The sequence below is a fragment of the Rhinatrema bivittatum genome, chromosome 6 (assembly GCF_901001135.1).
Source record: "Rhinatrema bivittatum chromosome 6, aRhiBiv1.1, whole genome shotgun sequence".
NCBI classification, from domain to species: domain Eukaryota; kingdom Metazoa; phylum Chordata; class Amphibia; order Gymnophiona; family Rhinatrematidae; genus Rhinatrema; species Rhinatrema bivittatum.
Window position 1 is genome coordinate 352,990,641 of NC_042620.1, and position 144,179 is coordinate 353,134,819.

Genomic DNA, 144,179 nt, shown 5'->3' on the forward strand with positions numbered 1-144,179 from the left:
AAGGCAAGGAGGAAAAAAAAAAAGTAAATTTCCATTTTCTCAACATGTTATTGACAAGCATAGAGCTAAAATGCACTCTGGATAACCCAAGAAAATATTCTAACCTAAAAGGTGTGCTCATATGCTCATGTAGTGATGAGCTGCATTAGAGTCAGGACTCCTCTGCAGACATTTTTTAGTCAGTTTTGTTTTTTTTTTAATAGATAACTTGCAAAATCTCCTAAACTCTTACCTTATGTTTCTGAAGAAGGGCATGGACTGAGCCAGCTGCATACATTTGGGAATTCGGCTCTCCTGTGCCAAAATGCAGCTGTGTTGGGGGTTACACTGCAGCAAGGGTGCCCAACGCTGGGCCTCAAGCCAGGCCTGGTTTTTAGGATATTTACAATAAATATGCTTAAAATAGATCTGCATACAGCACAGGCAGTGCAAGCAAATCTCTGTCACGCATATGCATTGAGGATATTCTGAAAACCAAATCTGTTTGTGGCTCTTGGTGACCAGAGTTGGCCACTCCTGCACTACAGGATCTCTATAACAAGCAGGGACCTCTCCAAGAAGCATCTTTTTGAGCATTGTGGGAAATCCACAGACAGTGGATATTCTTCTACAACTGTTCTTGGATCTTGCAATAAGTATCTGCCTATGTTATACTACATTTGCAAGATGTGTCCTGAGTTGTTCTGAAGATATTATATATAAAAAAAAAAAATTTGATAAAGGGAAGGTCATATGCTATGAATTCATGTAGGTTTAAGCATATGCTCTAACCCATTAAATTATTCGTATCATGTTATTTATTCTACCTGCCTCTATCTTCCTTCCAGCTTGTCTTTAAGCCTCCAAGTTTTTCATTCCTTGTTAATTGTAACTTTGACTTATTCCTTTTCCCTTTGTTAACTATTATTTACCAGAATTGTTACCTCAGTTTACCCTTTGTTAAAATGTAAACCAATCCGATATGGTTATCGACTATGAAGGTCAGTATAAAAAACTGTTAATTAAATAAATAAATAAATAAATAGTATACTCTTCCAGAACATAATATTTAAAAGATTTTAAATGTTAAGTGCTAATTTTTTCAAAAAAAATTAAACAACACAACCCCACCTTAAAATGCTCTTCTGAGGACTCATGATTCTAACACAGCTCATCGTCACATAACGTAATTGTGATCTGAGCGTTACAGGAGCAGGCCTTTTAGTTACATCCACATTGCCTTTCTACCACTGTCACTACCCTATGGACTAGTTAGGCTTACATTGAAATATCATCTTTAGATTAAAAAAGGAAGAAAATTCAGAGTACAACTAAGGGAACAAAATATATATATAAAAAATTAATACAGCAACTCTATCTATTGAATTCCTGAATGACTGTGCCTTGATAGTTTTCACATACAAACACTGTTTTCTGCAGATTCAGGAAGTGCAGGCCTTAGGTGCTCATAAAACAGGATCACATCAGTCAGGAAGGCCTCGCCAGTGTCCATAACCCACATTTCAGCAAGAGGTAGAGAAAATATTGGTCTTGGTCTGCTGTACATCCCATAGCTGAAAAGCCGTTCAAACATTCTGGTCGCGTCCCAAAACCGCAAACACTGATGCGGTGTCAACAGCACAACCAGAGATCAACTTAGTTGTATATACTGTGGTTTGTTTTTCTTTATTGTAATGAAAACACGATTGGTCCAGCTGCAAAGTACAACATTATTCCTGGGTACTATTCCTTGTGTTATTGTGCAGGATCCCATAAGTCCCATTGTGCCAGCACACCTAGGAGTTACAGCGCTATTCAGCATATTCCCAAACCCTGTCCATACCTCACAGATTACTGACTGCAGCTAGGAAACTTCCAGGGCATACGAAGCAGCTGTTAGGCTGCAGGAGGGCGGGTTGGAGTTAAAAGAAAAATGCAAAAGAAAAAGTGATTATTTGTTAGAGGGAAAAGCTAAAGGCAGCGTGCAGGGGTTACACAGACTGATAGCCAGTGTGACTTTTTTTCCTTCCAATTAAATAGGAGACGAAGACAAGAAGGATCAGGAAGCCCAGCGCGATGCCCACTGCCATGGGAATAAGAAAGCTCAGATCAAAATCAGCAAAGCATTCGTCAGCTGTTAGAAAGAAAGCAAGGAAGAGGAAGTCAGTACACAGGAAAGACATGCACACCAAGAACTACAGATTCTGGTTTTGTTTTCATTTTTTTTTTTTTTTTTAAAGAAAAGGCATTCATTTTGTCAACTTCAGTAGCCTTAAAAAGTAAACAAAAACAAAAAACGCAACAAGGATGCAAGTAAACCAGGGGTGGCCAACTCGTTTCCTAGTCTTGCAGGATCACCCATGTTTCACCTCTTCTGAGTTACTTTGTATCATCTTCAATCACCTCATTCTTTACACCCTTTTCCAGATTATTAATGAATAAGTTACAACACTGGGGCGTAGAGAGACAGGAAAAGGAAAAAAAACATGCAGATTAGTAACTGTACAGTTCACTTAAGGGGCATTACCTCCTCCAGTGCTAGCCCTAGCAGGGGGTCTTCCTCTCTGCCTTCTACCTTTAAGAAATGGAGCAGGCAGTCTAATCCACTAGATAAATAAAACTGAGAATCTGTACTACACATTTGGAACAGAAATGTAAGTTAATAGCCAAGCTTGATTCAGCTTTGAATGTAGTTACTGAACAAATCCATTCCCTCTCAAAAGGAAAAAAAATAAAATATATATATATATATATATAATAAATAAATTCACTCACTGCACCACACAGAAGCATATTAACATTTATTGATAATTACACCAATCTACAGTATGACATAAGACAGTAATACTTCACTCCAAATTTAACAAGCTAACCTGAGCAGAAACTATCAGGCTACCTTCAATCTAGATTTTAGAGCTGGGATAAACAACTATGGTCCTTGTGTGCCACAAGCCAGTCAGGATTTCAAGATATCCACACTACATAGGCATGAAATGAATGTGTATACATTGCCTACCCTGCATCTCATGCATACTCTGTGTGAAAACCTGACTTGCAGCAATCAAGGACAAGAGTTGCCCAGCCTTGTTTTAGAGAGAGATTTTACCATAAGAGAGAGGCAGCCAACTCTGGTCTTCACTCCAGAGCCACACATGGGCCTGGTTTTCAGCATATCCACAATGAACATGCATGAGCTACATTTGTATACAATGGAGACAGTGCATGCAAATTTGTTTTCCATAATTTGTGGAAGGCCTGAAAACTTGACTTTTCAGTAAATTTAGTGACTGTTTGCAACATTTTAATCTACATCTGTTACACTATTTTATTATTCAGGTAATTAGTCCTTTTATTGGTGCCATTCATGGAATCTCTGCAACACATCTTCATTCTTAAGAAAATGGTACATCTTGACAAGCATAATAAAAATGTTTCCCAGAACTGGAGGAGCTGTGTGTGGTAAGAATCATCCACAAAATCAATTAGAAGAAGCCAGATTTCAGAGACACCTTCCAACCCCTTCCATTCCATTTTCCCCTCCTGCCTCTTAAAAGTGCTCATAGGCAGGAGCACTATGCTGCCTATTGCTCATGAGATAGGCTACCGCCATTAAAATAATTAACAGGCCCAGCACTGCTCCTACAGCTATGGGCACAATGAAGTGGTCTTGATCAGCAACGCCATCCTCAGCTAGATGTAGAAGGAAAAAATTCAAAGTGAAATGACACTATGCATTGAGAGAAAATACAAATGAATAGAGGGGCTTAGGGCCCACTTCACTAAGCTTCATTTTGCCTACAGCCCCATAAAGTCCTTTAATATTCATATGGTTTATGCTATTGCATTCTTGGCCCTTCCTTTGGACAGGGAGGGGGGATAAGGGAAGCTGTTGTATTACAGTGAAGGGACAGAACCTGTGAAGACGATAGTTGGCATGGGGGAGGGATAGTTTTACATACACAAAAAAAGGAAATCCACAACATTATAAAAACTCTCACTTTACCACTCAGTCATTTTTTCTGATCTTTAACTAATAATGCAAATGAATAATATGCAAATATTAGTAGTAACCACGTCAGCAAGCCTAACATGCCTTATGTTTAAAAGGCCGTCCGCACTACTCAATCATTTGCAGTATCGTAAGAGTCTTATAAGTCTCCATTATTTAGGGGTAAATTTGTCTTATTTTAAGGTGTTAGAATTTTTTTAATCAAACAATTTAAAAAACAATAAAGAGACATATTTATCCCCCCAAAAAGTGGAGATTTATAAGACTTTTACGATACCGCAAAGGATTGAGGAGGCCGGACGGCCTTGTAAACATAAAGCACGGTTTCAGGCTTGCTGACGTGGTTACTACTAATATTTGCATATTATTTGTTTGCATTATTAGTTAAAGATCAGAAAAAATGACTGAAAAATAATGACTGAGTGGTAAAGCGAGAAAGTTTTATAGTTTTGTGCATTTCCTTTTTTTGTGTATGTTATTTATGTGGGGATCTGATTGGCTCCTTGTTTTGAAGGGATAGCTTTGCCCATAATGAGAGAGAAGTACAACATGGATGCTTCATCTGATCAGAATCAACAGCTCTACCACCATTATGGACATAGAAGCAGACATGCAGACAGTTACAGAAAGAAATCATGTGCCTTCAGCAAAGGTGACAGTTTAAGCTAAGCCCCTCTGTTGCGGGAATGTCTAAATAGTATAGTTAAATACAAGTTCAGAAAGGAAGGAAGAATTTGTGGCTTAGTAATGAGAAACAGTTTTAAAACAAAATAGCTAAAACTACAGAATGCAGCTCTGAAACATAGCTCTTATTTCTACTCTGATATATTTTAGAAGAAAATACATCAAAGTTGGACTCCATGACTGTAGTTGCTAGACCTATGTGTTCCTCCCCCCATTTTCCTGGTTGACTGGCTTGTTTTGAGTAGCAAGAGAACAAAAGAATAAAATTGCACCTGTGTCTAAAACAAAAAATCAGTGACATAGCATTGGCACAGATCAAGCAACTGACTAGGAGACTGCTTGAGACAACCCCTCTGTCCAGTGTGCTGACTGTACCCCACAAAGACCAACTTTTCCAGTGACATTACTGACCATTGCAGGGCAATAACTGTTCAGGGAAGGTGTCTCCTGTAAATATCCTTGCTTTTGGGCCACTCTCATAAGTGGTCCTGTATATATGTCATTGCTATCTTTTACTTGTGTGCTACCATATACATATTCAGTTAGTGATTAGGACAAGATTTATTAGATTCTTTACTATTGCTATTACATTACTGGTCCTTTTGCTTAGAATTCTGGGAAGTGTTTGCTCTGGGTTATATTACTATGTAGAGGTAGAGTACATTTATCTGACCAAAACACTAGTGGTCCTATATAACCACAATGTTGCTTATAAGTACATCTTTGTGGTATTATATTGTATATTTATAAATCACTTCCTTTTCAGAAAAAAAAATACAAAAACACACAAACTTGCCACTATATGTCTATTTACCATTGGGTAAATACAAGGCAACAGCCACGCTACACCTGTACACACGATAAAGACTATCCAGCATCAGCCTACTTATTTTGGTACAGTAAATAGAGAATGCATCAACACTAGCAATGTATTACTCACCATTGGACAAGTGCAGTGGGAATTAAGGGACAGGAAACATTTCTAGTGGGGGGGGGGGGAAGAGGCTCTTCCCCCCCCCCCCCCAGTCATTCTAGTACAGGTTCAATGGCACTACTAGTGGCCCAAATGAAGCTATGTGTCAAGGCCTATGTTGACTTATGACCCACCTGTGTGTATATGTAAGTAAGAGACTGGGAGTGTGCATGTGTGTGTATTTGTGTGAGCGAAGGTGGGTGTTTGTGTGTGAGAGGGAGTCTGTGTGAAGGGGTATGTATGTGTGAGAGAGACAAATGGAGGAAGCTTGTGTGCAGGGGTGTTTGAGACTGTGTGCAAGAGAGAGAGGGAGCCTGTGTGATGGAGAGGGAAACTGGAGATGAATGGGGGAGAGGAGATGGAGACATGAACCTTGGGGAGTTCCAAAGGAAGTTTCCACCCCAGGTGCCAAATACTTTAGGTACGCCTCTGGGGAGCAGGGCATCAAGAGTGCTAGGGACTGGGCGGTCTGGGAAGGTGGTTAAACTTTAGCTTAAATCAGCTTAATCCCCTATGAGGAAAGACTGAAGAGGTTAGGGCTGTTCAGCTTGGAGAAGAGACGGCTGAGGGGGGATATGATAGAGGTCTTTAAGATCATGAGAGGTCTTGAACGAGTAGATGTGAATTGGTTATTTACATTTTCGAATAATAGAAGGACTAAGGGGCATTTCATGAAGTTAGCAAGTAGCACATTTAAGACTAACCAGAGAAAATTCTTTCACTCAACGCACAATAAAGCTCTGGAATTTGTTGCCAGAGGATGTGGTTAGTGCAGTTAGTGTAGCTGGGTTCAAAAAAGGTTTGGATAAGTTCTTGGAGGAGAAGTCCATTAACAGCTATTAATCAAATTTACTTAGGGAATAGCCACTGCTATTAACTGCATCAGTGGCATGGGATCTTCTTAGTGTTTGGGTAATTGCCAGGTTCTTGTGGCCTGGTTTGGCCTCTGTTGGAAACAGGATGCTGGGTTTGATGGACCCTTGGTCTGACCCAGCATGGCAATTTCTTATGTTCTTATGTAATAAAGGCTGGGTTGCAGGTTGCCATAGCATACAGAAATTTCACCATGGTGCCTGGAATTTGTGCCCCACTCTCGGAGAGCTGCTTCCTTTGGTGGGCACTACCCAACTGAAAACTCATTAAGATCTGCATGGTGGTTAATGCCCAAGCTGGTAGCAAGGGCCTGCTCTCACCACAGATGTCTCTCCCAGGAGGGAAGAGTTAGGGCGACTGTCTTAGTTGGTGACTGGATAATTAGGAATTTAGATAGCTGGGTGGATAGTAGGCAAAAGGATTGCCTGTTAACATGTCTGCCTGTTGTGAAGGTGGCAGATCACATGCATCACCTAGATAAGATTTTTAGACCGTGCTGGAGAGGAGGCAGCTGTCATGGTACATGTTGGCACAACCAAAGAAGCAAAATATGGGAGGGAAGTTCTAGAAGCCAAATTTAGGGTCTTAGATAGAAACCATCAGGGCAGCATTCTCTGAAATGTTCCCTGTGCAGATCCCCAGAGGCAGGCAGAGCTCAGGTGTCTCAATGAATGGATGACACGATGGTGCAAGGAAGAGGGATTCAGTTTTGTATGGAACTGGGGAACATTTTCTAAATGGACAGGGTCCACCTTAACCAGGGTTGAACAAGGCTGCTGGCTAACCTTTAAAAAAAAAAGGAGATTTTCTAAATTAGAAACTGCTTTAAGAGGAAAGCCAACAGTTGCTCAGCAGCACATGGTTCAGAGGGAGGCTTTGAAGGATACTAATGAAGCAGGAGAATTAGAGCATCCCAGAGAGGTTCCAATAAAAGCAAAAGTAGTCCATGTGCCTATTAAGTTAAGAATCACCTGAGCTAAAAGATTCCAAAGTTCTCTGTCAACTGAAAAACAGGTTGTTGATATAAACAAAACACTTTGAAATGTCTGTATGCCAATGCCAGAAGTCTAAGTAGTAAGATGTACAACAGTGAAAGATAAGGTAGACTTAATTAGCATCTCAGAGACATATGAAAGGGGGATAACCATTGGGATAGAACTATACCAGGCTACAAATTATATTGCAATGATAGGGAGGAGCAACTTGGTACTTGGTGGTGGTGGGGTATGGCATAGAGTCCATCAGGATAAAGATCTTGTATGAGACTAAATGCACAATCGAATCTTTATGGGTAGAAATTCCATGTGTGTTGGGGAAGAGCAAAGTGATAGGAGTATACTACCATCCCCCCGGCGAAAATGATGAGAGTCAGACATTGAAATGCTAACAAATTAGGGAAGCTAACCAAAATGGTAGTGCAGTAATGGGAGATTTCAATTACCCCTATATTAATTGGGTAAATGTAACATCAGGACACGCTAGAGAGATAACGTTCCTGGATAAAATAAATGACAGTTTTATGGAGCAATTGGTTCCGGAAACAACAAGAGAGCTATTTTAGTGGAGCTCAGGATTTGGTGAGAGGTAACTGTGGTGGGGCCATTTGGCAATAGTGATCATATCATGATAAATTCAAATTAATGAGTGGAAGGGGGGGGGGGGGGAACTATACAATCCATGGCTCTAGCACTAAACTTTCAAAAGGGAAACTTGATAAAACAAGAAAAACTAAAAGATGCAGCTACAAATGTTACAAGTGTACAACAGGAGTGGGCATTGTTAAAAAATACCATCTTAGAAGCGCAGTCCAGATGTATTTAATACATTAAGAAAGATGGAAGGAAGGGCAAACATTTGCCCGTAGGGTTAAAAGGTGATGTGAAAAAAAGCTCTTAACTAAAGACACCCTTCAAAGATTAGAAGGATCCATCTGAAGAAAATAGGAAAAAGCATAAGCATTGGCAAATTAAATATAAAACATTGATAAGACAGGCTAAGAGAGAATTTGAACAGAGGCCAAAACTCAAAAACTTTAAAAAAAAATATATATATATGTCTGAAGCAGGAAGACTGCAAGGGAGTTGGTTGGACCGTTAGATGGTCGATGGTTAAAGGGGCACTTAGGGAAGATAAGGCCATCACAGAAAGACTAGATGAATTCTTTTGCTTTGTTTACTGAGGAAGATACCCATTCCAGAGACTGTTTTCAAGGGACTAAGGGTCAATCCCATGAAGTTAGCAAGTAGCACATTTAAAACAAATAAGACAATTCTCTCAATCACACAATTAAGCTCTGGCATTTATCAGAGGATATGTTAAGGTAGTTAATATAGCTGGGTTTAAAAAAAAAAGGTTTGGAGGGGAGAGGGAAGTGACATCATGCAGCATGGATGCCTAGAACTGAGCGACCAAAATGATAGGGGAGCTGTTCCATTCCCCCTATGAGGAAAGACTAAAGAGGTTAGGATTTTTCAGCTTGGAGAAGAGATGGCTGAGGGGGGATATGACAGAAGTGTTTAAAATCATGAGAGGTCTAGAACGGGTAGATGTGAATCTGTTATTTATTCTTTCAGATAATAAAAAGACTAGGGGGCACTCCATGAAGTTAGCATGTGGCACAATTAAAACTAAATCGGAGAAAGTTCTTCACTCAACACACAATTAAATTCTGGAATTTGTTGCTAGAGGACATTGTTAGTTCAGTTCGTATAGCTGTGTTTAAAAAAAAATTGGATAAGTTCTTGGAGGCGAAGTCCATTACCTGCTATTAAGTTGACTTAGAAAATAGCCACTGCTATTACTAGCAACGGTAACATGAAATAGACTTAGGTTTTGGGTACTTGCCAGGTTCTTATGGCCTGGATTGGCCACTGATGGAAACAGGATGCTGGGCTTGATGTACCCTTGGTCTGACCCAGTATGGCACGTTCTTATGAGCTACATTTTATAATCAGACCATTAAGTCTGTCATCTGCCACTGGAGACAAGCTTACCCATCCACTACTGGTGTGTACTGCTTAAATCATATCTAGAAAAAAACCCTGGCGGATTTGAAGCAGTTTGCATTTAGCAAACATGCAGTGGAGTTGGTCAAGAATGATCCTGAAGCAGACTATGTAGGCCACAGCAAGGACAACACAGATCTACCCATAGCAGAGTTGGCTCCAGCAAAGGGTGACTTGCCTTCCAGAGAATAATTCCAGGAATGGTTTAGCAGTCTTCGATGAGACATGAAACTATACAAACAGGAAATATTAGCTATGTTGGAAGACCTACAAGAAGTGTTCACTGATTTGAAGTGGCATATTAATGAGCTCAACACACGAACTGAAGGTCAAGCCGCCACCCTGGATCATCTGCAGAGCCAATACAAAGAAATGCATCTGGAACAGAATTCTATAGCAGATAAACTAGAGGACCTGGAAAACAGGTCCTGCAGGTGTAACTTGCGTTTGAGGGATGCCGGAGACCTCTGCCTACAAGGACTGTAGGTTGGTTGTATTGTAATTTGCAAAGAGCTACTCGCTTTCCTTCTGGCCCTGACTGGGCAGTCTACAGTGGAAACCAAGTTAGAAAGATCGCATACAGCTCTTGGCCCAAAGGTGAGGAATGGAGCTAGAGATATCATCGCATGCTTTCACAGCTTCCCAGTTAAGGAGCAAATTCTTGAGACTGCATGTAAGGCACAACCTGATTGGGCCTGGGAAGGGAATAAAATCAGTATCTTCACCGATCTGGCTCCCATTACGCTGAAAAAGCGTTTGGAACTTAGAAGTCACAGCACTGTTAAGGTCTGAAAACATTAAATTCCGATGTATATTCCTGTTTGGCCTGCTTTTTTCGATTCGAGGAACCTCGCATCGGATAAGGGCTGTGTCTGAGGTAGTGAAAATCTTCGGGGGGGGGGGGGGGGGAGAAAAAAAAAAAAAGCAGGAATGGCGACAACTTTCTCAGTTATATTGAAGCCTTACACTGTTCAAAAAGAATCCTACCCTAGATGGCAACGAGCAGGCAAGAGACTTCAGCACCACTCAGGAGCCATGAAAACCACTCCATTGGTCCATCACTGATTTTCTCGGGACTCCATAGCTTTGAAACTTTTGTCAGTTTCTCCTCTGCTGACTTGTGCAGTTTCTGCTTTGTTTGAAAATTGAATATTTGGCTGATTCTTATGGCTTAATGGCTATATACAGTTTTCATACAATTTGGAGGAGTTGGGTGGAGGTCTGTTTTGCACTGATGCTTATATCTCCTCTCAGAGAGTGGATTCTGCATGGGGGGAGGGTTAGCAGATATTTGGGGTTTTAGAGGGGTATGAGTTACAAGGAACTGGGTGTATTTGATGTTATTTTATAGGAGGGCAGTTCAAAAATATGAGATTCAGTAACTTTGTTGGCTATGTGCTGGAAGTCCCTATCCGTTCATTTTGATTATTTACCCTTAATGTTAAGGGATTGAATTCATAAAGGAAAAGACAGTTGCTCTATAAAGACCTTTTGGCATAGAGGGTTTCTATAGTGATGCTTTAAGAAAGCATTATGAGCACCTAATGCAATTCAGCATTTCCCCGATATTTTGCATCTAGCCACAAGAATGGGAAATACACCAGAGTTGGTATAAATGTTCTCACAGAACTTTGTGTATGAGATAACAGTTCCAACCTGCTGATCCCAAGGGATGTTATCTACTGCTACGAATTAAAGTGTGTGTGTGTGGGGGGGGGGGGGGGGGGGGGGGGGGGGGGTATACTTTAGTTTGCATTTTTGCCCCCACTACAGACCAAGAGGCCTTTTTTCTCTTGAAAAATTGTTACTCACTCATGCTGAAGGCTGCTTGATCATTGGAGGGGATTTCAATTTGACTAGAACCCCTGCTTTGGCTAATTCTTCTACAATAAGTGGTGCACAAGCCACACATTTTACATTAAATCAATTGCTTGAAAGTTAGAACTTGGTAGATTCTTGGAAGCAGAGCTTTTCTTCTGCAAGAGATTATACTTTTTCTAAAGCAAACCGTTCCTACTCATGTATATATATTTTTTTTGAGTGGAGAAGGGAATAGTGAATAGGGTGGTTGATGCAAACATCGATAATATCACCTGGCAGACCATGCTCCTGTGTGGATCAATCTGCAATTCAAATATTATGATACTGGTATCTGAATGAAACTACTAAAACAATCTTGTTGCACCCAATTAGTACAAAAATATTCCTGCAGGGTTGTAGGTAAAAATCAAGGTGCTGTATGGGAATATTCCAAAAGTTGTTAGACGAGGAAAGCTGGTATCTTAGGCTTCCTTTAAACAGAAATCAAAAGAGAAAGCTAGAAAGGATCTTACAGAGAAGATCAGCACTTTGGCTAATACTCAAAGTATCTCTTGAGCCTTCAGTACCTCAAAACCTAATATGATCGGAGACAATTGCATGCACTTGACAATGACCCCATTGTACACCAGACAGAATTGTCCCAACAAGTTTACTTCGAGGGAGGAAAGAAAGATGGCAGATATCTTGCTAGATGGTTGAAATCTTTAATGGGCTGTAGTCATGTAGCCAAAGTTAAAAATGATGAAGGCATCATTGTTACAAGCTCTGCCAATATCAGAGCTTGCTTTTCTCAATTCTATGCTAATCTATACCATGCAAATAGTAATTTATTAGAAACAGATATAGATGCATATTTGGTTTCAGTCTCCTTACTGAAGGCTTGAGTCTCCTTATAACTGCTGAAATTCTACAAGTAATTAAAACCCTCAAACTTGTATAATCTCATGATCTTGATGGCTTCTTGGCAGCTTATTACAAACTTTCACATTTATTGGCAGCATCTTTACTTGCCATGTTTAATTCTCTTAGAGAGGGAGGGTCTCTGATTTCAGATTGTAATCTAGCAAGTATCACAATGATTGCCAAAGCTGGCCGTGATACAACTCTGAGGGTCTTACAGACCCATTTAATTAATTTGGACCTTGAAATTTTAACAAGGGTCTTGGCAGAGTTTTTGAATGCAGGCATATCATCAGTCCCTAATGATCACATTGGCTTTATTGCACAGTGTATGGCAGCCGATAATGTTTGCAAGATTGTAGATTGCATATGGTGGGTTAAGCATGAAAATATTCCACCTCTTTTACTATGTTGACGCTGAAAAGGTATTCAACATGGTGCATTGGTCCTTTCTATTCAAACTTCAGAGAGCATACACTTTGGAAAGTTCTTCATAGGAGGCATTGAGAAGCTGTACAACACCCCTGCACTGTTACTTTAAGAAATACTAAACAGAGTATAGGGTTTGGTTAGGCTTTTACTGAATCTACTATATTTTTTTTGTAATTTCTGTATAACTAGCACTTTTTGTTTTTTCTAGCCTTTACTACATTTTCAAACTGTTTAGATACAGCATTTGCAATTCCTTCCTCTTAAGGTGGACTGGGTTTAGAGAGTAAAGATGGAAATTGTGCTCATGGCCATGTTTATGGATTTGCTCTGTTTCTGGAATTGGTGGTGTTGGATTTGCTTTGTAGGGGTCATAATAAAAAGAAAAATGGTTTGGCTCGAGTCCTGGAGAAGTCCATAAATTGCTGGTAATAGGGAATAGCCAGTGGTTGCAGCCAGCTTGAGTAGCATGGGATCTATTTAATATTTGGGTACTTGTGAGTGGGATTGGTCATAGCTGGAGACAGGCTACTAGACTTAGACCCTTGCTCAGACCCAGTATGGCAAAGCTTGTGTTCTTATAGTGTCCATCCTCCAAGACTTGAGACCCATGACAGGAGCTCCTGCTCATTAACAGTTGTGGATTGCAGAGGTAAAAGGGACCAGCTGCAGATGCTGCTGCTCGCTGGGAGTGTTAAGAACATGGCATGTGAGATGGAGACTGGTGAGGAATTGCATTTTAATTTAAGTGTCTTCGTTACCAACCTTCCCTCCCTAAGGCCAAGAGTGGGACCACCACTTTACTAGATGAAATAGAGGTGAAGTTGTTCATGGCCCTTGCTGCTAGCTCAGAGAGGGAAAAAAAGGCTCAAGGCCTAGTCCTAAGCACAACTGCAGCTAGGCAGCATTAACAGCCCAGGAGAGCCACCACTATAGACAACTGCTGCTTTTTAAGCCACAAGAGAGCTTGCAACTCAAGTGAGAGCAAGTACTGTTGTCTTTATGACACTGTAGTTAATGGGGGGAGGGGGGAGGAGAAGCACAAGTGTCCTAACTAGAAAAAAGAGTTTAGACTGCTACATTAAGCTTCAAGGTTTGAGCATGCAAATAGAAGAGAAAAAATTTGTTTAATTATGCAAAGACACCACCAGATGCATTTAGTAATTATCACTAGGTAACACCTCACTACTCAGGGCATGAGACAGGTCCAGTTTTAGAGTATCATCAGCTTAGGTAAGGTAGTTCTCAACACCCCCCCCCCCCCCCCTATCAAATCAGTCTCATTTTTGGAAGAACTGCAATCCATAAACTAAACCTATTCACATCAAATCTGTGCATATTTATCCAATCGATGCCTATGAACATTCCAAAAGCAAGTCTGGCTTCCAGCCCTCACCACCTATATTTGATAGTGGGTTGCAACTGTAAATCCCTCAACAGGAATGCAACTGGTTGAGCCTTCCTTGATGTAGAATAGGCTAGTACCCATCTACACCTGCTGGAGAACAGGAGAAGGGGGGCTTAAGTGACAGTGGTGGAAAAAAAAAAAAAAGCAGTTGACTCTTAAAAATGAGACTTTGCTAGATAATTTAAACAGTGGAACATTAAATCTGCTCTAAGATTTAGCAAAAATTGTTAGAGAAGATGATCCACCTGATGTAAGCCTCATGAGACTGGAAAGTAGTCAATACCATTTTCTCAAAAGCAAGCTGCCACACACCTATTTTCCTCTAAGGCAGGGGGTAGGTAATTCTAGCCCATGAACAGGTCTGATTTTCAGGACCTGTGCCATAAATATGCATGAAGTATTTGCATACGAGAGGCAGGGGAGTATAGATATTCTGGTTCATGGCAGCAAGGACCAGATTGCCAGCCCCTATTTAAAGGTCACACCTTACTATTAAGACAGCATGGGGTAACCTGCACAGACTAGCAGTTACTACCTTAAGACTGCTGAGCAGGCTCAATGGACTTAGTCTAGTTCCACTCATTTACTATATTTCCAAAAAAAAGTACAGTTATCAGCTCCCTGGTACTTTAGGTGGTAGAATAGTTACTTTACTATTTTCTATTAGTTTTAAGTAGAACCTAGTAAAAGGAAATCCCACTCAAGCAGTTTGCTCAGTTACCCTGTCCACTACAAGAGGAGCTGCTCTTCCTCTCTTGTAGAGGAAGAGAATTCATGCCTCATTCTTTCTACCCCTACACACAAGGCTATGAATAGCAGCCAGTAAAACTTAATTCAGTTTCCCCCCCTTCCACATTCACCTAGGCAAGAATTTGCATTTCTGACTGGACTTAAGTCATAGGGCACGTAGCCTTCCAGATGCCACTGCAGCCTGGACAGTCTAGCAGCCCCAGCACTGGCATCCAGCAAGCATGGCACTGACTATTTAAGTTAGCTAGCAGCTGCTGCTTTCCACTCCATGTTTAGCAAGCAAAGAATGTACCTAGGTCCCTGTCCCCTCAAAACGGTTACAGCTGCTACCAAACAACTTTGAAAGATGCTCCTTACTGCTATTGTCTTTCCAGTAGAAAGGTAAGGATCTCCTCATTCTACACAGAGTCATCTCTTCTTGCTCTAGAACATTCTGGCCCTTGGGGCAGGTTTGATGCTTGTGCAGTACTGTCTTTCTAGGTATCAGTATTTCACATTTAGACTTAGATCTTTTACTCCACTAATTTTTCTAGACATGAGGTAGTCCAGACAGGGGCCATCTCCAGGCTTAAGGTTCAGCCTCCATTATGGAGGACACTTCAGGTACTTTTATCCACACAAGGGCTTAAAATTGGCTCCCCTTTTGCATGCCAATACTGCCAGCTCTGGCTACTCCCTTGTTGGCACTTCAAAGTCAGAAAGGGTGGGGTCTTTCCCCATTTCATGAGCACCACCATAGTACCTTTTAGCATGCTGCTCCCTTGCCTGTCCAAGCCAAAATGCATAACTGCATTTTTGGTAGTGCAAATGAGTGGTAAATAGTCAAGCACTTTCAGGTTTCTGAAAGTCACTTCCATTATGTGCTCTGTTAATTATAGCCAGTAGATGGCTGATTATCTAAAAAACAAACTGCCTGCTAGTCTAAACCCTCCACACCACTACTCAGGCAGAACTAGTCTAATATGACTTGCACTAGGCCTATCCATTGGAAGAGCTTTTGATGAAGACTGTATTTGATCCAGTAGAGACTATGTATTAATAGTACCAGCAGCCCTACACTAAAAAAAAATAAAAAAAAAGTGTGTTAAAAACCTGTAATAGGTGTTTCCTAAGTGATCTGATAGAGGAGGACCTTGCCAACTTACATTTCAGTACAAGAAGACTCCTGGGGGTGGTAATTTGCTTTTGCTAGAGCCTGTACTCCACAAAAGCCATGGAGCTATGAAATATCAAGCAAAGCTCCTTTTGACACAAGATGTCTAGCACATAATAGCTCTTCCCCTCCACTGGACTACTTTTCTCGAAGAAAAGGGGTCTTACAAGATGAAGCCTGTTTCAGTAAGAAAGTCTTTATTTAAACTAAATTGTTTAAGTTGCCAGTCGGAACCAGACTTAATTGAAAATCTTATGCAAAAATATTTTATTTAGCATGTTTACAAAACTCAGTCTTCCAGAAACCAATAGGACTAGCTACATTTCCTCTGGATGCTATCAACCCTCTAATCTCAGGCACATGAATGTAGTCCCTTACCAGCATTCGGAAAGATGGCAACCAAGGTGTCAGGCTGGAGCCTGTTAAAGTCCAGTACAACATCTGGGACTGAGGAGTCTATGTACACCCATTGCTTTGTAACAGATCTACAGCTGCTAGCATTACATTTGAGAAGGCAGCAGATTTAACATTAGGGGATAATAAAAGTTAGATGAGCATTGTGTTCCAGGTCCTGCATTATACTAAAGTGATTAGATGGTTTAAGCAAAGTTACAAGCAAGATGAGTTGGCGCTGGTCTATTCCAGATTCTTAAAGATTTACATCACTATTAGAAGTGGAAGGATTTATGACTCTACAATCAAGCTTCCAGTTTCAGCTTTAATGCTCAATGAGAGCACAGCTTGTAGGTATTTGTAGTCAAGAATTTAGTGGCTGCACAAGCTAGCTTAGAGAACAGGCTTGCAGGAAGGTCTATTCTACCTTGCACCTGTTGCATTTAACTGCTAAAAGGACAATTTTACACTGGCACCATAAATACAGCTATGCAACGTGGTCTTTGTAATACAATGGTACCTTGTATATGCAGATTCAGCTCGCTCCAAGATGAAAACGTGACAAAATGAACAGTATGGTTTGTTCTCCATCACAATGGTGAAGACGAGTATATTGGGGGAGGTCTCAGAGCTCCACTACTGCTTAATGTAACTTGTTCTCACTACCTAGCATGGAGTACAAGATATTAGATAGCACTACAGTCCATGTTGGCCAGTGAGCATGTAAAGGTAAGTGCACTTCTCTTCACAGGTATATTCTAACTAGTGAAGCCAGGAGTCCTGTACTGCTTTTGCTTCAGAAGAGATGAGTCTATAAGATGGAAAGAAAGTATTTAACTATATTTTTAGGATATTTAATATGCACTAATACTAATCAATTAAGGGACAGGTCAGGTGCAAGAATACTCCTGTATTACCACAGTAGCTTAGTTCTAGGTAGTGTATTTGCAGTATTAAGGGATTCTGTGGCTTTTACAATAAAGTACTCAGGCATTTAAACCCCACAAAAGGCAATGCACATTAGTCCTCATGGAGGACACTGCCATAGTACAGGCCACCCTCATACTCTAGTAATGGTTGTAACAGCTCAAGTCACCCCACACCAATGCCAGTTACCCAGGTATGCACAAGGGAGGAAGGAAGAGTGAGAGCCTGCAGCTATCAGATCCTTAAGAGGTATAGAGCCTCCAACTTCGCATTCCCCACCACCACCCCTGCATGCACACCAGGCCCCTTTGCTGCCAAACTCAAGACTATTGCACTCTTCAGGTCCTGAAAGTTGAGACAATAGAAATGAAATCGAAACCAGAAATAATTGCTTGATCACAATTTGCCTTCTGTCCTTGCAAGTGGTGGTGCCTTAGTGTCAGACCGCACTCGCTTCATGAAAGAAAGAGAAAAGCTGCCAATGATTGAACAGTCAGGATTTCACAAGGTTTGATATCCAGCGTAGCTTTTTCTTCTACCAATTATGTAAGCAAGCATTATAATGATAATCAAGACTGCCAGAGCAGCACCGACAATAATTGGGATTAGAATGGTGTCATCATCCAGTGAACATTGCTGGGCTGCAGATAAGAAAAGTTAGCAACAATAAATCAAGTGATTAAAAAAAAAAATCTTAAAAAAAAAAAAAAAAAAAAAAAAAAAAAAAAAAAAAGAGGCAAAGGTTGACAGTTATGTGCAGTAAACGCCCCTAGTCTGAGTTGCAGAGATTTCAATCAGAAGTGCATGAGAATGACAGCACATGTTTTGGGGCTAATCCTATCATGTAGGACTTTCCTCCTACCTGCAACCTTCGAGCAGATGCTCCTTTCAGACTACAGGAAGGGCACCTTTTGATTTATATACTTATTTCGCAAAGTGGTGAACAATCAATACATAAACCTTTCTAAATATTCCCAACTCATTTTGCTCAGATGTTAACATCTTGAGGCAGATGCAATAAGTGTCCTGAAAGCAGGTACTGAACAGTCAGTGCCTGCTTTTCTATGCACCCCTCCTGGGGGCACCATGCAATATTTAAATTAGGGGTCATGTTATCGAGGCACTAGGGTTGCTTGCATGCCCCTAGCACCTCCTGGATAATGGGAGCCTGCGGGTCAGGAAAACAGATGCAGAGTTTTGGAAAACAAGACAAACTAACAGCCAGGGGGTCAGTAAACTGAAGCTTGTCAACTGAGCATTTTTGTTTCCTGCACCTGCTACTGCCACTGCCTTTGTTTAAAAGATCTTCCTCCTACTTATTTTAACATGAAGTAGGAGGCTGCACAGAAAGTTTTCTGCACTACTAGGAGTGCTCAGCAATTAACACCTGCTCTGGGCAGGCATTAATTTGAGCACAAAAATGAATCTTAGATGCACTTTTTTTGCATGCAGAGGGGCAGATGCAATAGTGCGCTCAGCCGAGTGCACTGTATAACCGCAGGCGGACATGTGTTAAATAGGTGCTAATACACCCCTAATGCAATAGGGGGATTAGCGCCCATCTGACGTGGAGTGAAAGATAGCACTCACATGCAAATGCATGTGAATGAGGCTATTACTCATTCACTCTGGGGCCGATGCTATAATAAATGTGGAAAGTGGCCGCTGACCTTTCACAGCGCCTGCTTTCTTAATGTGCGCATGGTGCCCAGAAGGGGGCGCCATGCTCTAAACAAATTTGGGTGTCATGCTAGCAAGCAGGCGCTAGGATCACGCAAGTGACCTTAGCGCCTCCTTGCTGACGCAACCCCATGGTTACTGGCAGTCTGCTGGTTATGAACACAGACGCTGATAAACTGTCAGTCTTCAATGCGGCTGGCTGAGGTTTTTTCCTTTAACTTTTAAAGTACAGAAAGGTTTTCTGCTTTTCTGTACTTTTTTCAATGCACTCAGCTATTAACACCTGCTCCAGGCAGGCATTAATAGCCGAGCGATAAATGTGTGTCAGACATTTGCATTGGAGTGGATGAGTAAGTGCCTCATTCACTCCACATCAGATGTGTTAAAAATAGGTGCTAATCCCCCTATTGCATTAGGGGTGGATTAGGACCTATTTAACACACGCCCAACTGCAGGTTATACAGTGCACTCAGCTGAGCGCACTATTGCATTGGCCCCTATGTCTCCATTTACTCACAAGATCAGGCTGGGATTTATACTATCCAGTAGCAAACTGGTATATGGGTAGGTATCCATTATGTTACTGCTGTTTAAGTCCATACCAGGAAAGACTGAGCCCTTACCTAAACACTCAGATTCAATGTTCTCAAAGTAGAATCTAAAAGCATGGAGGGCTAACCGGGAACTGAAGATTTAGGGTCGTGTTGTAAAGCTTACTACCACATATTCAGGCATAGCTTAGCAAGAAGTGACTGCTTTAGAGCACCCTCTAAGATCACTAGCTCATTTTATACACCCCTTAAAGTAGCAGTACCAGCATGGTGCTACAGGTGGCAGTTCACATTTAAAACCTGCCTTATTGATTCATCATGCAAAGAAAAAATATCAAGTTTCTGGAAGCCTTCTTGCCACCTCAGGGATGAGCAGATCAGGGTACAGTGATGTTCCCCCTTAAAAGAGCCTTACACCAATTCGTCTGCAGCATCATGGCTCATGCTAACATTGACAGTAAATTGGGCCAAAAAGATTGCCATGTAAGCCACCAACAGCTAGTACTCCTGCTTTAGGGACAGCGTGATTGCATCTCCATGAAATGCAAAAGAGGAACACTGTGGCTATTTAGATCTCAGGAAAACTAAACCAGTTTATATGCTCACCTGTAGAGTAGTTTCCATTTTCCACATGGAAAGGCTGAACCCTCAGGTCAAAAGTATTTAGAAGGAAGTGTTCTGTAACTTGGAGTCTCTGCTCGCTGTGGCACATGTAGGAGCTTCCTAAGCTGGTCTCCCAGTAGCTTAAGTTTCCATTACTCTCATTAAATGCTTTGAATGAAGGCAAACATCTTTTATCATTAAAAAAAAGCAGATCTTTCATACAAAAAAGTTTGACCATTGAGGCTTATGTACTAAGCTGTGATGCAGCAACACCAGCATGCACTTTTGCTATTGCAATCTGTAGTGTGCTCATTACCTATGAACAATTACAGGTCTTAAAATGTGCAGATAAACTCAAAAGGTGCATCCTAGGAAAGTGCAAAGGTTTCAGACACTAAACATGAAGTGTATTATGCTCAAATTAATGCGATGCCGATTACTTGTGAAGGCAATAGCCCATGTCACTGCATGGTAGCACATTGGGCCTCATTTTAAATGCTGCCCACTGCATCTACCTTGGGTTAAATAATGCTGCAGGGACTGGAAGCTCAGCATTCCACTGACTTGGGATCTGATCTTGTTCAGACTGGTAGAAAGTCTGGGATATGCTGTCAGTGCCTCCTCATCCAAGGGGCATGCTTTAGAGCAGTTTGAGGTATTAAGCTCACATGGGGGGGGGGGGGGGTTAGTATCTTAAAAACAAAGCCAAGCAATTGTGACATTGCAGTAAGTTGAATTCTACAAAAGCCTGCTTGGTTCTTTCCTGTGCAATTTGTGAATTTTGCATATACCACCATGTGCAACAATATCTGGATCTCAAATAAGTAAGGCTGAACAAGTTCTACAATCAGTCAAGCAAGCAACAGCACCAGTCCCAAAGGTAGATACAATTTTCAAAATATTTGCAAGATTAGGATATATTATTCTATATCCTAGTCTTACATTTGAGCACTGCTTGACAGTTGCCATTTAAGAGACCAAGAATAGAGGCCAGCAGTTCTTACCAGATCCATTTATGAAGCCGAGCAAGCTGATCTCCACTTCTTTCAGATAGAAATGATTGTTTTTCTGTAAGAGAAAAAAAGCACAGAGCTGCAGTAATGCAGTGCAACTGCAAGACATGCTGAGAATGCTACCTCCTAAATTGTAAAATTATAAACTCCGATGCAGCTCAACTATGGTCAATTGTTAATTTATACACTGGCTGCACATGAGAGCTTCTTACCAAGTAAAACCAGAAGACTTCAGGAATCATTGATTTTTGCCATTATAACTGCAGGCCTTGTACCTTACGGGCTGCCTTAGCAAGCAGCCCAGTCATTATAGCAACCCATTTTAAAAAATGCTGTGCCCTTTGATTTATGTCAGAATATCTGATAGTCAGTAGCACTTTAAGAGAAGTCACATTTCCATGCATTGTGTATACAGAGACTTGCTCAGTTTCCTGACGTCATTTAAAACCATGCTTATTCAGATCACAATGTGGCATGACAAAAAGGAACAAGTTTATAGAATACTGCTGCTTTTGTTATCCAATTTGTAGTGAATCCTGGTCAGACTACTACCAGATGCCAGGCTGATCAAGAGTCTGGGGCATCTGGTAATATTCCAACTAGAATATTTGCTGGTGGGACCCTGGCCAGAAAAGAAGCAGGCTATCACTGAGCAATGGAGAGAGATGGGGTGGCGAATGTCCCTGGGAGCAAGGAGAATATAGCAAGGAAAGAGGCAGCCATAAACAGCACAAAGACAAAAAGTTAAAGCAAAAGATCCCTTGCTATCTAACTTTAGCACCAGCTAAAAAACTTATCAAAAAAACTGAGAAAGCAACTTTATAGGACAAGACACAAGTTATAGGAAGATGCCAACAGTACTGGCATGGACATGCCCAAGCTCAGAAAAGGTGAGCATGCACAGTCCACATCGTCTTGGTCTTAGAAGAGCTTCAAGACTTGAGGGATTTTATGGCTAATTTGCACTCCTGTCTATAGTGAATACCTGTTCCAGATAAGCAGCTGTGCTCTCTCCTTAGAAAAGCAGGATGCAATTCAGCTACAAAAGGGACTAAGCATGAACTAGTTGCATTGTTTTATTACAAATTTGCAATGCATTACAAAAACAGAAGATGGGAGAGTAAGCTATTTGTTCCAAGGTGTTAAGACCATGTAGCTTCTTTGCACACATCTGGACAAAAGTGGCATGGAGAAAAGCTAGTTAAGGTTGCTTAAATCTGACAGCTTCAACTTTATCTGGGAGGGTGTAATCCAACAGGATAAAGATCATACAAGAGACGAAATGCTCAGAATCTATATGGATAAAAATGCCATGTGTGTTGGTTAAGAGTATAATGAGTATACTCTTGTCCATCTGGCCAAAATGATCAGATGAAATACCAAGAGAAAAAATGGAAGCTAACCAGTTTGATAGTGCAATAATGGGAGATTTCAATTACCCCAACAAAAAAGTGGAAACCAAAAAATCTTATATTATAGCCTAAGTTACCCCAATATTGACTGGGTAAGTGTAGCATCAGGACATGCTAGAAACAAAGTTACTGGGTGGAATCAACTTTCGTGGAGCAATTGGTTCAGGAACCAGTGAGAGGGATCTATTTTAGATTTTAGTGGAACACAGGATTTAATGAGACGTAATTGTGTGGCCACTTGGCAATAATATTCATAACAAGATCAAACTTGAACTAATGACTGGAAGGGGGGACAATGTAAATTTATGGCTTCAACACTAAATTTTCAAAAAGGGAAATTGATAAAATGAGGAAAATTAGAAAAAACTGAAAGGTGCAGCTGCAAAGGTTAAACATGTACAACAGGCATGGACATTTGTTTAAAGATACAATCTTAGCACAGTCCAGATGTATTCCACACATGAAGGTGGAAGGAGGCAAAACCTATTACTGGCATATTTAAAAGTGAGGTAAAAGGCTATTTTAGCTAAAAAAAATCCTTCAAAAATTGTAAGGATCCATCTGAATAGGAAAAAGCATAACACTGATAAGGCAGGCTAAGAATTTGAGATGAAGTTGGCCAGAGGCAAAAAGTCAAAATAAGCCTTAAATATCTGAAGCAAGAAACCTGTGAGTCTGTTGATCATTAGATGATAAAGTCAGAGGAGATCTTAGGGAAGATAAGGCCATTACAGAAAGACCAAAGGAATTCTTTGATTCTGTGTTTACTAATGAGGATGTTGGAGATACTGGTTCCGGAGATGGTTTTCAAGAGTGATGAGTCAGATGAACTGAACGATGTAGTTTGTCAATCTGGCCTACTAGAGTAGAAAGTCACCTGGACTGACTGGATGGTATGCACCCCAAGGTTCTGAAGGAACTAAAAAATGAAATTTCAGATCTATTAGTTAAAATTCATAACCTATCATTAAAACCCATTCTACCTGAAGACTGGCCAATGTAACCAATATTTAAAAAGGGCTCCAGAGATGATCTGAGAAACAAGGGACCAGTGATCCTGACTTCAGTGCTGGGAAAAATAGTGGAAACTATTCTAAACATTGAAATCAGATCATATAGAAAGACATGGCTTAATGGAACAGGCAGCATGGATTTGCCCAAAGGGAAGTCTTGCCTCAAGTCTTTTGAAGGAGTTAAATGTTAAGGTTGACCTGGTAGATTAGTGTATTAGATTTTCAGAAGGTGTTTGACAATCTCATGAGAGGCTAAGAAAAAGTAATGGGACAGGAGGCAATGTACTTGTGGATTACAAACTGGTTGAAAGACAGGAAACAGTAGGATTAAAAGGAAAATTGGTTCTTACCTGCTAATTTTTTCTGTCACCATCTGCCTCCTGTCCAGCAGATGAGACAGAAAAACTGAAAGGGTATCCTATATCAGGACAGAGCCCAGTATAAACATTATCAAAGCAGAGAAAAAGATAACTAGCATAAGATCAAGCAAGCAACAATTTAACTAGTAATTTGAACAATTCAAAAAAAAAATACTGCAAAGAACTGCTCTTACATATAAATCTGGTAGATACTTCCGTTGCCTTCAAAATCTGATAAGCCAATATATTGAAACCTTCTGTGAAGAGCAAAAGAAAACTGCTTTTTCTTTCGTCTGCTCGAAAACAGCCAGGGTGGGAGTCTGCACTGATCCGTGGTACTACAGGAATGAAAATTAGCTGGTAAGAACCAATTTTTCTTTCCCTGTTTGTACCCAGATCAGTCCAGACAATAGGATGTACCAAAGCTTCCCTTAAGTAGGGTGGGACCAAGATAGTCCTGCTGTCTGCCGAAGGAGCCAAACACTGGTGCCTGGACAGAGACGATAATGTTGAGCAAAGGTATGCAGAGACTTCCAAGTAGCTGCTCTGCATATTTCCTGTGATGAAACCAACTGCCTCTTCACCCACGAAGTAGCCTGTGAATGCAAAGAATGGGCCTTTAAGCCCTCTGGAACCAGCCGGCTGACAGTTATAAGCCAACACAAGCGCCTCCTTGAGCCATCTAGCAATAGTAGCTTTAGTCCCCTTATTGGGTCTGCTCCACAAGACAAAAAGATGATCAGACACTGAACTAGTTTGTGATCTGTAAATATTGCAGTAGAACTCTACATCCAGTCTCCAGAGTTCTCCGCCCAGCGTGCTGGCAATATCCTCTGAAGAGGCCGGGAGCTCTACGGACTGATGTGGAAAGAGGACAATCTTCATTAAGGATGGGACAGTTTTGAGGGAAACACCTGAATCAGAAAAACTAAGAAAGGGTTCCCTACAGGGAAAGGCTTGGAGCTCTGACACTCTCCTGGCCAAGTAAATAGAGACAAGGAATACAGTCTTGGAGATCAGATTAAGTGCTGCCTGCCGGAGAGGCTCAAAGGGCACCTCGCAGAGAACGCGAAGCACCAAATTAAGGCTCCAAGATGGACAAGTAGCCCGGATGGGCAGGTTCAAATGCTTGGCACCTTTGAGGAACTGAATATCTGTATGGGCTGCCATGTAACCATCAACCTGCCCTAGGAGGGAACAGAGCCGAAACCTGCACCCGCAAGGAATTTGAGGACAAACCTTTGGAGAGACCATTTTAGAGAAAAGATAGAACCTGGGATACTGGGGCCTTGCAAGCCTGTACACCAGACTCTGCATACATTCTCAAACTCTCTCCATACCCAGATATAAGAGGTAGAAGTCTTATGTGCTTGTAACAGCGTGGATATAACTTTCTCCTTATAACCCTTCCTCAGATGCTGCCGCTCAAAAGCCAAGCCGCTAGACAAAAGCGATCTGCCTGATTGAAAAATACAGACCTTTGCGCAGAAGGTTTGGAAGGTGACAGAGGCAAAGAGAACCTTCTGTTGTGAGGTTTACCAGATCCAAGAACCATGGTCTCTGTGGCCATGAGAATGACTGGCCCCATGTGAAGTTCTGAGTACCTTTCCCACCAGAGGCCAAGGTGGGAACAGAGAAGGACATCATGAGGCTGGGGAGGACAAGGGCATCCATGCCCTCCGAACAGTGCTCTCTTTTGTGACTGAAGAACCTGAGAGCCTTTGCATTGCCCAGGTGGTCATCAGATCCAAGTAGGGAGCTCCCCACTTGTGCACAACCAGATCCATCGCCTGACAACTCCCACTCTGGGATCTAGATGTTGATGACTGAGGAAGTCTGCTTGAACATTCTCCTTCCCCACAATGTGGGAGGCAGCCAGTCTATTCAGATGGCAATATGCCCAGGAGAGAAGCTTGCTGGCTTCCAAGGCCACCAGACGACTCCTGGTGCCACCCTGGTGGCATTCTCAGAGAGGACTCGTACTGCCTTGCAACAGATAAAGGGTAGGAAGGACTTCAGTGCCAGATGAACCACTTGTGTCTCCAGACGATTGATGTGCCACTGGGACTGAACTGAGGACCAGAGCCCCTGAGTAGACTGGTTGTCACTGCTCCCCAGTTGATGAGGTTGGCATCCGTCGTAACAATAATGCACTGGGGAGTTTTCAGAGGCATTCCCTTCAAAAGGTGTGAGAGAGCCACCACTGCATGCTGGCAATGGTAGAGGTGTCCGAAATGTCTCCGAAACTGGCTTCCAGCAGGACAGCAAAGCTTTCTGTAATGGACACATATGTAAAGGCCCATGGAACCAAACAGATAGTTGAAGCCAAAGACCCCAGGATCTGAAAGTAGTCCCAGGCTGTGGGTACTGAAAGGGATAGAAGATTTTGCACTTGATCCATGAATGAGTGCCCAAGCCTTGGGCAGCAATACCTTGTCCACATGAGTGTCAAAGTGTGCTCCCAGGAATTCCAGGATCTGAGAGGGCTGAAGGTTGCTCTTGGAGAAGTTGACTATCCACCTGAGGGAGGTGAGGAATGTCAAGACTGTTGACTGCTATCTTGCAGAGTAACTGACTTGGCCCAAATGAGCCAGAACTCTGTCCTGGCAGAGAGCAGCCGCCACCACCATGACCTTGGTAAGTGTGTGGTGGCGAGACCGAACAGGAGTGCTCAAAACTGGAAGATGCTGAAACAAAGATACTTCTGATGTTCCTGGCAGATTGGGATGTGAAGGTAGGCCTCCATCAAGTCTAGAGAGGCCAGATATTTGCCTGAGCGAACTGCTGCTATAACCACCCTCAGGGTCTCCATTTAAAAATGAAGAACCCTGAGGGCCCGGTTGACTCTTGAAGTCCAGAATGGGGTGACAGGAGTAGTCCTTTTTGGGCACAATGAAGTAGATTGAATACTGGCCGGACCCCTGTTCCTGCAGAGGAACTGGGACTATGGCTCCGAGTTCTTGCAGCCTGACAAGAATCTGGCTCACTGCTGTACACTTCAGACTTCTGCAGGGATAAAATTAGGTAGCAGTCTGGGAGGTCCTGAGCAAATTCTAACGTAGCCTTTTTCGACTACTTTGAGGACTCAATGATCAGTCATAACTTTGACCCATTCCTCGAAAAACAGGGACAGATGTCCACCTAGGTTGGGACTGGGCCGGCCGCATTTCATTGTGAGGAGGACTGTGGCAGAGCCTGGCAGGTTACCATCCCAGAAGGGACTTCGGCCCAGAAGGGACTTCGGCCATGAAAGGAATGAGACCACGACTGGGCCTGGTCGCTGAGTAATAAGACTTGCCTGCTGCATGAGACTGCTACAGACTGTCACCTGTATACCTAAAGCCAGGACCTAAAAAAATGCACTTGAGATGCAGTTCCAATTTGCGATCCTGAATATCCTTCAATGCTGTAGCCCCCACCACCGGGATAGTGGTGCATTTGGTGACTGCGGAGACTGACGTGTCCACCTTGGGAACCTTAAGCATCTCTAGACATTGGTCAGGTGGGGGATAGAGTTTGTCCATTGCCCTACCCACTCGGAGACCTGATTCAGGGACTCCCATTCTTGGAGTAGCTGCATGAGCATGGAATGGAATGGGAATATACGTGGAGGAGCCCTAAGTCCCATGTCCATGTTTCCTGGAGTAGCAGTGGAATCTCAATCCCCAGCTCATCCAATACATAGGGAATGAGCAGATCCAGCTCTTCCCTTTAGAACAATCTTAGGCCCTGTGGGTAGTCTCCCTCAAAAGGAGGATTTGGAAGAAGTAAATCTGAGTCCGGATCAGTATCAGGGAGAGAGGAGGGTCTGGGTAGCTGGAACGCCTGGCACGGTACGGACTCTGACAGAGCCCTGTGAATCTGGAGCTTTAGGGGGCTGGGAGATGAACCATCCTGTTTCTGCAGACTGGCCAAGTAGGATTTGTGCAGTAAAAGCACATAATCAGTGGAAAATAGATGCTGAGACTTCCCAGATAATGGGAGAGGGGGGACTAGGTGAGAAAGATCAGGGACCCCCTTTGAGGAGTCTACAGGACTTAAATCTGGCAGCAAATTAGAAAACTCCGGCTCCCCTCAAGCCCCAAAATCCACTGTTAGACCCAAGCTCAAAATGGCTGCTGTTCCCATGGTTTTCTGAGAGGGAGCCAGCCTGGAAACACATTTGGGAGCCTGACCACGGACTGCCAACTTTGCCAGAGGGACCCTCTCCGCCCAGAAAACAATCTGAGCACAGCCCATTGCGGGAAACCCGCAAAGCAGGCTCCCTGCAGGCTAGACAGTAAGTTGAATGTGGCGAGCAGGGGAAAGCTGCCGTGGAGAAACTAAACCGCTGAGCCTGGCTTCACTTGCAAGCGGGAGCAGGCGAGTAAACCCTGCTCTGCTGCTTCCCCTTGTCCTCTGATTGAGTGAGCAAGCTGTGCCTCTAAATTAAATATTTCAGGCTGTTTTAAAAACATAAGAAAATGCCATACTGGGTCAGACCAAGGGTCCATCAAGCCCAGCATCCTGTTTCCAACAGTGGCCAATCCAGGCCCTAAGAACCTGGCAAGTACCCAAAAACTAAGTCTATTCCATGTTACCATTGCTAATGGCAGTGGCTATTCTCTAAGTTTTGTTTGGGTTTTTTGTACAAGAGCAGAGGTGTTATACTTCTCTAGGGTCAAACAAGCCAAAAGGGGGAGTGACTGGATCACCAGTAAACACCCCAAGCCAGGCAATTAGTCACTGGGGATAAGGAATCCTGGGCTGAATACTCAAGGGGCAAGCCCCCCTAGGACCCTGTAAGAGCTAGGAGACAAGTGTTAGATTTTGAATTTTTTTTTTTTATTATAAGAATTAGATAGGTAATACTTGCTTGATCCAGAAAAGTAGATGTATGAAGGAAGAGATCTGAAAGAAATAAATTGGTAAAGAAAGGGAACCGCAGGTTCAAATGCCTGCATCTGCTGGAGACAAATACTGAAGGGATGCAGGGTGGGCTCTGCCTGATATAGGATACTCTTAGTTTTTCTGTCTCCATCTGCTGGACAGGAGGCTCAATCCACTGTCTGGACTGATCTGGGTATGTACAGGGATGGTCAATTCTCAGTGAAAATGGGTAAACTGGAGTCTCTCGGATCTGTACTTGGACCAGTGCTTTTCAATATTTATAAATGGTCTGGAAAGGAATACAAGTGAGATTGTATTATCTGCACATTTGACTAAGTTATTTAAATCACAACTTGATTGTGATAAAGTTGCAGGTAGTCCTTGTGAGACTGGAAGATGAAGTTTAATGTGGATAAGTGACCAACTAACAACCTGAGGAAGTGTCAAGGCTTGGCCACTTTTCCAGGAGAAACCCCTGGAGGTTTTATCAAAAGTGGGCCCTCCTGTACTTCAGTAACTGTTGGCACCGGGGACTCTGCTAGATTGACCACCCTGCTAAAGACTGCAACAGTTCCATCACTTGGTGCAAGCAATGACAGTGTGCCCTTATCCTTGCCTGGATGAACCAGCCATCCTAGCAAGGATGCACCAAGATTTGTTTTAAAGTTTTTCTAGACTGACATTTGTTGTGGAAACATCAGTTTACATATAACAGGAAATGCAGTGTAAAGGCTTTAAAATGAACGGTATAACTAACAAAGAGGGAGGGATGGGGACATAGCTAATTAAATATAAGTTAACTTCATTAGGAAACATTTTAACTTCAATATGAGATTTTAAGTTAAACAGAGGGAAGATTATGTTTTTACCTCCCAATATAACCTATGTAAAATACTGAAATGGTGGGGTTCAATGGGGGTGTAGAGGAGAGAAGATAGTGTAGATCAGGGAAACTAGGAATAATTTACATAATGAATGATATGGAGAACCAAGGATTTGTGAATGATATACTTTTAGACCCACTCCACAATTATATGTATTAGGAAGGGGGAGAAGGCGTGATTCAGGGGCCTTTGTTCTGTAACACTACCACCACCCCCTTAGTGAATGTCTGCAGCACTGTTGTGAGCCCAACTGGGAGTGCTCAAAACAAAAAAAAAAAGTGTTGCCTAGTACAACTGCAGGAACCTCAAAATGTTCCTGCTAGTGTAGGTATGCTTGCATGAGATTGAGGGATGCTAAGAATTATCCCTTGTGAATGGCCACAGTCACTGATTATGAAGTCTCAAGAACAGAGCCCTCAGAGCTGTACTCACCTTCTGGAGGTCTAGACTGAGCAGATGACTCCATCTCTGTGGTGCTGAAGGATGGAACCTGTGCTCCTGGGGGCATGGGAGCTATTGCTTCCAAGTACATTTAACTGGTTGAGAGAGAGAGTGGCCTGAACCACTTGCATTTCCCTGGAAACTGACAGCTTCCCAAATCACATGAGCAAGCTACTGCTTAGCCTTCTCCAATGCCTGCTAGGACCCAGTGATCTGTTCTTGTTCTGGTCCTTGAAGAGAACCAGCTGCACCACATTGCATGGCCTTGGCTCCCCTTGTCTGGAGTGAGCCTGGGTGAGTTTATGCAACCCTTTAAATGAGACCTGTTAGTTCACTCAGCAGCAGTGGCCATCTCTTTACCTGCCTGGAAAGTTCTTCTTATTCTCCCCTTTGGCTTCACTGGGTAATTTGTGACCCTTGGGACATCCAGAGTCTTCACAATGTGGTCCAAATCTTCCAACCCTTAGTGGCAGATCTCAGCTAAGACTGCCAGACATCTGACCAACTTTGCAGGCACAAGAGGTACTGGGACAAAAACAACAATATTCCTAGCTGCCATATGCAGCAGGTCATACAAGGCCTCAGAAGTATGCCACCTCAGCTGCCAGGCTATTTTGCAGCCACAAATTGTTGTACCCAGTGCAAGAGGTGTGGCAGGAAGTTACTGCAAACTGCAGCCTGCATGCTCAGCACTCAGACCTGGGTCTCAAGCTAGACTTCAACTTCTGCTCCTGGGCTGCCACCAGTACTGCTAATCCTGCCACTGGAAAGGTGGCCTTCAGGATCACTGCTGAAACCAACACATCCACCTTTGATAGCTTCAACAGCTCCAAAGCATCCTCTGGTAGCTTTGTCATTGTCCTTTCATTCTTTACCAACTGGTAAAATAGGAATGCTTTAGTTGGGCCTTAGAGATCCTTTGACAGGGTCACCCAGTCATGACAGGGCTTTATACCAATTGAATCCCCAATTTAAGATGTAAGGGATTAAAGGCATGCATTCCTCTTGGGACAGCTGAACCTCCTGGGTCACCACCTACTACCAGGGCCTCTCCCAACCCTGCAGGACCCATGTCAGTCTACCAGATCAGACTGTGGAACTCCTATCCATATTCAAATCTGTCTGCCATCATGTCAGATGTAGTTCCCAGACTGGGGTATGGCCCTGCCAGATCAACCCCTCCAGAGAATCCAATCTCTTGGGTGTAGCCTGAGTCAGAGGACTGCATGCCAGCAGCACCCTTTCACACTGAAAGAGTAGTACAAGCTCAGCAAAACCATATCCTGTGAATCAGAATCCCTTCATTTCTACTCTGAATCCACTTGTGGACCCTTCTGCTCAGGCATGGTTGGAGAAAGCTTGGGGAGAAGCCTCCCTGCAGCTCCCCTGTCCTCTCCAGCAGCTCCCATGCTGCTGGAGAGGACAGACTTACCCTACCTCAGCTGACCAGGTCACTCTGAGTCCCATCAGCTGTGTTGCCAGTGCTGCCCTCACCTATAAAACCCAGCTAATGAAAGCTGCAATCAGCAATGGCTGCATAAGCAGCAGCCTTTTCCATGGTCAGCTGACACTGCCATCATGCATCCCTCCTACAGAGATACCATACTGGTACACCAGCTGCTCCCCAGTCTCACAATGCTGTTGGCAACTACCTCCTCCCTCAGATGGATCTAATCCTGTACCATGGCTGTCTACCCAAGAGAAGAAAAAAAACCACCAGTTCTTCACTCCCCTCCCCAGCCCTGAAGTAGAGATAAAAACAAGCTTTCCTGATGCTGCTTTTGGTACTGGGCCAAGGACAGGGAGGCAGGGCCAGATAGAACTGTGCCCAGAGGTGTGGCTCCGTGTCAACTTCCTGCTCACTGTGCTTTCACTGGAGGGATGGTCCTAACACCCAGAACAATTTATGCATTTGAACCCTAAAAAAAAAAAAAACCGCTTTAGAAAACGATTAAGCTAACTTGACAGAAAGTTGCATCACCACCACCTCCATCACTCAGAGCTTCAGTTACAAGCAAAGCCAGGCATCCTCATTGGACTGAAAACAGAGGCAGGAATCCAAGGTGACAATCACTTGAATTTCCAAGTGACATGTTTTAGTGGAACACAAAGCAAATAGCCACCAGAATGATTTTTAAACAGATTTTAAGTGGTAGTGTTAAACAGTTTACCACACAAGTACTGAGAGGCTTAGTTAAAAGCAGTCCATTAGGATTCTCCACAAGAAATTTCCACTTCCAAAGACTTGGAAACGCTTTTAAAAGGCAAGTAAAAACAAAACCCATAAAGTATGCAGTTGAATACGCAGCCTAATACTCACCACAGCAAACAAAAAGCTGAGAAATGTATTGTTGCTATTTAGTCTCAGTGATGCAGTGTCATTGTCACAGCTTCCAGTGCCATTTGTGTTACTGGGATCAATGTTGATGACAACCCAGGTAGTCTAAAGAAATTAACAATAAAGTAGCTTACACAAGTGTAAATACAAGAAGATAGTTAAGTAACATCTCCAATATTGCCCTTATCTGAATGTAGATTCTTAGTGTAGACAGACTCAGGACCAATGGGTTATGCTCTCCTGCCAGATGGAGAGATTTCAAAGCTGTCACCCTATACATACCCCTGCAGTAACCTCAGCTCTCCAGTATTCTCTTCAAAAGCCACTGAAAACACTTGATTTAAGGAGGAGATTGATAACCATACCTGTTCTGAACCTCAGTAAGAATATACTGCCCTGATCTAGGGTCTGGATGAAGGCTTACCTGTAATCTCTTGGAATCAATATCCACTCCATGGGTGAATCCTTGGCACCTTCACCTTGGGCAGCCAGGGGCAGGATGCTAAGTCCATCTGTCTGCACTAAGGAAGACACGCCAGGTAAGTAAGTGTGGACCCAGATCCCATGGGATGTACAAAAGCTACTCCCAATCAGTGCACGAGGCTGCCCATGGTCTGGTTAATACTGCCCTTGCAAAGGCTGCCTCTTCTCTGGCCTGTATGTCCAGATGATAGAATCTGAAGGTGTGCAGGGACCACCATGTTGCTGCTGAGTCTTAACTTCTGCCCGAGCACTGATGGAATGAGCTTTAACCTGAGACGGTAATTTTATTTATTTAAAATTCTTTTAATATACCGATGCTCAAGATGAAGGTCTTATCGTACCGGTTTACAGCATAACCAGGTGTAACAGATTAAATAGAAGAAAGTTACAATGAACAGGTAATGGCTTTGCCTCTAGATAAGCTCCCATGACCACCTCCTTAATCCCGCAAGCTATGGTAGCCCACAAAGCTGATTCACCCTGCTTACTTCCACTGTGAAGGACAAACAGGTGGCCCATCTTTTGGACTGTTTCTGAAGCTTCCAAATACTGCACCAAAAAGTCTGACATCCAAAAGATGAATGAAGTGATATTCCTCCATGTCCTTGAGTTTAGCTAGGGATGGCAACAAAACATGCTGATTCAAATAAAACTTTAGACTACCTTGGGCAAGGATGGAACGACATGAAGGTGCAATGCTCCTGGAGGCATCTGGAGGAACAGTTCAACAATGCTTGCAATTCAGAGATGTGATGTGCCAAGCATATAGCCACCAGGAACACCCTTTAAGGTTAATGCAAGGAAAGATTGCAGTGGTCAAAGTGGGACCTGGCAAATGTTCCAATACTAGATTAAGATTCTAAAAGCAAACTGGCAACTGTAGGGGAGGCTGAAGGTGCTTCACTCCCTTCAGAAAAGACCATGTCTGGGTGAGCTGACAGGGAGGCTCTGTTCATCACACCCCTGAGACAGGAGAAAGATGCCACCTGTACCTTCAAGGAGTTAAGGGCCAAACCTTTATACAAGTCACCCTGTAAATTCCTGAATAAGTGGGATTTTAACTGCCCAAGGGTGGGCACAGCACTCCACACCAGCACATATGCTAGGGATGTGGAGAACTTAAGAGTGTGAAGTAAGGTGATTACTGCTGCCAAATATCTTCATCAGGTGAGCCCTTCAAGGGCCAAACCATAAGAAAGAACAGTCTTGGATCCTCGTGAAGGCCTGGTCCCTGATGTAACAGGTCCCTGTGTGGTGGATGTTACAGAGGGTTCTCTACATGTCCAAATACTGGACACCTGGGCCAGTCTGGAGCTACTAATAGGACTAAACCTCTGGTGTCATTTTCCAAATTACCCTGTCGGAAGATATAGCAACTCTTCTGGTCAGAGCTGAAAGAGGGCATCTATTCTCATGGATCTCTTAGCCTGAAGAATCTGGGAACCTTTGTGTTGTGAGATGTGGCCAGCAGGCCCCAGCTATCTATTTATACCAATTGCATCCCCAATCTACTATCAGTTGAAAGGCTTTGTTTGACAACACCCACTCTCCTGGTTCCAGACTCTCCCTGCTTAAAGTCTGCTCTAATGTCTTTCCCTGCAATGTGGGAGGCAAGTTTGTAGATGTATTTCCACCTATTTCATAAGGTCTCTTGAGACTTGCTGGCTTTGTTCCTCCCAGGCTGTTGTAGACTCATTGCATTGTCTGATGTGGACTGCTTGACCCTGGAGTCTGTGGCTGAGTTTTAAGCATGCCAGCCTTACTGCCTGGGCTTCTAGGCAATTGATGTTCCAGAGGGCCTCTTCCTGCATCCAGTGTCCCTGGCAGTGAGCTTCCCAGCCCCAGTCTCACCTGTTGAGAACCAGTCAATTTGGGGATGAGAACACACCCCTGCTCAGATGAGCCTCCTGCAACTACCACTGAGGCAAGAGCAGACTAATAGTCTTGAGACTGGCTTCCAATGTGACAGCAGTGAGAGTTGAAGTGTGCCCTTGCCCATGGCACTACCAAGGTTGCTGCCATCAAACTGAGAACTTTGAGATAGCTCCACACTGTTGGGTGTATTGTTTGTCAATAGACACCTGGGACATAAACTTCCATATCCATGTGGTCAGGAAGAAGATCTTACCCTGCTTGGTGTCAAACAGGACAGGCTTGAGAATGCTATTGTACAGGTTTACTACCCAACCAAGTTCCTGAAGCAAGGAAATCACCCTGATGGTCACCTGGAAGCTCTCTCCCACAGACTTGGCCCAGATCAACCAGTCATCCAAGTACAGGTGTATCAGGATTCCTTCTCTTCAACATGCCACCATGACCATAATCTTGGAGAATGTTCTAGGGGTGGTGGCTAGGCCAGAGGGCAGTGCTCAGAACTGATAATGGCACACCAATACTGCAAAGTGTAGGAAGCATTTGTGTTCTTGGATTTGAATATGTAGGTAGGCCTCAGATCCAGGAATGTTAGGAACTCTCCTAGTTGTATGGTTATTATGGAGCACAAGGTTTTCATGCAGAAATGACTCTTGTAGGTGATCATATATACATAGAAATGACAGCAGAAAAAGATCACAGCCCATCTAGTCTGCCCAACAAGCTCCCACACTTATCTGTTTCACCGACCACCAAGTTCAGGGCCCTTGTTTGTAACTGTTTGATTTGAATTTCCTGCCACCCCTGCCATTGATGCAGAGTAAAGGAGTTGCATCAAAGGTGAATCATAAGGCTTAATGGTTAAGGGTTGTAATTGCCAAAATAAGCAAGCTAATACCACGCTTATTTGTTTACCCAGAATGTATAGTTCAGTCCTTTGTTGTCTGAATGCAAATCCTCTTTCCACATTTCTCCTTGCCGTTGAAGCAGAGAGCAATGTTGGAGTTGCATTAATTGTGAAGGCTTGAGTAAGGGTATTAATCACCAGGTAGTAGCCATCATTCCAGCAAGTCACCCCCATGGCTCTTTTATTCCCATCCTCTAGCCTTTATCCCATGCCCCTTTGAAATCCTTCAGTTTTAGTCTTCACCACTTCCTCCGGAAGGGCATTCCAGACATCCACCACTTCCTTTCTCTTACTAGATATTCCTCTATGCAGCCCAGCATTCTTCTGGCTTTAGCTATCGCCTTGTCACATTGTTTTGCCGATGACTCAAGGTCCAGGATGGGATGAAAAGAACCTTCCTTCTTGGGTATGTTGAAATAGAGTATTGTCCTGTATTTTCCTGTGGTGTAAGTACTGGAATTACAGCCCTCATCCTGATGAGCCTTTTAGAGTAGAGTAATCTCCACTACTCCACTGCCTGCTTTTTGTGCTGGGAGTGGCAAGGAGACATGAATGTCCCAAGGAGTACTGTGAAATGCTAGCACATATCCTTGTATGACCTCCAATACCCATTTTTCTGAAGTGATTGACCCACTGTTGGTAAGAGACAGTCAAACCCCCTCTACTCATTCCAAAGATGGAGTGGCCAATTTTCATTGGTAAGTTTGGTATGAGCCTGAACCCAAACCTGTCCCTTAGGCTGCAGACTACACAGGGTGCTGCACCTGCTTCCTCTTATTGTCTGGTAGCTGGGGAACTTGCCCCATTTACTGGCTAGTTTTTCCAATTAGGAGTGATTCTTTAAAGAGCAGCATTGTAAAGTTGGCCTTTGAGACTGTCACACCAATTCTGTAACCATAGCTGTCTTCTGGCTGCTACCACTGAGGCCACTCCTCTGGCTAAATTATGGATTAAATCATAGCCCATGTTTGCTAAAGGCAGTGGTGGGTTCCATAGCTGCTCTGGAATTCACCATGATGTCATCCACCTCCTGCAATAGAAGATGTAGATGAATGAGCTACCAGGGAACAACAAGATGCAATCTGTAAGGTCATTGCTACTGCATCAGTGGCTTGTTTATGGATGACTCCCATTTGCCTATTGCGTGCATCTTTTAAAGCCTCTTCTCCCTCCACTGGGAGGGTTGTGTGCTTGGAGATGGTACAGACTAGGGCATCCACTTTAAGGAAAATGCACATGCTCTCACTACTGGATCCAGCAGGTATAGAATCTTTGTCCCCTTTTAAGCTTGCTTCTGTGTTGTCCTTTCCAGGTCAAATCAGCTCCTGGATGGCTTCCAGAACTGGAAAGTAGCAAGAGACTTTCTGCAGGGAAATCAGAATGGAGGAGAAGTTACTTACCTGATCATTGTTTTCCTTAGTGTAGACAGATGGACTCAGGACCAGTGGTATTGTGCTCTTCTGCTAGCAGGTAGGAGACAGTCCGATTTCAAAGCAGATATCACTCTAGATATACCCCTGCAGTAACCTCAGCTCTTCAGTATTCTCTTTGAAAAGCCATTGTGGATATATTTTTGCTTAAATAACTTGATTAAACTTGAGTAAAACTTGGAACTGGTTCAACTAGTTTCCAAACTAGAGACTGCCAGTGCACTCAACCAATTAATGCCGACACCGGACAAACTGGGTGTCTTGAACTAGGGGTAGGCTGCAGCTTACCTGTATTTGATTAGTCTTGAGGTTTGCTATCTGAGGGTCTCCTTTTCTGGGGCAGCTGTGGGCAGGATGCCAAGTCCATCTGTCTACACTAAGGAAAATGAAATTCAGGTAATTAATGGCTCCATTTCCTAGCGTGTAGCCAGATGGACTCAGGACCAGTGAGACGTACAAAAGCTACTCCCAGACAGGGCAGGAGGCTGCCTGTGGCCCACTTAGTACTGCCCTTGTGAAGGCTGTGTCTTCTTGGGCTTGAACATCCAGGTGGTAGAACCTGGAGAAGGTGTGTATGGAGGACCACTTTGCTGCCTGACAGTAGCTTGGTTTCTGCCCAAGAAACTGCCGGTGCCCTTGTAGAATGAGCCTTAACCTGTAGGGTTAAGGGCTTCCCTGCCTCTATGTATGCTGCCTTGATCCAGTGGGCTCTGGTTGCCTGCGAGGCTGCTTCCCCTTATTTCTCCCTGCTGTGAAGAATGAAGTGGTCTGTTCTGTGCACCGGTTTAGAGCTTTTCAGGTCCTGCTCTAGGAGTCTGCTGACATTTAGATGGTGAAGAAGGTGTGAATCTTAGAGTCCTTATGTTCGTCCAGAGATGGTTTGTTCAAGTGAAACTCTGAAACCATTTTTGGTAGGAAGGAGGGGACAGTGTGCAGTTGTATGGTTCCAGGTGTGAACCTAAGGAATGGTTCCTGACAGGATAGTGCCTGTAGTTCGGAGAAGCGATGAGCTGAACATATTGCCACCAGGAATAGCACCTTCAATGTTTAAGAGATGTAGTGAGACTGCATGTTGGTCTGAAGGAATCCCCAGCTAGGAAGTCTAAATACTAGATTGAGATTCCATAGAGGCACTGGCCACTTTAGGGGTGGATGGAGTTAACCCCTTTCAGGAAGTGGGACAAATCTGGATACAGTCTACTTCAGCTCTGAAGCAGGCCAGTGTGGCTACTTGGACCTTGAGGGAGTTGAGTGAAAACCCCTTCCTATTGTCCTGTAGCAACTCCAGAATGAGATCTTGGCTGTCTGTGAGAGTATCCCACAGTCCTCACACCAGGCTTCAAATACTCTCCAGATCCATAAGTATGACAGGGGTGTGGAGAACATGTGTGCTTGGAGCAGGGTGTCAATCACAGCCTTTGAGTAACCATGCTTTTTCAGGCGAGTCCTCAAGGGCCAGACTAAGAGAATAGAGACTGATCTTTGTGGAGAATCGGGCCCTGCTGGAGAAGGTCCCGTGTAGAGGTAGGCACAGAGGGTTCCCCGCAAGGAGTCTTTGCATGTTGTGTACCATGGTAGTCTTGGCCAATCCAGGGCCACTAGTAGAACTAGTCCCCTGTGATGTTCTCTTGTGGATGACCTTGCCCAAGTCAGTCTTCCTCTGGCCAAGTCTGAAGGGGTGTGGCTCTCGTCTGTGGCTGAAGAACCTGGGGACTTGGGCACAGAAATGGATGGCCAGTAGATCCATGGCTGGGAGGCCCCAGCAATTTACTATCAGTTGGAAGGCTGTGGTTGACAGTGTCCATTCTCCTGGATCCAGGCTCTCTGCTGAAATGTCTTTTCCTGCAATGTAGGAGGCAGAGATCCCTTGTAGGTTTATCTCTGCCCATGCCATGAGAGGGTCTATCTCCAGAGACACCTGCTGGCTCCTCCCTGGTGGTTAAAGCAAGCAACTGTTGTGTTGTCTGACATTACTCAAATTGCTTTGTGTCTGTGGCTGAATTGCAGACTGCTCGAGCTTCCAGGCTGTTTATGTTCCATTCTGCCTCGGCAGTCAGTTCCTAACAGTGGGCTCCCCACCCTTGTAGGCTTGCATGTGTGGTGAGCAAGGTCCAGTTTGGTGGGGATAGGCTTACTCCTCTGCTTAGGTGGTCTTCCTGTAGCCACCACTGGAGATGAGAACATACCTCTGCTGGTATGTTGAGGCAAATTGAGTAGTCCTGGAAAGTGGGTTCCATTGTGACAGTAAGAAGTGCTGGAGCGGTTGCATATGGGCCCTTGCCCATGGGACAACCTCCAGGGTTGATGCCATGAGGCCGAGTAAGATAGTCCCATCAGTTTTTCTCCTCGGAGGAGGGATAAAGACTGTTTGGTGTCAAAACAGGCCCCGAGGTACTCTAGCAATTGAGAGGGCTGCAGACTGCTCTGCCCATGTTCATGACAGAGTTCCTGCAGTAGGCTCTTGACTCTGGTCACCTGTCAGTTCTCTTCTGAAGACTGCCTTGATCAGCCAGTCGTCCAGGTAAGGGTGTACCAGGATCCCTTCCTTCCTCAGTGTTGCCACCACGATTTTGGTGAAGGTTCTGGGGACGGTTGCTAGGCTGAAGGGTAGCACTCAGAACTGGTAATGTTGACCCAGTATCATGGTGCAGGAAGCACTGGTGATCCTGATGGACTGGGATGTGAAGGTAGGCTTTGGAAAGGTCCAGGGAGGTTAGGAACTCTCCCAGTTGTACTGCCATTAGAGCAAATAGTTTCCATGTGGAAGTGTAGTACCCACAGATGACCGTTTATGTTCTTGATATCCAAGATGGGCTGGAATGATCCTTCCTTCTTGGGAATGACAAAATAGATGGAATAGCACCCTGTATTTTGTTGGGACGTGGGAACTGGAGTTATTGCCTTGTTAGTGTTTTCAACTGCCAGTGTAACATCAGTTTGTCTTGAGGGATGCTGTGGAACTCGAGAGTAACCTTCTCGAATGTTTAGTACCGATTTGACAGAGTAGGATTAAATGGGCAATTTTCTCAGTGGAAGGGAGTGGACAGTGGAGTGCCTCAGGGATCTGTATTGGGACCCTTACTTTTCAATATATTTATAAATGATCTGGAAAGAAATGATGATGAGTGAGGTAATCAAATTTGCAGATGACACAAAATTGTTCAGAGTAGTTAAATCACAAGCAGATTGTGATAAATTGCAGGAAGACCTTGTGAAACTGGAAAATTGGGCATCCAAATGGCAGATGAAATTTAATGTGGATAAGTGCAAGGTGACGGACCCAAGAAACAAAGCGGTAGCCGATCCAGTGAGCTGTGTAACAGTGACGACAATGGGAATCGGATAAAAACAAGCCCTTTATTAAAACACCCGACTCTGGCCGAGTTTCGCTCCCTTGCACAGAGCTGCCTCAGGGGCAACTAGAAATGGACATATAAATGATTAATACACATATATATAAAAAAATGAATTACATATATATGAAACTAAATATAGACTTACATACATTCAAAATATACCAAAAAATTGTCATATTATAAAAACAAAAACAAAATAACTACATATATGTGTGTATAGACTTATGGATACAAAAACTTAAATGACAACATGTATGGCAAACATAAAATAGGTATGAACCGAGTATAAAATGCAGTGTGTTGGGAATAAAAAATGAACAAATGAAAAAATGCAAAGAATGGAGAGAAGGTGACTGTGTCATATGCAATATAAAGATATATAAATCTCATGGAGTCAATATTGGTTACAAACCAAATTATTAAGACAATGTGTAAAATCTGAATAATTTAATCACAATATATCCAATGCTTACTTCATTAAACCAGGACTTGAAATGGTCAATGTAGAAAATATCGCATTGGTTTTCCTAAGCAAACAAAAACAAAACGGGTCAACTAAATAAATGAAAAAAAAAAAAAACCCAAACATGTGAAAAAAATATAGAAAAAATTATATATAATGCAAATGTGAAACAAGAAGAAATAGAAAAACAAAAGCAAAAAATAATGAAAAACTGGTGAATCAAAAAGAATTATTAGTGTATCTGGAAGAGTCTACCTACAGTGTAGTTGATTTCACACCGAAACAATTAGATTTTCTCTTAACCACATAGCGGTGCTATGTGATACCAGCAATGAAGTCAAAAGCGTTCAGTGTATATTAACTGTAATGAACAAAAGAATATATGATCACACAGTACACATCAACTGTGTAATCAATGAATTGATAAGCCCATATATATTATTTTGTAATCTTAAGAAAAAACAGCAAAAAACTGACAGAAACAGCTTATACGTATTCTTGGACAATACTGCAATAACTATGATTAAAGGACATGCTCCATTTCGGACTGCCGACTCACAGTAAATTTGGTACTTACAGATGTGACTTTGTTCTGTGGAACTGGGTCAAATAAGGATGCATCGAGACCTGTATATCAGGTTTTTCAACTGGGCAAAATATGGAAAAAAGATACAATAAAACCCAATGCTCAGGAGAACAAGTGGGAAACACCGCCCACAAGGGGAAGAGGAAGGGGAAGGGGATACTTCCATCATCAGTGATAAAAAATAGAGATACAGAAGAAGTGGGAAGGGTGATCAATTTATCTAGTAAAATTTTGAATACAGAAGAATTGTCCGTTTTAAATAAGGGTTTGTCCTTCGTTCCAACAAGTAGATATAATGCTTTCAAAACAAGGGTTGAATTATTCAAGTTCATTAGAAAACTAAAGATTATGAACATATTTTCAACCAAACCAGCAACAATGGATAATTCAATAGTGAAACCAACAAGCAAATGGGTACCCATTGGACCTCCAAATCCGATTATTCATACATTCGAAACACTCATACTCAAAGATATTACAGTCAAAGAAAGGAAATTTAGATATAAACATAATATAACAAAATCTGAAAGAGAGGCACTTACACAGTTAAGCAGAGATCAATCCATAGTGATAAAGTCAGCAGATAAGGGTGGATCAATTGTTGTGATGGACAAATCCAAATATGTTAATGAGATTGAGAGACAACTTAGAGATACTAATTTTTATGAAAAATTAAAAAATGATCCAACAGGATCTATCAAAAAAGTGGACAAAATTATAACCATCAGAGAGTCCGCTGGTTTTTTAACTAAGAAAGAGGTAGCATTTCTCAGAGTAGACTTTCCAATAATGCCAGTGATATATGTATTGCCAAAAGTACATAAATTGCTTCAAGATCCACCTGGTAGACCAATTATTTCAGCTAATGGCTCCCTACTAGAGCCATTAGCTGTTTTTGTTGACACCTTCCTACGACCACATGTATCATCCTATATACGTGATTCAGCCCACATGATTACGATACTTATGGATTTGCAAATAGAAAACAGATATAATTATGGCTACTTTAGACGTTGATTCACTTTATACAAACGTACCACAAAATAAGGCAGTTGAGAGTTGAGGAAACAGTGCACATACACAATTCAAACTCTCGCATACCCAATCAGTTCATCATAGAATTAGCTACATTAGCACTCACCAAGAATTTCTCTTAATCGTGAATATTTTATGCAAATAAAGGGTGTGGCAATGGGGTCTCCGATGGCCCCCTCTATTGCCAACCTCTATGTAGCTGATTTTGAACGAATGTTTTTAACAGAGCATCATTTTAAAGATAAGATTTTACTATGGAAAAGATACATTGATGATGTATTTTTAATCTGGAAAGGTAGCAGTGAGGTTTTATTACATTTTTTAGAATGGCTTAATAGTTTAGATCCAAATCTACATTTTAAAATGCAGTACAATTCAAAAGAGATACCTTTCCTTGACATACTCAAAAAAAACACAAAGGTTTTGAAACAGACATTTATCACAAACCCACTGACAGGAACAAATATTTATTATATGAGAGTTGTCATAAGTCACTCATACGCAATCTGCCTTATAGTCAATTCTTACGTTTGAAACGCTTATGCACAAATACTTCAACATTCAGGATGAGATCAGAGCAGATGAAACAACAATTTTTGGAGAGAGGTTACCCCAAAAGCTGTATAAATGAATGCTTTGCTAGAGCAGATCAACAACAGTGCACTGCCTTATTACAACCTCGGAGTAGAACTGTGACAAAAGAAAAAATGCACAAGATAGTATGTCCACTCACATTCACTGGTTTATCACACAAGTTATTAGGAAACATTGGCATATTTTGCAAGCTCTCCCCGTTTTTCAAGACAGACAAATAATGGAGGCAAATAAACGTGAGAAAAATCTAAAAGAATTCTTAGCACCTTCAGTCTTACCCATCTCACAGATTGAGATAAAGAGAGCAGTAGGACACAGCCCGTGTGGTGATTGTAGTGTTTGCACTGTAAATCTCAGAACACAGAGTTTGAACATTCCAAACACAGATAGAATTTTCAAACTCAATCACTTAAGTAATTGTAAAAGTTCAGGCGTTATATATGTGGCCATATGTCCCTGCAACAAATGGTATAGCAAATGTTGCTTACCTGATGTAACAGGTGTTCTCACAGGACAGCAGGATGTTAGTCCTCACAAATGGGTGACATCGAGGATGGAGCCCACCACGGAAAACTTCTGTCAAAGTTTAACAGAACTTTGACTGGCCCCTACTGGGCATGCCCAGCACGGCACTGACCCTGCAGCCAGCAGGGGTCTCCCTTCAGTCTGATTTTCAAAGCTACAGGCAGTGCCTAAAAAGTAAAAAATAAAACGAACCCAACACCGCGGGGTGGCGGGCGGGTTTCGTGAGGACTAACATCCTGCTGTCCTGTGAGAACACCTGTTACATCAGGTAAGCAACATTTGCTTTCTCACAGGACAAGCAGGATGGTTGTCCTCACAAATGGGTGAGTACCGAGCTGAGGATGTCCTTACTTACACCAAATGCACCCAACGGCGTGCAACAGGCACAACAACTGGGGTGGAATTTGGGAAAGGGCATCCGCACCCTCCCGGGAAGGTGGAAGGGTGTTGGTACATTACGTTGGAAAAGGTTACGCAAGACAGATTGGCCGAAGATGGAGTCCTGCCTTCCAGCTTTGTCCAAACAATAGTCGGCTGCAAAGGTATGGAGGGAACTCCAGGTTACAGCTCTGCAGATGTCAGGAAGCGGCACCGATCGAAGGTGTGCTACTGAAGTCGCCATGGCCCTCACAGAGTGTGCTTTAACACGGTCTTGAAAAGGAATGCCAGCTTGCTGATAGCAAAAAGAAATGCAGTCCGCCAACCAGGTGGAAAGAGCCTGCTTACCCACAGGTTGTCCCAACTTGTTAGGATGGAAAGAGACAAACAATTGAGTGCCCTTCCTGTGAGCAACTGTACGGTCTAGATAAAAAGCTAGAGCTCGTTTACAGTCTAGGGTATGCAGAGTCTGTTCCCCGGAGTTGGAGTCTGGCCTGGGAAAAAAGATAGGTAGTATGATGGATTAATATGGAACTCAGAAACTACCTTAGGTAAAAATTTTGGGTGAGTGTGGAGTACCGCCCGGTCCTGCAGGAGTTTAGTGTAAGGCGGATAGGTGACTAAGGCCTGTAACTCACTAACCCTACAAGCTGAAGTGATAGCCAAAAGGAATAACACTTTCCATGTGAGATACTTTAATTCACAGGAGTGGAGAGGTTCGAAAGGTGGTTTCATTAGATGACCAAGAACCAGATTAAGGTCCCAAGATGGGGCCGGAGGATGTAAGGGTGGCTTCAGATGGAGCAAGCCTTTAAGAAAGCGTGTTACCAGGTGTTGTACTGAAATAGGGACACCCCCGATACCTTTATGGAAGGCGGCTACCGCACTGACATGCATCCTTATGGAAGAGGTTTTAAGACCTGATTCTGAGAGATGCCATAAATAGTCTAAGAACTTAGAGATTGGACAGGAAAGGGGATCAAGGGACTGAGAAGTGCACCATGATGTGTACCTTTTCCATTTATATGAATAGGATCTTCTGGTGGAGGGCTTTCGTGAAGCTATCAGGACACGAGAAACCGAATCCGAAAGGTTAAATGGCTGAAGGACTAACCTTTCAACATCCATGCCGTCAGGGACAAGGCTTGGAGGTTGGGATGGAGGAGGCATCCGTCGTTTTGAGTGAGCAGATGCGGATCCGTTCCCAGAGGGATGTGCCTGCGGATGGAGAGATCCTGAAGTATGGGAAACCACACTTGGCGTGGCCAGTGGGGTGCTATCAGGATCACGGTTCCTCCGTCCTGGCGAAGCTTCACGAGAGTCCTTGACAGAAGAGGAAGTGGAGAGAATGCATAGAGCAGACCTGTCGTCCACTTGAGGGAGAAGGCATCCCTCGGCCGAGAGTGCTGGCTCCGAATGAGAGAGCAGTAAGTGTCCACTTTGTGGTTCTGTGGAGAAGCAAAGAGGTCTATGTGGGGATAACCCCACTTGTGAAACAGAGAGGTCGCTATCAGAGGATCGAGTGACCACTCGTGTGGTTGGAAGACACGGCTTAGCTGGTCTGCCAACACATTGTCTACTCCCGGCAGGTAAGTGGCCCTGAGGTACATGGAGTGGGAGAGGGCTTCTGCCCAAATCTGCGCAGCTTCCTGACACAAAAGGAAGGAGCCTGTACCTCCCTGCTTGTTTATGTACCACATGGCCACTTGGTTGTCTGTCTGGTTTAAGATTATCTGATTCGAGAGATGATCTTGGAAAGTTCTGAGCGCGTAGCGGATTGCTCGAAGTTCCAAGAAATTTATCTGGTGTTCGGCTTCCTCTGGTGACCATAACCCTTGGGTTTGGAAATCGTCCACATGGGCTCCCCAACCGATGTGGGAAGCGTCGGTGGTTAGGGTTACTTGTGGATCTGGTAGGAGAAAAGGCAATCCCTGAAGGAGGTTGACTTGAGTCGTCCACCAGGTTAAAGACAGGCGTAGCGCTTGTGTAACTGATTATGGAGGACAGAGGCTGAAGAGCTTGAATCCATTGGTGTCGCAGAGTCCATTGTGTTACTCTCATGGCTAGTCGGGTCATGGGAGTGACTTGAACCGAGGATGCCATGTGTCCTAGGAGAATGAGGAATTGGCGAGCCGTGGCAGTGTTCTGAGACTGGAGCTGGCGAGCTAGGGACATGAGAGTTTGGACCCTTTGAAGCGGAAGGTAGGCCTTTGCCTCTAAGGTGTCCAAGTCTGCCCCAATGAAGGATAAGGTTTGAGATGGGACTAAGCAAGATTTCTCGTAATTGACAAGAAACCCTAAGGAAAGGAGTGTCTGAATTGTCAATTTTAGGGAGGATTGAGCAATCTGAGGGGTGGAAGCCCTGACTAGCCAATCGTCCAGGTAGGGGTAGACGTGGACACCTTCCTTCCTGAGGAATGCTGCTACTACGACGAGACATTTGGTAAAGACTAGTGGAGCAGACACCAGACCAAAAGGTAGTACCCGGTATTGATAATGGTTGCGGCCTACCAGAAAACGCAGATACTTGCGATGGGATTGTGTTATCGCAATGTGGGTATAAGCATCTTTGAGGTCGAGAGAGCACAGCCAATCTCCCCTTTGCAGCAGAGGGAGCAACGAGCCCAGGGTTACCATCTTGAACTTTTCTTTTTGAAGGTACTTGTTGAGGGCCCGAAGGTCCAAAATGGGACGTAGTCCCCCTGATTTCTTTGGTATTAGGAAGTACCTGGAGTAGAATCCCTTCCCTCGTTGAGAGGGAGGGACAGGTTCTATAGCATTTGATTGCAGAAGGGATACTTCCTGTTGTAATTGAGTCAAATGGCTGGTTAGACTCCATGCTTGAAGAGGCGGGGAGTCTGCCGGAAGAGTTATGAAGTTGAGGTGGTAACCCTGTGCGATAATCGCTAGCACCCACTGATCTGAGGTGATCTGTGTCCAGCGTTGTAAAAAGTGGTACAGTCGACCCCCCACAGGGATGTCTGGAAGAGGGATCTGGCATGTGCTCCCTACAGAGAAGTCAAAGGCCCGCCGCAGGCCCAGGGGGAGGGGCTACAGCAGGTCTTTGTTTTCTAGGCTGGCGTGGCTGAGGTCTGTTGGAGGACCGTGCAGGACGTGGCCTAGCCGATGGAGGATAGTAACGACGTGGCCGAAAGAAGGACTTTTTAGAGTCCTTCTTAGGTGGTTGTTTGGAGGACACCTCAGGTGGAATAGATGAGAGTTGTTTCAACGTCTCGTGGTGATCTTTTAATTCTGCTACAATTTGCTGAATTTGTTCTCCAAACAAATTGTCCCCTAAGCAGGGTAAATCAGCTAGACGATCCTGGACCTCTGGGCGAAGATTGGATGACTTTAACCAAGCCCAACGTCTGGCTGAGATGGCTGTGGCTGAAACTTTTGTGGAAGCATCGAAGATGTCATAGGCCGTTCTAATTTCGTGCTTCCCTGCCTCAAAACCTTTATGAAGAAGGGCTTGAAGCTGTGGTTGGTATTGGTCCGGCAAAGTGTCAGCGTAGTCTTGCATCTGCTTAAGGATGGCTCTGTTGTATTGAGTCATGTAAAGTTGATATGAAGCTATGCGTGAAATCAACATAGCTCCATGATACACTTTTCGTCCCACACTATCCAGGAATTTGTCGTCCTTGGTAGGTGGAGTGGAAGAGTGTGGCTTTAGACGCTTGGCCTTCTTTTGCGCGGACTCAACCACAACAGAGCGATGATCCAGTTGAGGCTTCTGAAATCCTGGTGCTGACTGGACAAGATATGTGGAGTCAGCTTTCTTGTTAACAGGTGAAACAGAGGAAGGAGATTCCCAGTTTTTCTTTAAAAGATCCAGAAACACCTGGTGAATAGGGATGGAAGCGATGATTTTAGGAGCATCCAGAAATTGGAGCAGTTCCATCATCTGGTGTCTGTCATCGGTCTCAGATTGTAGCTGAAAAGGTACAATTTCTGACATCTCCTTCACAAAATTAATAAAAGAGATCCTCAGGAGGAGATCGTTTTCTACTCTGTAGGAGATGGTGGTGAAGGTAAATCTGTGTCAGAAGATGTATCATCACCCCAGGTATCGTAGGGATCATGTGGGGCTTGAAGCCCTGAAGGACCTGGTTGAGGATCCGAAGGCATCGAGTGAAATCTTGATGGAATCGGTGCTGCAGGCGGAACTGAGAATGGCATAGAGGGCTTCGGTGCTGCTGATGGAATCGGTGCCGGTCTCGGAATCGATGGAGCCGAAGGATAAAATCGGTGGAGAAATACGAGAAGGCACCGATGGGACCACCCCGGAAGGGGGAATCAGGAACGGTGTTTCTCCTGCCGATGAAAAACCTGTCGGAGACTGTGGTGTTGTCGGTGCTACTGGAATCACCGATGGAAGTGCCGTCATAAGAGCCTCCATGCGGCGCAGTAGCGGTGCTAGAGCTTCCACCAGAGGCTCGGTGGTTGGTTCCCTCCCCGGTGGCGGAGTCGGTGCCGGGGTCGGTGCCGGAGGCTGGAACTTTTGCATCGCTTTCTCGATGGCCTCCTGGACCAGCCGGTCCAGTGCTGCCTGGAGACCAGGGGTAACAATACCCGGCTCGACGGGAGAGGGAGGCTGAGGCAGAGCCGGAGGGACCACCGTAACCGGTGGGATCACGGCTCCCACACCCTGAGAGGGTGAGGGTTTCCTCGGTGCCTGCGAACGAGACGTGGACGGTGCCAGGTCTGGCCGAGGCTTTTTAGTCGGTGGCTCGGCCTGTACGGAGGTCGATGGCTCTGGATCCTCGACGGGCCGAGACTTGTGCCGATGGCGATGCTTGTCCTTCCGATCTCCTCGCCCATCCGGGGAGGGGACAGGAGTTGACGGCCGAGAAGTCATCAATGGTGGACGGTCACCGGAGGGTTGACTGTGATGGTGCAACTTCGACGGTGCCGGTTCCGATGACGTCGATGCTATCGATGGCGTTGGGGTGGGTGCATGGAAGAGGAGCCCCATCTTCTCCATCCTGGCTTTGCGCCCTTTGGGTGTCATTAAGGCACATTTGGTGCAAGTCAGGACATCATGCTCACTACCCAAACACAAAACACAAACCCTATGAGGGTCTGTGATTGACATAGTCCGGGTGCAATCCGGACATCGACGAAACCCCGTCGCCATGGCCTTGGGCCAAAATTTAGCCGCGGGATCGGTAGTTGCCAACAGGCCTCGAGGGCCAAAATCGACGGAAGTCGATGAAAATCGGCAAAAAACTTACCGGATTCCGCAAAGTTGAAAAAAATTTGTCGAAGGGAGACCCCTGAGGGGCAAATTTTCTTTGGAAGAAAAAAACCGAATTCCTGTCAGGAACGTGGTAAGAAGAGCTCCTTTCGCCGCGTGGCAACTGCTGCGTGGAAAAAAGAAGACTGAAGGGAGACCCCTGCTGGCTGCAGGGTCAGTGCCGTGCTGGGCATGCCCAGTAGGGGCCAGTCAATGTTCTGTTAAACTTTGACAGAAGTTTTCCGTGGTGGGCTCCATCCTCGATGTCACCCATTTGTGAGGACAACCATCCTGCTTGTCCTGTGAGAAATAGGTAAAACCATTAGACAGTTTAACCGCAAGATCATAGAACATAAGAGCGCAATCAATAGACTGAAAGAGGGTAAACCTATGGTTGCACACTGCATTGATACCGGCCACAAATTTACAGATTTCAGGTTCTGTGTGATACAAAAAATGAATGTAAATTGGAGGGGTGGTGATTTCAACAGTGCACTACTCAGGAATGAGCAAAAATTCATTTACGAATTTAATACTATGACACCAATAGGTCTCAATAGTGAATTAGATCTGGGAGTGTATCTGTAAGATATACTTTGTGTCATTTCTAATATTTTATGTTTTATACAGGAGTCAATATGGTTTTAATATGTTTTTCATTTTTTACATGAGGTCACTTTTTGTATTAGATAAAAAAATAAAATAAACTATCATCTATTTTTATCTTATTCATAATTTTGGTTTTATTTTCTGAGTGGTTATCATATCTTGATGACCATTCATATGAAATTACATTGTTCATTCGTGATGCACATATGGTTTGTTTTTTTGGGGTTCAAGTTAGATTATAACACACATTGTTATTCAATGAGAGATATTCAGGGCGCTACCAGCAGTGGTTCACATACAGTACTAAAGTCATCCGGTTTTAATCAATTACATATATTTTCTATGGGTTTCTTTTATAAAGTTGCATTAACTATTCAGTTCACATCATTTTTCACTATAATTTATAGATTCAGAGTGTTTTGTTTTTGTCATATTTTTGGCGCGAAAATAGTCTAGGTTATCGCGATAACTTGTATAAATAACGTCATCACCGGCGTTCTTGTTTTTGACAAGTTGAAAGACTGCTCGTCATTTTGGATGTAAGTATTGATTCTGTTCACCGCATTGTCCAAAAAGATGTTAGATCAGTTAGCCTCTATAGGATTTAATTTTGTAGGCATTTATACCTGTGGTGTTTTTGACAATCAGAAAATAAGCCGGTTTTATTCATAGTATACAAAAGAATTTTTTATCTTTTAGAGCACATATTTCTATAAGCACTGATTTTTTGACGTGGTTGATAGCTTTTATTTATAATACGGGGTTTAGAGTGTATAGTTCTGTAAGTACCAAATTTACTGTGAGTCGGCAGTCCGAAATGGAGCATGTCCTTTAATCATAGTTATTGCAGTATTGTCCAAGAATACGTATAAGCTGTTTCTGTGTCAGTTTTTTGCCGTTTTTTCTTAAGATTACAAAATAATATATATGGGCTTATCAATTCATTGATTACACAGTTGATGTGTACTGTATGTGATCATATATTCTTTTGTTCATTACAGTTAATATACACTGAACGCTTTTGACTTCATTGCTGGTATCACATAGCACTGCTATGAGGTTAAGAGAAAATCTAATTGTTTCGGTGTGAAATCAACTACGCTGTAGGTAGACTCTTCCAGATACACTAATAATTTTTTGATTCACCAGTTTCATTATTTTTTGCTTTTTGTTTTTCTATTTCTTCTTGTTTCACATTTGCATTATATATAATTTTTTCTATATTTTTTTCACATGTTTGAAAAAAATGGGAAAAAAAAAATCATTTATTTAGTTGACCCGTTTGTTTTTGTTTGCTTAGGAAAACCAATGCGATATTTTCTACATTGACCATTTCAAGTCCTGGTTGAATGAAGTAAGCATTGGATATATTGTGATTAAATTATTCAGATTTTACACATTGTCTTAATAATTTGGTTTGTAACCAATATTGACTCCATGAGATTTATATATCTTTATATTGCATATGACACAGTCACCTTCTCTCCATTCTTTGCATTTTTTCATTTGTTCATTTTTTATTCCCAACACACTGCATTTTATACTCTGTTCATACCTATTTTATGTTTGCCATACATACATGTTGTCATTTAAGTTTTTGTATCCATAAGTCTATACACACATATATATGTAGTTATTTTGTTTTTATAATGACAATTTTTTGGTATATTTTGAATGTATGTAAGTCTATATTTAGTTTCATATATATGTAATTCATTTTTTTATATATGTGTATTAATCATTTATATGTCCATTTCTAGTTGCCCCTGAGGCAGCTCTGTGCAAGGGAGCGAAACTCGGCCAGAGTCGGGTGTTTTAATAAAGGGCTTGTTTTTATCCGATTCCCATTGTCGTCACTGTTAAGTGCAAGGTGATGCATATAGGGAAAAATAACCCATGCTATAATTACACAATGTTGGGTTCCATATTAGGTGCTACAACCCAAGAAAGATCTAAGTGTCATAGTGGATAACACATTGAAATAGTCTGTACAGTGTGCTGCGGCAGTCAAAAAAGCAAACAGAATGTTGGGAATTATTAGAAAGGGAATGGTGAATAAAACGGAAAATGTCATAATGCCTCTATCGCTCCATGTGGAGACTGCACCTTGAATACTGTGTACAATTCTGGTCGCCGCATCTCAAAAAAAAGATATATATATATATATAATTGTGAGGAGAAGGTACAGAGAAGGGCTACCAAAATAAGGGGAATGGAACAGTTCCCCTATGAGGAAAGACTAAAGAGGTTAGGACTTTTCAGCTTTGAGAAGAGACGACTGAGGGGGGATATGATAGAGGTGTTTAAAATCATGAGAGGTCTAGAACGGGTAGATGTGAATCTGTTATTTACTCTCTTTCGGATAGTAGAAAGACTAGGGGGCACTCCATGAAGTTAGCATGGGGCACATTTAAAACGAATCGGAGAAAGTTCTTTTTTACTCAACGCACAATTAAACTCTGGAATTTGTTGCCAGAGGATGTGGTTAGTGCAGTTAGTATAGCTGTGTTTAAAAAAGGACTGGATAAGTTCTTGGAGGAGAAGTCCATTACCTGCTATTAAGTTCACTTAGAGAATAGCCACTGCCATTAGCAATGGTAACATGGAATAGACTTAGTTTTTGGGTACTTGCCAGGTTCTTATGGCCTGGATTGGCCACTGTTGGAAACAGGATGCTGGGCTTGATGGACCCTTGGTCTGACCCAGTATGGCATTTTCTTATGACAGATGTTAATACACATATCGAACCATCTTTGGTAGAAAAGAGGGCAAGTTGACCCCCTATATCCTCTTCCTGTGGATGGGTTGGCCCATTCTCATTGTGGAGCACAGCTGGAGCCTGCCCTCTTGGTTTGTCCGTTCTGAAAGGGCTGGGACCTTCTGGAGGGATGAGGTGCCTGGAACTGTGAGTTCCTGTAGAGTCTAAAGTGCTGCAATCCTCTGCTCTTGGTTCTTCTGGGGGAGGGATGCAGAGATCTTTTACTCCTATTTTCTGGTAGCTGAGGCACTGGGAATTCGCCCATTTGCTGGCTAACTTCTCCAATTCACTTCTGAACAAGAGCGATCCTTTAAAGGGCATTCTTGTGAGATTTGCTTTAGATGTTGCATCTGCAGACCAATTCCGTAGCCATATAGTTTTTTCTGGCTGCCACTACAGAAGCAATGCTCTTGGCTGAGGTGCTCACCAGGTCTGAGCTTGCATCTGCCAGGAAAGCTGCTGCAAGTTCCTTTGTCTCACTGGTATATGTTGAGTTATTTGCCTCTTGAGATGAGCAAGAAGGAACATGCCACCACTGCACAGCATGAAGCAATCTTCAGTGTCATTGCTGTTGCAAAGGCCTGCTTAAGGATGGATTCCAATCGTCTGTCATGAGTATCCTTCAATGCAGCCCCTCTCTCAACAGGAATAGTTTGCTTTGAGATGGCACAGACCATAGTGTCAACTTTCAGGAAATGCAGGTGTTCCTTGGTCACTAGTTCTAGAGGGTATAGGGCTCCCAAGGCCCGACCCCCTTTGAAGCTGGCCTCTGGGGCATCCCACTCCAGGTCAATCAGTTCCTGGATGGCTTCCATCATTGGAAAGTAGCATGAGGCCTTACGAAGGGACACCAAGATGGTGTTCTTTTGGTTCTGCCATAGGGTCTGTGCCTGGAATACCCAGCAGAGTCTGGGAAACAAGGACTGGTAATTCATCTTTGTTTAAGAGAAAGATGGTTTGTATGATTCCACTCCTGGAGGGATTTCTCTTCCTTCCAGGGAGTCACCCTCATCTGAGTTGTCTGGGTCCCTGTCAGGGAAGTTCTTGGATTGGCAAAGCATGTCTCTAGCATCTGAGCCAGGCAGATCTTGTGCTTCCGGCAGGGGTTGAGCCTGGGGCAGAGCTGGGGCTGAACAAACGCTTGCAGCCCTTGGAAAAATTCCAACCAGGAGAAGGTCCCTGGGTCCAAATTAATCCCAGGGGGGAGTTGGCATAAGGACCCCAGAGGTGTCCTCCTGTGGGGAAGTCATCTGAGATGCATAGATCTGGGGAGCTATCGTCAGTAGCTCCAGAACCATCTCTGGACAGTAAAGGACCAGGCTTTATTCCCCCTGGGCTTCTTTGCAATGTTGACAGACAAGACTCCAATTCAGGCTGTGCAAAGAGTGCCTTCGTCTTGGTGTTGTGTGCAAACAGCTGCAAATGTGGCTGTGCGCTCAGTTGGGTGCGTGCAGGCAAACTAGGCATACCCTGCATGTACTGCCTGGCATACCCTGCATGTACTGCCAGTTGAGAAGGGAAGATGGTGCTGACAACCCCCCCATGCAAGATGGTGCCCCCGAGGGTCTCCATATGTGTGGATCCTTGCACTGGACTGGGGCCTAGCCCAACCAAGGCTGCTCAACCTGATCAGTGCTCCCTTTTAACCTCGCTGGAGAAGAATTTGGTACGGCAATCCACGCTCTGGAGACCTGAATTTAGAGATTTTTCTTACCTAGTCTCGGTGCTTACCAATCATGTGCTGGACAGTCTCCAGCTGTGGGGTTGGGGGGGGGGGGGGGGGAAGAGAGGGAATTACCTTCACTGCTGTGCTTGTTTCTGTACCCACTGCCTTTCAGCCACACTGGGGGGCTAAGTCCACACTGGAAACTGGCTACCAGACCAAGGCACACCTGAGGGATCTCAGAAATCACATCAGGAATTCTCAGCTGGAGGAGGGACCTTTAAGTATCACTGCAGGAGATTAGGGCTTAAATTTTCAGTTTAGAAAATAGAATTTCTCCTTCCAAGAAATACAGCAATCTCTGAAGGGAGAGGGGCATCCATCTGCTGGAGACAGAAGTCACTGCAAGGTTATGTATAGGGTGATATCAGCTTTTGAAATCTGACAGTCTCCATCTGCTGGCAGGGGAGCATAATGCATTGGTGCCGAGTCCATCTGGCAACATGCTAGGAAAATGTAATGAATGCAAGTAAGATAGCTCTACAGATTGCCAACGTTAGAGAATTAGGGCAGTGGTGTTACAAGATTTTTAAATACTATGAATGTTTCTCATTAGATGAACCCTTGGCCCTGCATGTCACCCCTATTTAATAGGGTCCTGACAGATTAAGGCACAAGGTGCTTAGTTTATGCCAAAAGTCAATGATTTGAGGTTGTGGAGCTCTATCAGTTATGAAGAAAAAACATTTTTGATAAAGACTTCATACCTACAAAGTAAGATGGCAGAAAATCCTATTCAGAGTCCTGGGAAGCTATGGGTGGGGCATAGAGTGACATCCAAGGCAAGATCACCTCAAAACTCACCTCACTGCGAGCCTGGGAAACATTCAGCTGCAGTCCCATGGTGGCTAGAAGGCACACTTTACTCCCATTGCTGATGGAGTAGTTGCCAGCTATAGGTTTGTCTGGTCTGGGTGCTGTAGTTGGAGAGTATATGGTGGTAGTAGGTATGGTGGTTACAGGTCCTGGTGTGGAAGGAGTATCTGCTTCACACTGGGATGCTTAAAAAGAATTTACACAAGGTTGTTTTAGTTAGTAGCAATGTAGTGATCTTAAAGTATAGAACATGAGATGTTATATGGAAGGATTATTTAATGCAGTCCTAAGACAGGTGAATGGTGGGACAGCTCATGGCTCACAATCCATGAGCAGCAATAAGCAGATCCTGCCTTGTCTTAAAAAAACTTTTCCAGCCTGAAATGCTTCTCACCGTTACTGCTTATGGTGCCATTCTCCACAAATGCTTGAAGTGTCACGTTCCAAAAGATCTGTATCACCTCCTCTGCCATTACAGCATCCACACTGTTGCACTTATAGATATTGTGCAGAGGGACTGGAGGTGGAAAAGCTGCCTTAAAGACTGTAGTGACTGTACCTAGTAAAAGAATTATGCCAGTTAGAGCCACAGAGCAGCATGAGTCAAACTCATAAGCGCAGTCAATGCTATGAGATGTGAAGAGGATCTGGTCTGGTGGTGGTGGTGGCAGCATTTAGCCTCAGTGAGCTGTGCTAAGTGTTATCTACTCCTTGGGTCCCCAGTTATGGTTGCAAACTAAGTGCTAGACAACTTGTACCTAAGTGATAATACAAAGCAGCTCATCCTCTAGTTAGGCATATGATGCTGAGTCAGCAACATCATCTTGCCCCTACCCTAAAAGGCCTGTCAGCTGTACTTCCACCTGGCAGGAGGGGACTAGATCATTCCTTCCTCTGCCAGCAACTCACCATGGCAAACTGCATATGGTGTTTTGTACTTGCTGTATGTCTTACTAGAACTGCCAGCAGCACACAGTAAGTTAAGATGGCCAGATCTAGTGGAATGTATTGCTAAACCGTTGGTGTCAGATTTATATACTTTTGTCAATCTATACACAAGTTGAGCATGCCTCCCTTTACAAGATTACCTTAACATGTTTCAAACCATGTGGTGGAAGCAGCAAGGATGGGCTATATGTTCAAAGAATAAAGTAACCCCCTCACTAACTCAGTTTCAGTCAATTGATTTTGACCTTGACCTCCTGTTACAAAAACCCAAACCTGCTTTTGGGAATCTACACATTCAGTAGATATATGTTGGCTATGAACACATCAACCTCAAATGGAACCATCACCACCAGGATGAAGAGCAGAATGGTGTTCGACTAGCACTGCACCGTTGTTGCAGTGCTAGTCGAACCGCCCTGGTCTCCAATCTGTTGGACCACTTGGCCTGTAATGGAGTCCAAAGACCCTGAGCTGACCTCGACTGACAAACCACCCCCCAACTGGATAGGCTGGCATCGGTTTCACAATTATCCATTGAGGTTTTCGAGGTCTACCCCTTGCAGTAAGTGACCCGGTGTGAGCCACCAATCCAGACTGGATCTGGCCAGTTCAAGCAGAGGCAAGGGAAGGAGAACTCTGACTTAGGATCCCAATGAGAAAGTAGTGCTCTCTGCAAGGGTCTCATATGCACAAAAGCCCAAGGAACCAATTCCAGGGTAGAGGCCATAAAGCCAAGAACCTGTAAATAGTCCCACACCACTGGTGTGGGGAGCAACAGCAGCCGCTGCACTTGAGACAACCTGTCCATACGCCCGAGAAGTAGTGAGACCTTGCCCATTGTGTCGAACCGGGCCCTTAAAACCTCCAACACCTGGGATGGAATCAGTTGCACAATTGACAACCCAACCCAGGGACCGCAGGCAACGTAAAACCAAACGAACTGCCGCCCTGCAGAGGACTTCCGACTTCACTTGTATGAGCCAGTTGTCCAGGTAGGGATGTACTAAGATCCCTTCCTGTCGTAGGCTTGCTGCCACTACCACCATCACCTTTGTGAACATGTGGGGAGCAGTTGCCAACCTGAAGGGCAGGGCACAAAACTGATAGTGTTGACCCATGATCATGAATCTCAGAAACTGCTGATTGTGTTCCTGGATTCCTATGTGAAGGTAAGCTTCCGTCAAGTCCAAAGAAGCCAAAAAACTTTGCCTTTGTGGACTGCTGCAATGACTGATCTCAATGTCTCCATTCGAAACAGAGGTACCCATAATGCTCTGTTGACTTGCTTGAGGTCCAAAATCGGCCAAAAGGATCCCTCCTTTTTGGGCACCATGAAATAAATGGAGTAGCAACCTGTCTGGCATTCTGACTGGGGAACAAACAATGGCTCCTAGAGCCTTCAACCAGGATAAGGTCTGAAGAACCACTTGCTGCTTCTGGGGTGGCCCGCAGGGAGATACTAGAAAGATCCTGAAGGTGACTAGCAAAATCCAAAGCGTAACTGCGACTTACATCTAGAACCCACTGGTCTGAGGTAATTTTGACCCATTCCTTGTGAACTGGGATAGCTGGCCCCCGATCTTCGGTATGGAGGAATGGCTGGCACCCCTTCATTGGGTTGGTTTGTTGTGGACGAAGGCATGGGCACCAGCTTGCCGAGGCTGCCTGCCCCGAAAGGAATACACCCATGACTGTGCCTGCGAAGCTGCTTGCCTAGGGGTATATGCAGAAGAACCCCTACCTGATCGGAGGAGATACTGTCCCCTAAAATGGCCCCTGTAGCTACTGGGCGAGCAGGCCTACCTAGGTTTGTCCTCTGGCAGCTTATAAACCTTGTTGTCTCCCAAGGCTTTTATGAGTTGTTCCAGCTCATCTCCAAACAGCTTACCCTGGAAGGGGAAGGACTCCAGTTGAGATGTAGATGAGGCATCCGCTGACCAGTTACGGAGCCATAGCAGATGCCTTGCGGACACCGCCAAAGACATAGTGAGTGCCAAAGTACGCAGGAGATCATACAAGGCATCTGCCGTATAGGTGACTGCTGATTCCATGCAGTTCCACCTGCTCAGCCTCTCCTGGGGGGAAGGTCTTGGGCCATAAGCATTTGTTGAACCCAAAGTAGCAGAGATCTCTGCATAAGGCTACTACAAACTGAGGCCTGTACACCCAAGGCAGACACTTCAAAAATTTGCTTGAGCAACACTTCCAGCTTCCTATCCTGAAGGTCCTTGAGTGCTGTGCCTCCTGTCACTGGGATAGTAGTATGCTTGGCTATGGCCGTGACTGCTGAGTCCACCTTAGGAATTTTAAGGAGGTCGAGAATCATTAGGGAGTGGATAAAGTTTTTCCATGGCCCTGCTAACTCTTGAGGCCTCAGGAGTCTCCCACTCATGGGATATGAGCTGGAACAGCTTCGGATGAAAAGGAGGAGATGTTTGTGGTGGAATGCAAAGCCCTGCTAAAACTGAATCACCTGGAGAGGTATCCAACATCTCCTGCAGGAGGGGAATCTCCAGCTCCTGAAGTACATTTGACAAAGGATCCAGCTCTTCCCTTCGGAAAAGATGGAGCACCTGGGGATCATACCCCTCCACCAGGTTGGCATTGTCACCCGTATTGCCCATGTTCTGGGTGAATGCATCCTGAGACCCTGGGTCCACTAGGGCAAGCGGGTCAGAGCAAGGGATGTGAGATTCTGACCTTCTCTGATCCATGGAAGCCTTAAGAATCTTAGCTGGGCTAGGAGACTGATTCCCACTCAGTCTCCACTTCCATATAAGCCTTATGTAATATAAAATTAGAAGAAAACAGGTGTTTTTGCTTTAAGGGCCCCCCTGGGGGAAGATGGACGGAGGAGGAGCCGTGTCTGAAGCCAAACCACACAGTCTATGCAGACTTAGGGCCGGCAGGGACAGAGGAGGGAGATCTTCTCCCTTCTCAGAGGGATCAGCGTCCCCTTCCAAAGGAGGCAAGATGGCTGCCGCTCCTGCGCTAATCGGGAGCGAGCCAGGCCTCTGCCTCAGTCTGACTGCCGCGCGATCTTCTTGGCCTCGTAATGGCTGCCCCCCGTGCTGGCATCGAATGAAGGCCCCTCGCCCCTGGGGATACACCAGGAGCAGAGGCCTTCGCGGGAGAGCCGGAGTCCCGGCTCTCCACAAGAAACACACGCCGTCCCTCTCAGCATTAATCGCGAAGGAGCCAGGTGAAAGCTCCACCTCCTGAGGTCCAGGAGACTGCAGACAGGCACGGCTGAGGTAAAAACCCTGACTAATCAAATGAACTGCTTCGTTATGTCTAGTTATAATTTAATTTATATATTTTTTTCTAATTGACTACTCAGCCCTCAGGGAACAGCAGCACTGGGGGAACAGAGGCATTGAATTGTCTGAGGGAGGGGGGAGAGTGACCAGCCCACCAGCAAGTCTTCCCCCTCTGCTCACCGGGCTACTGAACTAAAACTCTGGGAATTGGCTATAGGGCAATGCCCTGCCTTGGCTGGCTGCTGTAATGACTGCTAAAAAGTTTAGAACGGGCAAATTAAAACACTTCCTTTTTAAAAAAAGTGATTTAGTCAAAGGCTCTATGTGATAGAATCAAACCTGTTGGGACAAGACCCCAGGAATTTTGAAAGATTCAGGACTGCAGGTTATGCCTCAATCTGCTGGAGTCAGAGAAAATACTGAGGTATTGCAGGTGGCACCCCAGGTTATATGGGGGTGCTTTCAGCTTTTCTCTGACTCCATCTGCTGGAAGGGAGGCATAACCCAGCAGTCTGGACTGATCCTGGGATGTATAAGGAACATCTATTTAGCACAAATATGTCAACTGCTAGCTGCTCTAAGGCTTCTGTATTTCTGCAGCTATTCAGTTCTACCAATTGGAAATGCATGGAATGAAACCTCTGAAGAGCTCAGTATGTATGCAGCAGAGTGGCTGTAAATCTAGAGACGACAAATGGTTTTGATGCATAATGAATCACTAAGCCTCTCACTGATGGTCAGAATAGAAGGACAGTTTCACAGGCAGAGAGTCTAGTTATTTTTATTCAGGCTTTTTAAGCCTCGACTATTGTACCCTTTAAAATCATTGCTCATTTCTATGTTTTTTGCTTAGTGGTTCAATTGTTGATGCTGCCATTAAGATTATTAATTCATTATATATCTTAAGCTTGCCTGCTATTACCCTTAAGTCAATTCAACTGTTGCAAAATGCTGCTGCTTGGTTATCAGGACTTTGATTCATGAACATATCACACCAGTGTTTGTGCAGTTGCAATGGCTTCCATTTCAGCATCAAGTTAAATTTAAAATTGCATTGCTAACTATCCGAGCTCTACCAGCTGCTCCTTGGATAACAAGACCTGTTAAAAAGATAGATGCTGCCCCACAAGAGCCTTCTACTCTTTACAGCTGTGCCTTCTCGTTTGGTTCACTTATCTGAGATTTGTAAGAGCATCTTTCCAGCTGCCACCCCTGAATTTTGGAACCTACTACCCCTACAAGTAAACAATGAAAACAAATTTAAAAAAGCAATTGAAAGTTTTTGTACAGGCTTTTACATGATTTATGCTTTTCATCTTTAGATGGCATTTTAATTATTAAGGCTACTGCTAACTTGATGTTATTGTAATTTCATTTTACCTTTTTACTTAAGTATTTTATTGTACACAGCCTTGGCAGCATAATGGACCCCTAGAACCATACCTGATCCCCAGGTCTGAGCAGAACAGCCTAGAAGAGTATAAAGAACTGGGGTGATGAGGTGGGGGGGAAGGGGTACAGGAAAGATGCAGACAGGAGCCAGGCAGTTTTAATCCTCTTCCCTGCTGAAAGAATAAAAGCCCCAGTCCATTACCTTTTGTTTTGGCATCTGGAAATACATGAGAGTCGTTAAGGTTGTATGTGAAAGTGATGGCGCTCCCCTTGTAAACAGTGGCATTTCTGGTGAAGTTTAAGCTCCAAGAGTGTCCAGATCCAAAGTGTAGCCACAGCAGAGGAGCAACTGTTGAGTTACCACAGCTGCTGCCATCCAGTGTCACATCACTTGGTAAGGAGAACGTTTTATTTCTCTAGCATGGTAGTAAAAAAAAAAAGCCAGTTAAACAAAAAACTTTGGTCAGCTTGCTATTAAGATATAGCAAGCTATGAAATTTTGCATCCTGTACATCTGATATCAGGTACTCTACAAAATAGGAAAAAGTGGTTCTTACCTGCTAATTTTTGTTCCTGTAGTACCATGGATCAGCCCAGACTGCTGGGTTATGCCTTCCTTCCAGCAGAGACAGAAAAAAGCTTGATGTGCCACCTGCAGCCCCTTCAGTATAAGTAATATCAAAGCAGAATTAAAGTGGTAACAGGAATCCAAAAATTTAAATGGTTAAACCAAATTTAGGAGACTCAACTATGTACAAAATATGAAGTCTTCATCCTGCTATAGTATGACAAAACCCAATAATTGTCAAGTGGAATCAAAAAACTGGGAGGGTGTCTGGGCTGAACCGTGGTACTACAGGAACGAAAATTAGTAGGTAAGAATCACTCTTTCCCTGTATGTACCCGGATCAGCCCAGACTGCTGGGATGTACCCAAGCTGCCTTACATGGGGGGGGGGGGGGGGGGGGGGGGGGGGGGGACCTAGAAAGCCCCGCTCGAAGCACACCGCTGCCAAAACAGAGTCGGGAGCCCGAGCAAAGGTATGCAAAGATTTCCAGGTTGCCACCCTACAGATCTCCTGGAGGGGAAATCAACTGACTGACCAGGACACTGCCTGAGAACAGAGCGAATGAGCCTTAAGACCCTCTGGAACTGCTAGCCCATGACATATGTATGCTGAAGCAATAGCAGCCTTGGAAGCTTTATGCCTTTCCTGGGACCACTCCACAAGACAAAAAGGTGATCTGACAGACAAAAATTAGTGACCTCCAAGTAATGCAGTGCCCGCCTGACATCCAAATGCTTCAATTCATAAGCACGTGGAAAATTCTGATTCAAATCCAGGAATGCAGGCAACTCAATGGACTGGTTCACGTGAAAAGCAGATACAACCTTAGGCAGAAAGGACGGCACGGTTCTAAGAGAAACACCAAAATCAGAAAACCTAAAAAGGTTTGAGACAAGATGGGGCCTGAATTTCCGAAATTCTCCAAGCTAAGCAGATAGCTACCAAACAATTTTGAGCGTAAGATCCTTCAGAGTGATACGCCTGAGTTTCACACAATGTCCTAAGGACCAAATTCAAACTCCAGGATGGACAAACAGCTAGACATGGTAGATGCAAATGCTTAGCACCATGAAGGAAACTAACCACATCTGAATGAGCTGCTATGGACAGTCCACCTTTCCACATAAACATCCTATCACTGCCACTTGAACCCAGAGAGAACTGGAAGCTAGCCCTTTTACCAAACCCTCTTGCAAGAAGGCTAGAATGTGGACTATCAAGGCCCACCTAGGGGGAAACATTTGACCTACTAGACCAAGAGTCAAAAACCTTCCAGACTGACATATGCAAGAGGTTTAAGTTTTGCAAGCCTGTAAAAAAAAAAAAAAAAAAAAAAAAAAGGAAAATCACCGAATCCGGATAACTCTTCTCTCAACTGCCACCTCTCATAAGCCAAGCTGCTAGACAAAAGTGATCCACCTGGTTGAAAAATACTGGACCCTGCTGGAGATTCAATGACCCAGACAGAGCGGCCCATCCACTGCAAGGTTGAGGAGATCCATGAACCACAGCCTTTGTGGCCATTCCAGAGCCACCAGCACTACCACTCGCAGATGGGCTTCTATCCTTCTCAAGACCTTGCCTACCAGAGGCCAAGGAGGGAATGTGTAGAGCAGAATGTCACGAGGCCATGGGAGGACAAGAGTGTCTACTCCTTCCACTCTGTGCCGTCTTCTGTGACTGAAGCATGGTGCTTTGGCATTCCCTCAAGTTGCTAGTAGATCCAAACAAGAGAATACCCCAGTGATGAGATATCAACACGAACACATAGGACAGCTCCCATTCTCCAGGAACCAATCTGATGGCTCAGAAAATCCACCTGTACGTTGTCTACCCTGACAATGTGTGAAGCTGCTACCCTGAGCAGACTAGTTTCTGCCCAGGCCATGAGCTTGTCCACCTCCGCTGCTATGGGGTGGCTTTTTGTGCCTCCCTGCCGGTTGATATATGCTACTGTCATTGCACTGTCCAATGATGAACCAGAAGCAATAACTTCTGCAGGGCCAAGCAGACTGCCCTGGTCTCGAGATGATTGATGGACCATTGTGCTTCCTGCTGCATCCATTGGCCTTTGACGGCTGAGATTGGCAAACTGCCCCCCAGCTGGAAAGACTGGCATCTGTCATCACAATAGTCCACTGAGGGACCTCCAGATCCATCTCCTGGGACAAGTGTTCTTGGGTCAGCCACCAAGCTAGGCTGGACCTGGCCAGTTTCTGGAGGGGTAAGGGAACTTGAAAAGCTTCAGACTTCAGGTGCCAACATGAGAGCAAAGCCCTTTGCATCGGCCTCATATGAGCAAGCGCCCACGGGACCAACTCCAGAGTACATGCCATAGAACCAAGAATCTGTAAATAGTCCCATGCCCTGGGAACTGGCAGGAACAAGATGCTGAACTTGCAACACGAGTTTGTCTATCCAATCCTGCATCAGGAAGACCTTCCCAATCCGAGTATTGAATCTCACCCCCAAAACATCCAGGACCTGGGCGGGGGACAACTGGCTCTTGTCTGCATTGATGATCCAACCCAGAGTGTGAAGTGTCTGCACCTCCCTGGCGACTGCTGCCTTGCATAGTTCCTTTGACTTCGCTCGAATGAGCCAGTTCTCCAAGTAGGGATGGACCAGGATCCCCTGGCGATGAAGAGCTGCCACCACGACCACCATCACCTTAATAATTGTGCGTGGAGCGGTCGCCAGCCCAAAGGGAAGTGCCTGAAACTGGTAATGCTTGCTGAGGACCATAAATAGGAGATACTGCTGATGTTGGTCCTTCCGAACTGCAATGTGTAGGTACACTAATAAAAACTCCTCTGCTCTGACAGAGGTGATTATGGAACGTAGCGTTGCCATATGAAAACTGGGCACTCAGAGCTCTGTTGACCTTCAGATCTAAAAATCGGACGGAAGGACCCTTCCTTCTTCGGAACCAGAAAATAAATTAATACCTGCTGGTTCAAAGTTTGTTCAGAGGAACCAGAACAACCGCTCCGAGGGCCAACAACCGGTGAAGTGAGACACCTTGCACCTTTTCTCCAGAGACCCGCAGGACACCAGAAATAGATTGCGTAAGGGATGAGCAAAATCTAAGGCATAGCCGTGATCTATAATGTTTAGAACCCAATGGTCTGATGTTATTTTGGCCCACTCCTCAAAACAGGGACAGCCACCCCCCAAATGACTGGAACAGGGAGTGGCTGGTGCTATTTCATTGGGAGGACTTAACTGCCATCGCCCCTGTAGCACTGCTATCTCGGGTAGGTCTATGGCCACGAAAGGAATGAGACCAGGTCTGCGACCTGCCAGACGACTGTCTGACCAAACTGAGCTGGCTTAGACTGGTAAAAGCTGTGCTGCCCTTGAAAACATGACCGGGAAGGGGCAAAACCTCTGGAAGCTTTTATACTTTGTCCCAAGGACTTAATGAGCTGCTCCAAGTCTCCAAAAAGCACCTTCCACCGAAATGGAAAAGCACCCAGCTGCAACTTGGAGGAAACATCAGCTGACCATTTATGGAGCCATAAAAGCCTGCGGGCTAACACCACAGAAGCCATAGTATGCAAAGACGCATGAAGGAGATCATACAAGGCATCCGCTGCATACACTACCGCCGCCTCCAAATGATCAGTGTGCTCTGACTCCTCCAGGGAAAGATCTCTGGCACGCAGGAATTGTACCCACTGGCGACTCGCATGCTGCATTAAACTACTGCAAATGGCTGCTCAAACCCCCAGAGCAGATACTTCGAAGATATGCTTGAGAAGCACCTCCAGCTTATGATCCTGAGGGTCCTTAAAGGGCAGCTGCCCAAACCACAGGAATAGTCATATGCTTGATGACTGCAGTTACGGCCGTATCAACCTTGGAAACCTTAAGGAGGTCAAGAGTCATCCAGCAGCTGTGGGGAATTATTAGCTTTGCCAGCAAGCCATGTCAGGGGTTAACTAACTTTCCTTCTCTGACCTTTGCACTGAATGAAGCAATACTAGCACATCTTAAATCTCTAGCTTATAATTAACCCCTACTGCCTAAGGAGAGGATACCTGGCTGTCACGTATTTCTCTAGCTTATAATTAACAGTCACTGCCTGAAAGGATACCTAGTTGCCACGTAGTCAGATGCAGGAAAAAGACACACACACATATATGGTATAAGCTTCAGCCGCCAATGAAATGATCTGTACACACCCCCTGAGCCAATGGTCTAATGACACGTCTGTATGCTATGGAGAGGACAGCCAATGATGTGATGGCACATTGTATGCTATGGATGTATGTACAATAAAAAGGGACCCACGGGAGTGGTCGACCCTTCCTTTTCCTTCTTGCCATGAATCCTGCCTGATGTGTCTTCATTGCCGCAATAAGCAGCAGGTACAAGTTTTCCATAGCTTTGCCTACACGAAGGCTAGCTTCCAGAGTATCCCACTCCTGAAACATTAGCTGGAGCAACATAGGATGAAGAGGAAAAGTCCTAGCTGGGGGACGAAGACCAGACAGCACTGGATCCACCATGCCCTGATCCTGAGGCGTTAGCATCTGGCCAGCTGATATACCCAACTCTGCTAGGATATGTGGAGTTATCTGCTCCATCTCTACAAAAGAGCTCAAGGATCATCCCCTTCCACTAGGGCCACACTGAATCCTCATCCATATCTGCCAGCGGCACCACCCCCTGGTTCCTGGAACTGGACCCTTCCCAGACCACCCTAACCTGGGAGACCTCAGGAGGATCTGGCCTAGGAACCTGCATAGGAGGAGAGGGCCCAGGATCTCAAGGGCAGAAGGCTAGCTAAATAAGCCTTATGAAATAGTAATAGTAAAATAATATCAGCTGAAAAAGGATGCTGGCCCTTTAAATTTTCCCAAGGGGGGTACCCAAAGGAGCAAGGAAAGCAGGAAATAAATCATGGGGAGACCTGGGGCAAAAATCCTGCAGAAATAACTGAGGGAGATCCCTTCCCCCTGCTGAGCTGTCTGCATCAGCATCTAAAGCTCCTAAAATGGCCCCCATTCCCGCATTCCATGGGAGCGGGGCAGGCTGAATACTACGAGGCAGCATCGGGGCACCCACACCATGGTACAGATGTGCCCTCACCCCCGGGAAGACACCAGGCGCAGAGGCTCTCTGGACAGCTGTGCTACCAGCTCCCCACAGGATTTGCAGGCCAAAGCATGTGGCATTGCCACGCTGAACAAGGAGGGAGGCTGCGAAAATAAACCCCGGGAGGCCAAATAAGCAGTGCAGCTGCAAAAACAAAAACCAAAAAACCCCACATTAGATTATTTTTTTTTAATTTGCATTGGCCTCACCAGAGCACAACCTGTGGTTGTCTCTGGGCCGGGGGGGGGGGGGGGGGGGGGGGGGGGAACGACACCAGCCCACCAGTAAATCCCCTCCAGTCACTCACTGGCTGCTGCTCCTGGTACACTGGAGTGAAGGGCAAAGCACACAGCTGGCCTACCACCAAGGAGAAATGACTGCTCCATGGGAGGCTTGGCTCTTTTTGGAAACTTTGTTTCAGCCAAACAAATTTAAAGGACTCCTGTCACTGCAACTCTTTTCTTGTTTAGAGTCAATTAGCCAGGACTGCAGGTTCTGCCACCATCTGCTGGAGACCGAGAAATACTGAAGGGGCTGCAACCTACTTACAGGGGTGTTCTTCAAATTTTTCTCTGTCTCCATCTGCTGGAAAGGAGACATAACCCAGCAGTCTAGGCTTATCCGGGTACATACAGGGAACAATTCTTTTGCAATTTTGGCTGCTCCCCTGCTGCAGTTCCCTGTACTCAGATAGCTCACCTGAGCTACTCAAGACCACAGGTTGAGTGCTCAAGGTTGCCTCCCCCTACAGCTCACACTGCACAACTCATTAGCTGGAAGGAGGGTGCACCCTGAGCCAAAGTACACCATACCCACAATGCCCAGGCCAGCTGTAATGATGGGGGGATCTGAGCCCATAATCCTTGTGCCACTAAGGGCCAGAGCCATAGGGCTGGCACAAAGTTCCCAGCTTGCACACTAAGATAGCTACAGAAGTCATGAATCAACTCTAGCCAGTACACATACAACTCTGGGCCTCCAAGGCACCAGATCACAGCATAACAGTGAAAGATGATCCATGGACTGTTGTGTAGGCAAAAGGTGTACATACACTGCCTGAGGTATTTGTATCATAACGCACTGTAAAGTTCATCATCATACTGGCATATATGCAGGTCTTATTGGCATCATCCTTCACGTCAACTTGCAGAGCTCTGGACTGCAGAAAACCTGTAAAAAAAAATAGTTCTGAAATAGAGAGTCAGTGCAGTAATTCTACATATATTCAATTCACAGGTCCATGAGTACCTACCTGGGTACTCTGTAGATGTGTACACACATGCTAAATAGCTATGGACTTGTACCTGCTTTAACTGCTGTCAGAACAGGGATCTGAAGAAGTTCTGTACTTCCATCCCTAGGATTTAGTTTGATTTATACAAAATAAACCAGTCCATGGATTGGGGGGGGGGGGGGGGGGGGAGGGAGATCTCATGGACGGCTGCTGAGGGCCCCAGCTGAGTCTTGGTGCTTCAACAACCTGAAGTTTCCAAGGTGCTGGCACATGTGCTGTTGTGTTGCATGGCAACTTTCCTCTTACAAAGAGTGGTACATTAAGCTCAAAGCAGGCTCTTCTTTCCCTTCCCCCCCACCCCCCAGCTAAACTTATAGCTAGATTCAGCCACAGTGGAAAGCATGGGGCAACATTCAGCCCCAGAGATTTATCCAGGTAACATCCTAGATCAAGGCTTGCCAACTCCAGTCCGTGACAGCCACAAACAAGCCAGGTTTTCAAAGCTATTCAGCTTGAAGAGACAGCTGAGGGGGGGGGGGGGGAGGATATGATAGAGGTCTAACACAAATATGAATTTATTTACTCTTTTGGATAATAGAAGGTCTAGGGACACTCCATGAAGTTAGCAAGTAGCATATTTAAAACTAATCTGAGAAAGTTCTCAATCCACCTATCCAGCAGCATTCCTCAAGGTTGTGCCCTATCCTCTTCAATCTCTTCTTGCTGCCGCTCTGCCAACTTCTGACTTAGGCCTCACTAACTTTTACTCAGACGATGTCCAAATACTTATCCCCATCACTGACTCCTTAGACAATACCCTCAAAACCTGGGAAAATGCCCTATCAATGATCAGCCTCACCAGCCTGAACCTTGCCTTCAATACCTCCAAAACGGAACTTTGCCATCCCACAGCCACCCTGTCCCAAGCAATTACATTCTCACAGTACATACGAGACCTTGGTGCCACTATAGATAACCACCTCAATCTAAAAAGATTTATTGGCTCGACTTTGAAAGAATGGAGAAATTACTTACCTGATTATTTTGTTTTCCTTAGCTTAGACAGATGGACTCAGGACCAATGGGTATAGTGTACTCCTGATAGCAGTTGGAGACGGATCAGATTTCAATCTGACGTCAGCCCTAGTACATATACCCCTGCAGGAAGTGCACTCTTCAGTATTCTCCTTGAAAAGCAATTGTGGAAACTTGTCTACCTTAGAGGCCACCAGTGCCCTCAACCGAAAAACGTCAACACATGGTAGGATGTGTGTTCTAGCTGGAAGAAAGCATGACTTACCCGTGAATCACTCACTGTCTGTGATGTCCCTTGAGAATTCCATGAATGACGGCAGCCGTGGGTGGGATGCTGAGTCCATCTGTCTACATTAAGGAAAACGAAATCAGGTAAGTAATTTCTCCATTTCCTAGCATGTAGCAGATGGACTCAGGACCAATGGAATGTATAAAAGCTACTTCTGAACTGGGTGGGAGGCTGCCCGTGACCCACTTAGTACTGCCCTTGCAAATGCTGTCCTCTTGAGCCTGAACATCCAAGCGGTAAAACATGGAGAAGGTGTGGATGGAAGACCATGTCACTGCCCGACAGATCTCGGCGGGTGACAGCATCTTGGTTTCCGCCCAGGACACAGCCTGGGCTCTAGTGGAATGGGTCTTGACTTGTAAAGGCAGTGGCTTGCCTGCTTATATGTAGGCTACCTTGATGACTTCTTTGATCCAGGGGGCTATGGTTGCTCGCGAGGCCACATCCCCTTGCTTCTTCCCGCTGTGAAGGACAAATAGATGGTCTGTCTTTCATACGATTCAGACCTTTCCAGGTATCTGACTAGGAGTCTGCTGATGTTGAGATGGCGTAGACTGCGATACTCTTCCAAATTCTCATGCTCATCTGGCAATGGTAGCGAGATTGTTTGAGATTGAAGTGAGACACCACTTGGGGAGGAACAACGGAACTGTGCGTAGCTGGATGGTTCCCAGGGTGAGTCCGAGGAATGGCTCCCAGCAGGACAGCACTTATAGCTCAGAGATACGGCGGGCCAAACAGACTTCCACTAGGAAGGCTGTCTCAATGTTAATAGTCGGAGAGACAGGCTGCGAAGAGGTCTGAAAGAGGCTCTTGCTAAGAAATCCAGGACCAGGTTGAGGTTCCACAGAGGGACCAGCCACTTTAGGGGTGGTCGGATCTGCTTGACTCCTTCAGAAAGAGGAAGACATCCGGGTGAGAGGCTATACTGCCGCTCTTGCTCCTGTAGCATGACAATGCTGCCACCTGTACCTTGATGGAGTTGAGACAATCCCTTCTGTAGCCCGTTCTGCAGGAATTCCAAAACCGCCGGAATTTTGACTGAGCGTGGAACGATGTTGCGGTCCTCGCACCAGGCTTCAAATACTCTAAATCCTTTTGTATGTTAGGGATGTGGAGAACTTGTGTGCTTGGAGTAGGGTGTCAAATTACTGTGTGTTCCCCCCCCCCCCCCCGAGTATCTGCTCTTCCTCAGGTGAGTCCTCTCAATGGCCAGACTAAGTGAATTGAGCTGGATCCTCATGGAGGATCAGTCCTTGTTGGAGCAAGTCTGTGTGGAGGTAGAGGGAGGGGGCTTCCTGTCAGTCTTCACATGTCTGCATACCACGGTCTTCCTGGCCAGTCTGGAGCCACTAGAAGTACTGGTCCCCAGTGGTGTTCTCTCTTGTGGATGATTGTTATGCCTTCCCGCCATGGCCCCTATTGGGTGCAGCGTCTCCTATGGCCAGGGTATCTATTCCCTGGGGTTCCCACCTGCGGCTGAAGAAGCTGGGCACTTGGCTTGCCAGGAGGACCATGGTTGGTGTTCCCCAACGGTTTACTATCAATTGGAATGCTGTGGTCAACAGCCTCCATTCTCCTGGGTCTAGATTTTCTCTGCTGAGGTAATCTGCAGTGACGTTGTCTTTCCTGGCAATGTGGACAGCAGAGATCTCTTGAAAGTTCGCTTCCACCCATGACATTAGGAGGTCTATTTCCAGAGACACCTGTTAGCTTCTGGTTCCTCCCTGGCAGTTGATGTAGACCACTGTTGTGGCATTGTCTGAAGACAAATCAGTCAGAGTTGAGTCTGTGACTGAACTGTAGGCAGGCTAGTCTGACTGCCCGGGTCTCTAGGTGACTGATGTTCCACCCTGACTCTTCCTCGCTCCACGTAGGCTGGTGTCTGTGGTGAACAGGATACAGGATGAGGATAGTCTCGCTCCCTGGTTCAGATGGTCTTCTTGTAGCCACCATCGTAGTTGGGTCTGGACTTTGTCTGGGAGCTGAAGGCATATGGTGTAGTTCTGGGACAGTGGATTCCATTGCAATAGTAATGAGCGCTATAGGGGTCTCATATGAGCTCTTGCCCATGGCACTACTTCCAGTGTGGATGCCATGAGGCCTGTAGGTAGTCCCATGCTGTGGGGCGAAGCTCGCTCAACATGGTTCACAACTGGGTCAATTTTGATCTTGTCAAGGTGACCTTGTCTTGTTTGGTGTCGAACCAGACTCCCAAGTATTCTAAAGATTGGGAGTGTTGCAGACAACTCGTTTGTTTTGACCACCCACAGCTCTCCTGTAGATTTTTGACTGTTGGTCGCCTGGTGTCTCTCCTCTGGGGGATTTTGCCCCGATCAGCCAATCATATAGATAAGGATGTATGTGGATTCCTTCCTTCCTCAGTGTTGCTGCCACCACCACTATGATCTTGGTGAATGTCTGGGATGCTGTGGCTAACCCAAATGGTAGTACCTGGAACTGGTAGTGATGGTCCAGGATCGAGAAGCGTAGAAAATGCTGATGCTCTTGATGGATCGGAATGTGTAGATAAGCTTCCGATAGATCCAGGGATGTAAGGAACTCTCCTGGTTGTATCACCCTTATCACTGAGCGTAGGGTTTCCATGCAGAAGTGAGGAATCTTCAGGTGACGGTTGACAGACTGAGGTCCAAGATGGGCCTGAACATTTCTTCTTTCTTGGGAAAGATAAAATAATGTCCAGTATTTACTTGTGGAGACACCAGTGATACAGCTTAAGCCTAGTAATCTGTTCAGTGTAGCTTCTACTGCCATCCTCTTGGAAGGGTCGTGGCAGGGGGATTCCACAATCTGTCCAGAGGGAGGTGGTGGAAATCCAGGTAATATCCCTCTCGAATGATGGCTAGGACCCACTTGTCCCAAGTTATTTTGCTCCATCTTTGGTAAAATAGGGCAAGCCGGGCCCCAATGGCTTCCTCCTTTGGATAGGTCAACTGATTTTCATTGTGGGGCAGAGCAGACTCCCCTTTTGTTGTGCTTGTTCTGAAAGGACTGGCTCTGGCCTGCAGGGCAGGCCGCTTGATATGTGCTTCTGTATGGGTTGAAGCGCTGTGATCCTCTGCCCCTGGAAGTTCGGGGGAAGGGTCGCTGGTTTCTCTTATTCCTGTCCTCCAGTAGCCGCAGCAATGGGGACTCGCCCCATTTGTTGGCTAGTTTCTCTAGTTCGCTTCCAAACTGGAGGGTTCCCTTGAAGGGCATCCTTGTGAGTCTGTTTTGGAAAATGGGTCAGCCGACCAGTTTGAGCCAGAGTTGTCTTCTGGCTGCTATGGCAGATGACACTCCTCTAGCTGTGGTGCGCACCAGATCAGAAGCAGCATCTGCGAGGAATGATACTGCTGGTTCCAGGGCCTCACCAGGAGTGTTGTTCCTGGTCTGTAATAAGCAGGTGTGTCACCACGGCACAGCAGGTGTGATCTGTAGAGACATAGCTTGAGAGGCTGGAACCCAGTACCAGCTAGGGAGGGCCATGCGTTGGATCCCCTAGGGCCTCTTTGCACTGTAAACACAGGGCCGTAGCCTCCTCATGCTGTACAGATCTAATGTGGCATGCTGGGCAAAGGCCCTGAGCTTCTTTTCTGGTGGTGCCATGGCTTGTGCGCTCCAGGTTGAAGTTGTGCGCGTAGGTTTGGTGCACGCTGATATGCGCACAGATAGAGTTGTGCACCCAGCACAGTAAGCACATGGCTACACGCGTCGTCTGTGCGCACGGTACTTCTGTGCACAGCTTGCCTCTGTGTGCACGGATCAGGGCTGTGAACAGAAAAATGGTGACGGCGACCACGCAGACAATATGGTGACCACCTCTGAGGGTCTCCACGTGGAAGGACCCTCGGATCTAACTGGGGTCTAGCCCTGCTAGGGCAGATCAACTCTGTGGCCTGTGCAACTCCTCGAGCTTTGGGGACCAGAGACTTGGATTTCTACCTTACCTTGTCTCGATGCTTCCTGGTCTTGTTCTGGGTGGTCTCTGGCTGCGGGGGGGGGGGGGGGGGGGAATACCTTCACCGCCATGCTAAAGGTTGTACCTGCTGCCTCTCAGCCTTACCCAATGTCCGGGGCTAGGTCCCCACCGAGGGTCGGCTGCCAGAGGCTTACCTCTGAGGGATCGCGGAAATCACCTTGGGAATTTTCAACTGGGGGGAGGGACCCAATGGGTGTCACCGCAGGAGAGTGGGGCTCGTCTGTCAAGGTAAGATTTCTTATTCTTTTGGTTTTCTTTGGTGAAATTACTCTAACGCTATGCGAGCATGCATAGAGTCCCTAACTGCTATGGAGACAGAAAATACTGAAGAGCTGCACTTCCTGCAGGGGTATATGTACTAGGGCTGACGTCAGATTGAAATCTGATCCGTCTCCCAACTGCTATCAGGAGTACACTATACCCATTGGTCCTGAGTCCATCTGCTACACACTATTTTAAACTAAACACCCTAAAGAAACTCAGACCTCTCCTCCACGCTGTACTGTAAGCCACAATATTTTCCAAAATAGACTACTGCAACTCCCTACTCCTCGGTCTCCCCAAAGCCTCTATTAAACCACTACAAATGCTTCAAAATTCTGCTGCTAGAATACTCACAAACACCTGCAAAAAAAAAAATAGATCATATCACCCCCCCATCCTCAGATCTTCACTGGCTCCTCATCTCCTACCGTATCATCTACAAAACTCACTATCATACATAAAACCCTACACAACCAGAGCATGCACTGGCTAAATGAAGCCATAGAATTCTACACCCTTAACAGACCAACCAGATCCTCCTATAAAAAGGCACCCTATGTATACCCTCATCTAAGCTTTCCCACCTTATTACCACAAAAGAGCGTGCACTATCCATTGCAGGTCATCTTCCTGGAATTCCATGCCACCCGATCTCAGACAAGAACAGTACACTCAGATTCAAGAAAAAAAAAAAACTCAAGACCTGACTCTTCAAACAAGCTTTTGCCTAGCCCATCATACTTCACAATATCTTGTTTGATGCCTAATCCCTTGTTTTGTAACCACAGTTTCTCCTCCCTCACGGTTCTCATAAACAGGTCGATACTGTAACGTGCGGTTGAAGATTTTATGTCTGTAACGTGCTGGGAGCGCACAATTCGGACACGTAAGGCGATCCAGTGATACAGTCTCCAGTTTCACGCGTCCTTAGCGCTTCTTAAAACAGACGCATAACCCTTTCCGCATGCAGCATGTATATGATATGTAAATGAACGAATTAGCTGTATAATGAAGGAATTAGCTATTCCCCTCCGATACTGTAACGCGTGCCCCGACTATCGCTGCCATTTTGCCCCGTGTTTAACCTGCTAACTTACCGCCTACCCCTGCGTTAGAGGCAGGGGTAAGGATAGGCGGCAAGCTTTCCCCCAGCCCCCTCTCACCTGCCCTGGATGCTGGCCTCCGGGGCAGCCCCAGTCCTCCCCCCTCCTCCCGAAAAAAAAAAGCGAAAAAAAAAAAAGTTGCGAGAGAGAGAGGGGAGAGGACGGCAATCCTACGCTCGGCGACTTACTTTTGCAGCCCCCCTCTGGACATCGTGGCTTCCCCCGTGCCAGTTCCCCCTCCCCTCCTCCCGAAGCAGGGCACGAAAAGCAGCCTTGCTCCGGGAGGAGGGAAGAAGGGACTGGCAGTGTAAAGCGACGAAGCAATTCACCTTTTGCAGCACCTTCCGGACATCGGACGACCTCTCCTGCCTCCAGCTGCTCGCGAAGATGGACGCCTGCACAGCCGCTGAAGACGTGACGTCACATGCCGTGACGCCAAACGTCGTGACGTCACGTCTTCAGCGGCCGTGCAGGCGTCCATCTTCGCGAGCCTCAGGAGAGGTCGTCCGATGTCCGGAGGGGGCTGCAAAAGTAAGTCGCTTCGCGCTTTTCGCGCCCTGCTTCGGGAGGAGGGGAAGGAGAACTGGTACGGGGGAAGCCACGATGTCCAGAGGGGGGCTGCAAAAGTAAGTCGCCGAGCATAGGATTGCCGTCCTCTCCCCTCTCTCTCTCGCAACTTTTTTTTTTCACTTTTTTTTGCTTCGGGAGGAGGGGAGAGGGGACGGCAATCCCGACTTCCTGGTATCTGTCATTTCAAATGACAGATACCAGCGTGGCCGTGAAGCGTTAGGCCCGAGCACCCAGGTTACTATATAGGCGCTCTATACAGTAAAATGGGTTGCGCGGGCCTAACGCTTCCCTAACACTTCACAGACGCGGCATGCATTTGCATGCAATTAGAAGAGAGTATCGAGCAGTAGGTGAAGAGAACTGTGCGTGCGGGGAACGAGGGTGCGCCAGGCACTGCCGCACTCTTTCTACCGCGGCCTTAGAGTATCGACCTGATTGTTAGCTTGTTACTATCCTTCCTCTTGAAATTCCTGAACCCTGTTTTTGTTATCAATGTTACAGTTTCATGTACCTCTTTTCCTGTTAATTCAGTTCCATGTAAACAGCCGGTATAAAACCCCTAAATAAAATAAAGTTTGTCTTCGAGAATAGCCATTGCTATTACTGGCATCAGTAGCATGGGATCTACTTAGTGTTCGGGTACTTACCAGGTACCTATAGCATGGACTAAACAGGATGCTGGGCTTGATGGACCCTTGGTCTGACCCAGTATGGCAATTTATGTTCTGAGAGATTTGCATATGGTTAGAGCAGTAGGTTGCAAATCAGTGAAACCAAGGTTGAAATACTACAGACTGTTCTTCATGACTTTTGGTAAGTCTTCACCCTCCACTGCCTCAGTTACAAACACATTGTGAGCCCTCTAGGGACAGGGAAATATCTACAGTACCTGCATGTAATAGTTTTGTTTATATTCTGCTTTTTCAGGCACTTCAAACATCATTGTCTTGATTACACATACAGCTTTAAGTGTATGAAAGTAATAAGGGTGACATTCAAGATCATTTGACAACAGTAGGCAGGTCTGAGAGTAGTAGTATTATACCAATCTTTCAAGCTGACAACCTAGAGATCATGGCTCTGGGCTGCTTCACTAACCCTGATCACATCCACCATCCTATACTCAAGCTTAGCTTGGGCCAGGGAGGGGATGAACCACTCTGTACATAATGTTTTTATGAACACAGATATACACTCATACAAGGTATACAGAGACAAATCTTACACTGTTCTCCAAACTATCAGCCCTGAGGTCACCCAAGGATTCCTCTTGGCCACCAGGAGCCATTGACATGGCAAACCCCCATCTTAGTATGTCAATGGTTACTTCCTCACTAGGCATGTTTTTGGCTTACACCATTCAGTTTTGCACAATTTCTAAAAAAAACAAAAAACAAAAAAAACCTCACTAAGCCAAAAGCTGTTCTCCAGATCTTTATGTACTCACCTTCTAGAACAGCAGGGATTTTCGCTCTCACATGAACATTTCTAGTACTCAAAACCAGAACTTGTCTACCCCAAATTTCTTCATACAAAAGACTGGTTTCAAGAACCAAAGTTAAGAGTTCTAACCAGAATTACTGTCCCTTATATATTTTTCAATGACAGAAAGAGCCTAGCAACACCAGCATATACAGTTAATCATACACAAGAACACCCAACTCTACTCACACCTTTGGCCACTAGGGGACAGACTGCATGCATAACATGGAAACACAAAACAGCATTGCCCTGTGAACACTTGGAAATAAGTTTAGCTATATGCCCTGCTAAATTACCATGAAATATATTTACAAGTATACCTGGTTCCTATACTGTAGCTGTCAGAGCTGCAATGCAGAACTTGAGTACCACTTTGTTTTGTTTTTTTAAGAGTATTTATACAACTTTACAGAAGTCTGGAAAACTCAAGTACAATGAGCAATGTATATAGTCAACCCATGCTCACTTACAAACAAATGAATTATTGGGTCAAGACAACTACACCTAACTTGATGAGAGCAAGCACAGATACCTAGAACTATGAAAAGCCTATACTAACCCAAAACAGCATTGGAGACATTCTGGTTGCTGCAGTTACATATAGAGATTAAGAACCATGCTCAAAATCTATACTTAGGCAAAGAGCAGAGCTACAATACATCACAGCAGCCTTGACCTCAGTCACCTCAACACAAAGTTCTTAGAGAAAAAACTACAGAGGGCACAGAGCCAAGTCACTGTAAAAAGCAGGTATCTGGCCAGCATGAGTATATTTAAAAGAAAAAAAAAGCCCCTACCCTACAGCAGATACCAAGTTAGAAGCACAAGAAGTTTACAAAGAGGCATGAAGATAGTGTGGCCTAATGACTGCTGTGACAGTGTCGTGTACTACTGCTATAACCCTGTGAATTCCCACTGACATTAATTAAAAAAAAAAAAAGGCAAGATTCCTTTAAAACTTCCTCCCAGGCCTCTCGTCGGCCCACCGGCAGGGCCCACCACCCCGTACTGCACGATGTGCATACCAGGTAGTGCAGGGATGGAGTAGGTACGGGGCTGGATTTAAGGCTTCGGTGCATAGGCAGGGACAGTCTCCCACAGATCAGAGATTAGGGTGGGGAACGCCAGTACCACAACAGCAGCCCTAACATAAGCAGGCTCCTCTAACCTGGGTATTTAGCACCCTGGGCAGTGGCCTGCGCCTACAACAGAACCAGGCCAGGCATCCCACACATCCTTCAAGAGGAAGGAGCGCTGAGCAGGAGGACTGGCTTCCTTTGGTGTAGGGACACCAGAGGTAGTAAGTTACAAGCCAAGAAGCGCTAGATCAATATCTACACATTTAATGAATTACAAGGAAAAAGTCGCAGAACAGCAATACAAATAAGCTTTTTTGGGGATAAGGAAACGGACTTTACTAACGCATACCCTCGCATCTGGCAGCGAAGGATCTCACGAGGGGTGGGGGTGAACACCAAAGCGCCGAGAGAGCCCAACAGAAGTTAGGGGTGCAACAGGCGAGGGGCTGCCCACATGGGGGATTAAGTTACGGGGGTAAGCTGGCCACCGAGGGACAGAAACCCTGTCCGAAGAGACAGGGCGTCCCAGCTCTCAGCAGTCCCGGACACACCCTCCGAGCCCAGCCAAGGGCCGGCAGCACGAAGAGGAGCAGGATGGGCCCCGGCGCGGTCCGGAGATGTTTCAGTAAAGTTATTTGCTTAAAGCCCGGTTAAGCACGTGACACCGCGGCCAGCGACAGCAGCACGGGAAGAAGGGGGTGGAGCGGGGCGGGGGTGAAGGATTTCCATCGGACCGGGAAAACGGCGGCACTCACCCAGGCCCAGCAGGCAGAGCAGAGCGAGGCCCACACAGCGGCGCATACTGCAGCGATAATCCCGTTCCTCCCCCAGCCTGGCTCGGCTAAGGCCCGTCTCTGGAGCTCGGTGGCGCCCCTATGACGCCATTTATCTCCGACACCAATCGGGAAGCGCCCCGCCCCCCACCGCCCTTGATCTGCCGGTTCACATCTGCCATCGCTCGGCTGGAAAAGATTCGGTCGGGCTCCAGCAGATCACGTGCTTGTACTCTTTCTTTTCCTTTTTCGCTCGGTGATTAAAAAAAAAAAAAAAAAAAAGGTCAAGAGAGAAGTTGTAGGGATGGTAGCTTTTTTACTGGACTTGTAACCGTCTCTTTTTCGTCAGTAAGGAGGTCCAGACAACTGATCCGTAAAGATAGACTTTTATTGCCAGCAAGATGCAGCTAAGACAACGGCTTAGTACAACTGCATGCCACGCCCCCTCTGGAGCAAACCTTTATACACTTTACAGTTCTTATCTTTCACACATGCGTTCTGGTTTTGCTGAACAAACATTTTACAAACTGCTGAACAAGCAATAGCTAGCGTGGTCTCTAGTAGGTGTAGCTTATGATCAGACTATTGTTTCGTCATTTAATTGACGGGTTAGATATTCGCGACAGCGTTCGTATTAATACAATACAAAATATGAATCCAAAATGGAGTCACGTTCACTAAACGTTAGTGCGTAAGTACGTCATTACGTGTTATTTGCGTTGCAAATGTTAGTAAATCAAGATGACTGTGCGTTTCACTGCAGCATGATGAGACGAGAGGCATCACAGCTGTGCAGTCTTCAGGGGTTCATGGAATCGAACTCCTTCATTCCCCCCTTTGATACTTTCAACGCTGATGGAGTGGAAGTATCATTTGCAGCTGTTAAGTAACTGAAAAGAGAAGCAAAAATCAATACTCATAACTGTTAAGGTGGACCCTAAAATGTTACTAGGTCGTTGGTTACTTCACGGGTTTGAGACGGATGGGCCCTACTGGCGTCAACCCCCTTTGTAGCCCGGCTTTCCCTAGTAACAAAAGTGGTCCTGTCGGTGAATTAGGTGGTTTTAGAGTTTAGTATCAAAATAATCATTATCAGAATCAAAAGAGATATCATCAGAGTCAGATACTTCAGAATCAGGGAAAGTAGAAATCGACACATACTTATTGATCATCATAATATGAGCTGCAGCCCTGCGATCAGCAATGGTTTCAATCATAGATCGTAGATTTCTGAAAATAAGAGGTAAACAAAGAGGGAACAGAATGCAAGTTAGAATAAGAAACAAAAGAGGAATGAAGATGTCCTTCAATCCGGGGATTGAAGTAAGCCAATTTGGTAGTGAGGAAGTCCAATCAAGGATACCGGTCCATGTTTGCACAGGGACATGAGCTAATCGGATCATGCGATCAGTAATCTCCTCGATAACTTTGCTCTTATCATCGATCTGCAAACAACAATTTGAGAGATTAAATTTGCCACAGACACCACCTTCTTGTGCTAGGAGGTAGTCCAAGGCTAAACGATTTTGGTAGACAGCTGTTATGATTCTGGTGTTTTGTTTGGCCAAGATATTGAGTGCCATAGCAGAGTCGTTGGTCAGGAGTTCTAGTACTGCTTGTAAGCGAATGATGCGATTCAACATGTATATTGGAGTTCTATATCCATAGGATCCATCTTCAGCCCATGTGGCAGGGCCGTAGTATTGTACAATTCGCTCAGGGGGCCACTCCTGATCTTTCCAATCACCAATAGAAACTTTAGGGCTTCTGCGACGTTTGTTTGGCTTCATAGGGCTATAGACAGGTACACCCAATGTTTCACCCGCTGTGATTGGTAAGAGAAAGAAACTTGGTCGTATGGTGGCTAGGAAACAGGTGCCATACCAGTTGAGCGGCAGTAATTCATATGCCCGGCGGCCACAAACGAAGTAATAGCCGTCTGGTGCAGCGAAGAGGGTGGTTGGCATTCCAGCATTAGTCCACGTTTTGTTGAGGACTGCTTCAGTCCACATGGTGGTGGGCATTGTCAAATTCTCAGTTTGCCACCAGGTTTGTTTAGTTAGGTTAGCAGTAAGCACCCCCGTACATGGGGAATTACCTACAGAGGTAGTATATACTCGGGAATGTTGTCGAGATATGCAATGTCTGCCAATGACATCTGTTTGGAGAGCCCATTCATATGGGTGAGGTTTCCGTTTGTAAGTTATAGTCGTGTTCAATTGATTGAGATCGGTTTGGAAGACCTCTTTGGCCTCCCATGGCCATTGTTCTCCAGTGTGCGTTCCTCCGCAGACAAAACAATTTTTAACTTCAAGAGAGAGAGCTATATTCTCAGCCAGATTGACGAACATATTCTTTGCTTGATTGGAGAAAGTATGTTTTTTGAATTCTTCTGATGCGTGGGATATTTCATCAAAGAAGGACTGATAGCCCACTACAGTAGTCTGATGAATGATTGGTCGAGGTTTGTCTCGACGTTGGGTAATTGTTATATAGGTCATGGGGTCTTTCCCTGTTCCATCGATTCCAAAGCCCCAAGTATCTTGCCAGGGATATCCTTCACCCCGTATTGGCCATTGTATGGACATGGTATTACCAGCTACTGCAGTTAACCGGCCAATTCCATGGCAACCATGATATCCTCCTCCTGTATAGTCACATACCAGAGCCCATCCTGATAAAATTAAGTCTCCTTGACAGGGTAGCCATTGAGATGGATTGGCCACCCGATTGTAAGGACAAAGGTACTTATGGTTATGAGCATAGGCCTGTTTCCAGGCTTTGGATCCGCAGTGGAGGGCGTTCGGGTGCTTTCCAATGGCTTCACAGGCGTCGAAGGTAATGGTGGCAGTAGATTCTCCTCCAATAAGGACTTTGGTCGAGTTGATATAGTACAGGATGCCTTTTCCTTCCGGAACGATGGTTGAGGTATAGCTCTTTGGTAATCCGGCGGTCAGGGTGATGTTATAGTACTTGGGAGTTGTAGGTGTATGACAAATGACCTTGTCATTTTGTAGGCACCGGTGAAAAGATTGGTATCCTTGAGTAGTATTTAATGAGCACGCAGGCTGAGTTGCACATGAGTCAGGTGGCTGAGATTGGTGTATAATGGTAGAGACAATCTGGAATCCATCTAGAGTAGTGGTACGGATTAACTTGACACATTCAGTGCAGTTTTTGCTTAGAGGTAGAACAAGAGATGTAGCTGTAGAACAGGAAATCAGTAGAATAACTGGTAGTAGTCTGGTTGTCATAGCCGAAAGTTGAGGGTGAACACGTTGGACTTGAATTGTAAGTAGTTCAGTAGATTAATTCTGAAAGGAAGAAAAAATGTATATGTTAGTACTCTTTAGCAAAGTACTATAATCATCTAATCTGGACTATCTTGTTGCCTGTTTTGAGTGAATCTTAATTTGTGGTCTCCAATCCTGGAGACTTGCCAATTGGAGGCAGCAGGTTTTAGGCGAGTCCAGTGAATCCAGGAAGGACATCCGGAGACCTTTACAGCAGTAGGAGTGGTGAGTAGTACTGTGTATGGACCCTTCCAACGTGGTTTGAGGAAATCAGATTCATCCCAGTCCTTCATCCATACAGAATTTCCAACTTGGAATGGATGAATTGGGGTTAACAAAACTAACGGTTCAACGTCACATGTATAGTCCTGAATTGCAATGACTGTGTTATATAGTCCTTTGAGCTGATTACTTAGTGACAACTCCCCTTGTATCTGCAATGATTCGGGAAAAGAAGGGAGAGGTGGAGGTCTTGCATACATCATCTCATACGGTGTTAACCCTGATCGTTTTGGACTGCATCTGAGATGTAGCAAGGCTAAGGGTAGGATGTCTGGCCATTTGGTCTTTGTTTCTTGACATAGTTTAGCTATCTGATTCTTCAGCGTTCTGTTAGCCCGTTCAACAGATCCACTGCTCTGCGGTCGCCATGCGCAGTGCAGATGCCATGTGATACCGAGGATTTTACTTAGTCTTTGGATAACATCGCTGGTGAATGCTGGTCCATTGTCTGAATTGATTTGTCTTGGTAATCCGTAGCGTGGTAAGATTTGGTGAAGGAGCAAGGACGCAACTTCTTTGGAGGTTTCAGTTCGTGTTGGTGTGGCTTCGATCCATCCGGTATAGGTGCAGACAGCCACCAGCATTGCTTTGTAGCCTTTGGACGGAGTCATGTGAGTAAAGTCAATTTGGCAAACTTGGAAAGGTGTAGTTCCTCTTAAAATATGTCCAGGTGATGGACCAGGTCCACTTCTAGGATTATTTTTGGCACATGTGACACATTGGCTGATTGCGTGTTTTGTTAGTTGGATTATTTTATTGATGTAATACGTCTTCCCCAGCAACTTTACCAGTGCATCTCGTCCGAGATGGGTTTTGTTATGTGCTTCCTTGACAATAGTCCAAGCTAATGTTTCTGGAATCCATATTCTGTTATCTTGCAGAATCCACCAGCCATTGTGATGGTGGATCTGTTCAGCCTGTGCCCAGTCATTCTCCTCTGTCGAATAGGTAGGAGTTTCTGTAGGGAATTGTAGAAGTGGATATGTTGTAGTTGGGATTGATAATAAATGTGCACGGGCTGCTTCTTTTGCTGTTTTATCTGCCCATTGGTTTCCTTTTGCAACGGGATCTGACTTTCCGGTATGGGCTTTACAATGCATGACAGCTACCTTTTGTGGTGCCCACACAGCATCTAGTAATTGATGTATTTCAGATGCATTGGCCAATTGCTTTCCTTCGGCTGTTAGGAACCCTCGCTCCTTATATAGGGCTCCATGTACCTGGATTGTGAGGAAAGCATATTTGGAATCTGTATAAATATTCACAGTCTGTCCTTCTGCCAATTGTAAAGCTCGAGTGAGAGCGATTAGTTCAGCTTTTTGGGCTGATGTCCCAGGTGGTAGGGGCTCAGCTTCAATAATGTCGTCTTCAGAAACTACAGCATATCCAGCGACTCGAATTCCATCAATAACTTGGCTGCTTCCATCAGTAAATAATGTCCATGCTCCCTGCCATGGTTGATCTCTCAAGTCTGGTCTGCTGGAATGTATTGTAGTCATGACCTCCTCACAGTCATGTGCGACGGGTTCAGGTGCCGGCATAAGAGTGGCCGGGTTCAAGTTTTTGCTGTCCTGTATTTGGATTTCAGGAGTTTCACATAGCAGAGCTTGATATTTTACAAGACGTGAATTAGTCATCCATTTTGGTCCATGGGTTTCTAGCAGTCCTTGAATGGTGTGGGGGGTTGTTACATTTAAGAGTTGTCCAAAAGTTAATTTGACTGCTTCTGGAATCAGTAAGCATGCAGCAGCAATGCTTCTTAGACAACCTGGCCATCCTTTTGCAACATTGTCCATTCCTTTTGACAGATATGCAACAGGTCTTTCCCATGAGCCTAGAGTTTGAGTCAATACCCCAATGGCCATGCCTTTCTTTTCATCGACGAATAGATGGAATGGTTTCATTACATCTGGCAATCCTAGTGCAGGTGGTTCAATCAAGGCATCTTTCAGTTGTTGTAAGCTTGTCAGTTCATGGGTTTCCCACTGAAAAGGCTGAGATTCTGCCTCCTTTCCCCGCAGCTTGTCGTACAGGGACTGGGCGATAACAGCGTAGTTAGCAATCCACAGCCTACAGTATCCTGCAGCTCCAAGGAACGCTCGGAGCTCTTTCTTGCAAGTGGGTACAGGTTGACCTCGTATTGAACTGGTGCGGGATATTCCAAGGCAACGGGTACCTTCCCGGATTTGGAATCCCAGGTATTCTACTTCCAATTCACAAATTTGCACCTTCTTTTTACTTGCACGGTATCCTTTTGAGTACAACGTCTTTAATAAGTGGAGTGTGGCTATAGCACATTCGTGATACGTTTCACGAAACAACAGAAGGTCATCCACATACTGTATGACTGGCCCATACGTGACTTGGTACATCTTCAGGTCTTTTGCCAGTTGCTCCCCGAACATCGTGGGTGAGTGCTTAAATCCTTGCGGTAAGCGAGTCCATGTGTACTGCTGCTTGATTCCAGTTTGTGCATTTTCCCATGTGAAGGCAAAGATCTTCTGGCATTCTTCTGCTACTGGAACGGAGAAGAAAGCATCTTTGAGGTCAATGACACTGTACCACTTGGAGGTAGGAGAAACTTGAGCCAAGATTGAGTATGGATTTGGTACAAGGGCTACTAGATCTGCTACTTGATTATTCACTTTCCGTAAATCTTGTACAGGTCGGTAATCAGAAGAACCGGGTTTCTTTACGGGCAGTAGAGGGGTGTTCCAAGCAGATCGGATTCGCCTGAGAATTCCCAAATCATACAGTCTCTGCAGGTGTACTTCAATTCCTTCTCTGGCCATGTATGGAATGGGGTATTGAGGTTGATTGATCACCTGTGCATTCTGCTTCATTTCTATCCATATGGGGATAGCGTCGATAGCTATTCCTCCCGGGTTCTGTTCGGACCATACTTGGGGCACACTATCCATCAGTTGTCTGCGCTGTTCGTTAAGAGGGGTGTCCCCTTCGTATCGATGCAGAGTGATTTGTTCAAGAACGGGGAGATGCAGTCTCCATTCTTCTTGTAGTGGACATATCAGGGAAACTGGGCTATCGGCAAAGGATGCCTTGATTTCACCGGTAGGTTCGAATTGCAAGGTAGCCCTTAATTTACATAGGAGGTCTCTTCCTATGAGAGGTACTGGGCACCCTGGCACGTAGAGGAATTGATGGGACACTAACTGTCCTCCTATTGTAACTTGCCGTTTTTGAAGGAAGGGAGCAGTTAGTGGTTTTCCGGAAGCCCCAACTATAGAGATGTTTCTTGAAGTAGGCGTGGTGATGGCTGTGGTCATCACAGATCGTTGAGCACCCGTATCCAACAGTCCTTTGAACGTTTCAGCCCCCACTTTTATCTCCACAAGGGGGTCTAGAGGAAGAGTTCCCCTTTCTAGTCATGCTTCGCTGTCCTCGCCGGAAGTTTCGCCTACAGTCATCTGCCATTCTGCTTCTTTAGATTTGGGCGGTGCGTATTCGCCCGGCTTTGCTTGCCGGCGCACCGGACACTCAGACTTCCAATGCCCTTCTTGTTTACAATATGCGCATTGGTTGGTTCCCAATGGCATTTTTCCACCTCTAACCAATCCTCCTCTATTCGCTCGTCCTCTTGGCAGCCCTCTTGATGGTGGGTTGCCCCTGCCTCGGAATCCGGGATACCCGTTATACTGCCTAGACGGGTTCCCGAAATTAGTTTCTTCCAACGCTGCGGCTAACAGACTAACACGTTCTCTTAACTTTCTAGTTTCTTTCTTTTCCTTGCTGTCTCCATCCGGTTCTCGGTTTACATACACTTTATCAGCCATTACCTTTAATTGGCTGATATTCATGCCCTCGAACCCTTCCTGCTTTTGCAACTTCCGGCGGATGTCTGGGCAGGACTGACTAACGAAGCTCATCAGTATGATAGATTGATATTTGGGATCCTCAGGATCAAATGGGCTGTATTGACGATATGCGTCCATTAATCGCTCCAAAAAGTTTCCGGGGGATTCATCTCTCTGCTGCACCACGTCTTTGATTTTTCCCATATTTACAACCTTCTGCTTCCCTTTCTTTAAAGCCTCAAGAAACGCGGTCTGATAGGCGGTTATGCGCTCCCGCCCTGCCGCAGTCTGGAAATCCCAGTTAGGATCCGCAGTCGGGGCTAAGTCCCTTACTGCGTCTTCGGGACGTCCGTCTGATCCGGCTCCTAATCGAGCTGCCTCTTCCATGTTTAGTTGTAGTTGCCGGCGTTCTTCAGTGGTGAAAAGAATAGAGGCTAGGTGCCGGATGTCAGCCCAGTTAGGGTTGTGGGCAGCGAAAATGCCCCGTAAAAAGTCTACCATCTGCTCTGGCTTTTCAGCGTATGATGGCCCCAGCTGTTTCCAATTAAAAAGATCGCTGGATGTAAAAGGTATGTAAGTAAATAATCTTATTGTTTGCGTAGTACGATGCTCGTTTTCTTCAGTTGGGACTACAGGAACAACAGTTGATGTTTCCCTGATTGGTAATTGCAAACTAGCTGCGGCTTGGGTCTTACTGCGAGTTCCGTCTGATACGGATGCCTCGCCGCCGCCTTCTTCCTTCGCAGTCGCCGTTCCAGGTCGTTCTTCATGAGCTAGTGCCATTCTTGGATCAGCTTGCGCATTGGAGGGGACTGGGGGGCTTGGTGGCATGGGATATGTGGGGGGATAGGAAGGGGCATATGGCGGCGGCAAAATATTTTCAGCGTCGGGCAATGCTGGAGGCGGCAGGGGTTTAATTTTTTTTTCTGGAGTCCGTGGATTCCCTTGTACTACAAATATGGCCGCCTCAGCTGACGCATGCTCTGTAGAGTCCAATATGGCCGCTTTGCCCTTTCTCTTCCGGTTTGGGGATTTCCGGTCTCCCATCTTACATGCTTGAGCCACCATTACGAGGGCGGCTCCCTCCACTAATTTCTTCGCCCAGGATGGAGGATTTTCAATAACTGCGATCCACGCGGTTATGTATGGTATATCCTCAGGGCAACCCGGATTCCCTTCTCGTATAACTATTTTCTGGACCCGTGTGGCCGTTTGGAAATTAAAGGTTCCTGTAGGAGGCCAATTTACACAGAAACCGGGCCATTTATGGGTGCATCGTTGAATCATTCCGGGTTTTGTACATTTATGTTCATCGAACACTTCGCTATAGTGTTCCGTCATGACTTTTAACGGAGTCGACCCGCTCCCTCCCATTAGGATAGAGTTCACAGACAAAGGAGGGAAGGGAAGACGGATAGGTAAGGGGTCCGTATCCGTCAGACACAAAGGGTCACAATTGCCCCGACTAGAACGCGGTCGCCCGGTCTAGAACTGCGAGGCCATTCACTCTCTTTCACACAACAAGAAACCTATTCCCACTGTCGTATACGTTACTTATTATTTCCAGACAGATTATCCGCGTGGTCTTCGGAGCATAATTCCTACTAACACACTGCGTGGGGTGTGATCAAGGCCCCCTCGGTCAGCCAGAAAAGACCGGGCTATTTCCTGAGCTAGCTAGTCTTTACTTATTTCCAGATTCCCATAATACTCGCCTGCAGGGGTCTTCCGATCGTCAGGAAAGCCTTCTTCCCGGATCATCAATCCAGAGGTCCCGGCAGAATTTCTGTGGAACGATCCCCTCAGAAACCTGATCGCTGAACTCAGCGGTGGCCACTCACCAGGTGTATCAGGGGGACCGCTCCGCCACCAAACTACCGGACCTTCTGGAGAGCTAAAATAGCGTCTCCGGTACCTCCTGGCTGGCTCGCCAATGTAACCGTCTCTTTTTCGTCAGTAAGGAGGTCCAGACAACTGATCCGTAAAGATAGACTTTTATTGCCAGCAAGATGCAGCTAAGACAACGGCTTAGTACAACTGCATGCCACGCCCCCTCTGGAGCAAACCTTTATACACTTTACAGTTCTTATCTTTCACACATGCGTTCTGGTTTTGCTGAACAAACATTTTACAAACTGCTGAACAAGCAATAGCTAGCGTGGTCTCTAGTAGGTGTAGCTTATGATCAGACTATTGTTTCGTCATTTAATTGACGGGTTAGATATTCGCGACAGCGTTCGTATTAATACAATACAAAATATGAATCCAAAATGGAGTCACGTTCACTAAACGTTAGTGCGTAAGTACGTCATTACGTGTTATTTGCGTTGCAAATGTTAGTAAATCAAGATGACTGTGCGTTTCACTGCAGCATGATGAGACGAGAGGCATCACAGCTGTGCAGTCTTCAGGGGTTCATGGAATCGAACTCCTTCAGACTGACTTATTATGAGTAGTTTACCAGAGTTATGTTCCGTTCATCAGGCCGATGATAATAGGGTTGGGAGGAAATAGTACTTTTTTTTTTAATTATAATTTATAGTGCTGCTATTTTGCTTGAATAAATATAGATGTATGCAATGTATACCACTAGATAAAGGTCATTCTTTATGGCGGGGGGGGGAGGGGGTATATAACTTGTACCAGTTCACATTACTTGAATATTTATCCTTTCAGGAATACTTTTTCAAAACAGAGGCTGAAAGCGAAATGCACCGTATTTATTGACTCCCCCTGTATTTATTAAGTTTATGTGCATGCAGCAGTGCATTCTGTCTAGACCTAGCCAGAACAGTTTTTAAAATGACTCGTGCTACCCCCAGTTTTCAGTATTGCATTTGGTTATTTAATCTCTGATTCCAGCCCTCCTCTCCCTTGTGCTGAGATTCCTGCTAAGGTCAGGGGCCACACTGCTTCTTGTTCTGTCAATGATCTATAAAACATCCCTAAAACCTCTCTATGACTTAGCTCAGAAGAAAGCACATTTCTTAATGCCCAAAGGCTATTTATTCAGTCCATGAGCTTTGATGTTCCCTGTCCAGGTGGGTTTCTGCTAAGGTCTGGGCTTTCTGACAGTGACCCTTGATGCATGTTGGTATGTGTGCAGCATTCATCACATTGTGTAGTGGGTAGGTAAACGGGTGATTATTTTGTCATAGATTACACAACACACTTATTTATAAGTATAGAAGTTCTACTTATGTCTAAGAATAAGCAATAAAAGCATATAAGATTACTTTGCATTAAAGACGATATACAATGATACTTCCCCTCACAGTTTCCAACGTGATGTTGCGTGTGCCGACCGCAGCTGACTCTTCCTTCCTGGTTCTCCAGGCACGCGCGCGCCTCTCTGACTTAAAGGGTCCGCTGTGCGCCAAGGCTGCTGGCCTGTCCTGGTGACGTCATTCACCAGGACCTGACTGTCAGAGCTTGCCTTTGCAACAGAGCTTGTTGCCTCCTGGTGATTCTTCAAGTTCCTGAATTCCCTTCACATCGGATTGACTTCGAACCATGACCTCTGCATTGCCTGACTATGCTACTGATTCTCTCTGAGCCACGACCTTTGCATTGCCTGACTACGCTACTGATTCTCTCCAAGCCACGACCTCTGCATTGCCTGACAATGCTACTGCTGCTCTCCGAGCCCTGACCTCTGTATTGCCTGACTATGCTACTGATTCTCTCCGAGCCACAACCTCTGCATTGCCTGACTACGCTACTGTTTCTCTCCTCGTTGTTGCGCCCGTCGGTCACAGACGGCTGTGACCTTTGCTGCTCACCTCTCTTTTCCCTGCTACAGCAATTCTCAAGGCCATTGTTGTGAGTGAACTGTTTAGTGGTCCCTTGGGCCGACCTGTGAGAGAATGGGGAGAGGTGTACTATAGTCTCTAATGAGTGACAGGTTGGGAGGCGAATACCAGGCAGGGGCTGGACGTGAGCTTCACCCTGGAAGTCGGTACTCCCCCGGGAGGAGCCCGTAGGAGCCCAGCCGCTGGGACTTAAGTGATTCACCCTGGAAGCCGGTACTGCCCCGGGAGGAGCCCGTAGGAGCCCGGCCGCTGGGATTTAGGAGATCACGGAAGCTGGAGCAGGCAGGCAGGGATCAGGAGTCAGGCAGGTACTGAAGCAGGCTGGAACTGGAGCAAGCAGAAGCTGCAGCGGGACTGGCAACTGGAACCAGACAGGAGTTGAAGCAGAACTGGCTACGGGAACCAGACAGGAGCTGAAGCAGGACTGGCTACTGGAACCAGACAGGAGCTGAAGCAGGACTGGCTACTGGAACCAGGCAGGAGCTGAAGCAGGACTGGCTACTGGAACCAAGCTGGAACTGAAGCAGAACAGGATACTACAAGCAAGCCAGATAGAAGCAAGACTTGGGCACGGAGTGAAACAAGTCTCAGGCAGGAACGGAGTTGCTAACGCAATAGCACACTCCGGGGCACGGCGCAACAAAGAACTGCAAGGAACCCCGTTGCAAGGCAAAGTCATGGGCTCCGCGGCGGCCTTACATAGGCCGTGGCATCTGACGTCGCAGATAGGGCAGAGCTTCCAGTGGCGGGAAATGGCCTTCATAAGCGTGGCTTGCGTGCGCACGTGCCTAGGGAGAAGGCGTCCAGGCAGGGCTTGTCAGCGGCGTCTTCCCCGTGGGGATGCCGCAAAACAGGCCGCAGACCCTTGGAGACGGGCCGGGACCAAGGAGGTAAGGGCCCAGTTGCGACTGCCGTGACTGGGACCTCAACAGTACCTCCCCTCTTACGCCCCCTCTTAGCAGGCCCGGGTTTACCTGGGTGGTCTTGATGGAAGGCTTTCAATAAGTCCTTATCAAGGATGTTGCGGGCTGGCTCCCATGTGTTGTCCTCAGAGCCACAGCCCTCCCAGGCGATGAGCTACTCCCAGCAGCGTTGATGAAATCTGACATCTAGAACCTCCCGGACTTGGTAGGTGGTATCTCCTGGCAAGGAAGGATCTGCAGCTTCCGGAGCTCGGGGATGGTACCTGGAGATGATGAGAGGCTTCAAAAGCGACACATGGAAGACATTGTGCACATGCACAGAGGAGGGTAAGCGCAAGCGATAGGAAACTAGGGATGTGAATCATTTTTTGACGATTTAAAACAATCGTCAGATATATTTTAAATCGTCAAAAATCGTTAGAGCCGCGATACAATAACAATTCCCCCGATTTATCATCAAAAATCGTAAATCGGGGGAGGGGGGAGGGCGGGAAAACCGGCACACCAAAACAACCCTAAAACCCACCCTGACCCTTTAAAAGAAATCCCCCACCCTCCCGAACCCCCCCAAAATGTTTTAAATTACCTGGGGTCCAGTGGGGGGGGGGGGGGGGTCCTGGCGCGATCTCCCACTCTCGGGCCACGGCTGCGTTAAGAGAAATGGCGCCGGTGGCCCTTTGCCCTTACCATATGACAGGGCAAAGGTAGCGCTGGCGCCATTTTGGTTCCTGTGACCCGACGTCACGAGTGCAGGAGATCGCTCCCGGACCCCCGCTGGACCCCCAGGGACTTTTGGCCAGCTTGGGGGGGCCTCCTGACCCCCACAAGACTTGCCAAAAGTCCAGCGGGGGTTCGGGAGCGACCTTCTGCACTCGGGCCGTATTGCCAATATTCAAAATGGCGCCGGCGCTACCTTTGCCCTCACTATCGACATAGTGAGGGCAATACGGCCCGAGTGCAGAAGGTCGCTCCCGGACCCTCGGGCCGATTTGCCAATATTCAAAATGGCGCCGGCGCTACCTTTGCCCTCACTATGTCGACATAGTGAGGGCAAAGGTAGCGCCGGCGCCATTTTGAATATTGGCAATACGGCCCGAGTGCAGAAGGTCGCTCCCGCACCCCCGCTGGACTTTTGGCAAGTCTTGTGGGGGTCAGGAGGCCCCCCCAAGCTGGCCAAAAGTTCCTGGGGGTCCAGCGGGGGTCCGGGAGCAATCTCCTGCACTCGTGATGTCGGGTCACAGGAACCAAAATGGTGCCGGCGCTACCTTTGCCCTGTCATATGATAAGGGCAAAGGGCCACCGACGCCATTTCTCTTAACGCAGCCGTGGCCAGAGAGCGGGAGATCGCGCCGGGACACCCCCCCCCCCCCCACTGGACCCCAGGTAATTTAAAACATCTTTGGGGGGTTCGGGAGGGTGGAGGATTTATTTTAAAGGGTCGGGGTGGGTTTTAGGATTGTTTTGGTGTGCCGGTTTTCCCGCCCTCCCCCGATAAAACGATTTTTTAACCTAAAAAACTAAGACGATCAGATTCCCCCCCCCCCCTCAGCCAAAATCGATCGTTAAGACGATCGATCACACGATTCACATCCCTATAGGAAACAGCTCCTATGCGCTCGGCAATGCGGAATGGTCAGCAGAATCTGGGAGCGAGTCTGCGAGAGGGAATCCGAAGTTGTAAATTCTTTGTACTCAGCCAAACACGGTCCCCTGGGAGGTAGACTGGCGCTGGCTGACGGTGGCTGTCTGCCCACTTTTTGGCAGCGCGGGCGGCTCTTTGCATCTTCTTTTGGATAGACGTCCAAAGGGCAAGTAGGTGGCGGGCAGAGAGTTGCACTGCTGGCAGTGCACTGGATTCAGGTGAAGGCAAGGGTGGCCAAAGCTGCTTCCCATAGACAGCTAGGAAGGGAGAACATCCTGTAGCGGAGTGTGTATGATTGTTGTATGAAAATTCCGCCCATGGGAGTAGCTTGGCCCAATCGTCTTGTCTTTCGTTTACAAAGGAATGCAGGAAGGTTCAGGGTCCGGTTCGTACGTTCGGTCTGTCCGTTACTCTGAGGGTGGAAGGCTGATGAGAGACTCAACTGGACCTTGAAGCGTTTACATAACGCCTTCCAGTAGCGGGCGGTGAATTGTGGTCCTCGGTCTGATATGATGTCCTGGGGAAGGCCATGCAGTCGGAACACATGTTGAACAAACAAATTAGCCAAGTCGGGCGCTGAAGGCAATTTTGACAAGGGAACAAAATGTGCCATTTTGGAGAACCGGTCCACAACGACCCAGACGACCGTGTTCCCGTCTGATGCTGGGAGATCCACCACAAAATCAGTGGAGATATGCGTCCAGGGCTCCACCGGGATAGGCAAAGGGTGTAACAATCCTCTGGGTTTCCCGCCAAGCGGTTTCTGCAATGCGCAGGTGGGACAGGAGTCGACGAAAGGCGAACATCTTGCCTTACCGTTGGCCACCAATAGTACCGGTTGAGGAGGTCTAGGGTCCCGGTACGGCCCGCATGCCCTCCCGTGAGGGATTCGTGGGCCCATGCCAACACGGCCCTTCGAGAGCGGCGTGGGACTATGGTCTTTTCTTTGGAGGATACGGAGGTAGCGGCAAGACACACCTTCTTGGGATCTAAAATGTACTGGGGCGTCTCAGGAGTCTCTTCAACCTCGGTGGACCGTGACAGAGCGTCTGCTCGCACATTTTTTGAGCCAGGGCGATATCACAGGGTGAAGTCAAACCGGTCAAAGAACAAAGGCCACCGGGCTTGTCTTGGGTTCAGGCGCTGGGCTTGGCATAGGAAAGAGAGATTCTTATGATCCGTGTAAATGGTGAAAGGGTGATTGGCTCCCTCCAACCACTGCCTCCATTCTTCCAGAGCGAGTTTCACGGCGAGCAGTTCTTTGTCACCGACCCCGTAATTACTCTCAGCCGGGGAGAACCTCCTTGAGAAAAAGGAACACGGGAGAAGCTGTCCCGTGTCGGAGTGCTGGCTCAGTACTGCTCCAACAGCTACATTTGAGGCATCGACCTCAACCACGAACGGCCAACTGGGATCAGGGTGGTGGAGGCATGTGTCTTGTAGGAAAGATCTTTTCAGATCTTCGAAGGCTTGGCAGACTTGGGCAGGCCGGTCCACCGCATTGGCTCCCTTCCAGGTAAGCGCAGTCAGAGGAACCACTATGCGGGAATAGCCGGGGATGAAATGCCGGTAAAAGTTAGCAAAGCTGAGGAAACATTGTAACGCCATGAGGCCCCTCGGCCGCGGCCAGTTCCTAATTGCAGCGACTTTCTCCGGATCCATCTGGAAGCCGTCAGCCGAAAAAATATACCCCAGGAATGGTAAGGAAGTCTTTTCAAAGCTGCATTTCTCAAGCTTGGCATATAAGCTGTGCTCTCTGAGTATTTGGAGCACCTGGCGAACATGCTGGCAGTGCGTAGGCAGGTCCCGGGAGTAGATTAGGACGTCGTCGAGGTAGACGATCACACAGAAGTTGAGTAAATCCCGTAGCACCTCGTTCATCAGGTGCTGGAAGACCGCTGGGGCGTTACAAAGGCCGAAGGGCATTACGAGGTATTCGTAATGCCCATCCCAGGTATTGAACGTGGTCTTCCATTCATCTCCAGGACGGATTCTAACTAAGTTGTAGGCCCCGCGTAAATCCAACTTAGTGAAGATTCTTGCGCCTTGGAGCCGATCAAGTAGCTCTGTATCAATGGGAGAGGGTATCGGTCCCGTTTCGTAATCTCGTTGAGCCCTCGGTAGTCGATACAGGGCCTCAGGGAGCCATCTTTTTTGCCGTTGAAAAAGAATCCTGCCCCAGCGGGCGATTTTGAAGGGCGAATGAATCCTTTCGCTAAATTTTCAGAGATGTACTCGGACATGGCCCATGTCTCGGGCAGGGACAAGGGGTACACCCTACCCTGAGGTGGCATAGTTCCAGGCAACAAGTCGATAGCACAGTCATATGGACGGTGCTGCGGGAGGATTTCTGCTTTCGTCTTTGAGAAGACCTCGTATGGAGCTGGAGGTCCAAGGGCGGAGTGCAAAAGCAGGAGTGCTGGAGGCTTGGGAACCTTTATACAATGAGAGAGACAATAGGGACTCCACTTAGTAATTTGCAGAGTATCCCACTGGATCACAGGCGAGTGCTTTTGGAGCCACGGCAGCCCCAGCACCACAGGATGGACAGCCTTTTCAAGAATTAGGAAGGCTATTTCCTCCGAGTGGATCGCCCTGGTGCGGACTGTGATGGGAGCTATGGCAGTCAATATGCGACCTGGAAGGAGCGTTCCTTGAATGGAGGTAATTCGAAGTGGAACCTCTCGTTTCTGTGTAGGTATCTGCAGTTGAGAGACCAAGTCTTGCTGGGTAAAATTACCTCCGGCTCCGGAATCCAGGAAGGCGAGGGTTTCCAAAGACCCTCCAGGAAACTCCAAGGTAATGGGTATCATACTCTGAGGAGCTGTGGCACAACCTAGGAGGAGCTCCTCCCGACCCCCTAGGTTCTGGAGTTTTCCGCACGCTCCTGGCAGCGTGCCAAGAAATGGCCTTTCTGACCACAGTAAAGGCACAAGCCCATCGAGCGGTGGCGCTGTCTCTCCTCCAGGGAGAGCGGGGCATGACCCAACTGCATGTGTTCTGAGGCAGGAACATCAGGACGAGCAGGCCTGGGTGAAGGCAGCGGGCGTAAGGAACTGCGGGCAGGGCTGTGTTTTGTCGTACGTAATTCTCGTGCTCGCTGCTGTAGGTGGCGGTCGATGCGGGCAGCCATGTCAATGAGGTCATTAAGATCTTCCGGGAGCTCCCGGGCGGCAATCTCGTCTTTGATGTGCCCTGACAACCCTTCCAAAAAGATGGCTTTAAGGCTATCGTCCTGCCACCCTACTTCCTGAGCGAGAGTTCTAAAGTCCATCGCATAGTCTGCCAGGGAACGGGATCCTTGGCGAAGCTGTAGCAACTCTGAATTAGCTGAGGCCTGGCGGGCTGGTTCGTCAAAGGCTGGCAAAAATTGGTGAGAAACTGCTGCAAGTCGTCCAAGGAGGAGTCGTTACACTCCCAAAGGGGGGAGGCCCACACCAAGGCCTTTCCATCGAGCAGGGAGAGAATGTACGCTACTTTGACGGAATCCGTGGGAAACTGCCGGGGCAATAGGGAAAAGCGCATGAAACACTGGTTTAAGAACCCGCGGCAGATCTTAGCATCTCCAGTGTAGCGGGCAGGCGATGGCAGCTGAGTCACGGGTGAGGCTGCATCCTCGGGTCTCAAACCCACAGCAGGCGAAGGATGAGTATCATGGGCATCCATTCGGGCAGCCAGTTGCCCAACGGATCCGGCCAGGACATCCAGGTATTGTTGTTGCTGTTGTAGCTGCAGAGCCAACCCAGGAAGATCCTGGGGTCCTGGTACCTCGGCCGAGTCCATGGCCTTGCAATCTGTTGTGAGTGAACTGTTTAGTGGACTCTTGGGCCGACCTGTGAGAGACTGGGGAGAGGTGTACTATAGTCTCTAATGAGTGACAGGTCGGGAGGCAGATACCAGGCAGGGGCTGGATGTGAGCTTCACCCTGGAAGCCGGTACTCCCCCAGGAAGAGCCCGTAGGAGCCCGGCCGCTGGGACTTAGGAGATCACGGAAGCTGGAGCAGGCAGGCAGGGATCAGGAGTCAGGCAGGTATTGAAGCAGGCTGGAACTGGAGCAAGCAGAAGCTGCAGAGGGACTGGCTACTGGAACCAGACAGGAGTTGAAGCAGAACTGGCTACGGGAACCAGACAGGAGCTGAAGCAGAACTGGCTACTGGAACCAGACAGGAGCTGAAGCAGGACTGGCTACTGGAACCAGACAGGAGCTGAAGCGAGACTGGCTACGGGAACCAGACAGGAGCTGAAGCAGGACTGGCTACTGGAATCAGGCAGGAGCTGAAGCAGTATTGGCTACTGGAACCAAGCTGGAACTGAAGCAGAACAGGATACTACAAGCAAGCCAGACAGAAGCAAGACTTGGGCACGGATTGAAACAAGTCTCAGGCAGGAACGGAGTTGCTAACGCAATAGCACACTCCGGGGCACGGCGCAACAGAGAACCGCAAGGAACCCCATTGCAAGGCAAAGTCCTGGGCTCCGCGGCGGCCTTACATAGGCCGTGGCATCTGACGTCGCAGATAGGGCAGAGCTTCCAGTGGCGGGAAACGGCCTTCATAAGCACGGCTTGCGCATGCGCGCCTAGGGAGAAGGCGTCCAGGTAGGGCTTCTCGGCGGCGTCCCCCCCGTGGGGACGCTCGGGGCGCCCGAGCAAGAACAGACTTCGGCTTGTTCTTGCTCGGGCGCCCCCTGTCTGACTTTGGTTCTATTGGCGCCCATGTCTCCGGGACTCCGCCTCATCCAGTACAGACTATTACTCTCCTCTGTTGCTGCCTCTGGGCGAACACGATCCTTCCATCGACGACGACGACATACAGAGGCCCATCTAAGTTCAGCCTACCCCGGTACCCAAAATCTCAACCCACGGGGAACGAGGGTTGGTATTGGTGAAATGCCAGCTGGCCTCCGTCCATCAGCCCTCTCCGCCTGCCAACAGTGGGGACCTGTAGGACCCTTCCTACGGGTTGTGTCAACCCCACCTCGGCCCAAGGGACCACCTTCAGCGCAACAGGTTGCAAAGGCCATGGACTCGGCAGAGCCGTGTGCCCTCCAGGCTATCCCAGGCCTGGCTTCCAAGGTACAAGAGCAACAATGATTTCTTGAGGCTCTGGCCTCCTCCATTGAGCATCTGCAAGCCCGACTGGATTCCTACCTGGTGGACCTGGCTGCGCTGAAGTCCATTCCCGCGCTTGTTCTAAAGCTCCAGAATCTCCAGTCAACCTTGGAACAGGTGGTGGTGGATGTGAACCGTTTTGCTGGCCGGAAAGACTCCCTGACTCAGCTTAACGCCCCACCGCCTTCCCCAGCGGTCTCCGTGCCAGTCTCCGACCTTGGTCGGGTGGTCATACCTCTGCCGGCCCTGCCTCATTACTCAGGAGATCCCAAACAGTGTCAGGGATTCTTAAATCAATGCCATATGCATTTTACACTTCAAGCTATATTGTTCCCGAACGATTTGGTCAAGATGACCTTTATTTTGTCTCTTTTGGATGGTAAGGCATTGGCATGGGCCTCCCTGTTGTGGGAGTGCTCCGACCCCTTGCTCTAAAATCTCCCACAATTTGTGTCCACCTTTAAGCAAGTATTCGAGGAACCCGGCAGGCTTCCTGCTATGGGATCTGATCTTCTGCCGCTATGCCAAGGAACTCGCTCTTTTACCAACTAAATTGGCAGGGGGACAGTTTGCACGCTATCTTCCTGGAAGGATTGTCCCCCGGGATTGAAGATGAACTGGGAGCTTCCTACTTCCCTTGAAGGTCTTATCAATCTAACAGGGAAGATTGACAGGCATCTTCAGGAGCGGTCTCGGGACAACCGCTCTACCCTGAAGAATCACCCCAGGGAATCACACCTTTCTAGCGATCATCCCCTGCCTTCTGGAAACTCTTCAGAGGAACCCATGCAGCTGGGCCATGTTCATCTTCTGGATGAGGAGAGATCTCATCGCCATCAACTAGGACTCTGTGTCTACTGTGAGAATTCAGGCCATCTGTTACCTCAATGCCCAAGGAAGGGCGCAATCTCACGAGTCAGTAGTCCTTGGCCTCATCACAGCCTCACCCTTATTTCTTGGCCTCACCACAGCCTCACCCTTATTTCTACTGCCTGCCTCTGTGGAAATGTCCTTCGCCAGTTTCTCTACCCAGGTCATAAGAACATAAGAAATTGCCATGCTGGGTCAGACCAAGGGTCCATCAAGCCCAGCATCCTGTTTCCAACAGAGGCCAAAACCAGGCCACAAGAACCTGGCAATTACCCAAACAGCCCCAGCGCCAGTTTGCCCCAGCGCCAGTTTGCCCCAGCGCCAGAGTCCACTAGGACTCTGGCGCTGGGGCAAACTTTATCCAGCAGGATCTCGTGGACCAGTACCAAATTTTCACATGTTCTTTGACTCTGCCATTGGCTCTCTCTTCGGTCCATGGGGACTTCCTCCCCGGAATAGTGACACGGGCCACATAACCTCTTACTCTGAAGGTCGGTCCGGATCACTCAGAGCTTATTTCTTTTTATATTCTTCCTACGGCCGTGAATCCGGTCATTCTGGGCCTACCATGGCTGCAAAAGCATCAACTTCAATTTGACTGGGCCACATCCGATCTGATCCAGTGGGAACCGCAATGTTCAGAATCCTGTCTGGAATCGATAGAATCTCCCTTCCTAACCTTCTTCTTTGCCAGAAATCTCAGGAAACCCAGACCAGATCCAGTTCCCTATGAAAGAATGTCCTGAGGGCTGTCTTTGCCTGGCTGGAAGACCAACTGACACGTAAGACGGCCAAACACGAAGCCCTCATTAAGAAGCATAACCGGGCCATGGAAGGATTCATGTCCCTCTTGACCTTTAAGGAAAATGAGACCCAGAACCTATATGCTCTTCTGCAACAAGAGAAGGGGAAACATTGTTTCACTCCGTCTCCAGCCGGCGCCCTAAGTAACTCCAGAATATCTTTCCCTTTACATTCCATGGAACCTCAGCCACCGGATTCCCATGATTTTGAGAACATTCAGTACCTTGGTCCATGAAACCCTCAGAAGGGGGGCCTGGCGGAGGGGGTACTGTTTCGTCGGCTGGCCAAGGAACCTGTGGCCGGTCTTCCTTACCTTCTGCTGCTGCCTTCCCGGGAACAAAAGAGGGCTTCTCCGTGACGAGGAGGGAGATACGCCGCCGCCGGCTGCCTCTTCCTTCTGGGTTAGTGGCACAAAATTCTTCGTGTACCCAAACACATACGTGATAGAAGTATAAGCGGTTCTAGAGTCTAGAGTTGGGACATTTTCGGGACACATTGAAATTAATGTCCCGTAGACCTGCTGTAATCAAACCCAAATGCTTTGTGCTGTTTTTTGGAGCCAGTCTGCATGACAGTATCTGAAGTGTGCACATGGTCACAAACGTAAGAGCTCCCTCATGGTACACTTGGAATGATATGTATAGACCTGCCACTAATGCTTTGGATCCCATTTTGTATGAGGCATGAGAATATCTAATTTCATCTTTTCAATTGCTTTTAACAGCCCCTGAAGCAGCCCTTCACTGGGCGAAACTTAGGCCTAGAGTCGGGCAATTACTGAATATTGTTTATTAATAAATCTTTTTTTTTATTTATAAATTTTTATTGGCATATAACAAGCATTAATCAATACATGTCAGCATAATTCTAAACAAATAGATCTGATTAATAGTGTAGCTAAATGCAAGTCTTAACAAAGGACCCTCGGCATCTCCTTGTTTGCATTCCTCACGGCTTTGTTAGACCGACTTCCTTCTTGTTTTTTGGGCCCTTGGTTAGAGGGCACTCAGCATAAATTTACAATTCTCACCGATCATAAAAACCTTGAATACTTGAGTTATGCCCAGTGTCTCAACGCCTGTCAAGCCCAATGGGCCTTGTTCTTTTCCAGGTTCAATTTTGAACTCCGGTATCGCCCAGCTGAAAAGAAGCTCCGGGTGGATGCCCTATCTCGTTCCTTCGAACCCGAAGATATTCCTGAAGAACCTAGTCACATCATTGACCCTATCTGTATCTGCTTGCCTGCGACTCTCCCAGATCCGGCTGGGAAAACTGTTGTGCCCCATAGCCTCCGTGAAAAAGTTATCTGATGGGCACATGATTCCAAGTTTTCTGGCCACCCAGGACGGGTGCGAACTCTTGCTCTACTCCAGCGATTCTTCTGGTGGCCCACTATGGTCTCTGATGCTAGAGCATACGTCAATTCCTGCAATACCTGCGCTCAACAAAAACCTCCAGTCGGTCGACCTTGGGGTTTGCTCCAACCACTTCCTGCTCCAGAAGAACCGTGGATACATCTTTCCACGGATTTCATTGTGGACTTGCCACCGTCTAAAGGTCACATAGTTATATGGGTTACCATCGACAGGTTTTCAAAAATGGCCCATTGTGTTCCATTACTGGGCTTACCTTCTGCTCCAGAACTGGCACGCCTGTTTTTCTTCATATATTCCGTATGCACGGCTTACCCAAGGACATCATTTCAGACAGAGGCGCACTCTATGTAGTAAGTTTGGCATCAACATCAGCCTTACAACAGCTTACCATCCACAGGCCAACGGTCAAGCTGAACGTATGAATCGTTCTTTGAAGGCCTTTCTACGTGCCTACATAATGATCGGCAAAACAACTGGTCAGAACTTCTTCCTTGGGCGGAGTTCTCCCACAACTCCCATATTGCTGCTGCCACAGGGACGTCGCCATTCTCCATTTTTATGGTAAACAGCCTCGACCACCACTGCCCATACCGCTGTCAGTAACTTCTCCAGCTGCGCAAGCTACTGCAGATGCCCTCAAGGCACTCTGGAATCAGACGAACCTTCACCTGCACCAAGCTGCTACCCGGGCCAAGAAGTCCGCAGATACTCATCGATGCTCTGCTCCTGAGTTCCTTCCTGGTCAAAAGGTCTGGTTAAGTACTCGATATATTCGTCTTAAGATACCTTCCCAAAGATTTGCTCCAAGGTACATCCAGTCATCCGTCGTGTTGGACCTGTTACCTACCAGCTTCAACTTTCGCCAACTGTGGGAATTTACAACACTTTCCATGTGTTACTTTTGAAGCCAGTAATCTTCTCCTTGTTATTATTTGTGATAGTTGTGGGTGGATCCTTGGGCCGGAGGCAGATGACCACACCCCCGTGGGAAGATCCCGAGAGGGACCACTGGTCAGGCTCAGAGTTGGGAGACAGACACACACAAGTTCTTTTATTAAACTGCTTTTGTGAACCACCAGAGGTGGCAGTAGTGAGCTGGAAGAGCCCGGCTGGGCTGTAGTCCCTCAGACACTGGAACAGCGATACCAGGATGGCTGAGCTGTAGAGAAACTGAGTTAGTGAGTAGGGAGAGTATGCAGAGTTCAGGAACAGAACCTTGATGGTAACACTCCAATGGTAGTCTCTTAGAACAGCCCAGGAGCTGGAATGAAGTAGGCCTTCGAGGAGCGAGTACCTGGTTCCAGGGAAAGCTCTGAGAGAGAGAAGGTATCTCACTGGTGTTGTAGGCAGCGGTGACTTCCTGGCAGAAGTTATATTCAGTAGCAGGTCCGGGAACGTGGGCCCTCGAGGAGCGAGTACCGGTTCCAGACTGCGAACTGAAAAGTAAAAGAGAGAGCGAGGAGCGGGTACCCCTGGTATGCGGAAAGCGAATCCCATCCGCAGCAATACCTGGAGGCAGCTAGGTAGGAAACCCTGTAATAACCTTTGCTAACTCGATTAGTTAGCGAAATGAAAGACCTTTAAATATCCGAAGATGATGGCGTCATCTCAGGGGGACGCCCCTGAGGTTCGCGCCACTGCTGGTACTTGAGTCGGGGCCACGCCATGCGCGCGCCCCTAGGCCTCAGGAGAACATGACGAAAGGCAGCATCTAGCCGGTCTGGGGATGCCGGAGGAGGTCGGCAAGATGACGCTGCGGCAACCAAACTTCCATCAACCAAGGACGTAGTCGCCAAAGAGGTAAGGAGGGCGGAATGGAGACGTCGGGCAGTGACGGTTGCAACAGTACCCCCTTCAAAGGGCAATCTCCTCTTCGGGTACCAGGTTTGGGTTTTGAAGGATGCGCAATGTGGAACTGACGAAGCATCTCTTTGTCCAAGATATTGGTCTGAGGCTCCCAAGAGTTTTCTTCGGGGCTGAAATCTTCCCATGATAGAAGGTATTCATAAGTATTGCCTCTTTTCCGAACATCCAGAATCTCTTCGACTTTGTACTCTAAGTTGTCTTCTGCATTGATGACAGGTGGATCATGAGATTTGGAAGTAAATTCGCTGAGTATGAGCGGTTTCAGAAGTGAAACGTGGAAAGCATTATGGATGTTGAAACCAGATGGTAGCTTCACACGGTAGGTGACTTTGCCAATGCGTTGAAGGACTGGGAATGGTCCCACGTAGCGAGGAGCAAACCAAGAGGAGGGTAGCTTAAGTCTGAGGTGCTTGGTTGACAACCAGACCTTGTCTCCTGGCTTGAAGACTGGAGCTTGCGAATGGTGCGCATCGTAGTACTTCTTAGCACGGTCACTCGCTTGATTAGCATGTCCTTAGTCCGAACCCACAGATTATGGATATCATCAGCAGTGGATTGAGCTGCTGGGGATGTCACTGAGAGCTTCAGTGGAAGTGGTGGTATTGGGGAACGTCCATAGACCACTTCGAAAGGTGACAATCCAGCAGATGTTGCTGGATGAGAGTTGATGGCGAATTCAGCCCATGGAAGCAATTTGGTCCAGTTATTCTGTCGGGACGTGACATAAGCTCGAATAAACTGCTTCATTGTGCGATTCATCCGTTCCGTCTGGCCATTTGACCTCGGATGATAGGCTGAGGTGTAGTCTAGAGAGATGTCAAACAATTTGCTCAAGGCCTTCCAGAATCGTGCGGTGAATTGGGACCCACGGTCGGATAAGATGTGAGAAGGTAGTCCGTGGAGGCGGAATATGTACTTTATGAAGAGCTTTGCAAGCTCCAAGGCTGAAGGTATGCCAGGGAGCACCACGAAGTGTGCCATCTTTCTAAATCAATCCACTGTCACCCAGATGGTATTAATTCCTCCGGAAGTAGGTAAATCAACTACAAAGTCAGTAGCGATGTGCGACCAGGGTCGTTCCGGAACTGGCAAAGGGGTAACGGTTTTTGATCGTGATGTCATTAAGACCTCGGTAATCGATACATGGACATAGGGTACTGTCCTTCTTCCCCACGAAGAAAAAGCTTGCGCCAGCTGGCGACTTTGATGGTCGGATAAAGCCCTTCTGGAGATTTTCTTCAATGTATTCTGACATTGCTTTATTCTCAATGGCTGAGAGAGGGTACACCCGTCCTTTCGATGGCTCAGCATTGGCCTTCAGTCTTATGGCACAGTCATAGGGCCTATGTGGAGGAAGAATATCAGCTGCTTCTTTGGAAAATACGTCCATGAAGGAAGCATATTGGGGCGGCAGTACTAGCATCACTGGGGTCGTAGGCATGCAAATGATAGGCAAGACTTCCTTAAGGCACCTCCCGTGACATTCTGGGCCCCAGTGGGAGAGATCCAAGGATGCCCAGATGAATTGGGGTTGGTGCACTTGCAACCAGGGTAACCCCAGGACGATAGGGTGTATGGCCCTTTCTAATATAAAGAAGGAGAGTGATTCAGTGTGGAGAGTAACTGGTACGGTTTGGCAAGTCACGTCGCCCGGTAAGGGCTCTCCATGAATGGAGGATAACAATAGTGGATCTTTCAACTTGATGAGGGGAATCCTCAGGTATTCCACTAGACGTCTGAGAATGAAGTTGCCTCCTGCCCCTGAGTCCACCAGGGCAGGAGTCTGAACCATGACTGGTCCGTAGGTCAAGGAGACTGGGAGAGAGAGCGGAGGAGAGGGCGTAGTGAGGCCTAAGAACAGTCCTCCTGAAGGACTTAGGCCCGTCCGTTTTCCGGACAAATGGAGCATGTAAAGACGTCGTGGCCGGGCTGACCACAGTACATGCATAGGCCGCACCTCTTCTGGAGTCTTCTCTCTTTGGAAGTCAAATGTCCATGACCAAGTTGCATCGGTTCATCAACATCAGCAGCAGGGATTACTGGAACCATCCGAGGTGCAGGTTGCTAGGTGCTAGGTTGAAACTAGCCTGTTTCAACCTAGGTAACACCTTAGGCCGGAGTTCCTTCACCTTGTCCCAGAGCCGGTGATCAATCCGAGTGGCCAAGGCTACTAGTTCATCCAGCGAGTCAGGTGTTTCATGAGCAGCCAGTTTGTCCTTTAGATGGTTATCCAGGCCTCTGAAGAAGAGAGTCTTGAGACATTTGGGGTCCCAGCAGAGTTCTGCCACAAGAGTTTTGAACTCTAAGGCAAATTCAGCCAATGATCTGTTGCCTTGCTTCAATTCAACCAAAGCAGAACCGGCGACAGCAGTTCGGGCAGGGTCATCGAAAACAGATTTAAATAAGTCCATAAATCATTCTATGTCCTGCAAAATAGGGTCCTTGCATTCCCACAAGGTGGATGGCCAAATCAAGGCCCTACCATCCAGGTAGGAAAGGATGTAGGTAGTCTTGGAGAGAGCCGTAGGAAATAAAGATGGCTGTAAGGTAAAATGCATGCAGCACTAGTTTAAAAAGCAATGGGTCTTCTGGATTTCTCCGGAAAAGCGGATTGGAGCCGCCAGTGGTACAGCAGTCTTTAAAGTTACCTCCTGTAACTGACCTTCATGGTTGGAAGCTGTGCCTTGAACCTTCTGTGTGTGTAGCTGATGGAACGCTGAAGTAAGTTTCTCCAAAGCGTCTTGCTGCTCCGAAATGCGCAGGGCCAGGCTCATTATGGCCTGCAAGGCATTGAGCTGTGCCGGATCCATGGAATTAGCAATCTGTTATTATTTGTGATATTTGTGGGTGGATCCTTGGGCCGGTGGCAGATGACCATGCCCACGGGGGAAGATCCCGAGAGGGACCACCGGTCAGGCTCAGAGTTGGGAGACAGAAACACACAAGTTCTTTTATTAAACTGTAAGCGAACCACCAGAGGTGGCAGTAATGAGCTGGAAGAGTCCGGCTGGGCTGTAGTCCCTCAGACACTGGAACAGCGATCCCAGGATGGCTGAGCTGTAGAGAAACTGAGATAGTGAGTAGGCAGAGTATGCAGAGTTCAGGAACAGAACCTTGATGGTAACACACATGCGGTAGTCTCTTAGAACAGCCCAGGAGCTGGAATGAAGTAGGCCCTCGAGGAGCGAGTACCTGGTTCCAGGGAAAGCTCTGAGAGAGAGAAGGTAACTCACTGGTGTTGTAGGCAGTGGTGACTTCCTGGCAGAAGTTATATCCAGTAGCAGGTCCGGGAACGTGGGCCCTCGAGGAGTGAGTACCGGTTCCAGACTGCGACCTGAAAAGTAAAAGAGAGAGCGAGGCCCCCGAGGAGCGGGTAACCCTGCTAGTCCGAGGAGGTAGAATAGCAAGGTATGCGGAGAGCGAATCCCATCCGCAGTGATACCTGGAGGTAGCTAGGTAGGAAACCCTGTAGTAACCTTTGCTAACTCGATTAGTAAGCGAAATGAAACACCTTGGACTGCTATCTGTCCCGCTCCACGGGACCTCTCCTGGAACTACCTTTTGTAAGTACCTAATTCTACAGACTTCAACTACCATGCCTGTTTGGGATCCTTTCTGGTGTACCCCGTGCCTCGGGCCACTACTGCTCCAGCCCAGAAAGAACCACTCCAGTATACCCTGCCTGCAGGTCATTACCGCAACACTGCTACAGGAACCTCATTGGGGTTCCTGCACCTCAGACTACCTTCTCAATACCACCACTGAGATTCATCTCCAGCGTACCCCGCTTCGCGGGCCACTATCGGATCTGCACGTCTGAGGTATTCTACACTACTGCAAGACTTCCTGGCGTACCCCGCTCCGTGGGCCACTACCGGATTTTCACATCTGAAGATCTGGGTATACCCCTCTGCTCAGAACTTTACTGCATCTCCCACTCTGCAGTTTGTGCTTTTCTCTCAGTAAAGGACCTTTTCCACAGCTATGTCTGACATCGCTGAGACCATGCCTACCGACGGTGAGGCTCACAGGGCTCCTCCCTGTGGGCAGAGACACCTCTCACCTCGGCGCAGGGGTTCATACTTATACAAGTCATAACAGATTGCTAACTCCATGGACTCGGCGCAGGCCTCAGCCATCCAGGCCATCCCTGGCCTGGCCCAACGGATCTCAGAGCAACAAAAGGTATTAGAGACTTTGGCTAACACCATCAATCAGTTAAGCTCTCAGCTGGACCCCACCTCGACTCCTGTCAAGCCCACCTCCACTTCACAGACGCTGCCTGTATGAATTTCCGTGCCCTTGCCAGCACCTATTCGTTTTACAGGTGATCCCCTGTTATGTAGGGGCTTTCTGACTCAATGTTGTATGCACTTTTTACTGCAACCTACCTTTTTTCCAGACATAGTGTACAAGACTACGTACATCTTGTCCCTTTTGGATGGGAAAGCACTGGCCTGGGCATCACCTCTTTGGGAGAGAATGGATCCAATCCGCAATGATTTGACAGGTTTTCTTGCCCTATTTCGTTCAGTATTTGATGACCCCGCTCGCAAGACTGTCTCTGGATCTTTTAACTGAGTATGTGATTGAGTTTAAAATTCTGTCCTCAGAACTACATTGGGATCTGGGATGCCTACGTGCTATTCCTGGAAGGCCTTAATGCAGCATAAAAGACGAATTAGGTACACGTGAGCTCCCCGAGACTCTGGACTCTCTCATCGACCTCGCTGGTCGCATTGATCATCGCCTGCGTGAGCAATCCCAGGAGACTAAGGGATCTAAGAAGTTGTCCTCGGGGGTTCCACGCCCTCGTCCAACACCGGCCACCCAGACTACTCCCACGTCCAGTGTCGAGGAAGAAGAACCCATGCAATTGGGCCGCAGTCACCTATCTGGTAAAGAAAGACTCCACCGGCAAAGACCTCTGCATGTACCGCGGTCAGCCAGGACACGCTGTACCTTATTGCCCTATCTGTCCGGGAAACTCTCAGACCTAGGATCCGCCGGAGGACTCCTTCTAGGTCTCACCTCTCCATCTCCTTCATTGACACTTTCAGTCTCTATTAACTCGGATACCCTTGAGTTCCATACTTTAGCCCTGGTGGACTCTGGTTCCGGGGGGAACTTTATACTCAAACTCATGGAGCACCTACGAATCCCCACCGTTAGACATCTACACCTCTGCTATTATCAATTCATGGCGAGCCATTGCCTGGCGAAGTCACCTATTCCACGCAACCTATCAGACTCCGCACTAGGTCTCTGCACACGGAGACCATTTACTTCTTGGTCTTAGATAAGGAATTTATTTATTTATTTATTTAACTTCTTTTACTATACCGACACTCAAGACCAGGTCTTATCGTACCGGTTTACATTAGAACAAGGGGAAAAATCAATTAACGTATAAGTGGAAAAGAGAAGTTACATTAAAACAGGGAGAGTAAAAACATGGATGTCGGAAGATAGGACAGAATTAAGTAATTGAACAATAAGTTAACAAAATTACAAACTATAAATTAACATAAAACAATAAATTAATAATACAGAAAACATGGATTATGATCAGCGGAAATATACATGGAAATATATATATATGGAATATATACAGCTGGAATATACATGTTATGTCAGATGGGAGGAGTGGCGGGGGTGAGGGAAAAGGGTGGGTTGAGGTTGCGGGTGGAAAAGGGAAAAAAGTGAAAAAAGTTTGGGAGTGCGGGGAGGGAGAAGGGTGGGTTGGAGGGTGAGAGAGAGTTGGTTAATATGGAATCCTTCAACGATAGGCTTGTGTGAACAGCCAGGTTTTAAGTTTTTTTCTGAAGGTTAAATGGCATTGTTCCTGGCGTAAGTCTTGAGGAAGCGAATTCCAATGTAGGGGACCTGCTGTTGAAAAAGCTCGCTTGTGGATGGAGTTGTGAACTGATGATTTGTTGGGAGGGGCCTTGAGCTTACTTTTGTAGGCAGTTCTTATTGGTCTTGAAGATGTAAGTAGTTCCAGAGGGAAGGTGAGTTGGAGAGAGGATTGTTGGTAGACCGATTTGTGGATGATAGTGAGAGCTTTGAACAGTATTCTATGTTGAATAGGAAGCCAATGTAAGATTTTTAGGATAGGTGTGATGTGGTCCTTGCGCCGTGTGTTTGTAAGGATCCTGGCTGCTGCGTTTTGCAGCATCTGTAGAGGTTTGGTCGAAGAGGCGGGGAGACCGAGTAGAAGAGCGTTGCAATAGTCAATCTTTGAAAACAGTATTGCTTGAAGCACAGAACGGAAATCCTGGAAGTGTAAGAGCGGTCTTAGATGCTTCAGGACCTGTAGCTTGAAGAAACATTCTTTAGTTGTAGCGTTAATGAATTTTTTGAAATTCATTCTGGAGTCAAGGGTGGCCCCAAGGTCTCTGACATGGCTTGCTAGTGGGGTTATTGTGTTATTAGTGAAGGGGTGGTTATCGCTAGGGGAGATAACCAGGAGTTCCGTTTTGGACGTATTTAGGACCAGGTTGAGATTCGTGAGAAGCTGGTTGATGGCATGTAGGCAGTCGTTCCAGAAATTTAGAGTTGAGGAGATGGGGTCCGAGATGGGGATTATGATTTGCACATCGTCTGCGTATATAAAATGGATGAGGTTGAGGCTATTGAGCAGCTGGCATAAAGGAAGTAGGTATATGTTAAACAGGGTAGGGGACAGAGAAGAGCCCTGTGGTACTCCTTGTTTGATGGGACGGGGTGGGATTCTTTGTCGTTTATTTTAACTTTGTAGTGCCTGTTGTTCAGAAAGGATTTAAACCAGAGCAGTGCAGAGCCAGAGATGCCTATTTCCATTAGACGGCTGATGAGGATGTCGTGATTTACCGTGTCAAACGCCGCAGAAATATCGAGTAGGGCTAGGAGGTAAGATTGTCCCTTGTCAAGGCCCATCAGGATGGTGTCCGTTAAAGAAAGAAGGAGGGATTCTGTGTTTAGGCGTTTCCTGAAACCGAATTGAGAAGGGTATAAGATATTGTGGGAGTCCAAGTAGTCGGTGAGACGGAAGTTGACAAGTTTTTCCATTATTTTAGCTATAAAAGGTAGGTTTGCGATGGGGCGGAAATTTGCTGGGTTGGCTGGGTCCAGATTGGGTTTTTTAGTAAGGGTTTCAGCGAAGCAATTTTTAAGGAGTCAGGGACAGATCCTTGATTGAGGGAACAATTTATGATGTCTGCCAGAGATCTGGCAATGGTGTTAGGAATGGTGAGGAGAAGTTTGGTTGGTATTTGGTCTAGAGGGTGAGATGAGGGTTTCATTTTCTTGATAATCGATTCTATTTCCAGGGATGATGTAGGTTCAAGAGATACTAGCGTCTGTTTAAGAATAGTAGAGGATGGATTTTGGCTAGGAGTTTGGCTGGGGGGTTGTAAGGCTATTGAAGATTTGTTGGATGTTGCCAGTGGGCCAAGTAGGTTTTTGACTTTGTTGTCAAAGAAAATCGCCAACTCTGTAGATTTGTTTGGGCTTCTTCTTCTGAGAAGGTAGGGGAAGTGGGAGTGGTGAGGGCTGCCACATATGAGAAGAGCGTTTTCGGGTCGTATAGGAAACCGTGTATTTTTTTGGCATAAAAATCTCGTTTGGTGCGGGTGATCGATGTTCTGTAGAAGCTCATTGCTGTTTTGTAAGTAGCCAATGATGTGGGGGAGGGGTCTTTCCGCCAGCGTAGTTCCTTGTGTTGTAGGTCTTGTTTGAGTTTTCTTAATTCCGTAGAGAACCAGGGTTTTTTGTTCGAGCGTGCTGGGTTGATAATTTTTGAGGATAATGGGCAAATTGAGTTTGCTACTGCGTGTGTGATTACACCCGGTGGTACTCAGACTGCCATGGTTACAAATGCACACACCTCAATTCAACTGGAGTACCCTGCAATTGTCTCAATTGGGCAATTCCTGCCATGGGAAGTGCCTAGAGACTGTGACTCCTATGCCTTGCCTGACCACTTCCACATCTCTTCCGGGTTTACCTCCGCAGTACTCCTCTTATCAAGACGTCTTCTCTAAGAAAGCGGCGGACACTTTGCCACCTCACAGATCTTTTGACTGCGCCATAAATTTATTACCCAACACCGAACCCCCCAGAGGAAGGGTGTACCCACTTTCTCTGACGGAGACTAAGACGATGTCCGATTATATTCAAGAGAAGTTGGCAAAGGGTTTTATTCGGCCTTCTAAGTCTCCTGCTGGAGCCGGGTTCTTTTTTGTGGGAAAAAAGGATGGATCCCTTTGCCCGTGCATAAACTACCGCGGCTTAAATGAGATCACTATGAAAGACCGCTACCCATTGCCATTGATCTCTGAACTCTTTGATAGGCTCCAAGGGGCCAAAATATTCACTAAATTGGACCTCAGAGGTATTGTGTTCCGCAGCCGTGGCGCCCCACGACTCCGGCCCCCTACCTTGGCCGCGGCGTTCCTTTGCCGCGGGAGCTCCGGGGGAGGGCTCCGATTCGGGCCGTCGCTCCCGCGCGGCCTCCGGTGCTGCTCGCTGCAGGGGGAGCCGTCCAGCTCCCCCCTCGCGGCGTCCAGCGGCATCTCTCCTCCGCGGGGCAAAATCCAAGATGGCCGCCGCCATCCTTAGGTGCGAGGCCGCACCTCCTCTACAAATTTAAAGGGACCTAATCCCTTTAAATGGCTTCACCTGTTCTCTATCAGCTAGAGCAGGGGAGGTATAAAAGGCAGCTTCCTCTGCTCATCCAGTGACTTGGCAACTTCCTTCAGCGCTGTCTAGTCTGCTTGCTTCGGTGAGTTCCTTGAGCTTTGGATCTTGTTCCTGCTTCGTCTTCACTTTCCCAGTTCCTGACTTCAGATTGGCCTACGGTGATTCCCTGGTGTACGACTTCGGATTGGCAAGCGGTGATTCTCTGATACGTGACTTTGGACTGGCAAGTGGTGATCCTTCGGTGTGCGACCTCGGACTGGTGAGCGATGACCCTCTGGCACTCAGCCTAGGACTCCTTCCAGACTACCGTCTCCAAGGGCCCGCCTAAGTCCTATCGGCTTGGGTCCCTACGGGCCGCTGGGACTTCCAGGACCGTGGGCTTCCAGGGTGAAGCTCCAGTCAGCCCTTGCACCGTCACCCTGACCTCTCAAAGGTCCGTCTAAGTCCCAGCAGTCTGGGTCCCTACGGGCTCCTCCTGGGGGGACCACAGACTTCCAGTAGTGAAGACGCAGCTCCTCTTCTCGTCTCTTCATCTGCCTTCACAGTCGCCTCAGTCTCTAGTGCCCAGGGTCAGCCAGTCCCGTCTCCTGCTCTGCCTCGCCACCCGACAAGAGAACCTACGGATCCTCCGAAAGGTATACCATTCTCCCCATCGGCCAAGAGGGGCATACAACTTGGTCTGGATACACCAGGGCGACAAATGGAAGACCGCATTTAATACCCATGATGGCCATTTTGAATATTTAGTCATGCCCTTTGGCCTTTGCTACGCCCTGGCTGTTTTTCAAAACATGATGAATGAAAACTTCAGGGACATGCTTTACAGCTGTGTAGTAGTATACCTAGACGACATACTGGTCTTCTCTCGAGACCTCCAGAGCCATCAACTAGACATCATTAACGTTCTACAGAGATTATGAGACAACCGCCTATATGCCAAATTGGAAAATGCTCCTTTCACCAGGAGTCTGTCCCCTTTTTGGGCTATGTGGTATCCAGCAAAGGGTTCCAGATGGATCCGCAAAAAACCAAGAGTATTTGGGACTGGCTACAACCCACTGGCCTCAAGGCTCTGCGAACATTCCTAGGGTTCACTAATTACTACAGATCGTTTATTCACCATTATTCTACGTTGAGCACACCTCTTACAGCCATGACTCGAAAGGGAGCCAATCCCTCTCACTGGTCTCCAAAAGCTGTGACTGCCTTTCATGAACTTAAAGAGGCGTTTCTCCAAGAGCCTTGCTTACGCCACCCAGATCCTTGATGACCCTTCATCGTAGAGGTGGATGCTTCCAATGTCGGGGTTGGTGCCGTCCTCAGCCAACATAATGACAACCACACTTTATATCCCTGCTCGTTTTTTTCTCGATGCTTCTCTCCTGCTGAGCAAAACTACGGGATTGGAGACAAAAGAGTTATTAGCAATTAAATTGGCATTCGAGGAATGGCGTCCATGGCTCGAGGGTGCACAACATCAAATCACGGTCTATACCGACCACAAAAACCTTGCATACTTATGTCATGCGCAATGCCTGAACCACAGGCAGGCCCGCTGGTCTTTATTTTTTAATTGCTTCGACTTCCTCATGCGATACCGTCCCGCGGACGAGAATATCCACGCTGATGCACTCTCCCATTCCTTTTCCAGGGAAGAAGTACCTGATGTTTTGCATCACATCATCGACCCTACAAGAGTCTCTGCTACCCACACGGTTCCGGCTGGGAAGACGGTGGTTCCCCAAACACTCAGAAAAAAAATCCTCAGATGGGCACGACTCTCTGCTCGCAAGTCATCCTGGCCAAGCCAGAACACTTGCCACTCTACAAAGGTTTTATTGGTAGGCCCCCCATGAAGAAAGATGTCCAGACCTACATAGAGTCGTGTCCTACATGCGCTCAACAAAAACCACTGCTTGGTCGTCCCTGGGGACTTCTTCATCCACTCCCCGCACCTAGCAAACCGTGGACACATATAGCCACAGATTTTATTGTTGACTTACCCAATACCAGCTAGGTCACCATGGACCACTTTTCAAAGATGGCTCATTTCGTGGCATTACCTGGGTTACCTTCAGCTCCTGAATTGGCGAAACATTTCATCTGCCATGTCTTTCACCTTCATGGCCTGCCAAGATACATCCTCTCTGACCGAGGGGTCCAATTTACAGCAAAATTCTGGAGATCCCTATGCAAAACATTTTATATCTCCCTGGATCTCACATCAGCTTACCATCTGCAGGCCAATGGACAGTCTGAGAGGACGAACCATACGCTAAAACAGTTTCTATGGGCATACGTTAAGTTCAGACAGAGTGACTGGTCTGAATTGCTTCCCTGGGCTGAGTTTGCGTTAAATTCACACCAGTCTGCTTCAACCGGATCGTCACCTTTCCAAATCGACTATGGACGTCAACCTCTACCTCCTCTCCCAGTGCCTTTGTCGGTATCGTCCCCTGCAGCATAGGCTTCAGCACAAGAATTGCACCAAGTCTGGGAGCATACCAAGCAACTCCTCCAAAAGGCTGGACAAAAGGCTAAGAAGTTTTATGACGCTCACCATCGTGCAGCTCCGCAGTTGCATCCCGGAGTCAAGGTGTGTCACAGCACCCATTTCATCCGCTTAAAGCTGCCCTCCACTCGATTTGCGCCCAGACACATTGGACCTTTCTCTGTACTTTGTCGCCTGGGTCCAGTCACTTACAGCCTTCAGTTGCCATCTTCTCTTAGAATCCACAACGCCTTCCACATTTCCCTTCTAAAACCACTTATTCTCTCAGAATTCTCGTAGAGAACACCTGAACCTCAACCTCTTACTGCTGAAGAAGACATCACTTATCAGGTCGAGGATATATTGGATGTAAGAAAACGTGGAAGGCGCTGGGAGAATCTCATCTCATGGGAAGGATTTGGTCCCGAGGAGAATAGTTGGGAACCTGCAAGCAACATTCTTGACAGGGAGTTGCTCAGACAATTCCACATTTCTCATCCTAAGAAACCAAAACCCCCGGGGAGGGGCCCTAAGAAGGGGGCTACTGTTATGCCCGTCGGTCGCACATGGTTGCGACCACTAATGCTCACCTTTTTCTTTGCTGCATTATCATCTATGGGAAGAATGGTGGCCTCCACCAACCACCGCCGAACAACCTGGCGTTCCCGGGATGGCGTGGGCGCTGCCGATTCTTGTTCCAGGAATTAATTAGACGCACGCGCGCATGGACCATCTTTGTAGACATCATGGCGGGAACCTCGGGGGCGTCCCCCTCCGGATGATGTCACCCATCTCCTGGACTTAAGCTGGCTGGCTCTTCACTTTGACGAGTTAGCAAGGAGTTCCCTCGTTGCTGAATTCCGCTTCATCCTTGGACTTCTGGTTCCAGATTTTACTTTTGGTGTGAGACACTCTAGGTACCAGCTCCTCGGGGGTCCTACTTTGTCTCTGGCTATTCGCTCCTCGGAGGGCCTTTCCACCTTGGACTGCTATCTGTCCTGCTCCATGAGACCTCTCCTGGAACTACCTTTTGTAAGTACCTAATTCTACGAACTTCAACTACCAAGCCTCATTGCGGGATCCTTTTCAGTGTACCCCATGCCCTGGGCCACTATTGCTCCATCCCAGAAGGAACCACTCCGGTATACCCTGCTTGCAGGTCATTACCACACCACTGCTACAGGAACCTCATCTGGGTTCCTGCACTTCAGACTACCTTCTCATTACCACCACTGAGACTCATCTCCGGCATACCCCACTTTGTGGGCCACTACTGGATCTTCACATCTGAGGTATCACCCTTGGGTATACCCTCTGCTCAGAACTTTACTGCATCTCCCACTCGGCGGGTTGTATTTTTCTCTTCTCTCAATAAAGGACCTTTTCCACCGCTATGTCTGACATCGCTGAAACTGTGCCTACCGACGGTGAGGCTCACAGGGCTCCTCCCTGTGGGTGGAGACACCTCTCACCTCGGCCCAGGGGTTCACACTTATACAAGTCATAACACACTGCTTTGCCTGACTATGCCATTGATCTTCTCCTGGACCCAACCACTGCTTTGCCTGACTATGCCATTGATCATCTCCTAGTCCATACCTCTGCTTCGCCTGACTACACTACTGATCATCTCCTAGCCCTGACCTCTGCTTTGATTGACTACGCTTCTGATTATCTCTTGGACTCGACCTTAGCCTTGCCTTGCCACTTCTCCTTGATTGCCGCCTGCCCTGACTTCAGCCTGTTCCACGATGCCTCTACAGTCTTAGTCCTGGACTTGGCCTTTCAGGTTTCGGCCTGTTCTTGCTCGGGCACTCCCTGTCTGACTCTTGTTCCTTTTGGCTCCCGGGTCTCTGGGACTCCGCCTTGTCCAGTACAGACTCTCCTGTTCTACTGTTGCTGGTCCCTGGCTAACCTCCTCATCATCCTCCTGAAGACCTCGGACAGAGGCCCATCTAACTCCAGCTGGCCCCGGCACCCAAGTGCTCAACCCACGGGGAATGAGGTTTTGTATTGGCAAAGCTCCAGCGGACATCCATCAGTCATCCTCAAGATTTATCTGGTTTGAGTGGTTTCTGAATTAGTAATGCCACACAAGAGGAAGGGGAAGGTTAGGGTGTATCCCGCCGAACCCACTATCCCTGCAGACCAGCGATGTATCAGTGAGTTCACGATCCCCATTACGGAGTTGAGGGCATCTTCCCCCGCTGGAGGAACAGAGAAAGGAGCTCTGTTGTCTCCTGGGAAAATATCTTTGAGCCCTCTGGACCCATGACAACAGCTGATGGCTTCTCCATCTGATGGCGTTCGCGGCGCTGGAACTCCAAGAGGTGACTCGATGGGTCAGCCCCAGTAGGAGGGAGGCACTGGCGTTGTTTCAGAGTTGGTGTTGTTTCCTATCCCAGCCCACAGCATGGAGGTCCACATGGAGAGAGGTGTTTTGGAGATGGGGACGCTTCTCCGGAGTCAATTAGTAAGAGTGCCTGTGCTGTGAGAAGTGGAGTGGTGAGACATTTACCCCAGGAGATTAATAAGACTGGCTGTTGTGACTTTGGAGTCCCTATGGGACCTAATAGCAGGAATGTCCCTAAATTCCAAAGAACAAACTCGGCGTTTAGAAGCTGTGCCAGTAAAAGTGGATATGGTTGCTCAAGATCACCAACGAATATTACAAGAGCATTTGGTACTTATTAAGAAATTGGAAGAAGATGTTAAGAGTTTGAAAGATACTAATGTGGTAATAATTCGTGAGCATATCGCATCTGCCAGGAGGGTGGAATTTTCGGAGAACTCACTGCGGCATTCAAATCTGCGGTTGCTCAACTTTCCAAAAGTATCTGGTGAACTGCCTTTTCTTACTTTAAAGAAATATCTAACAGAGATATTAAAGATACCTGAGGATATGGTTCCAGTTATAAAAAAGGCAGTACCTTTATTTCAAAAGCAAGCTTTGCCACAGATCAATAATGATGGAACTATTTCCAATTTGACTATCTGGAAAATTCAATTACAGAAGTACAGCTAGATCAGTGCTCTTGGTTTCCTTTTTTACTGAGCAAGATATAAGTTTGATCATGTGCTATTACTTTAAAAGCATTAATGTTTCCTTTTTAGGTAGTATAGTGCGGGTCTATCCAGGCCTGGCTAGGTCTTCTCAGCTACGCCAGAATGTTTTTCTAAATTTGAAATCTGAAGTTGTAGCTCATGGAATTAGTTTTCTTCTGCATTTCCCATGTAAATGCATAGTCAAACTACAAAATAATACCTACGTCTTTTTTAGCCCTGAACAGCTGAAAGAGTTCTTTGGCACTAGGTTAACTGTACCAGCTATGAATATTGGTGGGCCATAATTTAAATGGAAAAAGGGGAAAAGCTCATGCTGCAATTTCCTTTTTGTGACATAGCTTATTGGTCTCCTTCTTTTGATTTATTATTGCCTTGGTCTCCCCTCCCCCCCCCAATGTTACCTCTATGATGGAGAGAGTAAAAATTGTGTAAATTCATGAGTGAAAATAATTATCTTTAAGATGTATTCATTATGTACTCTCTGTATATTTCTTTAACAAAGTATTACTTTGTGTATAGTAAAAGCTCAATAAAGAAAGAATTAAAAAAAAATAACAAGAGAAGGGTTGGGTAGGGAAGGCACCGAGCAGAGTACTTCATTTATCACCCACTTGCTTGTAAATTCTTCGATATGGTCAGTGGTATTCTGCTGGGATCCGAGAGCGCACCAGTGATCTAAAATGAGCCCCACATTCCTCTTTGGGTTGCCTCCCTCATGCTTCTCTATTCTGGTCTGATGGATAATCAGCTTTGCAGAGGCTGTGAGGAAATTCATTAGGTGGTCCCGGGCTCGTCTTTTGGGGTTCCTAGATACAGTTGGGCAGCATTCATGTGAAATAGAAGAAGCAATACTACAAATACCACAATGCACTGGGATTCACATTCAAATGTAGAAGCAGCCAAAAGTCTGCCTCCAGAAACAGGAAGAGACTGCTGAGGGGGGATATGATAGAGGTGTTTAAAATCATGAGAGGTCTAGAACGGGTAAATGTGAATTGGTTATTTACTCTTTCGGATAATAGAAGGACTAGGGGGCACTCCATGAAGTTAGCATGTAGCACATTTAAAACTAACAGGAGAAAGTTCTTTTTCACTCAATGCACAATTAAACTCTGGAATTTGTTGCATGGGGATGTGGTTAGTGTAGTTAGTGTAGCTGGGTTTAAAAAAGACTGGACAAGTTCTTGGAGGAGAAGTCCATTACCTGCTATTAATTAAGTTGACTTAGAAAATAGCCACTGCTATTACTAGCATCAGTAGTGTTAATGCTGTGGACCCTTGGGCCAGCACGAGAGCTGGAACCACCACCGAGGGACGGCCCCCAGTGGTCCTCGCTGCCAGAAGGTGGTCCAGGACCAGGAGACCCACCTGGGGCTTCACCTTGGGTACCGGGCCAGCAGGACTTAGGCGGGGGTCTCCTGGCGAAGAGAAGTCCAAGAGAGGAAGCAGCGTTTGGGAGTCTGGGTCGAGCTGGCGGAGGTCAGGAGTACCATGATCAGTCCAGAAGTCGAGGCAGGTGGCGAACAGGCAGCACGAGGAACCAGGCCGGAAGTCAGGGCAGGCAGCAGACAACAGGAACCAGGAAACAAGCCAAAGGTCAGGATGGGCAGCAGACAAGCAGAATCAGGAAACCAAGCTAAAATCGAGACCAAGAAGACAATCCGAGGAGCAAGGAACAGGAGTAAGCGGAACCACAGGATCAGGAACAGGCAGGAATGCAGGATCAGGAACACTGGAACGCAGCAACTACGCACTCAGACAAGCAGGACCTGTTGCCAAGGCAAGGGACAGTGGATTGAGCAAGGCTTAAATAGCCCGAAGAGATGACGTCATCTTTGGGGGCCGGGCCGAAGTTTCCCCGCTACGGCCCCTTTAAGAAGCAGCAAATGCCATGCGCACGTGCCTAGGGAAGCGTGCGCAGGGAGGATGCTGGCGGCGTCTGAGGCCGCGTGAGAGGAACGCCACGGCAGGGCCCAGGACAGAGCTGCCCTGTACCACCGGGGAAGGAAGCTGGAGTCTGCACCTGCTGAGGCAGGTAAGGCAGCCCGGCTGCGGCAGCCCACAGCTGGGATTCCCAACAGTAGCATAGGATATTTTTTGGGTAATTGCCAGGTTCTTATGGCCTGGTTTGGCCTCTGTTGGAAACAGGATGCTGGGCTTGATGGACCCTTGGTCTGACCCAGTATGGCACGTTCTTATGTTCTTACTTGACAACTCTGCCTTTTTAAAATAGCAGTTTTTAGCATTTATAAAATTATATCATGCAGCTGTCGGTGAATCCGCTGAGAGCTACTTTTTTTTAAAGCTGTTGCACTACAAAGAATAGATCAACAAAATTCAAATCTGTAGATCTTTTAGCTGTGTGTTGAGATAATCTTTTAAAACAGTAGGTACTCGAATAAAGGCCCATTGAAGCCAGATATACCCAGAGTTAGGAAGAGGGCTATAATGCCTTTTATCTTGAATCCATATGATACAATACAATTGCCTTGTGACTTAATCTTTTACATACATTTTTTTTCCTGAACAAGTGTTTACATAGAGTAATAAATACGGGGTACTGTGTTCTCGGCCCCTCTATCTGTCCAAGTGTTGTGTACAGTTTCTGAAGAGGGGGGCGGTGATGCTAAACTAAACAAAACAATGAGGCTTGAAAGCCGACAAGAAACTGCTGAGTCAAGCCTGCAGCTGGTGGAGAATTAAGTGCAGTGCCCTCACGCATTACAGTGTTACAGCAGGCGGCAAAGGGCAGCGCTGGTTTAGAGGCAGCCACCAAATGCAGGGAAACCATTAAGTACAAAGCTGCAAGGCCGAGGGTGACTGGGGCACCAGAGGGGAGCAGCCTGTCGCTTCGTAAAGGCTTCTCCTTGCTTATGCCTGTGAAACCCAGGGAGGACCCTCTCGCTCCTAGTACCGCGGACAGTGGGGACGTCGGCGATCTGCTTTCTACCTAAAGGGGGAAGGCCCCCCCAACGAACCCCACCCCACGTTCCGCGCGGGTAATTAAAAAGCGGGAAACGTGCGGCAGGAGGACATTGCAATCTAGCACAGCCATTCCTTACAACGACTCGGTATTTAAGTCAAGCTGCACACGGTGTTACAAACTTGGTAGTTTCTATTTTTCTGAGTCTCCTCATTCGGATGTTACTGTGAAATGGAAGAGACTAATCGATTTAAGTTTGGTTTCCTCATTTATTTACACATCAGGCTTTTTTTTTTACACACAGGCACTTCCTCAGAGTGACAAACTAAAACAGCACAGCAGGTAAGTGCTCTGAAGAGATATTTTATGATGTTATTCCTGAGCCTTCTGCCCCTGGAGCTTCTTACCATGACTTTTTGTTCAGGAGCATTTGTTCCTCTGGAAAGGTTTGCTTCTTGTGCCTGATTCATACTTTTGGGGCATATCCCCCACTGTTTTTCCTCTAAGGTACACATTTAAGACTTAGGGCTTCTGGGGTGCACCAGCCTCCAGCCTGGCCATCTCCTTTTGGAAGCACGGTCTCTAGCAGTGGACACAGTATTCTAGGTGACTTGTTCAGGGGCTTTATGGTCTCCTTTTCCCTCCAGTCCTACACCATAGCCACTGCCTTGTCATGCTGTTTTGCTACCTTGAGATCACCAGGCACGATCACCTTAAGGGATAGCAGCAACTCGCCTGCCTACCCGCCATTGTGCACTGTTCCATTGGCTTGCCGCACGTTTTTGCATTTAATCTTAATTGCCGAGCACTCTCTCAGCTCTCTTAGATCACTTTTCCTTCTGTCTGCTCCTTCAGGGATGGGGCATCCACGCTGTTGCAGATCTTAAGGGCCTACATGCTAAAGCATTTTTCCCTTAGATCCAGGGAGGGTCTTTCTCAAAGTCGTTTCTGCAAGTAAATCACTGTTTTACCTGATTTTTTTTTTTTTTAAACTTGCCGGCCCCTATATACAGGTTAAATGCCACGTGTGCTGCCACTACACGTGGGACTTTACCTGCAATACGAAGAGCTCTTCCTGGGGAGGGGGTTTGCATTTACACACTTAGGGGTGAATTTTAAAAGCCCATGATAAGTGCATGCCAAAACCAGGAGAAATGCTGGCGCACGCCACGTGGATTTTAAAAGGTGCTCACATATGCGCGTGTCTCATGGTACGCACACAAATAAGTTGCAAAAATGGAGCGGAGCATGGACGAGACATGGGCATTCTAGGACTTTAACACGAAATGCGCACATGAGTATTTATGTGCACAAGTGCACACCAGGCCCCCTGCCAAGTAACTTTACTAATGCCAAGGATGATGTGTAAGTAATAAAATAAAGTCTAGGTTAGGCAGCGAGGTTTTAAGGGTTGGTGCTAACAGGGTAAAAGGGAGGTTATTTAACTGGGGGGGGGGGGGGGGGGTTTAGGAAGTCCTATGCCTTACCTGGGTGAACTGGGAAAATTGGTAATTGCGTCGGCGTGATTTCTACTAAAATCCCCTCACGTGGTAGAGGTGGCATTTGTGCACCCACATAAAATTGCGCACGTATGTATGTGCGTACAGCCTATTTTGTTCCACGCGTGCGTGTTATGACTGCATCCTTTGGTGTGAGCTGGCGCATACGCTTACATATGCGCCCACGTGCCAGTATCACAGTTACTGCCTTAGCCATGGACTTTCGAAAGCACGTCTTTATTTTCTTGGGAAACCTGCCCACACAAAGTGGCAGGTGTCAATGTGTGCAGGGACTTTTTTCTCAGTAATGTTCAAAGTGAACATACATGCATAATTTTGCTTAGTCCTCTGGGTAACAGGCACCTGCGCCAACTTTGCTCCAAAGCAGGAAGTGATAAAATTTCCTCCAAAATGGGAAAAATCTATTAGAACTCCTGCCTCTTGGTGCTGTATGCAAAAAAAACCAAGCTTTACCTCGTCCCCCCCTCTGCAATATCGCTTACAAAAAGATGAAATGGAACCAGCCCCAGTACAGATCCAAGGCACTCCACTTCCTTTGACCACTTCCCTCTGTTGTCGCTCAGGAAACTGGTTACTAATGGAGCATGCTGCCTTCACACCTGAGCTGCTTGCTTTATTTTCGAGGCCCTGCCGTGGAACAGTATCAGAAATTTGGTTGATATCCAAGCATACCGCACCCAGCATAGTCAAAGAAATTGGTCAAGTTTGTTTTGATGTGATCTGGCTCTGGTCAAACAATGGTGCCTCGGATCCTATGACCCACTGGCTTCTGGATGCTTTGCTGACCTTTCCTTCAGCAGGGCTCTCCATTAACTTTCCTATTGCTGAGGTCAGAAAAGGAGCACAGTGGAGAGCTGCCTTTCCAAAACAGTCAAGGAAAGCAAGTGGCAACAGTCACTCTTCTGGCTCCAGATGCGTCCAGCTGGTGCCTGCCGGTCTCCCAAGCTGCTGTATCCCTCTACAGCACTTAAAAAAAAAAGGGAGGTGAGAAGGGCTTTTCATCCTATAGGTTCCTTTCCCAGTGTGGGTGATATGCAAGCTTCCTGAGCCTTGGGGAGCAGACACTGAGAAGTTCTGAAGGAGAGGTGGTGGATAGGGCGCCCTTACAGTCTGGTATCGATGAGGCTCCTCTCCTCACGCATGCCTACCCCCTACCCTTGCTGTCCCTGCGTTGATGTGTTTAATTCATATTGTGAGTAGTCAGGCCACAAAAACATTGCAGGGGGGGGTGACTATGGAATGCTCTTAGCAAGAAGAAGGGGGACTTTGCCACCTGGGCTGCCAGTGTTACACATTTATGGCCAGGAGAGCTGCTCATCAATTAAAGGAAATATCATGGGATGAAGCTCCGGTTGGGTGAGGGTGGGGGTGGGGAGGAGACATAGGAGCAACATTAGGAAATATTTCTTCATGGAAAGGGTGGTGGACGCATGGAAGTGGTGGAGACAGAAATAGTAAAGGAATTCAAGAAAGCGTGAGACTAGCATAGAGGATCTCTAGTGGCAAGGAGATGAGGGGAGGAAGGGCCTGATGCTCCTTGACTGCTGTTACATTATTATTAATTATTGGACTTTATATACCGCTTGTAAAACAAGTTATCCAGGCAGTTTACCCAATAAATTACAAATAATACGAGTGGTAGGAACAGCAGGGTTGGAAGGTTGCAATATTGCAAACCCCCCCCCCCCAACCACCACCTTTCATTCTTTCAAGAGCAGAGACGAGGGTGAGTTGAAAGACAGGGTGAGTAAAGGAAGCACGACCCCGTGATACTGCAGGTCACGGGGTAGGCAGGTTGGTAGCAGCAGCTACGCTACTGTTTGGCTGTGGCTGGTCACTGTTCAGCAAGGCTGGGGACTTAAGAGGCTAAATGGGCAAGAGCTTCGCTGGATGTAAGACATGGAGAAAATGAGTATTTGAAATAAGCGTGGAATCCGGTATGGTGATCTATTGAGAACAGTAGAGAACCAAGGAGGAAGAAAACAAGAAAACTGACAGGATAAGGCATGATATTCAACAGCCAAGCTTCTACAGGAATGAATGGCCAGATGGGATGGGTCGCTGGCTCTTTTTCTGCCATCACCTGCTATATTACTGTGGGAAAGGATTTTTGTTTGCCTTTGATACATATTTGCCTTTCAGGATAGTGGTTGTTTATGCTTTGTACCTTCCTAAGTCATTTGTTTGTTTTGTACTAACAAGTCTTTTTTTATATGTGTTCTAGCTGGCACCTGCAAAACATTTGTGGAGCAACGACACCAACATGCCTGTCCCTGTTGCAGAGGGCGTTATTCTCTCCAATGAAATAAACTCTGAACACTGGCAGTTGGAAAGAGAGTTTTTATTCAATAACCATTCCCACAGGGAACAGTGTAGAATATTGCAGAGATCGGCAGCATGGGGGACACCTCGGCTCGCAGTAATTTGCACATGCTAGGTTTGTGATCAGAGCTTGCTTCAAGGTAACAGTGTACATTCTTGTTCAGTATGTGCCAACAGCTGGTCTGTCACCAAAAGTACTCTTACACCCACCCTGATCAGAGCACTCTTCCTGGTTTCCCCTTCCTGCCCATCAAGCTGCAGAGGTCTCTCGCTCTCTCCTGTGGCCAGCTGATGTTATTGTCTCTCTTCAGGCTATCAGTCCTGTGTTTGACACCAAACAGCACCCATTCACTACTGCCAGAGCCGCAGCGGCAGATCCTCAACAGATGCCTTAGACAGCTCTGAGCACATTATAGATACAGACAGCTTCTGCTTCCTGACCCTCCCTCCCCCTCGTTTCCTATGTAGTTGATCCACCTATATACTGGAGAGCTTATTTCAAGGAGGCTGTGCGTGATTAAGAACATAAGAACATGCCATACTGGGTCAGACCAAGGGTCCATCAAGCCCAGCATCCTGTTTCCAACAGTGGCCAATCCAGGCCATAAGAACCTGGCAAGTACCCAAAAACTAAGTCTATTCCATGTTACCGTTGCTAGTAATAGCAGTGGCTATTTTCTAAGTCAACTTAATAGCAGGCAAGTGATTTTGGCTTCTCTCCCATACTTCATGCTGCTGGCTTAACATAAACATGGCTCCATGCACTTCTATCCAAGTACAAATGTTGCTGTCGGCAGAATAGGTTTAGATGTTGTCTCGGGCATATTGTAATAATGCCAGTAATGAGGTAATGCACTGTACAATGATTGAGCAGGGACTAAAGTCTCAAAGCAAGGGGCTTTAGGGCTGCCACAATACCTGGGGGCCTCGCAGTAGTACTCTGAATTCAGGATACAGTGATTGTTTGGCCACAACAGTATGTAACATTTTCTAAGTTCCAGACAGGGGCTGAATTGATTCCACCCCTAATGTTGGCAGCTAAGGACTTGCTGCTCTTTGCCAACACTGCTCTTGAGCTGGTTATCACCTTTGCTTGCCATTACTATCACTCTTTGTGCTAAAGAGATCGTGCCGGGAGCTGTAGAAGCATGAGTTCCTGCAAAAGACTGCTCCTTGTTCCTTTTAATATTAACTGAGGAACATGCTCCAAGACTCTTGTAACCTTCTCCAGTAATATCTAACAGACTAAAGCCCTGGCAGTGCTGGTTACTAGCAGACATGATCTGTTTGTCTTTGCAAATAGAAGTAATCATATTACTACAACACAATTCGGTGGAAAGAGGCTCTCTCTACATCTCCTTTTGATCTAACATTTTGGGTATGTATTTCTGTATCTAAATGAAAACCTGCTCCACCTCTTCTGCCTTCTATATCGGTCCCAAAATTTCTTGAATTCAGTCCGGGTTGTGCCTGTCACTTCCATCACCTTCTCCATGTGTTTTAAAAAAAAACACATTTTCTTTCCTTTCCTTCTGCCTCACCCTTCCAGCAGCTTCAACTCATGTCTTTGTCCTTTAGTTTATTTTTCCATGCATAAATTAGCACGGGGGATGCTGGTGAAAACAGACAAGACATTAAAATACCAAGAAGGCTTCAATCACAGCCAAGGTGCTAACATTTTTCTATGGGAAAAAAACCCACAGAAATAATGAAGCAAGTCCAATAATGAAGGTATCACCTTTATTTTTATTTTTTGCTGACTTATTTCTATTTTTACATGAGAAAAATTGTCTACCTTCTCATACTTGCTCAAAGCTTTCTTGCTACTTTAATGGCTTGCTCTGCCAGCAAGCACTATCTTTCAGTGGATGTTAGCAGGAGTTTGACAACTCCCTCCTTCATTTATCAAAGCTTCAAGAAGGGGTAAGGGGGTAAGGTGTTGTCCAGTGCTTTGGCAAATGGACAATCAGTACATTTTCAATTTGCAAGTAACTGCACAGGAATTTGCCATTTTCTGAAATTTTCACTATACGAATTAATGGCGCACAGGCAACCGCTGGGGAAACGTTTCATGATTAGAAAGGAGAACTTCTCAGGAAACATGGTGAGCTAGCAAATGTTCTTGAAGTTTGCTAAACAAGGCAAAACCAAACCATGACTGGAAATGCATTTATGAATTGGGATTAAAAAATATTTCATGCATTTTTTAAGCTATGATTTACTATTTCTCCTCAAAAGGAAGATAGGCTGCACCACTCATGGACAAGGATATCTCTAAAAGTACTCATTATAGCTCCTGAAAATCATACTGCACCCATCACCTTACCAGCCAGCCAATCCCCTGCCACCTCCAAAGACATCATGTCACCACAAGTAAGAGACCTGGGTGTACTCCTAGATAACAGACTCAGCCTCAACAAATTCGTGAACACCACCACAAAAGAATGCTTCTTTAAATTACAGGTAATAAAGAAATTAAAACCACTACTACTCTACAGAGACTTCCGCTTGGTTCTACAATCCATCATACTCCCGAAACTGGACTATTGCAACTCACTCCTTCTGGGCCTTCCCGCCAGCTCCACTAAACCACTCCAGATGGTTCTTAACGCTACAGCAAGAATTCTCACAAACACCAAAAAAAGGGATCATATCACCCCCATCCTCCAGCACCTGCATTGGTTACCGATTAAACACAGGATTCACTTTAAAAGCATCATGATGATACACAAGGCCCTATATAACATCTCACCTCTCAATTTAACTTTTCAACTACAGCTACACACTTCCAAAAGACCGACAAGAAATGCGTATAAGAACATGCTTGTAACCCAGCCGGCGAAAACCTCCCTGAGGAAACGCGCTCTATCCACTGCGGGTCCCACACTCTGGAACTCGCTCCCACCGGATCTTCGTATAGAACCTTGCCACACTACGTTCAAAAAGAAGCTAAAGACCTGGCTTTTCGCACAAGCATTCCCGGACATCTAAGAGTCGAAAGAATACAATCTCTGTATTCTACCAAAGGATAGACTTTGAACCACCTCCCCCTGTACATAGGTTTGTACATAGTTTTCTCAGCAGCATTATCAAAACAAATTGGACATGCTAAACACATGTCGTTTCTATAGTTACTTCCTATAATCCCTGTTATGCCCACCTCTTTATCTGTTACCTGTTTGAAGTGTTTTTCTCGTTTCAATGTAAATCGCCCTGCGAGGCGTTAGTTTTATTTCCTTGTAAACAGAGGTGATATGTATTTTATACAGGAACCCCGGTATATAAAAACTAATAAATAAATAAATAAATAAAAGCTGCATGTATGGTACCGGTTAAGCGAGATACCTTACAGTAAGTACAATGGGACTTTACTAAATTCAGCAGCTACTGTGTGTATCTTATAATTTGCATATTATGCTCAATGTCACATACCAGCTACTTTTGGCTCAGATGTTAGCTAAGTCAGAATTTTGCATATGTGAGCTGAGGGTAGGGTTCAAATTATCTTAAGCAGAACAAGCTTTTGGATTATCCTTTTTAAAACTGAGGGCTCAATATAAGACATGCAGTAAACCTGGACACTGAAATGCAGCACAGTTTAAATGGTCTGGAAAGGGGAACAGTGAGTGAGGTGATCACATTTGGAGTTGACACTTATTCAGAGTAGTTAAATCACAACTGGTTAATCATAAATTTTGCAGGACCTTGTGCAACTGGAAGATTGGGCATCCAAATGGCAGATGAAATTGAATATGGAAAGTACAAGGTGGCCAAGTGAAAAGTAACCAAGTCTGTAGTTAGACCGTGTTAGGGCTCATGCTAGGCATTAGCATACAGGAAAAAGAAATAGGCGTCATAGTGGACAATACATTGTAATAACTGGCTCAGTGTACTGCAGTGGTCAAAAAAGCAAACAATGTTAGGTATTATTAGGAAGGGAATGATGAATAAAATGGAGAATGTCATAATGCTTCTGTATTGTTCCATGGTGAGACCGCACCTTCAGTATTGTGTTCAATTCTGGTCACTGCATCTCAAAAAGCGATATAAATGGACTGGAGAAGGTAAAGAGAAAGGAGACCAAAATTATAAAGGGGATGAAATGGCTCCCCTGCGAGGAAAGGCTGTTCAGCTTGGAGAAGAGAGACAGCTGTTTGAGGACCACAAAATCATGAGAGGACCAGAAATAGTAAATGTGAATCCGTTATTTACTCTTTCAGATATTAGGAGTAGTGGGCACTGCTTGAAGTTGAGCGTGAGTACATTAAGATGAAGTGAGTGCCTCCTTCCTCATCTTCCATCTACCATATTTAGAACATAATTTGTCAAAGTGAGACTTCCTCCCTTCCTTGAGAGCCGTAATTTTACTCAATGTATACATTTGTTCCACCCTCGTGATGACTGAATTCAACTGTGGTATCTTTGAATCCCACCATAACCTGGCAGTTTCAATCCTAGCCGCAACTCAAATGATTTTTGCTAGTTTCTCTTCATGTTTGTTGCCATGTAGAATGGGGAAGTTCAACAAAACATGTTGAGGCAATAGAATGAACAAGTACTTATATATGTTCTCTACCCAACGATTAATCTCATTCCAAAACAGTTGCATTAAGGGACAGTTCCACCAGATGTGTAGATAGGTTCCTTCTATTCCACACCCTTTCCAACATGCCTTAGAGCTAATTAATCCCATCTTGTATAGTCAGACTGGGGTTAAGATACCAACGATATAGTGTTTTATATCTGTTTTCAATTAACGATGCTGAAATTAACCCTTGACCCACTGTTTGGTATATAAGTGTTAGCTGTTCTCCTGTCAGTGCCAATCTTAGATCAAATTCCCATGTCTTGATAAAGGCTGGCTTATTATCTAGGTCTTTGTTGAGCATGTTATATATTTTGGATAGGGTTAGGGATTTATTTGCATTTCTGCAAATAAATCCCTGTGGGTCTGATTCAAAAAAGGGATTTATTTGCATTTCTGCTAATAAATACCTGTGGGTCTGATTCAAAAAATGACACCCACATCAAGAGAGTGGAGATAGAAACAATATCGTGGTCTGACCACGCACCAGTATGGATGGACTTAACCATTCCTGATATGTCAAGAGGCACTCAATATTGGCATTTAAATGAACTGCTGGAAGATGTTCATTATGTTAAAAAGGTTGAACGCTTATTGCTGGACTTTTTCCAGAACCAGAACAATTCCGAATCTTCCCCTACAATGATTTGGGAATGTTCTAAGGCATTTGTACGGGGAGAGTTTATCTCCAGGGCCTATTATTGCAAATGGCTTAGAGGGGAGAAAAGGTCTCAGCTCTCACAGGATATTAAAGCTCTAGCCCGACAGCATATGTTAAACCCCACAATTCCGTTACTTAAGCAGCTGACTACAGCTCTCCAGGCTCTTCAAACTTTAGACAATGATCAACTAGCCCATGCCCTGGACATTACTAAGCAAACCTACTTTGAGGGGGGAAACAAGGCAGGTCGCCTCCTAGCACGCCGCCTTAAAGGTGCTATACTTCGTAACAGCATAGCCAAGATAAAAAATGATCAGGGAGTCATGGTGATGCACACCGCAGAAATTAGGCAATGCTTTACCCAGTTTTATGCTGATCTGTACAGTGCTCGCACCGATATCTCCTTAACAGATATTGACCACTATCTGGACTCTGCACCAATTCCCTCCTTGACTTCCTCACAATGGCAACTGCTAGATAGCCCCATAACTCTGATAGAGGTACAACAAGCAATCAAAACCCTTAAGTCTGGTAAAGCCCCAGGCCTCGATAGCTTATCTAGTAAACATTACAAAACCTTCTCTGCTACTCTAGCACCCTGACTAACGGAGGCATTTAATACCCTGAGAGGAGGTGGGATCCTGGGACCTCATTCCAACACAGCAGGTATTTCAGTCATCGCTAAACCTGGAAAGGATCTCACCTTATGTGGGTCATATCGCCCCATATCATTAATCTTGACCTTAAATTATTGGCTCATATTTTAGCAGAGCACCTTAACAATTTGCTACCAGAGTGGTGCATCATGACCAGGTGGGGTTTATCCCAGGTAGATCTGCCTCCGATAATGTTCGCCGGACCATAGACCTCATCTGGTGGGTTCGAAAGGAAGCCATCCCGAGCGTACTTCTAGCAGTTGATGCGGAAAAAGCATTCGACATGGTGCATTGGCCATTCCTGTTCCATGCTCTCGCTAAAATGGGGTTTGGGGACTATTTTTTTGAAATGGATACAGCAATTATACAATCAACCAACAGCTCAAGTGAAGGTTAACAGAGGATATGGGGCCAGCTTTGCTATAGCGCGAGGTACTCGCCAAGGATGCCCACTCTCTCCCTTACTCGTTACTCTTTTCCTTGAACCTTTTACATCTGTCATCAGGAGGGAAGCTAATATATATGGAGTGCACCTGGGAGCGCTGCAATACAAAATGACTCTTTTGCCGACGATATACTTTTTACCCTTACTCAGCCACAAACTTCCTTACCTGCAGTGTTGGAGGCCATCCAGCAATTTAGCTATGGCTCCGGTTTAAAGTGAATCTAGAGAAGTCAGAAATTCTTAATCTCAATTTACCTGAATCCAAAGCATGCCTGATACAAACGAAGCTTCCATTCCGGTGGACGAATAAACCCTTGAAATATTTGGGAGTCTATCTCAGTGCTGACGTGGACAAGCTGTATCATCTGAATTAAACAACATTATTCAAGACTATTGATGAGGATTTGCTCTCTTGGCTTGGGCATATAGCCATAATCAAAATGAATATTCTCCCCTGGTTATTATATTTATTTATAACTCTTCCTATATATCTCTCCAATGGTATTTTGAAGACAACCCAGAAATTTTTTTTGCCTTTATCTGGAAAAAGAGACCTTCAAGGATAGCTCGGGCTGTTCTTTCATTCAAAGGAGAGGAATGGGGTGGGATGAGTGTCCCCAATTTGGAATGGTACGAGGCAGCTGCTCAATTAAAGATAATTCTACACATACATACCCAAAGTTCGCATCCTACCCCCTGGCAGCTTATTGAACAACAGCTTTTAGGAGACATGCCACTTACAGCGCTATTCTGGCAACCTCGGACCACCTGGAGACATATACTTAATTTCCCTCCCCCACTCCATACATCTCTATGGGTTTGGTTACGGTGGAAGTTGAAACTGGTGGGGAACATGTCCTAATCACTACTCTTCTGCCTTATTTCATAATCTCCATTTCCCGGTAGGCCTCCCCAAAAAAGCTTTCTCAGTCTGGAAGTCTCTGAGAATTACAACCATAGGTACATTGATACAGCAGAAAACAGTAATACCTTTAACAACCCTATTAGCACAGTATAATGCAACTTCTATCTCTTTTTTGGAGTACGCTCAACTAGCCCACTTCCTCAAAGCAGTGCTATCCTCCTCTAGTTTAGCTGCCAACAAAACCCTGTTTGAAACATATTGTATGCATAAACAAGGCGTTAAGGGAGCGATTTCCAAACAGTCAGGCCGATTCAGTAAAAACGCCCGCTCTCCCAGCACGCGCGATACAGTATGCAAATGAGGTGGTGCGGTAGAATTGGGCAAAAGGAGGCGCTAGGGGCACTAGCGCGTCCATAGCACCTCCTTTTAGCCCAGAGCAGTGGCTGTCAGCGGGTTTGACAGCCGACGCTCAATTTTGCTGGCGTCGGTTCTCGAGTCTGCTGACAGCCACAGGCTCGGAAACCGGATGCCAGCAAAATTGAGCGTCCGGTTTTCGGCCCAACAGCCACGGGCTGAATTCAAATTTTTTTTTAACTTTTTTTACTCTTTGGGACCTCCGACTTAATATCACCATAATATTAAGTCGGAGGGTGCACAGAAAAGCAGTTTTTACTGCTTTTCTGTGTACTTTCCCGGTGCCAGAAGAAATTAGCGCCTACCTTTGGGTAGGCGCTAATTTCTGAAAGTAAAATGTGCAGCTTGGCTGCACATTTTACTTACTGTATCCTGCGCGCATACCTAATAGGGCCCTCAACATGCATTTGCATGTTGAGGGCGCTATTAGGTGCCACGGGTTGGACGCATGTTTTCCTCCCCTTACTGAATAAGGGGTAAGGGAAAACGCGCGTCCAAGAGCAGGCTAACAGTGCGCTCCATCGGAGCACACTGTACTGATCGGCCTGTATATAAACTACTGCAGGGACCACAATGTACTAAACTTGAGTGTTTGTGTGCCTGGGAAAAGGAGTTAAATTTAACATGGAGTCTAGAAGAATGGGAAGATTTGTTTCTTCTAGCTCGTAAAAGTTCTCTGTCAGCTCACCTGCAGGCGCACTGCATAAAGATTATCGGTGGCATTATGTACCTACACAAGTGCATAGAATGCACTTGTGTAGGTACATAATGCCAAATATTTGTTGGCGACAGTGTGGACAAGTGGGCACTTATCTGCATATCTGGTGGAATTGTCCAGAAGTCACTCTCTATTGGAAGCAGGTGGCAGATTGGCTTAACCAAATTGTGGGAAAGAAAGTCCTCGTTGACCCAACCATTGCTCTCCTGGGGAAACCTATAGAGGGTTTACCTACACATTCTCAACGACTCTGCCAACAAGTGTATATATAGTAGCACATATAGCCTTGGCTTGTAATTGGCAGAGTCCCCACTTGCCATTAATAGACGTACTCATCCGATGCTTACATAACCTACAAGTACTGGAACATATTACAGCTCTCTGCTATAATCGATTGCCTGCTTACCAGGCTGTTTGGGCTCCTTTTAATTCTTGGTACCAGACTCACGATACTTCATAAAGCTATGTTATAAGTCCCTTTGTCATTCATGCTTCTTGTTGCAGTCAAGTCATGTTCAAGTGCTCCTGTTCTCTTGGGTTGTCATTCCTTGCTATGACCTTGACACCTTCAGATATGCACTAGGAATTATCCTCTTATAACCTTTCCATATCCTTATTTTTGATGTTTTTTGTATTTTTAATATATGTTTAAACATACCAAGTGGACGACTGAAATTGTACTCGATTTTGACTATGTTAATTTCTGTACAGCTGAAGCTTGTTTGGTTTGGGGGGTGGGAATTGAAATGATTACATACTTAGAAAATGTTGGTGATGTTATGTTTGTACATTGTTTTCCTGCTTTGTAAACTTGCCAATAAAAGCTTTAAATAAAAAAAAAAAAAAGACACCCCTTGTCTCAATGAAGTCCCTCTATTTCTATAGTGCAAAGTGTCTAATTTGCAAATAGGTGAACAGATCTTTGTCGAGTATATTGAAATTCACCTGTAATTTCCCAAAGCTCAACAGACCCTGCTAGCCCCACCAATGTTCCCATCTGCAGATTCCAAGTTTACCCAATGTTCTAAATGTGGAATTCGTGCTACCAGGAGTAAAATGTACATTGCAGGTTAAAGGAGTGCTATAATGATATATTCTAGAACGCACTAGAACTGTTCTCCACTTATTCCATAACTGAAATGGTATCTCTAGCGATGGTGGCAGGTCAATCGATATTCTCTATGCTTTATTAGGGATCCATATAATATGATATGGGAGGAAAACCTAGAATCTCCTGCAACCAAGGTTTGGTTGGCTGTTGTCTGTGCCAGTCCACTATTACTTTAAGCTGGGCAGCTGCATAGTACCAGTTGATATTAGGGATTCTCAGACACCCCCCCCCCCCCCCTAGCTTTAGGTAAAAACAAGACTCTCCTGGATACTCTAGGTCTCTTTCCATGCCAGCTGAAGCTCATTATTTTATCCTGCCACTCTTTCAGCATTTTAGCAGGTTATGTCAATTGGTAGAGTCTGAAAAGATAGCAGAGCTTTGGAAAAATATTCATCTTAGCTGCTGCTATTCTCCCCAGCCAGGCTATGGAGTATCTGTTCCATTCCTTCATCTACTGTTTTATTTTCACCCACAGAGGGATATAATTTAACTGGAATAGGTCCTTGTAAGTCCCTATGTTGACCCCCAGATACTTTATTTTGTGTGTAGCCCATTTGAAAGAGAATTTGCTATATAGTATCTTTTCATCTGCGTTTGGGGTTGCAATGTTTAGGATCTCAGACTTGTCCCAATTGATGCAAAATCCTGATACTCTACTAAATCTCTCAATGTTACTCAATGTTGCTAATGGTTATTATGTTTCCATTGTTACCTAACGTTAATTAGTTCCATGATGTTTTAATGTAAATCGTTGTTACAATTATAAACCAGAGTGAAGGATGACACCAAACTTCGGTATATAAAAACATTCAAATAAATAAATGAATTTCCTTTACAATCCCTGCCATAGGTTGCAAAGGATCCGTGATTGTAAATAAGACATCATCTGCAAACAAGGACATTTTTTATGTAAACTTTCCCACTTCCACCCCTTTGATATCAGCGTTCACCCGTATACTACTAGCAAAAGGTTTGAGAAATATTGCAAATAAAAGGGAAGAGAGAGGGCATCCTTGTCTGGTCCCTCTTTGAACTTCAAAGTTATTCGTGTACCCTGTGTTCACCTTTATGCAAGCTTTGGGGTTTGTATAGAGTTGGGTCAATGCTTTTTCAGCATCTACTGTTAAAAATAGGGATGGGAGCTTTCTTTTTTTCAACCACCATAGGATGTTAATTATTTTGTGAACGTTATCTGCTGTTGTGTGTCCTGTTATAAATGCTGCTTGGTCACTATGTATAATTTGTGCTATGAGTCCATTTAGTCTGTTAGCTAAGATTTTAGCCAAAATTTTTAAATCTAAATTGATTAGAGAAATGGGTCTATATGACCCACAACTCGCAGGGTCTCGGCCTGGTTTAGCCAATATGGTAACGCCAGCCACATGAGCAAAGGGTGGAAGTGATGCCCCTGTTCCTAGATAGTTAAACATTCGCATTAACATAGGTGTCAAGATTGGCTCAAATTTCTTGTAAAAAAAAATGGTTGAGAATCTGTCCAAACCGGGTGACTTCCCCTGCTTGAGGGATTTGATTGCAGTTGCTACTTCCATTTTAGAAATATTTTTATCCAGGTGATCCCTTTTGGCTAGGGGAAAGTTCAGTGAGGGTCACAGTGTTTAAAAAGGAATCAATACTATCTTCCTGAATGGAGTCATTGGATCTATTTAGATAAGCATAAAAGCCAGAAAGCATCTGCAGATGGCTTTATTTTGAGTTAATATGTCCCCATTACTTTCTTTGATTTTTGTTATGTTATTTTGGGAGTGTCTTTTCTTTAACCTCTGGGCCAGTAGTTTCCCTGCTTTGTTTCCCCCTTCAAAAAATTGTTGGTGTGTTAGAACTAGGGAATGTGCTAGGTCGCTGAGTCTAATCTTTCCAATTGGGATCTTAAATCCCTTATAGTCAGATGAGAGCCATCTGTCCTTATGTATTTTTTTCTACTTCTGCTATTTGTTGTATTAGCTTTTGACGTTCCTCATCTTTTTTCCATTTAACATATGTAGCCCTGGCTATCAACCTTCCTCTAGCGATTGCTTTTAGATAATCCTAAACTATAGTGGGTGCCATTTCATCTTTATCATTGGTATCTACATATTCTTGTAATTCCTTATTCAGTTGGCTAGTATACTCACTTAAGCACCAATAGTTATGGCCCCTGTCATTATTGCCCATGGTTATACTGACCCATATCGGGGCATGGTCTGAACAGCTTATAGGCTCTATGTCAATCTGTGAGACTCTATTTATTATACCTTTGGCAACCAGAATGTAAACTATACACAAGTAGGTTTGGAAAAAAAAGTATAGTTTCTGGATTTTGGGTAACGGGAATACCACACATCAATTAAATCCGCTTGGGAGATCAGAAGATGTAATGCTTTACGTGGTAACTGATGGGCTGCCTCCGGTGTGGTTGAGTTAACCATGAAAGGGTTAATTGTTAAGTTGAAATCGCCCCCCACGATTAGCCAGCCTACAGCTTTATTTTGCATTGTTAGTTGCATTTCCTCATAGAAACGGTGTTGTTGGCTATTAGGGCCATAAATATTCAGACATGAGTACTTACCCCCTCACATATGTATATTAAGCAATAAATATCTCCCTCCAGGATCTGCATAGTGGGAAATATGTTCAAATACAACGTCTCCAGCGGCAGATGAGCATACTGCCCAATAACTAGTGGGGTAATCACACGAGCACATTAAAGATTCATATTTTTTTTTAGATGCATCTCCTATACATAGACAATTGTCGCTTTAAGTCTCTTCAATTCCTTCGCTAATAAATATCTTTTTCGAAAAGTATTCAGGCTTTTCACATTTAGTGAAACTGCTGTTAGTCGGGTCATATCCTATTAATGAAGTCATGAGAAACGCAATTGCATCAGGAAACATATCTCGAACCACATTACAGGTAGACTGATTCTAATCTTTTATTCCCCAACTGCCCCTAACGTTTGTTTCATGGCCCCTGCTTTTTCCTATTCTGGCCCACCTTTTTAAATTAAAAGTTACGCCCGTTGTATTCTTCTCTGGTTTTAGAAAGACTACTCCATATAGCCCCCACCCCTCCTCCCTTACCTTCTTCTCCCCTTTTTGTGACACCTACACCACAAATACCACTGTTCCATAGGAGGAATTATTGTCATCATCACAACTCCATCAAGCAAAGTCCCCATAAATCTAAACACTTAGGGTAGTGATACCGTAATAATTTCCTATTGGCATATTCAAAGCCTGCAGTTGTTACCAAAACTGGCGGGTAATTCAATTTCTATATATACATTCGCATATACTTGCAAATAGCCTCAAGTGCTTGGATGTAGTCCCTTTTGCCACAGGGTATTAGCCAGAGCTATTCTTACTGGCAGTGATCTTACTCAAATAGTCTCTTGCCGGGCATTTCCGATCTGTCAGTCAGGTTCCTGCTTGCAGCAATGTTGAACCTTCTGAATTTCTTCTCAATCTGCATCCACCTTTTGTTATCCATTGCCATTTTGGATTCTCTTCTCTGTGTTGCATTGGCTGCATTGAAATACGTGAGTTGGGAACATCAAGTCCAGCCTCTCGAAGAATCTGCGTGGTTTCATCTGGTGTTTGAGCCCGGTATGAAGATCCTTGTATGTTAAACCACAGGCGGAAGGGATGTAGCCATCTATATCTTATATTGTGTGTTCTCAATAAAGTTGTGATTTCGTGAAATCCTTGCCGTTTTTTCAAAGTGATTGGTGAAATGTCCGCGTAGATAGATATTTCGTTCTCCTCCAATTTCCATGTCAGTTGCTTGTGTGCTATATTGTACATTTGTTCTTAAGTTGTGAATGAATGAAAACAGACAATTATGTTCCTGTGCCTGTTGTTGAGTTTCTGTCCCAGAGCCCTGTGGGCTCTTTCCAACTTTATTGTGTCCATCTCCACCGTAGAATCCGATGCAGTACCTCCTTGTCTTAATAAGTGTTGGCAGAATTTTCATATCATTGCCACACAGACCATGTACTTAGGGGTTTCCGGAATACCCCTAAAATGTAGATTACTTCTCCAAGAACGGTTTTCTAAATCTTCAACTTTTCCTGCCCATTGTTGAAGTTCATCCTTGATGGTGTTATACTCAGCACAAACCTGTTTTAAAGTTTCTGCTTGGGTGTCTGCTCTTATAGCTGTCTCGTCCACTCTCCGACCAATATCTGAGATTTCCTCTTTTAAGTCTGAAATTAGATCTATAATCTCCTGGCGTAGATCATGGAACCATTCTCGACATTCCTCTCAAGTTGATATATCAGTTCCATTACTTGCCCCAGAAGTATCGTGGCTGTCCTCTGGTCTGGTGAGATCGCCTGCCATCATGTTATCTTTATCGGCCTTGCCCTCTTCTCCTAGTTTGGCATATGAAACATTTGGAAATCCATGGTTTTTTCTTTACCGACATATCTGATGTCTAGCAAATAGAGATGTGAATCGTGTCCTCGATCGTCTTAACAATCGATTTCGGCTGGGAGGGGGAGGGAATCTTATCGTCGCCGTTTGGGTGTTTAGAGTATCGTGAAAATCATTAAAATCGTGAACCGGCACACTAAAACCCCCTAAAACCCACCCCCGACCCTTTAAATTAAATCCCCCACCCTCCCGAACCCCCCCCCAAATGCCTTAAATTACCTGGGGGTCCAGCGGCGGTCCGGAACGGCCTCCTGCAATTGAATCGTGTTGTCTTCAGCCGGCGCCATTCTGCGCCGCCATTTTGCAAAATGGCGGCGCAAAATGGCGGCGGCCATAGACCAACACAATTCGACTGCAGGAGGTTGTTCCGGACCCCCGCTGGACTTTTGGCAAGTCTTGTGGGGGTCAGGAGGCCCCCCCAAGCTGGCCAAAAGTCCCTGGGGGTCCAGCGGGGGTCCGGGAGCGATTTCCTGCCGCGAATCGTTTTCCGTACGGAAAATGGCGCCGGCAGGAGATCGAATGCAGGTCGTTCAGCGGGGGTTCCGGACCCCGGCTGAATGACCTCCTGCAGTTGCCGCTGGACCCCCAGGTAATTTAAGGCATTGGGGGGGGTTCGGGAGGGTGGGGATTTAATTTAAAGGGTCGGGGGTGGGTTTTAGGGGGTTTTAGTGTGCCGGTTTTCCTGCCCTCCCCTTCCCCCGATTTACGATTTTTTGACGATAAATCGGGGGAATTGGTATTGTATCGTGGCCCTAACGATTTTTGACGATTTAAAATATATCGGACGATATTTTAAATCGTCAATAAACGATTCACATCCCTACTAGCAAATAGTTTGGTTTTTCAGCTCTGTTCAGCTTTAGATGCCTTTTGATTGCAATGGATTAGCTTGCTTGATGGAGGAGTATGAGATTTCTGCTTCTGTTCACATCGATGACATCACTTCCTCCAAGTCCATCAACATCTATTAGTTAAGTTGACTTCTGGAATAGCCACTGCTTATTGCTGGCATTAAAAGCATGGGATTTATTCAATGTTTGGTTACTTGCTGGGTACTTGTATCCTGGATTGGAGACTGTTGGAAACAGGATGGTGGGCTTGATGGACCCTTGATCTGATATAGTATGGCAACTTAGGTTCTTAACTCATGATAAAAAAAAAGAATTAATACCTGATGCAGTAAGCAAATGGCATGCTAATGCATCAGAAGTAAAAATCATGTAAGCTTGAATTAAAATGTACACTGAGCCTGTTGAATAGGCTGCATAGAGAAATTATTACTTACCTGATAATGTCCTTTCCTTTAGTGAAGGGTAGATCAATCCCGACAAGTGAGTTATGGATCTTTGCCAGCAGATGGAGACAGAGCAAAAGCAGACATAACAGCTATTAGTCCTGCCCTAACATCAGCTCGCCAGTATTTTCTGGAAAAGCCAAACTGTAGAGAAAACTGATTATACTTGAACATTATTAGCAATAGGCAACCATTCATGTTTCTCAAGCAACAGGAACACTGAGTTCAGCCAAAAGAAGGAACATATCTATATATATATTCTATATACTGTCAATTTTATTGTTGTAATGTAAACCGAATTGATTAGTAACTTTGTTACTAGAACTTCGGTATATAAAACTGTTAAATAAATATCTAGCAAACTAAGGGCTAGAGAAGGCATTTACCAGTTGTCAATAAACAGCAAGAATCATATTCTTTATAGCTCATGCTAAGAAAGGCTAACCACAGATTCAAAGACTGGCAGCCAAGGGCAGGTCTAAGATAGATCTACCCTTCACTAAAGGAAAGAAAATTATCAGGTAAGTAGTAAATTTCTCCTTCTTTAGCATTCGGGTAGGTCTATCCCAGCAAGTGGGATGTACCAAAGCTAATCTCGAAAAGGGTGAGGCAGCCAGCAGTCCAGTCAATACTGCTGGCGCAAATGCAGCATTTGTCCTAGCCCAAACCGAACCGGTAATGCTTGGAGAAGGAATGTAACGAAGACCATGTCACCGCTCAGCAAATTTCATCAGGCGCCAACAAATGAAGTTCCGCCCACGATACCACCCAAGCTCTCGTGGAATTCGGTCTAAGCTGTTTCAGTAAGGCAACCTTAGCAGCCACATAAGCTGCCCTAATGATTTCCTTAACCCAGCAGGCAATCGTTCACTGCATCGCTGGTGTTCCCTGCTCACCTCCACCACGGAGCACAAACAGGCAATCAGACTTCCACATTGTCTTAATGTCCAAGTACTGCAGCAAATGATGCTCGACATCAAAGGAACGCAAAAGGCGGTACTCAGCTTCATCTCTGTACCTGTCAAAGGCAGGCAGAGACATGGACTCATTCAAATGAAATTCTGAAACCACTTTGGGCAAAAGGAGGGTACAGTCTGAAGTCGAACCACACCCAGAGTCATACAGAGAAAAGGCTCACAGCAGGAAAAGGTCTGCAGCTCAGAGACCCAACATGCTGAACAGATTATCTTCAAGGTAAGCAGTTGCAAGGAAAGAGCATGCAGCAGCCGAAAGGTCAGACCTACAAAATCTCGAGAACCCCCAGAGGCACTAGAAGCTGCAACAAGGGGTGAAGATGGTTAACTCCCTGCAGAAAACTGGACACATCTGGAAGGGAAGACAAAGGCCCTCTATTGACTCTTCCTATATAACAAGCCAGAGCTGCAACTTGAACCTTCAGGGTGTTAAAGGCCAAATCCTTAAGCAAGCCGTCTTGTAAAAATTCCCAAATCAATGGAATATCCACCTTGAGCGGCTAAGTACCTTGCTCAGAACACCAGGCCTCAAAGACCCTCCAAATTAACATAGGCTAGAGAAGAAAAAAAAACTTTCAGGCCCAAAGAAGAGTGGAAATTATGGCAGGCGAAAAACCCTGCTTCAACAACAGAGCCCTTTCAGTGGCCAAGCTGTAATACAGAATTGACCTAGATTCTAAGCAGAATGAGCCCTTGACATAATAGATCCATATGAGATGGTAGCCTGAAGGGACTGCCCACCAGAATTTTCTGGAGCCCAATCTGGAGCCACTAAAAGGATGATGTTGGCTTGACTTGCAATCTTCTGGAACAGCTTGCCTATCAGAGGCCAGGGTGGAAACACATAGAGAAGGGTGCCAGTAGGCCACTCCTGAAGAAGAGCATTGATGCCCATCACTCTTGGGGCCCACCTATGACTGAAGAGGTGTGGAACCTTTGCATTGTTGAAGGTCGCCAACAGGTCTAGATCTGGTAGGCTCAAGCGGTCCACCAGCTCCCATTCTCCTGCTGAGGAAATCAGCTCTAATATTGTTCTTTCCACAATGAGAGAGGCGGATATGCTTAGGAGATGTTGCTCCATCCACACTGTGAGTGCCTTTATCTTCTCTGACACCTGTTGACTCTTGGTTCCGCCCTGGTGATTGATGTAAGCGACTGTTGTCGTACTGTCGGACATTATCCAGACTGCCCGAACCTCTAGCTACTCAGCAAACCACAGGCACGCCAACTGAACTGCTCTTGCCTCCAGTCTGTTGATGTTCCACTGCTGCTGTGCTGCATTCCAGCACCCTTACACTACCAACTCCTGATAGTGAGCCTCCAGCTCCATAGGCTCGTATCTGTCATACCAACCAATCCGGCATAATCACGGAAATTCCCTTCCTGAGATGGTCCACATGTAACCACCAGTCCAACTGGGATCTCACCTCTAACAGAAGGAGCAGCCTCACTATATAGTTCTGCAACTGCGGACTCTACTGGAAGAGCAAGGCACGCTGAAGAGGGTGCATATGTGCCCTCGCCCAGGGAATCACTTCTAATGTGGCAGCCATCAACCCCAGGTCCTGTAGATAAGACCACAAGGTCGGACGAAGAAAGCTCCTCCAGGATCGAACTTGCAGCATCAACATGTGGATCAGAGACTCCGGCTGTCTATTGCTAGAGCAAGAAAAAGGCAGTGCCTTTCCAAAAGGAAGCTTCTCTGTTTCATGATACATGGGAATATCTTGCAATTTCATTGTGTTAAAGGTACTACCATCTCTTTGCAACCTTCCCCTATTCTTCTGTAGCAAAGCATTTCCCACCAAGCATGGTGCGCCTGGTGCCATGTCATGCAGAAGAAGCCGAGCAGACCTGGCTTTCTGGCTCCTGTATCAAAACCAGATACTTTGTGATATGGTAAACTTTGGACTGTACTAGGTGATGTGACAATCCAGTCTTTTTTTTGTTGTTGGTGTATATTATCAGGATTTAAAAAGCCAAAACTGGCAGCTGTTAACTAGGATATTGAGGAAGCTGACCCTTTCCCATATCATGTCATGGGAAAGGGCCAGCATGAACTTTAAGAATGCTGTCCCACTAAAAACCATAGATAGGAATAAAATATTATTGTAGAAATCTCTCACATGAACCATATGCTGTAAACAAAGACCCCAATTTAAAAAGTGGCAGTTGAGTATTGAATCATTGTAATCCCAACCTTCTCCAATCACATTAACTATTTGCAGGTAAAAGACTGCTGAAAAAGAAATGACTGTTTACCTGATAATTTCCTTTTCTTTAATGAAGACAGGTTAATCCACACCAGTGAGTTATGTTCCTCTACCAGCAGATGAAGACAGAGGAAAGCTGACATCATGGTATATATACCCTGCACTGACACCAGCCTGCCAGTATTCTCTGCAAAAGCCAACTGTGACAGGAAACACTAAGCTCAGACAAAGAGTGTAACATCACTAACCTAGGGATTAGATCTGACACTTATCAATAATCCCCAGAAACGCAGCCACTCAGGAGGACAATATCACTAGTATCAGGCAGCCAAGGACAGGATGGAGGATTAACCTGTCCTCATTAAAGAAAAGGAAATGATCTGGTAAGTAGTAATTTCTCATTTCTTAGCCTTCAGACAGGTTAATCCACACCAGTGGGATGTACCGAAGCTACTCCTGAACCAGGCGGGAGGCTACCCGTGGTCCAATCAACACTGTATGCGCAAAGGCTGCGTTCTCCTAGGCCTGCACATCCAAGGGGTAATGCCTGGAAAAGGTGTGTAAGCAGGACCATGGCACAGCTCGGCAAATCTTGACAGGAGACAGCAATCTAATCTCCACCCATGACACTGCCTGAACTCTAGTGGAATGAGCCCTCACCTGACTAGGCAACGGCTGCTCAGCATCCTTAATCCAGTGGGCTAGCGTAGCCCGCAATGCTGGCTCACCCTGTTTATTCCTACCATGGAGTATAAACAGCTGGTCCCTCTTCCTGAGAGGTTTAGAAACCTCCAAGCTATGCCTCTTGACATCCAAGGTCCATAACAGGCGATATTCATCTGCATCTCTCTCCCTGTCCAGAGTTGGAAGGGAAATTGATTTATTTAAGTGAAAATCCGAGACTACCTTTGGAAAACAAAAATAGGATAGTACGCAGCTGTATTGCCTCCGGAATCAATCACAGAAATGGTTCCTGGCAAGACTAGGCCTGCAGTTCAGAGACTGTATGTGCAGAATAAGTTGCCACAAGAAACACAGTCTTCAAAAGTAAATAGGAGAGGCTATGCAGTGGTTGAAAGGCAGGACCCTGCCAAAAAATCCAAAACCAGATTAAGACTCCACAAGGGCCTTGGTAACCACAACGGACAAAGATGCTTCACCCTTTTTAAGAATTGGGCCACATCCGGATAGGCAAACAAGGGTCCACTATGCACTAGGGGTGTGCATTCGTTTTCAACATATATGTAAAACGCAACGAAATTTTTTTTTTTAACTTAAAAAAGTGATGAGGCGAAAACGATCGGATTTCCAACTTATTCAACATAGCTATGTTGAATACGTTGGAAATCGCGATTGTTGATCCTAAATAAAAATTTAAACCCCTGACCCTCCTTAATCCCCCCCCCCCAAGACTTACCAAAACTCCCCAAGCTGGCCAAAAGTTCCGTGAGGGTCCGGGAGCGGACGCGCGGGGAATCACGTGACGTCGCGTCACTCCGACATGACGCCGACGTCACGTGGTCCACCGCGGTTCAGCTCCCGGACTCCTCGTTGGACCCAAACGGCACTTTTGGCCAGCTTGGGGAGTTTTGGTAAGTCTTGGGGGGGGGGGGGGGGATTAAGGAGGGTGAGGGGTTTAAATTTTTATTTAGGGAATCGGTGCACGTATGGACATAGACTCAACTTATGGAATTGTACATATGTCCATATTGACCGAAATTGACCCCCCCCTTTCGACTTATGGACTTATGAACTTAAACTTTTGGTCTGCACATCCCTACTATGCACCTGTCTTCGGAAACAGGCAAGAGCCGCCACATGTACCTTCAAGGAATTAAGGGCCAATCCCTTAATCAGTCCATCCTGCAAAAAATCGAAAATGAATGGGATCATAACCAAATGAGGATAAGCTCCTCGATCCTCACACCAAGCCTCAAACACTTGTCAAACCCAAACATAGGCTAAAGAAGTGGAGAAAGCAAATGTTGCTTACCTGTAACAGGTGTTCTCACAGGACAGCAGGATGTTAGTCCTCACATATGAGTGACAGCACAGGATGGAGCCCAATCATGGAAAACTTCTGTCAAAGTTTCTAGAACTTTGACTGGCCCCTACTGGGCATGCCCAGCATAACACTAACCCTGCAGCCAGCAGGGGTCCCCTTTCAGTCTTATTTGAAAGCTACAGGCAGTGCCGAAAAATAAAATAATAAAACTTTACGAACCCAACACTGCGGGGCGGCGGGTGGGTTTCGTGAGGACTAACATCCTGCTGTCCTGTGAGAACACTTGTTACAGGTAAGCAACATTTGCTTTCTCACAGGAAAAGCAAGATGGTAGTCCTCACATATGGATGAGACCGAGCTGAGGATGTCCGAACATGCACCAAATATACCCAAAGGTGTGCAACAGGCACAACAACTGGGGTGGAATTTGGGAGAGGGCATCCTGAACCCCACCGGGCAGGCGGAAGGGTGTTGGTTCATCATGTTGTAAACAGGTTACAAAGGACAGACTGGTCGAAGATGGAATCCTGTCTTCTGGCTCTGTCCAAGCAATAGTGGGCTGCAAAGGTGTGGAGAGAACGCCAGGTTGCAGCCCTGCAAATGTCAGGAAGCTGCACCGATCGTAGGTGTGCTACTGAAGTCGCCATGGCCCTCACAGAGTGTGCTTTAACACGGTCTTGAAATGGAA

The 144,179-nt window shown here is 46.0% G+C and overlaps 1 protein-coding gene across 7 annotated transcripts; it reads right to left on the reverse strand.

Annotated features, from left to right (window-relative positions):
* Positions 1–1,234: 1,234 nt before the first annotated feature.
* LAMP2 (lysosomal associated membrane protein 2) lies at positions 1,235–78,434 on the reverse strand. 7 transcript variants are annotated; one of them, XM_029607846.1, is made up of 10 exons: positions 78,303–78,434; positions 67,561–67,679; positions 61,041–61,254; positions 55,633–55,797; positions 55,227–55,423; positions 40,989–41,042; positions 32,450–32,572; positions 21,143–21,206; positions 20,142–20,306; positions 1,235–2,113 (listed from the first exon to the last, which is right to left on the reverse strand). In XM_029607846.1, exons 1-10 carry the CDS (start codon positions 78,346–78,348, stop codon positions 1,971–1,973), a joined length of 1,290 nt encoding a protein of 429 aa, XP_029463706.1. In that variant the 5' UTR covers positions 78,349–78,434; the 3' UTR covers positions 1,235–1,970. The 7 variants fall into 7 exon arrangements, with proteins under 7 accessions (XP_029463706.1, XP_029463711.1, XP_029463705.1 ...); XM_029607851.1 differs by lacking the exon at positions 1,235–2,113 and adding an exon at positions 2,285–2,430; XM_029607845.1 differs by lacking the exon at positions 1,235–2,113 and adding an exon at positions 2,764–3,669.
* Positions 78,435–144,179: the final 65,745 nt, after the last annotated feature.

Coding starts and splice junctions, on each gene's coding strand:
- LAMP2 (XM_029607846.1), bottom strand. CDS start 78,348: ATGCGCCGCTGTGTGGGCCTCGCTCTGCTCTGCCTGCTGGGCCTGG. Junction 67,680..78,302: donor GCTCTGCCTGCTGGGCCTGG/GTGAGTGCCGCC, acceptor TTTTTTTTACAG/GTTTTCTGCAGTCCAGAGCT. Junction 21,207..32,449: donor TCAGCTTTTTGTTTGCTGTG/GTGAGTATTAGG, acceptor TTTCTCTTACAG/AAAAACAATCATTTCTATCT.